Here is a 144,179-nt window from a genome sequence, read left to right as displayed (position 1 = left end):
GTACCATTCACAAGAGATAAAATTTTAAGCAGAAGGCCATGCTTTCCAATAACGAGCTATCTGGCAAGAACCTGAAAACTTGACAGACTTAAAGGCTGCCTGCCAGAGCGCTCTACATTGCCATATTCCTGCCCTGCAATCTTGACTTAAAAAACCAACAATTCAAGTTCAGCAGTCAGGCAACAAGCTCCAAAGCTTCATAGAGTACATCAGTTTTGTCCACCCAGGAGTCAAAGTCAGATTAGAGAAAAATCAAAACATTAGAGAACATGAAGGGAGAAAGTAAGAAGAGGAAGGAAAAGAAAACAGGGAAGAGCAAAGAAAGGATCAAAAAAACCCAACACAACAATAAAACATCATGATACAGAACAGATGTGCTCCAGGGAACAGATAAATATTTGAAACTGTCTCTATTAGTCTTCAAGACACAAAGACAGGAAAAGAAATCAGCTATAAAACAAAGATAAGTGTTGTGAACATTGCTGAGCCTTGTGTTTACAACATGCGTTATGGAATCATAGATGCGAACGAGGTTTTTAAGATGTTCAACTAGCATGTAATCAGAACACACCATATTAAAAAAGCAATAAAAATAAAATTAAGAAAACAAGAGAAAGGGGCTCATGCTGTATAGCCCATGAATCTCATGGCTTTATCATGAAAGTTTATTTTTTTTTTAATCCTAGTACAATCAGCTACCAGTTACATACAGTAAAAAACAGAAACAGCCACAAAGCAATGATGATAGAGATAGTCTGTGACAACTGTACAGAGGAGGAAACACTGTCTGGTGGAGTCCTCCAGCACATCTCCACCTGGCTTCAGCAGTTATGCTATCACTCCCTCCCTCCCCAAAGCAGTTAAAAAGAAAAATTAATGTCTTGTTCAAGTAGAGCAAGACTCTAATACCTCTTGGGGGCACTGGAGAACTTTAAAAAACTAAAGCAGTAGAAACAAAACAAAAACTGAAACGTGGCAGCAAGGGGACACACAACGAAGCTCCACAAAGCCGTGGCTTCAGATCACCTCAAAGCGAACCACCTGCAAAGAAAAGAAAAGGCCGTCACGGCAGGAAGGAGCAGACAGAAAATTCAGCAGCCCTCAGCCTCTCATGCCACTCCTTCCCAAATCTACAGAATTCAAGCTTATCCTAAGTCTTATATTTTTATAAGTAAGCCAGGTTGCAGAAAATTGCTTCCTTTTCTCATACCCTGTACTATAAATGCTGGCAACTGGCACATACTTACTCTTAGAACCAGAAAATAATATAGGAAAAGAAGCATTTTTAGCAAAGCATGCTGTCTTCTTTATCTCAAACTCTTCAAAACAACACACAGTAGGCTATTTATATGACTGTGTACCCTTACCTTAGAGGAGTAATGACTCCATTCAAAAACTAAGTTTCATATATATTTGGTTCGATTGAGGGCTTTTTCAGCCAGGTGACCACTTTCATCTGTGATCTTCTCCCAATCAGTCTGTCCGACCACAAAACCTATGGCCCTTTTCCTATCTGCATCCTTCTTTTCTTCCAGGTCTGCCCATCTCACCTAAAAAGAACACAGTGTTAGGCTGGGCTTTAGAAAAAAATAAATATGCAAAGAGTCTCTTAGCTTTCTGAATAGTTCAACGGGTAGGATAACTAATTTGAGGCCAGGGGTTTAAAAAATTAGAAGTTAACTGGAGAACTGAAGACAGTCATACATCTTAAGTTACAGAAAGAAAGCTTTAGTCAATCACAAGTCCTAGCCACACCAGCTCGTGAACAGTTCAGCCCTGTCCCCTCCACCTCCCATCACCCCTTTTCTGTTCACTAGCCTCATTTTTTACCTGAAGTAAAGAATAAAGCACTAACTTCTGCCTAGTCTTCCTACTTTCATTCTCACTTCCTCTGGTCCACTCTGCCACAACTTTAAATCCTTGCCCAACCTACAGAATAAAATCCAAGTGCACAGGTCCCTCTGGATCTGGCCCTGTCCTCCTGCAGCATCTCTGGGCAGTACCTATGACACTTTACAGATGTGTGTTCAGTCGCTATCTATGTCTGACTCTTTGCAACCCTATGGACTGTAGCCCACCAGTTACAAAAGTACTTTCAGCTCTCAGAGCACACTGGGTCATTCCCACCTTTGTAACCCTACATAAACTAGACTCTCTTCCTGAAAACATCTTTGCTCTAACCTGATCCACCTAGCATTAACCCTGCTTTATCCCTCTTGTCCTTTACCAATCAAATAATCATTGATTCCCTGGAGTTACTTTCAGATTTGACATGTCTAGTTTTGAACTTTCACATTATATTGCAATTATCCGCTGACAGATCTCTCTTCCCTAACAGACCATAAACATCCTAGATCAAAGACTGAGTCTCATCTCCACATAATAAAAGTTTTTGAAATTTATTCTTAGAAAACAGGGAGCTGGTATCATTACTTTTACTGATGAGATCAAGAGACCAAGAGACAGACTCAGTTGATATCATTAATGGCAAGAGTATCCCTACAAATATGTGAATCAGGGACATTTTCTATTGGTATTCTGATATTTTTAAAATATGGATTTGTATGTATTACAGTAATAATTTTAAAAATATAAGCAGATTTAACCTGTAAAAGATAAAATACTTTTAACTGTGCTTTGCAGTTGCCTAGAACCAAAGTCTGCAGAGACTGTATTTTAAATATGGCTTGTGATCTGTTGTGATTGTGATCTATAACAAGGAGAGGGAACCAGAGCACGTTCATCCACACTGTACCTGGAAAAGTGTAACTGCTCTGAGAAGTAAAATGGCCCTCCCTATTACTGTCTATAGGAATGGTAATCAAAGGACTGGCTTCTTTTTTATTTCTTCCCCTGATAATTGCTTCTATCAACCACTTGGCTAAAGATAATACACACAGGTAACAGCTATGGGGGAAAACTGATAACACCTGATTCTTATAATGTGGGTATCTGAATACCAAGATCTTTGGGCTTTCTGCCCATTAATGCTGATGTATTTATTCTGATAAATTTATGCACCCTCTCTTCAGTTCTCCTTGGGATCAAGGGTACACATTTTAGCAAAAGATGACTATGGTTAAGGGGGATGAAGAATGGATAGATGGACAGACAGATGAACTATGGCCATCAAACAAAGAAACGGACTGAAGACAGCCCACATCCTTAGAACAGAGGTAAACACACCAATCAGTGCTTTACATCCGAAGTTTAAACTCTGAGTCTTTAAAACTCAGATAAAATAAAGAATATGGAATTAGGAGAAAAGCAGTTATTTTTTAAAAAAGCAATATGTTTCAGCACAAATGCCCCAAATTTTAAAGCTGAAATGAAAATATAAGAGGCCGCAGTTGCACAGACCTGCCATATAGATATACAATTCTGTGAAAGGAATGAAATGATTACAAAAAAATGTAAGGAGCAGAATGACTTGCAACTAGAAATGGCTTTGGAAATGTCAAGTGTGCCTCCTAACCTTCCTAGAGAGGTACTTTTATTGACATTTATCTCAATTTTCTGCCATTTACCTTAGCTGTTAAGGGGGGGAAAAAAAGGTATAATAAAGAAAACTCTTGACCAATACTCAGTTTATGTGTGTACATTTTAGCCACTGTCACAAAAAATCTCTAAAACGTTTGAGTTCTCAAACAAAACTAGGGAAATATTCACTTTTCTACAGTTATCAAAGAAACACAAATTAAAGTCATTTTATACAAAACTAAGCAAGTGGAAAAAAATTTTTTAAATTATATTTTAAATCCTAGCCATGTTGGTAAAACTCTAGTATGATCAATTCTACAGAACTACCTTTGTGTTTCAGTGTAAATTAATCCCAGGAATCTACCCAATATTTATAAAAAGCTGGATTATAGAAATCAAACAACGCCAGGAAAGGAATGAGTAATGAGTCCTGCATTCCATGCTACCTGCAGGATTTCCTTGTGCTCAGAAGTTGATTTTGGAAAATGGCTTGAATGTTAAAAACAATTTGAAATGAAGAAGGAAGACAGGGAGAGGAGTGAAAAGAGGAGCCACTTAATGAACTAGGATGTGTACAGCTCACGCTTCTGTCCACTCAGCTTACAGAGTAAATTATATGAGATTACACACTCCCTACTGAAGAGAGTAATAGTTACCTAACTAAAAATAAACTAGAGAAAAATATTTCTCACTTGAGATTATTCACTGTTACACCAAATTATTATTCCCAAGAAAGGGCTATTTCTGCTTCTGTTGCCCCAACCTTAAAACTGCAATAAGAGATATTAAGACACGTAGTCCCTGGGTAGAGCTAGGCCACCCAGACACAGAAGGCCACTAATTAGGTCTCAAGACACACAAACAAGGGCAGGCCCAGGGACTGTCTGCACTATTTGAAACCTGGAGTCCCCTGTAATGGTATTCACTGTAATGAAGTGGCATTTTTCATTCTCTTACAATAAACATCCTTTTACTATTCAAGTACTGAGGGAATTCATAAAAAAGAAATGATATGTAAAGATAAAGAAATGATAAACAACTTCATTCTTACTTGGCGAAATGCAAAACGAGATACCATTTTTCACCTATCAGATTGTCAAGTTAAAAAGTTCAGTAACAGCACTGCTGGTGCAAGTGTGAAAAAAACAGGCATTTACTTCCATGCGGGTGTATAAATAGGTGCAACCTTTTTGGAAAACAATCTCATAATAGCTTTCAGAATGATACATCATATTCTATGGGTTTGCAGCTTTAAGGCTAAAAATACACCCTAGAGATACACTGTCAAAAGGCTGCCAAGACAAACGCATGCAACTTACACTACAGTATTACATTAGCAATAAAACGAAAACAGCATAAGCATCCACTGATAAGAAAATGGATAAATAACTGATTATTCAACCAAATGATGGTACACTAGGCAGCCATTTAAAAAGAAGGGTAAGGAATTCCCTGGCAGTCCAGTAGTTAGGACTCAGAGCTTTCACTGCCAAGGGCCCAGGTTTCAATCCCTGGTCAGGAAACTGCTGTGCGGTACAGCCAAAAATAAAATAAATTAAAAAGAATGGGAGGTCGGTATATACTTAAAAGAAAGATCAAGACAGATTAGCTGGAAAAGCTTTATGTGGCTCATGTACAATATTACACCTCTTACTTTATTGTGTTTTAAAGGATACATACAAATATCACTTTTATTGAATTTGCCATCTGTGTGGAAGACCTATTCAACATCTTGGCTTCATTATTTTGCTCCCTATCGTAGCTAAGCTTCTTCAGAAACTTATCTACATTTGCTGTTCTGCACTTCCTCGTTTCCTATTCTTCAAATCTGCTCGAAATTGGCTTCTCCCCTCAACTCTCTAAGAAAGCTTGACTTTTTTTTTTGACCAAACATCAACAATCACCACGTTGCCAAATTCAATGGTTGAGTTCTCTTTTCTCAGTTTACCTGTCTTCTCTGTATCATTTAACAATGGACTATTCTTTCCTTCTTAAAACAGTTACCTCTATCTGAACTTCTAAATTTTGGAGTCCTGAGTCTTGTTACCACTTCTAACTTCACTGGCACCTTGCTGAACTTCTGAGTTTTCACTCTCAAACTTATATGTCTCCCCTACTTTACGCTAACTCAGTAAATGGCACCACACACATGGAATGCTTATGGCCAGAATCCTGAAAAGCCACCACTGATCCCATCCATCTGGACCCTCTACATCTGATCCATTAAGAAGTCCCACAGATTCTCTTCAATACTCTACTTCACACCTGACTCTCTTGCTCCATGGCAAAATGGCACAAGCAGCCATTCCAAACTCCTTTAAGGTTGATAACGTGCTAACCACGTGAGGCTCTGTTCTCCATTATTTAAGTTTTTTGTACATTTTGACTGGATAATTTGTAAGGTCTCTTTTGCAAATGTGTAAATGATGCTGCTGCTGCTGCTGCTAAGTCACTTAAGTCATGTCCGACTCTGGTGCAGTATAAACCAAACCACTTTAAAAAATAGCATTCATATTTATCTGACTTTAACTTTCTAAAACCAGGTGTCTACCCGGGCCTCTAACTGTTGGTGATCACTCATGGTCTCTTACCCTCTTCTTCCCAGGCTCAGAAGCACGAGTGTCATAATCATCAGGGAGCTGAAGATAGTCCTCCATTCTGCTGGCAATAGCCTCCCAGTCACGCTTCCTTTTTGTGCCAGTTCTCAAGCCATCCAGCTTGTCTGAGGGACAAACACAGAGCCGCAGCATTAAGGAGGAGTGTGGGTTTGCACACGACACACACACAAGGGCAAAGAAGGCTGGAACACCGCCGGAGGGCGCATCCGCCTTTCTGAGGGCAGCACCATTTGCAGATCCAAACTCTCTTCTTGGCTGAGATAGTATCAAGTTCTGTGCAATTTCCACTCTTTATCTGGTGTTCATACCGGCAGCCTTTACATTACTATGCTGGTTTAAGTAACAAATACAGGCACAGCAAGAGAAGACACTTGTTTACTGGCCTCCTTATCCTCCCCACCCACCTAAAATCACACTTCAGCTCTCATGTTCTGATGAAAAGCAATGGTGAGTTCTTCCAAAAGCAATTTCTTCCATTCTTTTTTGTTTTTGTTTCTTTAACACAACATTAACACCACCCATTCGATCTGCAATCATGTGCGATATCGTATTATATGAAAAACAGGTGTACAAGAACTTAATGAGCCAAGCTAACATTTGGGAAAGTTTTAGATGAACAGTTTCTTGGGATTTTGACCACTGTGACAGGATTTGCCGTAAGTTAATGTTTACAGGTAAGTCGATCATACAAATCACCACTTTCTTCGGTTATACTTTAAAGTGCTGCTGACTACTCTGAAGCTGAGGGCTAGTCAGCCAAAGTGGCTGGATCTGAATTTTCTTTCTGAATCCTCAATCTGAGAGGCTTTCCAAAGGTCCCAAACGTTAATCAATTAAATTAACAGGGAGTGCTGATTCAGAAATTATGAGATATGAGTTTAGGTGTCTTCAAGAACACATGATGGAAATGTGTATAGTCTTTTTTTATTGGTTGTTAGTTGTGATCTTGAATTCTACATGTGAAATATTATGAGTTATATATATACATATATACACACACATATATATGTACATATATATATTTATAAAAGCTACACTGAAGCACTAAACTTTTGGATCATCTACAGTTATAAAACCACACTATTATTAAGTAGCTCAATAAAGGAAAACCTACACACTTCAGAAACATATAATAACCACACTCCATTTAACTCTATAAATGGTGAAAAGTATATATAATAGAAACCTTTTAGGCAACAAGGCAGACAGAACGTGAAAGAAAAGTACAATGGAAGCAGGAGGCAAGGTGAGTTTATGCTTCAAATGTAAAAGTTACACACACAACTAATTGTACATACCATACAGATCTCAAAAACCAGTAAGATTTTGCATACTTGTCAAAGCTTTTATTTCCTAAGCCCCACCCCTATAAAAGCAATATTATTGAAAAATCAGCAAGGCAAACTACAACACTTTACAAAACTCAAGAAATTTTTATCATATCACTTTGGCAAATTTTTAACATGGATGAGTGCAACAGAAACAGTCTTCTAACCTCCTCTGTAAATCACATGCCGTACCAAGGGGCTCTAACCTATATGTACAGGACAGGCCATATTACACAAGATCTTACAGGTGACACCTTGATTGCACAGGGACATAGAATATGGTATTAGAAAAACCAATGAAGCCCCACAAATAGTAAAACTGTTCTCAGTTGAATAGTGTAAAGTATCAGCCGCTCCAACACACTTATTGAATAAACGTCAAAGGATTTCCAAACTTAGTAAGATCAACTTCAACATTAACATACTTCAAAGGAAAATTTCATATTTCAATTCCAAGAATAGAACATGGTCAGGCAGCAATTACAGAAGGACAGTGTGAAAACTACAAGAACTCTTCCTCATACACTGGGTGTATGACAGGAGTTACACACCAGCAGTTTCACATTTGCAACATGGAAGTTCAGAAGCATATGCATTTCTAGTCTGAACACCCTTGTTTGTAATGTTTAATTTGAAATTTTATTGTGCACAACAAGTTTAAACTTTCCTTCTTGGAGCTGAAGAAAGGTTCATACCTCCTCCACATGGCATCCTGGAAACTCAAACACACAGATGTATGGCATAAGATGAAGGAAGAGGAATCTGGGGGTATTTGTTAGTTACAGAAGACGACTGGTATCCAATACACTCATACTAATGATTTTCAGGGGTTTGAATTTCAAAAGATGAAGTTTGAAGATGAAGATGAAAGTTTAAATATCCAACTCTGCAGGTCACAGAATTTTACCATATCTTCAAAACAGTATATTATATATAGCACAACAGAAAAAATTTTTTAGATACATCTATGTTTTCTAAACATAAATGATATTTCTGAAAATTTGCTCATGATGAACACACAAGGGTTACATGCCTATACAAAATAATAATTACATTCCAACTGGGAAGAGATGAAACTGCCTGACATATAGAAGGCCAGTATACAGTAACTGCCTGACATGTAGAAGGCCAGTACACAGTAACTCATAAACAGAGACAAATGACACTGAGATGAGAAAAGCAAAAGTAAGCTATATGAAGAAACCTAAATTAGGATGACAACAGTCTCAAGTATACTTTTGGTTTTTCACTGTTTGAGAAACCAAAATCATGTCAGTGGAATTTAAGCAGCTTGAATGCTGAATCTTAGCATTTGATGTGGCATGTAACACCCACCCTTGCCTTAGGGTGCTTGTGTCCCAGCTGGAAAAGAAGCAAAGTGCTACCGAGAGTGGGTCACAGACAGTCCTCAACAACTCCATGACAGCCAAGCCCGATGCAACTTAGGCTAGTTGTGAATTTTCCTAAAATTACACCGCTTCTACTTTAACACACACACACACACACACACACACACACACACACACACACACACACACACACACACACACACACACACACACACACACACAGGCTGAACTGAATACTATACTTACTTAATGAACACAGATCAAGACTCAACATTAAGATTTAACAGTTGCTTGAAAGATTACAAGTAAGTGAATATTTTCTCATTGGCCAATTCATCTGTAAGTCAAAATTTCTCAGTTACAGATTCAGCTTGTCTAGCTCAATACATGCCACCACTAAAGCTCAATATGTGTCCACCCAGCATAATTATGTTACCAAGAGATATTTAAGAAATGTTGGTAAAATAAAGTTGTACCTGGTAGTCAAATCTATTGAATTTGTTGTGATAAGGAAGGTGACATAAAAGAACAGAGGCCCGTGCTTTAGGCTCTTCTTCTTCTCAATTGGCTCCGTGGACCAATATCAAAGAAGTACTTTCAGGAAGGCTCATACTCCTTCCTCGACAGATGATTTAGCTCTCAAGATAACAAGGTGGTGCAAGAGGCGAGTCATTATATGGAACATCACTGTCACAAAAACAAACCCAGCTGCAACCATTTAAGAACTTACTTCCTAGATTCATTACTCGATCTTCAGTGCCTTTAACTGAAATGGTTTATTTAACAACTCTATTTCTGGCATTGTCTTTAAAATGGACTGCATCTGTGGGACTTCTCTGGCAGTCCAGTGGTTGAGATTTGGCCTCCCAATACAGGCAGTGCAGATTTGATCCCTAGTCAGGAGGCTAAGATCTCACACGCCTCACAGCCAAAAAAAAATAAAAAAGCCTAAAATGGACTGAATTTGTATTAAATGTATTTTCTGAGAAGCAAATAGCAGACAGGCCAGAATTTTTTCTGGAAAGTGATATCAAGATTAATGTCATATTATCTTGGATAATCATCGTAACTAAATTACATTTTCCTTTCTCTTTAGGTATTAGAAAGGAAAGTAAGAAGTTAAAAGTTAAAAAAAGCATTATCCTAGATAATATATTACAAAGGCCTTTTAAAGATTATACGCTTAGCTAAAATATTGTATAATTCCCATATCTCTTTAATTACCATTTCTCTTTGCCCCAAAAGATAATCACTACTTAGAAAAGCAAGAAAGAGGAAAACGATTTTACAGTCTTATAGGTTATTCTATAAGTGCAGAACTTCAGATTTAAACTAATGTTAAAATAAACATATTTACAGCATTATTATTTAAAACTAATTTGTTGTTATCATTTTCCTACATACTTAATTGCATTTAGGCACTTTTGAATGCTTTAAAAGTTCAGGGAAGGAGATAGTTGGTTATTATTAAAATGGATTTCCCACAGAGGAAGGACGAATGGAAGAATATGTCAATAACCACATAAATTTTTCACATGCCGTACACTAGAAAAAAATTCTAGACTGCAACAAAGCATCTATCCCAACAATATGGTAATACTACTGTTTACAGAATTATCTTTTAACATTAGATCTGGTCAACATCAATGGCTCACATGATCAACTGGGCACAATAAAAGGCACAGTCTATGCAACTGTGTGTAAAGTGCACCCCTCTGATGTCAGAATCACAGATAGTATATACCAAACAGTGAAGCAGCTAAATTATTCAAATTTGTTCTACAAATTTAAGGTATGTTTCTATGGTTACTTCAGCTCTGGGGGTTACAGCATAATTACAGAAGAGAAATGCAGAGACCAACAGTCATACTTCATACAGTAGCATGGTCCATCTTTTAAAAAAATCTTATATCACCAGCTTAAATTATTTACTAATACATCTTAATCAACATATTAAATGGTTCTCTTTAGGTGAGATTAAAAAAAAATTCTGTAATATTACCGTGAAATACTGGTGGAAAATCCATTGGATATATGTGATTTTCTACTTGACAAAGAACCCCACGTTAAGCAACTCGAATATTTTATTTAGACAATAATTTTCACCAATTTACCTTGTAACCTGCACTAAAGACCAGCTGGAGGAAAATTTAAATAGAAACTTACAAGCCAGGCTCCTCAAAAACCTAAATTATATATCTACCTCCCCCACTTACAAATTTTTATTATACAAAGAAAATAACTGCTTTTTAATTAATTTTTAAACTTCAATATTTATTTTTACTATCACTATTATCCAAAATATTCATAATCAACTTCAATTTTGAACTGCAGTTAAATATTCTTTCATAAAGGTAGAAATCTCATCTACACCAACATTTCTGATTATATAAATGAATCGATTTTAGAAGTGACATTTCTGATTAATGTAAATAAATGGATTTTAGAAGTGACAATATTTTATTACTAAATTTATCACATATTTGCATTTACTGTCACAATATATAAAATGAAAGTCAGCAAAACAGACTGAGGAGGTAGTAAGGTAGGCCTAAAATCTTTGTTTAAGCAGAGATTTGGGGGAATTTGTTCTTCCTACAGCAGAAAGATCTATGACCATTACCATCAGGTATCACATATAAAAACAGGAAAAAGGAAATACCCACCTAGCTTTGCCTCAGATGTGTCCATCTCCCATTTGCTTTTCGGAATGTAACCCTAAATCGTACACAGAGAGAAGCTCGAAGGGTTAGAAAGAGACACATACATGCATATCACTTTTGAATTGGAAAAGCATTACAACTGGGAATGGATTCACTTTCCACTATTTATAAATATATCCTTAGGGAAAACAGTCTCATTATCTCTGAAGAAACTGAATTACCAAATTCACGAACTTCACTACCCAGATTTTAGGACAGGCACTTTAGAATAGTATCATGGAGGCGCTCTGAGGCAACTACAGTTCAGGACACACAACTGTAGTCTGAAAAACAGCTGTATAGCAAATACAGTAAGAATGTATGGTAGTTACTGTGCTAAATAATATCATTCAGAATAGCAGAGAACTTATCATACTAGCCAAGTTATTTCTAAATACAATTGCTATTATCAAGTGATAGTAGCCATGAGGTCCAAGGAGTATTCTTCAAGACAGTTACTTTGTATTCCAGTGTAATTTTAGATACTCAAAAGAAAGGAGGAAACTGGGTATCACTGAACACAATTATTAAGTTCAATCTCATTTTAAAATGATTCAATCCATTTACCAGTTAGATCTTACAAAGACTAATTTTACTGAATCGATTTCAGAGTATTACTTTTTCATCAACTGGAAGCTAGATTATTATTTCTGATGTTTTTTTAAAAATTACACGTTTTCTATTATATAAAAAACCAGAAATCTCCACAGGCAATTTATGGCTTATTTAGTAAAATAACTGAGTGGTTTATTTCAAAGTCCTATAAAGATTTGCAAATTTCCCAACGTACCTATTTAACTATGCAGTAAAACCTTTCCGTTTATTTGCCTAGCAAATGTATGCCTTTTCCAAATATTCACTGATTTATAATTAATTTCCATATAATTCACTGAAGTAAAACAGGTTTCACTGCATTTGGACTGTGTTCTTCTCTATTAGATCTTTACATACAGAACTTTAATATTAGGACTTATTATATAGGACAGATTCATCAAAGGTGTCAGCATCTTCTTTTAAGAATTAATGTATCTTTCTACTGTCGGGAATGCTGAAGTTCACAGAATACACTGACACACAGGTAAAGTTGGAAAGTATGTTGAACAGTTCATGACAACAGCTTCTGTGTAAGAGTTTACTAGAGCATTATCAATCTTCCAGGAAATCCAACAGGTTTTATACATTTGTAGTCTTTAAGCCAAACTAATAATTCAACTTCAACTAATCAGCTAGTAGTTCAGATTATAAATTATATTATCTTTTCCAAATACATTTTCAATAACAAATGAAGACAAAGGTTGAAGTGATGGTGCTAAAAGTTTGGTACTGATGGAATCTGTACTGTTATATCTCAAAAATCATCTAAAAACCTTAAGTGTCACTAGAATAATATATTTTAAAATTCTGAGTCATATCTACAAGGTCCACTGAGGCATTAAAGAAGACAAAATATCATACCAATGATCCCCCCAAAGGAGTCTCTTGACCAAGAAAAGTATGGATTTCACACAGCTGTAGTAATCAGTACAGAGCAGAAAACATAAAGTTGAGTGAAGATTCCATTAAAATGGTCTGAATGACAGGAGACTTGCTCTTAACCCTTTTATTAAAATTTTCCAAGAATCTTTTACTCCTGGAATAGAACCCAACAATAGGAGATCTGGATTCTGCATTTTGAAAAAAGGTTAAGAGAAGTTTTATTACATAAAGGTTAAGTAAAATGAGTATGTTAAGCTCTCCCTGCTGGAACTACCCTTTTCTTCCTTAAAACTTAAAATCATCTTCTCACTCTATGGAACATTAGGTTACTTGGAAATAAAAGAGATAGTTCAGCAGGGTAGAGTTCTAAAGTTTCAATGCCATGTTTCTGGTGAAAAAATATTGTATTACAGTGTGTTTCACTTTAAAAAATAATGGTACATTCAATTAAAAGTTCCAAGTTTTGACCTACACCTAAGTAAGCCAGATGTTATGAACCATATCCTGAACTGAAATCTCTACAAAGGAAGACAGAGTTTCAGAGAGCTGGCATTATAGGTTTCTCATATGATGGCTTTCTAGTATGCACGCTGCAGGTAACTAAACTTGTCATTAGCCATATTCCAGGACAGCGTGGACCTTTAAGTGAATTTCCTACCTACACCTTAGATCATGTATGTTAAAAGACAATCTAATTAAATAAAAAGACTTTGTTTAAAGGAAAAAAAAAACATACTGAGACTCAAATGCCATTAACTTTAAAGCTTATTTTTTAATCCACATACGAAATCTAGGAATGTAGAGGTTGACACCATCTCTATGCAAACACACAGTTTCTATCCAGAGTCCTCTATAACACACATGGGGCGATGAAACCACTTCTTAGCATGTATTCTCTAGGGGGAGGAATCAGGGTTCTCACTTTGTACATTTTCAGAATATGAAAAGCAACTTTAGCAAGGGCTGAAGTATTAAATAAAACAAATAATATTTCGAATTAAAAAAGCAACACTATTTCAAGGCATTGCTAATCTCTGTACCGCATTAGCAAACACTGAAAATAACATAAGTCTGGAAGTCACATACTCTTGAATGACAGGGTAAGGCAGACATCACAACAGAGGTGTGATCAAAAGCATTTACAGTAGGTACACGGGAACTCTGAATTCACACTTACGTAAGCCTTTAATTAGCCTAAGCAAAATGCATTGCCTACACAGTCAAATCATTTTCACCATCACTTAATAGGATAAAATGCAGAAGAACAAATCCGGGAGTCAGTGGCAACCCTCTGCCTCCTCATTCAATCAGTTCTTCTGCCTCAGTTTATAGAAACTCAGTTATGAGCTCTTATAGCAAAGAAGAGACAATTATGCGTAAGTTAGATAGGTTGTACCATGTATTTGCTGGAATGTAAAAATGCTCTTTCATATGTAACTGATTTTCTTAAAAAGCATATTCCCCTAGAGCCACCCACAAATAGTTGAGTGAATACAAGGGTACGTTTCTTAGCATTCTTAAAATTTTCTTGTTAACACAGTAGAGGGTTCTTTTCCTTTGGTCGGGGTAAAAATAAAAAGTATCCAAAAGTCTCCGTGAAGATGATTCTGGAAACTTTTACCATTAAGGTGTATATCAACAATAGTAATCTGACCACAGAGATGAATTTAAACCCTTAAGAATTTTAATAAAGAGACACTTTGTTCAAAGTGGTTGTTCTGTCTCCTACCAGTTCGCTTTCCTCTTCCTCTGCATCTTTCTTTTCATCCTTCTGTTCTTCAATATTTGCATCAAAATCTTCCATCTCCACCTACACCACCACAATAATCACACATAAAATAGGCTGAGTTAACATTCAGGAAAATGTTGAGTCCCTCACTGAGATCTGAAATGAGCACAGTTGCCCAGAGCAAGATGCACAGACTCGCTGTTACATACTAAGAAATTTCTAATACCCTAAACTTTGAAACAGAACTGACAGACAAGATGATATTCCTGCCTTTCATTTTCCTGGGGTATCTATCTGTATAATTCCCTGTGAAGTTGAATATAATGATCTAAGTTGATGGTTATCTGTTTTGAATGGCTATAGATTACTAGGATTTCTTTTGAAAACCTTTAGCAAGTATTTTTTCAATCACGTAAAACATGTATAATTCAAATCTCAAAATGTAAGAAAGGGTATAGTAAGAAGTCAGGATGAGAGCTTGGCCCAGAATAGCAGCAATGCAAATAGAGAGTAGATAGACTACAGAAGTATTTATAAGATGAAACTGACAAAATTTATAGACTGTATAGACTGACTACATGGTGAAGGGATAGAGTCAAACAGCGGTATAAAGGGAGTCAAAAATAATGGAGAATAAAAGAGTCAGGGTTTCAGCAACTAAGTGATTGATGGGTCTTGTTACTAAATAAGAGATTATTAGAAGAGGAACAGGTTTGGATGAATTACACATTGAATAGGCTGAGTTTGAGGTATTTTAAGGTTAATAGTAATACATATCTTTTGGTACAAAATTGAAAAATGATAGCAGAATTGTAAAACTCACCCACAACCTCTCCGCTCAGATATAATTACTGTTAACATATTGATAAAATTCATTCCAAGCTTTACAATTTAATATTAAGGGCATATAAGAGGCAATTCAAGGTACCAGAAAGACTCTCTACACAGAATGTGCAGACTGAAAGCAGAGCCTGGGATACAGCCCTTAAGAATTCCAACATTTAAAGACTGGGTAGCAAGAGAAGCCAGGAGAGGAGACCTGCATCATGACCTGAGACGCAAGAAGAGAATCAGGAGAGGACAGACTCACAGAAGCTGAGGAAAAAACGTCTTCAAGAAGGTGGACACAGTCACATGTGGCTGCAAATTATGCAACAGGAGAAGTGAGAATTGTTCCTTGTCATGGAACTCTCTGGTGAGAGTCTCTAGAGAATGGCTGGCACAGGAGCCAAAAGGAAACGGGTTGACGAGTGGCAAAGGAGGCAAAAACACATAAAAACACAGTGGAAACACTGAGTATCGATAACTCTCAATCACAGGAAGAAGTCAAATAAAGCAGAGGTATATAACTGATTAAAAGAGAAAGATCGCACCTTTTCCATGATAAAGATTTATTTCTACCAAACAAATAATTGATTTAGATAAGAATTATCAATCTATGAGAATCTGTCAGGGAACAGGATATTAACAGTTTCAAAGTATCTCCCTACAGATCACTTATTACAAAGAGAAAAATGTAGAAAACTTTGAGGATATCACCAAAACCAAGTGATCAACATTTTAATCAACAATAATAAAATAAGTTGACATCATATGACTCCTGATATGATGCACTAAGAACATGTCACTTATGTAGCATTCCTGCTAACATTTAACCTAAAGCTAATCATGACAACCCACAATGATGGGAGCTAACAAAACAGTTAACTGACCAATATGCTTCAAGATTTCTTTGTCTTTCATGACAGTGACATAGCTCAGAAACCATTTTTTCTATTAAAGGACTGGATCCTGGATTTTAAGAAACTGCTATAAAGCACGTTACAGAAACAACTGGTGAAATATGAATATGGACTGTACATGAAAGAATTTAGGAAATTTATATTACCTAATATGGGATCTTATCAAATGTTAAATTTCTTGAATTTGATAACTGAGATTTCTACTTCTGTAAGAGAATGCCCTTGCTCTTGGGAGGTATCTTCTGAAATACTTAGGGGATAAAGGGTTTATGAGGTCTGCATTTTTATTCTCAAATGGTTTCATAGTAATAGGAATAGTACTAACAGTAACAAGAAGAAGAAACAAGAAATCTAATAGAGAAAAATGTGACAAGATATTAACAATCAGTGAATCTCAATGAAAGTCATGCAGGTGTTCTTATACTAATCATGCAGCTTTTCTGTAATTTAAAATTTTTTCAAAGTAAAAATAGTGGAGAAAAAGGTGGCTTCTGCACTGCTTTCAAGCCAAAGGACACTCACCTCTTCAATAGCGGCATCTTGCAACAAAGAACGAATGTCCAGACGCATCATATGACGAGGTGCAGCTTCCCAGTGATCAGCCATCTAATTGAGAGATTCAGGAGCTCAAGTTATCTCTGGAAGCTACTTAAGGAAAGACCAGGAGACCATGCTATGCCCTCTATGTTTTCTTAAAAAATAATAATAATCACCTTATTTATTTCTTTAAGCTTTCGTCCGTGAATATTCCTCTTGCCACAAGTCTGGTTATCTGCACTCATTTCAGCCAAATACACCTAAGAAGAAACGAATATTGATTAAGCAAACAAATGCAAGACTTACATGATAACACGAAATACTCTAAAGTTCTTTAAATCTTTACCTCAAATCCCTTGGTTTTTGCTGCACTCCAAAACTGGTCAAAATGTCTAACTCTGTCATTGATGGCATCCAGGATGATGAAAGGGAAAAAGCCATCATCCAGAGTCTTTTTGAAAGTTTTGAACATGCTGGTACGGTAGGTTTCCTCCATCTCAGCTTCATATTCATATTCCATTACCTAAGATCCCCACAAAAGAGATACAGAGTTAGCAAAAGCAGGAATCACCTTACATCTCTTCCCTAGTTACCATTTGGATAAAGATAACTTTCCTTCTTTCTCAGGTGTAGTCTTTTCCTTCACACCTGAGCACTGAAGTTTGTGTTCAAAAAAGTCAATTATTTCTCTCTGAACATGCTTTCAACACTATTTATGAATTAGGATGTAATCTGAGAGGAATATAGCATACCTTCTTTTTCACTTTCTTTCCAGAATCTGGATCTTTTTCTTCTTTTTCTACTTCAGTGATAAAGTAGTCATCCAGGCTTAGAACTCTGGGTGCAGGTCCTCCGAATTCTACCTCCTTATCCTAAGTATCAGATATTCAAGAAAGTTAAAGAGAATTTATGGAATAAATTCATAAATGTGCACAAAGTTTTTTATTATGGCTAAATACCACACAATCTTCTTGTGGTTTCAAATCAAGCTGGGGCAAAAGTATCTGCCTCAGCAGATCAAAATGAGACAGCACCCACCTGGGCCAACTAGAGTGGATCAAACAGGAAATACCTGTATCAACATCACGTTGCTTGTTAAGAAGGCAAAAGGCTAACAAAAGCAAGTGATGCTTTCACTTTTCCATACTCACTCGAATAAGTTTTGCAACATGTGTCTTTCCACTGCCTGGCAATCCTCTCATTATAACAACAATCTGAAACACAATTAAAGAAAAAAAAAAATCACTTAGGTTTTTTTTTTTTTTTCCCCACAATGAATTGATCTTAGAGTTAACAACGACCTAATATTCTCCAGGAGAGACCATACCATAGGCCATGAAATAAACCTTAACACATTTGAGAGGACAGGAATTATACGAAGCATATCCCTGGCCACAATGGAAAGAAATTTAAAAGTTTGGGAAAATGTAAAAATGAAACACCATACTCTTAAATAACCAATAGATCAAAGAAGAAATAAAAACAAAAATCAGAAAATACTTTGAGATTAATAAAAATGAAGACACAACATAAGAAAATGGAAGAACAAACTAAATGTACTAACAAACGTTTAGTACTAACAAACTAAACGTAAAGCAAGAAGGAAGGAAATAACATTAGAGCAGAGGTTATTAAAATAGAGAACAGAAAATTAAAGAAAAATCAATGGAACCAAAAGGTGGTTCTCTGAAAAGAGCAACAAAATTGACAAACTTTTAGCTAAACTAAGAAAAAAGAGATAGGATTCAAATTACTAGAATCAGAAAAAAAGAGAGGACATGAGTGCCAACCTTACACAAATTTTAAAAGGGTTATAAAGGACTACTATGAAACTGCATACCAACAAACTAGATAACTCAGAAAAAATGGACATATTCTTAAGAGAGACACAAGCTACTGAAATGGTTTCAAGAAGAATAGATAACCTGAACAAACTTATGACAAGTGAAGAGACATAATTAGCAGTCAAAAAACTGCCAACAAGAAACACCCAGGTTCCTCACTGAATTCCAACAAACATTTAAAGAAAATTACCAACTCTTCAAAAACACTTTCAGAAAAAAAAAAAAAGAATAAGAAAGAACAATTCCCAATTTATTTTATGAGGCCAGTATTTCAAACCAGCATATAGTCTGATACCAAAACCAGACGAAGACATCACAAGAAAATTTGGTATCTCTTATGAATATGGATATAAAACTTCACAACAAAGTATTACCAAATTGAATCCAGCTACATATAAAAAGAATTAAACAACATGACCAAGTAGGATTTATCCCAGAGATACCAATTAATATCTAAAATCTGTTAATGTAATAATACATTATATCAATACAATAAAAAACAAAAAAATCTCAATGCAGAGAAAGCGTTTAACAAAATCCAACATCCTTTCCTGATAAGAACATTTACCAAATTAGAAATGAAAGCGAACCTCCTTAACTCGATAAAGGACATCAAACGAAAATGCACAGCTGGCATAGTACTTAATGGTGAAAGACTGAAAGTTTTCTTTCTAAGTTCAGGAATAAAACAAGGATGCCCACTCCCACCACATCGATTCAACACTGAACAACTAGGCAAGAAAAGAAAAGAGGCATCCAGACTGAAAAGTAAGAAGTAAAACTATCTCCATCTGCAAGGTGATATCATCTCACATACAGGAAAACTTCCAAGGAATCCACTAAAAGTCTATTAGAACCAATAAATGAGTTCAGCAGTGTGGAGCAATATACAATCAATATACAAAAACCAACTGTATTTCAATACAGCTGAGCAAGCCAGGAATGGAATTAAGCCATCCATATCTCTTTTTTCTTGATGGCCCTGCTGTGTGGCTTACAGGACCTCATTTCCCCAACCAGGGACTGAACCTGCGCCACAGCAGTCAAAAGCACTGAATTCTAACCACGGGGCACTTGAGCCATCTACATCAATAACAACATTACACATGAATGGATTTAAGCAATCCAATTAAGAAGCAAAAATTATCAGACTGCTAAAAAACATGATCTAAACTATACGCTGTCTAGAAGGAACATGTCTCAGACTGAAAGACACAAATAGATTGAAATTAAAAGGATGGAAAAAGGTAGCAGCAACCACAGGAAAGCTGGAGTAACTATACCAATAACAGATGAAACAGACTTTAAAACAGTGACATACATACATACATGGGGTCAAACCTCTGATAGAAATCCCAGTATCAGTTTATTTAAATGGAATCTAATTATTTTGCAATACAGGGAAAATGTAAGAATGTATATATATATATATATGGAGGTCACCAGGAAAGTAAGTCTAAACTAATCAAATTCTCCTAATTCTTCCTTTTAAATTCCACATGCCATGAGACCAAATCCTCTTTCCCCTTCTTCAAAGTGCAATTAATTGAGTTCTTCTTATTTTCTATAATTTAACACTTTAAAAAAAAGGTTTAATTAGGGAATAGTCAACACTTTCTTTTTGCCAAGCAATTAAGCTCCAATTTCTTAGATTCTAAAGGGTAGGCAGTTTATGAGAAATGATGATTTGGAGATGGCAAGATGCCCTGAATCTGATATTAATACTATGTCACACATGGAGACAACCTAAATGTTCACTGATGAATGAATGGATAAAGAAGATACACACATACAACACAACACTACTCAGCTATAAAAAAGAATGAAATAATGCCTAGATGGACCTAGAGATGGACCATCTCTAGGATGGACCTAGAGATTATTACTAAGTGAAGTAAGTCAGAAATAGAAAGACAAATACCATTATTATATGACTTATGTGTGGAATCAAAAATATGACACAAATGAATTTATCTACAGCACAGAAACAGACACACATACATAGAGAACAGAACTGTGGTTGCCAAGGTGGGGAATGGGGGAGGATAGACTGAAGTTTGAGATTAGCAGATGCAAACTATTATATACAGACTAGATAACACTAAGGTCCTACCTACTGTATAGCACAGAGGACTATGTTCAATATCCTGTGATTAAACCATAATGGAAAAGCATATGAAAATATATATCTATACATGTAACTGAATCATTTTGCTATACAGAAGAAATTAACACAACCTTGCATATCAACTATACTCCAATAAAATAAGTTAAAAAAAAAATAAAACTACCATGTCATGGAAAAGTACAGAAATTCTGTTCAGGATACTAAAAAGATCTCTTATCAGCTTCTGATTTGCAATAAAACTAGTCAACCACACAGGACTCACCCTCTCAGGTCTGCTCTCTCGGCCAGGTGGTTTCAAAATATCATCCACATTCTTAGATTCAGGTTTCTTCTCAACCCGTGGAGCTGGAGGTGGCTGGTGGCTTATTGAAGGAGCTGGCAGGGGCATTCGCTCCTCTGGGTAACTTCTTCGTTCTCCTAGAATGCCAGAGGATGAACAAGATTACTATTTATATAGTAATTATTTAACATTTTAATGCTCTCCACTCCTCCTAATATATATATGTTAATATATATGAGGACGAGTCCAGCTTAGGAAAACTTATTCACATAAACAGGTATAATTTCTAGTTTAAGTCTAATTTATAACAGTGAAAAACTAAAAGCAATCTAAGTGTTCAAAAATGAGTCTTATATCTTATTCACTGATGAACTATCATAAAGCCATTAATATAATAGATTTACATATAGAAAAGTGTATACAGTATAGTATCAGTGAGAACAAGCACAATAAAGAAACTGTATGCAGACTTTGTCTACAACTTCATTAATATGTATGTGAAGAAAGAATGCGAGGAAATATATAAAATTGCAATGGCTGTGGTATGGTAGGTAGGTGGTGGGATTATAAATGATTTTATTTCTGTCTTCCAAAATTTCTTTAATAATGTAAAAAAGGCAATTTACATTTTATTTCATATGACTCTTTTTGGTGACGATGTTGCCATCTCTGAGAAATCTGTGAGTATATTTCACTCTGAAAGTTTGAACCCACAGCTACAATCAAAAGCATCTCCTGTAGTTTTCAATTCTCAGCATCTTTATAGTTAGTAAGGTACTAATCTACCTCCAAACATGGATGGTCCTTCATAGGCTGGTCGGTCAGACTTTCGATCATAGGAAGGCCTATCAAACCCTCCTCTTCTGGATGAGGAATGGTCTTTTTTGTCTCGATATGACTGAGTCCTAGAAAGTTTAACAGGAAGTGCTTTGGTAAATAAAAAAACCATTATATCCCCGATTTTCTCTATGGGTAGTTACCATTCATAATCAATATTTATATTTTTATTTTCCTTTTCCATTTAGATCTGCCTTGCATACACACATCCACAGAGCTCACAAATAGCAAAAATTAATTGTCTGCCTATTAACTAAGCAATGATTACAACTCTGTTGACAATACTCTTTCCTTTCTCCATCTCCCATTTAACTCTCTGAAATTCAAGCTTGCAAAACTCAAGAATCGAGTCTCCTAAAAATTGGTACTCTTCCTTCTCCAAATTATATACACACATGCATGAGAAAAATACATCATTTACTAAACTTCCCTTAACTACACTGACTTTTGCTGAACTTAAGTGTATGGTAATTTGCACACGCAGCAAAGATAGTTTTCATGGCATACCTATCATCTCTAGGTCGGCGATCTCTGTCAAATCGATCCCGGTCATAGTCAATAACACCACGATCCCGGTCTCGATCTCTGTGCGTCTCCCGATCCCTTTTGAAATCTCGATGATCTGCCATGACATTGCTTTGACGATCAAAATAAGGCTCACGATCTCTGTCTCTATCATAACGATCTCGTTGGCCTGCATGCTCTGCAAAAACAATTAAAGTTAAGAACTACATCCCTTTTCTCCTGAAATAAAAGCAGAAAAATACAAATCTAATTTTAGAACTAGTATAAATTGCTGCCCTAAATTCAACTTATGAATCCTTTAGCTATATTAAAGGGAGGCCCAGATAATCTTACCAAAAGGAAAATCATATGATAAATGGGTCCGAAAAGGTTTAAAAATACTTATCTCCCTGGGACCTCTACCTGTTTCAAAAGTTGATCTTTCAGGTAGTGGATCTGGACGCAGAGTTATTCTTTCTCCATAGGGTATCTGTTCAACTTTATTAGTGGATATGTCTGGTAAACAAAAATAAGGATAAAACACCGTAAGAGTGTAGCTTAAGGAAGCCAAAGTTGAAGCGAACAATTCCTCTAGAATCCTAAATACAAGTTTGCCATTTTTACCTACCTCGGCCATGGCCATAATCAACAGTCTGCTGCACTGGTGGTGGTTTGGACATGGGTGGCATACCCATAGGCATTGGGCCAGGAGGAGGGATGGAAGGGTGAACAGGTGGGGGTGGTAACACTGGAGCAGATGGAATTGCTGCAGGTTCAGATTTAAATTCTGAATTCAGTCCCTGCTCATCATTGGTATCCCAGAGGCCATAGAAAGAATCTTCATCCCAGCGTTCTTGTTCCACAGCTGAAGTTTGTGGCTTTATCACTGGAGGAGGAGGTGGTGGTGGAGGAGGAGGGGGTGGTGGTGGCGGTATTGGGATAGGTGGCCTGGTCACAGGAACAGATGATCTTGCTGGTGGAGCAGGAGGTCTTACAATTGAACCTGGTGGCTTACCCATAGGAGGTGGTGGTCTGTAGGACCCTGGAGGCTGGAGAACAGGGTAAATGGCTTAATGAGTGAGCATACCATCATATGTTCACGTATCAGTAGAAATCTGGTTCTCACTCCATTGAAGTTATTCAAACTTCAAAACTTTCTGTACTTTAAAATACACCATCAGGGAGACAACATATACAAATCACATATCTGATAAAGGACTTGTATTGAGAATATAAAAATCTTTTAAAAGACAATCAAAAAATATGGCCATAAGATTTGCATACATTTTTCCAAAGAAGATGTATAAATGGCCAATACACCCATGAAAATATGCTTAACATCATTAGTTATTAGAGAAATGCAAATTAAAACCACAATAAAGTAAGATTTCATACCCAATAGAATGGCTATAATTGATAAAACTGGCAATAACAAACGATGTCGAGGATGTAAAGAAACACAAAGACTCTTAGGACTTACAGTTAGAATGTAAAATGGTGCAGCCATTTTGGAAAATGTAGACTAGCTGTTGCCTGGGACCTGGGGTAGGAACGAGGATTAACTGCAGACTAGCACAAGGGATCTTACTGGGGTGATGAAAATGTTATACAACTGGATTATGGTGATGGCTGCACAACTTAGTAAATTTACTAAATATCACTGAATTACACACTTAAAAATGGACAAATTAGATGTATGTAAATTATACCTCAATTAGGTTGGTTTAAAAAAGGGAAGAAAAAAAAAACTGTCCTCAAAACTATTACCTCCTCCCTCCCTCTGGAATGAACCACCCTCTTTTTCTTCTTCCAGAAAATTTAGGGTGGTAGTCAATTTGAATTGGCTGACCTCAAACCTACTAAATTTCTGTGAGAGAGGTTCTGGCATTGGTTTAAAACAAACAAAACAAAACCTCCATGTAAAACAAACAAAACAAAACCTCCATGTGTAATTCTCACGTTCACCACTTCATTTAAGAATCTCTGCTCTTGGGGCTGGTGCATGGGGATGACCCAGAGAGATGTTATGGGGAGGGAGGTGGGAGGGGGTTCATGTTTAGGAACGCATGTAAGAATTAAAGATTTTAAAATTAAAAAAAAAAAAAAAAGAATCTCTGCTATAAACTCTCTCTCCACTCTAGTGACCTATCTCCTCCACAAAAATGGTGAACTTCCAGTGAGAGAAACAAATTCTAGCTGGCTCCCTCACTTCTATCCAGTTCATCTGGTTGACAACAGCTGTCTGTAGCAACACACGACATCAGTGACGGGAGATGACAAAACAAAGAAACCAAACGGACATTGAGTATTCTCTCTGACAAGCACCGGATGTCAACTGAAATGTGTATTATGGAAACAGTAGAATCTCTGGGCAGATAGGTCCTATCTACTTAATACTGAAACCCAATTGTCAAATTTTATTTTAATCTTTGCAAGTAATCTCTGACTTGAATACTCTTTATCCATTTATTTCTATGTTTCTGCCTTGTTTGTTCTATTGACAGACACACTGATGGTTACTTCAGGCCTTGAAAGTGAAAGTGAAAGTGAAGTCACTCAGTCGTGTCCAACTCTTTTCGACCCGTGGACTGTAGCCCACCAAGCTCCTCCATCCATGGGATTCTCCAGGCAAAAATACTGGAGTGGGTTGCCATTTCGTTCTCCAGGGGATCTTCCCAACCCAGGGATCAAACCCAGTATCTCATATTGCAGGCAGACGCTTTAACCTCTGCACCACCAGGGAGTCAATAATGCACATTACTTACATATTTACTCATACACAGGCTGGGCTTTAAAAACAAACTTTCTGAGTAGCAAAATTACATTTTGGCTAATATGTTAGGAATATTATTTAACAAGAGGCCAATACAGGCTAGAGTTAAAGACAAATGACTACTACCTAAAGATAAATTTTAGATTATGGCACTTTAAACTGTGTTAGAAAATGCCTTTGTATGACAAAGCTACTGTATCTGAAGCACAGCCGTCCAGACGTGTTGTGCATATCTTAGGAACTCTTTGGACTATAAGTAAAAAGTGTATTCTTTATAGTACCCAGTGATAGCAGCACATTTGTGAAAAGCAAAACACCCCTACAGTATTTACATTAGAAAGGATTAATATCTATACCATAAATTCATAAGAAAAACCTGAAGAGTCAAATAGATTTAAAAAAATAGGATTTTTTTTTTTTACCAGAAATGTAATTAACAAATACTGGAAAATATTCATGTTCACTAATTATCAAAACTACCAAACATATTGTAACATTTTATTAAACTATTCAATCTACCAAAAATATTAAGTATCTGATGTTTGCAAGGCTACAACATAGCTTTAGAGAGCTGTTGGCTACATTACAGGAATCATTAAAAATGTCCTTGCTCTTTAGTCATTAAAAGGATCCACTTTAGGAATTTAAAAGCAGTTTTAAGAAGATACCTAAAATGAGAATTTGAAGCATAACGCATGGTGGTTTGTAGAAAAAAAGAATGCAGCTGTGAGCTTATACACGGAATGGGCAAACAACAAGGCACTACTGCACAGCACAGTCAATATCCTGAGACAAACCGCAACACGTTTTAAAAGGCATGCATGTATGTGTACACATGTATATACACATACAGACATACATATATATATGAATCACTTTGCTATACAGCAGAAATTAACACAACATTGTAAACCAACTCTACTTCAATAAAAAAAATACTGAAACTATTATGAATTTGATACAAACACATTCATTACCACTGCATTAATAAAAGATTAGAAACAAAGGTCTAACAGAATAGTTTTAATAAGCTGTTATGCATCAAAAATATAAAGCATGTAGCAAAACATTAAAATGTTTATGATTTATCAAGTAAATAAAGCAGAAATGTGGATTTATAATCTAGAGCTTCTACTGTTTGCTAAGAAATACAAAGATAAAAGACATAGTTCCTATCCTTATGAAGAACAGGCAAAATAAGATAGAAGGCAAGACAGACAAGAAAACAGACAATCAAAATACAGGACGATAAGGGGAAGTGGCAGCCCACTCCAGTGTTCTTGCCTGGAGAATCCCAGGGACAGGGGAGCCTGGTGGGCTGCCGTCTATGGGGTCGCACAGTCGGACACGACTGAAGCCACTTAGCAGCAGCAAGGGTTCTGGCAGAGAACTTAATCACGTGACTCTTTAGCATAACTTAACTGCCTGAAGTGGGGCATGATGTTCTATCCCTTTCCTTAGCTAAGGACTAGGAGTCTGAACAGGTAGGGAGACTAGGAAGCTCACATGAGCAGGGCTCGCAGGGAATCCTTGCATTGTCCAGATGAAGAACAGGACTATCTGAACAAAAAGGATTACCAAGAAAATTTTACAATTTTATGAACACAGAGCCATATACACAGTTCTGATGTGCTTGGTGTACTTAAACTGTAAGGGGAAAAGCGTTTCTGTCATGCTTCTGACCATACTCCTAAGATTCTCAAAGGTCCATTACCATTAGTGTTTTTCACTTTTCCAAAATTTTCATTTTTTACAGAGGAAAATTATACTTATTATAAAACAACAACAACAACAAATCAAACGACATACAAACATACAAAGTAAGAACCATTTCATTTTTCTGAGTATATTATTTTCCCATACCGGATACAATCCAGGTCTTGAAGGTGTATTCTGTAATCTTGAATCCTGGGGTGGCAGATGGTCAGGCATTTGAGGCTCAGACCCATAGTCTTTCATCTTTTGAAGCTGTTCTTTCTGTTCTCTGTAAACAAATAAAATTGCCATTGTATTTAAGGCATGTGTTCTCTGTTCCTAAGTAACTATAATTAATATCGAAAAATAAAAAAGGAAACTAAAAACCTTGTTTCAAACTCTCTAGAGTACTCATAAAACATCTCCAGGGTAATACTTTTTTGTCTTTACAAGCTAATTTATCAGACATCTACAACCGAAGTTATAGTTATAAGTTACTGAAGATCTAGAAGGGATCAATTCTAGACCCTGCCTCTTTAGTCTGTTTTAGTATCTCATCTACTTGTCATGTTTTTCATTCATCCAACCAAAATCTCTTGCTGATTTTTTTTTTTTGTTCCATAGTCTTTAGATAAGCGGTTGAAAACTGGTGGCACATGGGCCAAATGTATTTGGATATATATGAACACACAAAAAGGCTTTTTACAATTTGGCTTTCATTAACAGTTTTTAAAAATCTGTGCTAGTTGACACTATTTACAAAGCAAAAAAATACATACTTTTCAATAAAAATTCAAACTTGCAATTTGGAAACACTGGGCCTACACTCCCACATGCCAGCAATCAGCTCAGTGGAGTGGTGGCTGCCAGACTTGGACGAAGCGCTTTGCCACAATCCTCACACTCAGAGTTATACTGGCCCACTTTCACTCATTGTAGTTCCCTGCCTGGTTCTTGTGGGCATTTTAGTTGAAGGCCCCTCTTGTATACGGTGAGAACAACGGTTAGCCTATACCTTTAAAAACACCACTTCATGTTCCTAAAGAGTAATTATGTACCTCTTCAAGATTCTCTTTAAATGGCTGGTCAAATTCCTTTCACTTTGTCTTACATCCACAATCAACATATAACAACATCTACCACAACCTCTTCAGACCTTTTACAATTTTCTCCCTACCATTCTGCAAAGTGTAATGACCCAAGTGAACACAAAGGGTCAAGTGTAAGAAAAAGATTACTTTCTGCCTCATGTAACTCATATTATGACTTTCCTGACACAATATGGCTGACTTGTATTCAACTGTGACCATTATTACCCATCACTTCAGATATTTTAATTATGTGGCCTAGAAAGAGCTTTTTAAAAGGAATGATGAAGTAACTTTTATCCAGCATTTCTATGCAAAGCAATAATGGATGAAACGGAAATTTCAAAAAGGAAAGAAACCTTGATAGCTGAGTAACATCAATCTGCTTAGTGTTCTCCATAAACAAAAAGACTTTAGAGTTGGACAGACTTCAAATTCTAGGTTTACCAATTCTAGTAGCCAAGTGGTACTCTCTTGAGTCTTAGCGAAGCGAGAATACTACGAATCTTTGCAGTCCTTTGAGATAAGGATTTGAAATAGGAGGATTGAGATGATAACATAGTAAATTATCAGCACAGTGCCAGCACACAGTAGGTGTTCAAGGTATCGATAATTTAAAAGTGAAAATAGTAGTAGCTAAGTGTTCCATAACATGCTTTCTACATCTTCATGAGCAATCTGGAAAAGTCAAATCCCTTAAAGTGTATCTTCTGTAGACCACAGAAAACACAGAAATTTGTTGTGTTGCCTGAGGCATCTGATCTTTCATTTTATATGTATTTTTCCTCAACATACTTTCCCAGTTATAAAGCTTCAGCTATAATTTTAATTGTCATAATCCACAAATATAGACCAGAATTGAAAAATGAAAGAAACAATATACTGGAATATACAAAAAACTAACCATTAATTTATTTTTGCAAATATTTGCTAATTCCTAAGAAATTATTCAAAAAGTAATTTCTCATTGTAATCTGTCAGTGACTCCTAAATTTTTCTCTCAAGATATAGTTGGTATAAGGATTACATGAATCAATACATACAAAGCACTTAGTACAGTCCCTGGTATATAGCAAATGTGCAATAAATGTTAACCTTTATTATTACTGCTACTGATGGGAAGTGTTATGTAGGTACCTATATACAGGTGATTATAAATCAAGAAATCTAAATTCTATTCTCCATTTCACAAAGAATAAATCTGATTATATAGAAACAAGTAACAACCTCAAGCAGAGATAGCTGCTTCTGGTTATAATGAAAGATAAAACATTTCCAAAAGAAAGAATCAATGGTTAGACAAATCTGAGGCTGCTGCCAGGTAAACCATTCTTAGCTTCAAAAGAGAAAAATATAAATCCTTCCACCACTTTCCAAAGTTATACCAAAGATTAGTGAATATGAAGTCTATCAGATCTAGTAACAAAGAGGGGGGAAAAAAAGATTTTACATATGAGCTCTGTGAAACCCAGAGTACTAGAAAGTTGAAGTCTGAACTTGACATAATCACAGGTATGACATGTCAGCAACATTATCTATAAAAGTCAAGAATGGCTACCAAATTTTCATTTTTCAGGACATAAGTTTATAATTAACACAGTTCCTAAATAGCCATCCTACCCTCAAACAGCACTCAATGACTAGAAATTAAAATTATGTGGTAAGAACTTCAAGTAAAATGATTCCATTTAAATATATCACATCATCGTTTTAAAAAGAGAGGTATGCATGTGGCTTGTTCTAGAAGAAATGATCTTAAGTAGTCAACTTACCGAAGCATTTTCAGCTCTTGTGCAGCTTTCAGAATGATTTCATGCTGCCTCTGACTGAGAACCATTACCCCTCCAAGGCCTTGGTCAGAGTCTAAGTTTGCATCCGACCCCATCATTTCAGAAGAATGATGTGAGGGCATATGTTCCGCCATGGGGGAATGTCTATCCACATCAGATGGGTACCATCTGTCTGACAATCGTTCTCTTTCCCAGTCCATTCTGTCAGGAATATAATCTCGCTTTTCCCGCCAGGTATCTCCTCTTTCTGGATACTCTCGGATCCTCAACTCACCCCTATCACGGAAATCTCGGTCATACCCATGGTCTCGGTTTCTTTCTTCTCTCCATCTATCATCCCGGTATCTATCCATAGGTGGGAGAGGCGGGAGGGGTGGTAAAGGTGGAAGAGACGGAATATCTCGTTCACGAAACTGCGACTCTTGTTCATCCAGTGGTCTCCCATAATCTCTGTCCCACTCATTATCCAAATTTCTATCAAACATATCCATGGGTCTTCCGATGCGGTCCACATCCCTGTCCATGTCCCTGTCCATTTCCCTGTTGTAGTCCTCGTCCATATCCTGATCTCTCTCCCAATCATCCCACCACGGGCCTCGTCTATCTCCATCATGAGATCGAGATGGGGCTGAAAACCTGTCCTCTCTGTTATATGAATCTAGAGTATCATCTTGATAGTCATGTTCACATTCTCGCCAGTATCTCTCTCTGTCCCAATCATCAAGTCTTTCTCGTTCCATTGGAGCACTTCTACCATCTAATGGGAACTCTTCGTGCCCTCTCTCTTCTCCATGGTTCCAAGGAGCCCTAGGAGGCTCATCTCGGTGATACGGATACATTTTTTCCCCACCGTCTCCTGGTTCTGGTCTAAATGGACCTCTGTCACGACCAAAGTCTGGTCTTCCCAGTCCCCTCTCCCGACCACCAGGCCCTCGAGGCAGTCCCCTCTCCCTGCTCCCAGCTCTCCGGGGTGGCACTCTCTCTCTACTCCCCGGTCTTCGAGGGGGTCCTCTCTCCTGACTGCCAGCCCTCCGGGGTGGTCCCCTTTCTCGGCTGCCAGCTCTGCCTCTGTCCTGGCTGCCTTGCAGACCACCTGGCACTTTCTCCCGACTGCTTCCTGGCCTCACCAGCCCTCTGTCCCGGCTGCCTTCTCCTCTGCTCATCTTCTCTCGACTGTCTTCTCTTCTACCCATCATTTTATCACGAAAATCTTCTTGCTTGACCAACCCTGGGCCGTGGCTGATTGCCTGGCCTCGATCTCTACTGACTAGTCCTTTATCCCGTGTGTCTTCCATTCTGCTTTGCCCAGGACCTCTGTAAGACGAGCTGCTGCCTTGATTGCCTTCTAACCTACTGTCTCTGTTATCTGGCCGAGGTAGCCCTTTATCTTGGTTGTTTTCTGAATGGGGCAGACCAATACCCAAAGGTTTAAAATCATTATCTGCAGTTAGTGATGATGATGTTGCTACTGCTGTTCCTCCCTCCATCCCCCCTGTTTTTGAGGGAAAAGTAGATTGAGAAGGTATAGCTTTATTTGCAAGGGGTACAGGCTGAGTAACAGCTTGGGCTTTGTCCATTTGAGTCTCCATACTTTGAGAATCCTGGTCCCAATCAGAAGGCTCTATGGGCCCTTCCGAGACTTCGCTTTTAGGTGGCTCTTGCTGAGAGTCGCTTAGATTCTCATTTGACTGAGCCGCCTTGGCATCCTTTACATCTGCAGCAATGGGAAATGTAGCTGATTGCATTTTAAAATTCTTCTGCTGGTTACTACTGGTGTCTGCTAATGGTTCTTTGTTTCCTGGTTCTGCTTGTGACTTAGGTTGCTGCTGATGTTGCTGTCCAAAAGTTGGTTTGGGGCCTTTCCACTGTGGTCCACTCTGTCGAGGGCTGAGGGATGTATTGGGGGTAATATAGAACTGAGATGCTGGCCCCCGGGGAATCATTCCCCATTTGCTTTTAGTGCCCTCTGCTGGGTGACCTTCATATCTGGGTCTTGGCCCATCGGGGCGATTTCCTTCAAAACGAGGCCCTTTAGGTCTCGGTCCTTCACACCTTGACCCTAAATCCTCAAATCTTCGAGGACCATCAAATCTACAAGTGAAACAAAAGATATTACTCAAGACAGTAAAGCAGAAAAAAAATTTTTTCCATGTAAAAATATTTAAGGCAATCTTGCCTTAGAATTTTTTTTACAAAAATGACTGTTAGTCATTAAACAAATCCTGAGATACCAATATCTTAGAACCATTATGTTTAGGTGGCAGAGCTCAGAAGGTCTTAGGACAAATCTCCTGCAGCAAGTCACTGATATACTGAATTGTTAAAAAGCAATGATTAATATTGTGCCTTAATAGACAGAAAAGTCCATTCATTTCAAACAGGGGGGGAAAAGTCCCATAGCTAATTCTAAGAGTACTTTTAGAGTTAAATTATAACTAAAAACGAAAAATGAAACAATTAGCAATGTTAACATAGGATGAGTATAAATATTGTTGGAGCTAATATTATCATCTTGACTAACTGACAAAAGTTTAAAAAACAGCAGCCAGCTGTGTCTTAAGAGCATGCCCCAACATTTAAAAATCTGGACCAAGATATTCTGCTATGGACCCACTTGTACATTGGATAAATATTTAGCATATATCCTCTGTTAAGTACTATGCTAAATCCAAGAGATACAAGAATAAAATGTGTTCTTTGCCCTCAAAGGGCTTACAACAGAAGACAAAGAATCTAAGTGTAAATAACTGCCACAAGATGCAATGACTAACATCTACCTGTATATAATAAGGACAACAAAAAAAAAAAGAAAAGAAAAGAAAAAAAAAAAGTAAAAAAAAAAAAAATAAGGACAACAGAGGAGAGAATGGTCAATTCTATGAGAGTGAAGGTGGTGCTGTCCAATAAAGGCTTTCTATAACAGAAGATGCTTTAGTTAATTCTTGAGAAACAAATTCTCAGAGACCAGGTTAACAGAGAATACTGGAGATGATGCAAGTGGGTAGCAAGGACATCTCAGGCTAAGGAAGTGTGATGAGGAAAAGGAGAGAAACACATACCAGTTTGGAAGCGCAGTTTGGCATGGCTGAAGCAAAGAGGAGACAAAGTCTAGGACGGCTGGGAAAGTGGAATAGCAGCACAATGAGAGGCAAGGTAAAGGGACAGGCAAGGGCCGACTCCCAGAAGACCCTGTATACCTCGGCACCACGGACTACTGGTACTCCTCCAGTACGCATTTCCATTTTCCTACTGTAATTGAACCTCTCCATTTTCAGCAAGACATAAGGATAGCCAGACTAAAGACTCTCTTTCCCAAACTCTCTTGCAGGGAGAACTTGCAGCCATGTCTGGCCAATGAGCTGAGAGTGAAAATGATTTACGCATCCGTCTGGGTGGTAAACTTAGAGGGAAGAACACATTCTTCTCTTCATATTCTCTTTTTCATGCTGGCTCTGATACAGTGGTGGGGCATCCTGAACCATGTAGATATGGACCACATAACAAGAGATGGTAAAGTAACAAATGAGAAGGAATCTGGATTCTTGACACTGCAGAGTCACCACATAAGTCCTAAAAGAGAACAAACCTCCAACTTGTTAAAGCCGTGTGACTTTGGATCTGTTATAACAGATGAATCAATTCAGCTGGGTAAGGAGTTAGAGGGCTTCCCAGGTGGTGTGGGTGCTAACGAACCTGCCTGCCAATGCAGGAGACACAAGAGCCGCACCGGAAGATCCCCTGGAGGAGGGCATGGCAATCCACTCCAGTATTCTTGCCAAGGGAGAACTCCTGTGGACTGTAGTGTCCATGGGGTCGCAGAGTCAGACATGATTGAAGTGACTGAGCTTGCACAAAGAGTTAGAAATTACCTTAAGCACTCAGAAACACTAAGTTTTTGAAAGATTATTTTTAAAAGATTGCTTTAGCAGAAAAGTAGCAGATGGATAAGTGGGAAAAGTTGACAGTACACTGTCTCTACAGTCTAAGTAAGTGAAGGTGAAATCTGTTCTAAGATGGTGACTGATATGAGGATGAAAAGGAGGAGATAAAAGTGAGATGTGAAGGAAGGTAAAGCTGATAAATTTTCTAACAGGTGCGATTTAAAATACTGGAAAAGGAAGAACTAGGATGGTTCCAAGGTTTCTGACTGAGGTGATAGTGATGCCTTTCATGCCTCTGAAGAGAAATAGAAGGGTTTTTCTTTCATTAGTTAGGGAAATAAATGAGAGTAATAAATTCAGTTTCAGCAAAATATTTACTTCCTATCCCTGTGACGTCAGGCTTTGCTGATCTGGAAGTCTCAGTTTCAAAGGGAGGAATGAAGGAATGCTTCTATCGGGAGACACAACAAGGACTCTATTAAAACTTCAATTCAGACTGCCATCTGGCCACTTCAGGTTCTGAATCGACAGGCAAAGAAGGGAGTTATTACTGTACTGGCTGGGGTGAGTAACACTGTCTTTCAAGGGAAAATTGGGTACTTTTTATACAGTGAGGGTGAGGGTATGTCTGGAATGGAAGAGATCCTCCAGGACACTCCTTACTACCTTCAATGTCCTATGACTAAAGTCAAGACAAAACTACAATTACTCAATCCAGGCAGGGCTGAGAATACCTTAGACCTTTCAAGAATGAAAGTTTGGGCAAGGAACCAGGCAAGGAACCTGGACAAGCTGAGGTACCCACTGAGAGCAAAGAGAATATGGATTAAGTAGAGAAAGAAGGTAGTTATCAACACCAACTGAAATTACATGACCAGCTGCAGAAATAATGGGTGTGACAGAGTAGTTCTTCCTTAACATTTGCTATGAAATGTTTAAATATATACATATTTATTAGCCAGATATTTCTGACTGATTCTTCTTCCTTATCATCTAACATAAGATGTATTAGTACTAGCTAGCTTTACATCTCAGAATTTCAGTCACAAACTATCAAAGAGGAGATGTGAGCCAGCTAGAGAGAACGAAGTTGATTTCCCCCAAAACAAAAAAAACAGAGACTTTCTTTTCTGAGAGAATGGTTATAAAGCTTTTGGTTGTCCAGGGACAAACATTTCATGTTAAATACAAAATCCCCCCCACCCCGTGACCCACCCTAACCAGAAACACAAAAGCAAGAGAACTCTGGGAAACGTACTTCAGCCCAGTCAAGCTGACACAGAATCACCACAAGGAATTGAAAAATGCATAAACTCACTATAAACAGAGAGAAAGGGCCGCCCGCAGATGAGGATTGTTTTTAAACTCTGGACGACAAAGAACAAACATGAGCGGTAACACATGGAGCAAGAAGCAGCTGCAGTTTAGACTGCCGGGAGCAGAGGAGAATACAATCAAAATGGGTCTGGCTTGCCCACAGAAACCCAGGGAGGGTCAGGATTCTCAGATGCCAGGGATGCTGGGGAAAAGACTAGGTAAGACCTGGGGTTAAAATGATGTAAATTAAAATCCATATTCTAAACCATTGATCAGCCGCTCCCTGGGCTTGAACTGTCTCTAAATGCCTGAATTTGAGGGTCCCCTAGCATTAGCATTAGCCTCCTATAGCAAAGTTTGACAACTGATGAGCCCCTCTCCACATGCATAAACATCATGCCCCATCAGTTTCACTGTCTTCCTCTCTTAAGTATAAATGGACAACTAAAGATCACAATATATTTGAGGAATGCCTCCAAAACGAAAGGAAGAGAATATGGATCTGGAAGAAAGAGCAATAATGCAAAAAAGCAGAAGAGAACTTAAAAAAAAAAAAAAAAACTCTCAAATTAGTATTCTCAGAGAGAATTCTTAAGATATAGTATAAGTAAATCAAGAACAATTTGCTATATATAAGAAAGGATCAGAACCAGAAGAACTATAGAAATTATTTAATTCTCAAAATAAAAAAGGCAATAAAAGGACCAGAAGTATCTCAGAAAGTTTAACAAAATGAGAGAGAACAGAAAGAAATATAGCAGGTTCAAAATCCTACAAATCAGGGGTTCCAGAAAAAGAAAAACAGAAAACAAGAGAAAAAGAAATAAATGAAGAAATAGGACAAAGAAATTTCCCAGAGTTAGATTCTAATTTCCAGATGGAAAGGGCCCAGTTCACTAAGTATCCAGTACAGTTAATAATACTGAACAAATACAAACCACTATAAATTATTAAAATAATGAAGATTAAATAAAAATTTTCTAGTAGTAGGGAGAAACCATCTAAAAAGGAAATGAATCAGAACAACACAACAGTTATACTAGGTAACAGAAGAAAAGAGAATGCTTGCTGACCCTAAACACTGATCCTAAATTATGTTCAACTTCGATGGACATGAGTTTACGTAAACTCCAGGAGTTGGTGATGCCAGGGTGGCCTGGCGTGCTGCAGTCCATGGGGTCACAAAGAGTCGGACACGACTGAGTGACTGAAGTGAACTGGAAACTATTATATAGTATGGCACTGGTACAAAAACAAACATACATATCAGTGGAACAGAAGAGAGCGCCCAAAAACAAACCCAGGAGCATGCAGTCACCTAATTCACGACAAAGGAGCCAAGACCATACAATGGAGATAGGATAGTCTCTTAAATAAACGTTACTGAGAACAGACAGCCACATGCAAAAGAATGAAACTGGACTACCATTGTATGTCATACAAAAAAATTAACTCAAAATGGATGAAAGACAAGTGTAAGACCTGAAATCATGAAACTTCTAGGAGAAACAAAAGGCAGTAGGCTCCTTGACATAGGTCTTGGCAATGATTTTTCGATTCTAAACATCAAAAGCAAAGAAACGAAAGGCCTACATCAAAAAGTAGGACTGCATCGAACTAAAAAGCTTCTGCTCAGTGAAGCAAGCTATCACTAAAATGAAAAGGCAGCCTACTGAATGGTAAAAAATATTTGCAAATCACGTATCTGATGGGCTTCCCTGGTGGCTCAGCGGGTAAAGAGTCTGCTTGCAAAGTGGGAGATTTGGGTTTAATCCCCTGGTCAGGAAGATCCCCTAGAGAAGGAAATGGCAACCCACTCCAGTATTCTTACCTGGGAAATTCCATGGATGGAGGAGCCTGACAGACTACAGTTCATGGAATCAAGAAGAGTCAGACACGACTGAGCGAGCTCATGTATCTGATAAGGCGCTAATTCCAAAATATAGAGAGAACTCATACAACTCAATAGCAAAATATGAAACAACCTGATTTTAAAATGAACAGAAGATCTAAACAGACATTTTTCCAAAGAAGACATACAGATGGCCAAGAGGTACATGAAAAGATTTCCTACACCAATAATGGAAATGCAAATCAAAACCACAATGAGATGCTACTTCACACTTGTTAGAAAGGCTATTGTCAAAAAGACTAGAAATAACAAGCGTTGGTAAGGATACAGAGAAAAGGGAACCCTTGTGCACTGTTGGTGGGAATGTAAATTGGTGCAGCTACTATGGAAAACAGTATGGAGGCGCTTCGAAAAACTAAAAATAGAATTATCATATGACCCAGCAATTCCATCTCTGGGTATTTACTGGAGAAGAAAATGAAAAAACTAACTCAAAAAGATACATGCCCCCCAGACCCCCACCATGTTCACTGCAGCATTACTTACAATAGCCGAGATATGGGAACAACTTATGTGTCCACTGATGAATGAATGGACAAAGAAGATGTAGCATACACATTGGATGGAATGTTACAAGAATGAAATCTTGCCATTTCTGACAATATAAATGGACCACCAGGGAATTATGCTAACTAAGTTAAATAAGTCAGAGAAAAGCATACCATATGACCTCTCTTAGATGTGGAATCTTAGAAAAAAATTTAATTAATTAAAAAACCAAGCTCTTAGATACAGAGAACACATTGATAGTTGCCAGAGGTGGGGTGTGGGAGGTGGGAGAAATGGGTAAACTTTTCATTTTCTTTTGTTTTTTAGTTTAAATAAATTATAATAAAATATATTCAACCTCAAATTATATATTCAAATTATTAATCAAGTGCGAGGTTAGATTAAAACATTTTCAGGCATACAAGAGTTCGGGGAACTTACTTCCAACCCACAATTTTTTAGTTAATTGAACAAGCACTCCAGGAAAAGGAGGCATTACATATGTTGGGCTTTAGATCAGTTTTCCTGGTCCAGGTTGATTTGTGGGTCATTATAAGCCTTTAACGGAGAAGGCAATGGCACCCCACTCCAGTACTCTTGCCTGGAAAATCCCATGGATGGAGGAGCCTGGTAGGCTGCAGTCCATGAGGTCACTAAGAGTCAGACACAATCGAGCAACTTCACTTTGACTTTTCATTTTCGTGCATTGGAGAAGAAATGGCAACCCACTCCAGTATTCTTGCCTGGAGAATCCTAGGGACGGGGAGCCTGGACGGCTGCCGTCTATGGGGTCGCACAAAGTCAGACACGACTGAAGTGACTTAGCAGCAGCAACACCACAAACAGAAAGCCATGAGACTCAACAAACCGTGAATCCAATCTAGAATAATAGTCAAAGGAAATGACGGAATAATACCCATACGACAGATCTTCAGAGCAGCCAACCAACCCAGGTAAAAGCAAGAGGATGCATGAATTTGGGAGAGAGATCTCAAGAGAAAAAGATGTTGCTTTGGGGACTGGAGTTAAGAGGATTACGTTAAAGATGTTGCAAGAAGAACAGCAACTGGAAATTCTAAAAAAAAAAAAAAAAAATTATTACACTAAAGAAAATGTAATCACAGTATACTGCTTACCTCTATGAACAATATTACTTATTGACTTATTTTAAAATAATGATATAAATATCATTGGGCAGATGGGGTTACAGAACAGTAAAAGAACTAAATTTTACCTATCAGAACAGGAAGTAAATAAGTAGTATCTCAAATGTATAAATGACAAAAGGAACAGCACCTTCTTTAGTACTATGAGGTAATTACCAAAAGAAACAGCTGAAAAATTAGAAGCTGTCCTTAGGAAACACATTGAGGGTGGTTTGGAGCAGTAGGCAGTTATTTCTCCTGATTTAAAAAAAGATCATATGTATGTATCATTTTGATCAACAATGTATTTAACAGACACACAGAGTGTTAGCTTTAACCAGGAAAAGGGCTTCTTCTGAGACCGCAAGAACTATGAGGATGGCAACTTTAGTGGTAAGGCAGAGAAGTTTCATTGGGCCTGAAAGCCTTGATTCTCTGGGGCAGGGAGCAAAATTAAGGATACAAAGAGAAATAGTTTGCTGAGACAGAGAAGGCAGCATTAGCACAGAATGTCTATGGAAAATAATGAAGGCTTGACACAGCTATTGCTGGACAAAGGGGAAAGGAGCTGACCAACTGCTTGTCAAAGGTACACCACAGGAAGTCCAGGTTAGGACGTCCAGGTTAGGATGCGACACTTCCACTTTGATCCCTGGTTGGGCAACTAATATCCCAGCCAAAAAAACAGTATGTCTCAATGCTAAGGATAGAGACTACATATTTATGAAGGAAAAAAGTATGCTATTTCAGGCTCTGTGATGATTTGGTTCCTTTTCTTGAAGTTACATTCATTAACTTATTAAAGTGCCTAGAATAACACGTTAGGCCATTAAAGATATGTAAAATCATCTGTTCTGTATTCAATTCAGGAATTATTAGGTCCTATCAGTGGTAAGAGAAGACTATGCACAATGCACAAATCAGTATAGGAACATTCTTTAATATGTTAGGTAGTATTATACTCAACTTCAGAATGAATAAACTACTTTCTAACTAAACTGCGAATGCCTTGAGAATTTTACCCGTAACTGAGATATTTGGCATATGCAACATTTATTGAACACCTACTAATTGTCAAGTATTGTGTTAGTGCTGTAAATAAACTGATACCTAACCACAAGGAGTTCAGAGTCCATAAGAAGAATGAGACAAGTAAATCAGCAATCAGAACAGAATTTGATACATGTGGGGCATGTTGGTCTTGCTCACTGAAGTATTCCCAATGTCTGACTCACTGAAGGTTCTCAACACATTAACTGTAGAAGTCCCATCCCCAGGGCAGGAAAAATATGAATCGATAAAGCAAAAGATAACAGAAAAGGGATTACGAACAGAGAGCAGAGCACGTGCAAAGGCCAGAGGAAAGGGTAAAGGAAGCAGGAAGCACTAAAAGGTATGAAAATAAAGAAATGAACAAGGCAGAAAAGCTGTGAAAGGCAATGAAAGCACTTCTGTAAACCTCACGCCTGCATATATAATAGTGTCCATGAAAGGGGAGGGTGTTTTGCTTTCACATGAAATTGCTGACCAGCAGCCAAGCATCACTTTATTTTTATTTTGGTGGTCAGAAATATGTTAAACCAACTGAAATATACTTTCAACACTACATACAAATGGCAACCACTAATAGTTATCAATACTGCACTTGAAATTTTTCAAAGTTCAAGGATGTTACAAAATGTCAAACTATCAAAACCCTTTTGATTTATAAAAGTAAAGAACTTTTCGGCCCTTGGAAAAAATATATTAAAAGTTACTCATATTAAACATATGTACAAAAATAAGCCATCTTCACATCAACACAATGAAATACTATGACCTTTGTAACATATAAAAACATCCTGGAAATAGAGTACAAACATAGTACACATCTGCTCAGTGCAATCGCACAAAGCACATGCAATGTACACTGGCTAGATGAAATGAAAAATAGACAAATATGTAGTCTTTAAATATTTTGAAAATTTTTGCTTGTATACTTAGGTATTTCAGAAACTTCTAAAAGATAAATTTAATCCTGTTTTTTTCCCTCTTAGCTTCATTTGTAAGTCTCTCTCTATGTCATTAAGTATTTACTGTAAACATTAAAGAAAATCCTGAAACTAGGCATGAAACCATTAGAACTAGGAACAAAAATTTCAAAATGCAATACAAAAAATAGAATCCAAACTGGGTACAAAAACTTAAGAGGGATATAGAGATATAAATACGCTTAAAAACAATAATAATGTCTGATTATCACAATATTTATATAACACACTCACATCAGCAGATCATGGTAATCACAAGATGCTAAATTCTGGAATTGAATGCCTGCCCTTTTGATTTTCACGTCAAATTCCATTTTCTAATATGTATAACTAAGATCTTAAAATCAAAATTCCAAAGAGAAGTAATCATTGTAAACAGAAACAGCCATGACAAATGGAAGAATTAAGCAAAAGTACAGTGTTAATAGCCCTTGCTAATAGCTACAGGATGGAAGAGGTCATAATTCCAATCCTAAACTGACCAAAAGTGGTTAGAACTGATCAGAAACCTTGATATTATAAAAATGTCAGTTCTTCCTCAATATCATCAATAGAATCTATACAATGTTCATCGAAATTCCACCATTTTTTTTTTTAAACTAACAAGCTGCTTATATTATAGGGGTAATAGAAAGGACCAAGAATAGTTAAGATAATCTAGATCAGGGGTCAGCAAGCTATGGCCCATGGATCAAACCCAGTTAACAGTAATTTTAAAAATATTTTTATAGGCTAAAGAAAGGAACAAAGAAAAATGTTTGAAAGAGACTAAACATGACCCACAAAACCTAAAAACATTTATCATCCGGCCCTTTACAGAAACAGTTTGGTCACCCCTGATCTAGAAACACAGAACTGGAGGACTTAACGCTAAGAGATGTCAGGATTCATTATGAAGCTATAGAAATTAAAACTATATGACACTGGTGGAAGGAGAAACAAACCAAAGAAAGGGAGTCCACAAACAAATCCACACATGCATTCACTTATGATGAAGGAGACACTGCAAAGTAGGAAGAAAAGGATGCTTTCTTTCAATAGTTGGTACTGGGGTCAACTTGATAGCCACATGGAAAACAATGAACTTTATACCCTGCCTCATACCATACGTTAACCAAAAAAAAAAAAAAACAAAAACACACACCAATTCTATACGGATTGTTGATTTTAAAATAAAAGGTAAAACAATAAAAGACAAAATACAATAACATATTTATGACCTTGGAGTAAGCAAAGATTTCTTAAACAGGACATGAAAAAGCACAAATCATAAAGAAAAGATCAGTAAATTAGATTATTAAATTAAAAAACCAAGCGTATCTATTAATCAAAAGATATCATTAACTCTTAGGGTTCATTTCCGCTCACTGGGTCCAATTTTAGTTTTTAAATTTTTTTTAAACAGTTCTGTTTTTAAGGATTGATAAAGTTCATGACTTTATCTCTTACAGGCCTTCCTAAGAACAAACAGAAAATTCACCTTTTGAAAAACAGAATTATCTTGCAATTACCATATAGGTTCATTGAATTCTTTCATAAATCTAAGATATATTATGGGGTCTTCAGTGACTTTTTTTCTATATAATGAAATATTTTGTGGTTTTCTTATCCTAGAATTCATTATTATTCATCATGACTTATCAATTACCCCCAACTATGCTAAAGGTTAAAATATGAGGACAACAGAAGAATGACCGAATTGTGAAATAAGCTGTCATCCCTCCTGGATCGCCCAAAATATTGCAGTTTGCTTTTAGGCTTCATTGAGCACAATTGAAAATTGAGAAATTTTCATATCCTGACAAAGTGTCAGAGAAAGTTGTGTCAAAATTATTAGATGTATTAACGATAAATGCAGAGACAGCTATACTCTAGGCTCTAATAAAAATGTGAAATCATACAAGCGAATCTCCTGGATGTCAATATTCTAGATAAATATTCTCAAACTCAAGAGAGGATGTGAACAATATATTTCTAAGGACAAAAAGGAAATATGGCATTGTCATCCAGCTATTAAACAGAAAGACTTCCTCATGTATCTTTGGCAAGAACCTAGACCATTTTGCTTTGCTCAAAGAATACATGACAGAATTATTTCATCTTCTATAATGTGTCTGTGCCAAAATTTACTTGATGCAAGGATTTTTATTCTTTTCAAGTTTTATTAAAATTTCTAGTAAGTTGTTTTCCTTATCCCTTTATTCGTACTTCTGTAAGTTATTTACAAAGTTACCTTTAAATTAAAAAAAAATAAAAAGGTTCCACTGGACCATCTAGATGGAATAGTGAAGGCTACTACTCTTCTAGTATCCTGAAGGATAAGAATGCAAAAAGTGCTACTGAGTGAGAAACAGTCAAGCCAATTTAGACATAGGATATACAAAGAACTGATATCTAGTCTATATAAAGAACTTCTACAAACTAGTATAAAAAAAACATAACCCAACAGAAAAATAGGGAAAAGACTTGAACCAGCATTTCACAAAAGAGGAAATCCAACTGAATGATAATCAAATAGAATAGAAGTCAATTTCATTCATCATCAGTTCAGTTCAGTTCAGTCACTCAGTCGTGTCTGACTCTTTGCGACCCCATGAATTGCAGCACGCCAGGGAAATATAAATTAAATCCATATTACAGTATCACTAGACACCCACCAAGATTGCTAAAATGTTAAAGTTCAATAATACCCAGTGTTGATGAGGGTATAAAAAAATTGCAGTACAGAAACACTGATGATGAGAGTATAAATTGACATAACCACTTTTGAAAACTGACCATACTTATCAAAGTACAATATCATTCATACTCCTATGACAAAGCAATTCTAATCCTTGGTGTATACATCTAAACAAAATTAAGTACAAAGACACATGCACACATACACACGTGCATATCTAAAGGGACATATATAGCACCAAAGAAACAATGCAGTGTTATGCCAAAAAACTTGAATGACCATCAAATTAGAATGATAAACAGATTGTGGTATATTCACACAATAAAATACTGTACAGGAATGAGAATGAACGACACTAATGAATCTCACAATAATATGATGTCAAGTAAAAGATGCCAGACTTAAAAGAGTACATATAACATGAGTCCATTTACCAAAATACAAAGTTCAGAAGTAGGCAAAAATAACCTATCATGTAAAAGTTGGTATAGTGGTTACCTTGGGATAAGGAAACCCCATGGACGCAGCATGCCAGGCTTCCCTGTCCGTCAACAACTTCTGGGAGTTTACTCAAACTCATGTCCACTGAGTCAGTGATGCCATCCAATCATCTCATCCTCTGTCATCCCCTTCTCCTCCTGCCCTCAATCTTTCCCTGCATCAGGGCCTTTTCAAATGAGTCACTTCACATCAGGTGGCATCAGGGTCTTTTCAAATGAGTCACTTCACATCAGGTGGCCAAACTACTGGAGTTTCAGCTTCAGCATCAGTCCTTCCAACGAATAGTCAGGATTGATTTCCTTTAGGATGGACTGGTATGACCTCCCTGTAGCCCAAGGGACTCTCAAGAGTCTTCTCCAACACCACAGTTCAAAAGCATCAATTCTTCGGTGCTCAGCTTTCTTTACAGCCCAACTCTAACATCCATACATGACTACTGGAAAAACCATAGCCTTGACTAGACGAACCTTTGTTGGCAAAGTAGTGTCTCTGCTTTTTAATATGCTATCTAGATTGGTCATAACTTTTCTTCCAAGGAGTAAGCATCTTTCAATTTCATGGCTGCAGTCACCATCTGCACAGAGCTCCAAAAAATCAAGTCTGTCACTGTTTCCACTGTTTCCCCATCTACTTGCCATGAAGTGATGGGACCGGATGCCATGATCTTAGTTTTCTGTATGTTGAGCTTTAAGCCAACTTTTTCACTCTCCTCTTTCATTTTCATCAAGAGGCTCTTTAGTTCTTCTTCACTTTCTGCCATAAGGGTGGTGTCATCTACATATCCGAGGTTACTGATATTTCTCCCGGCAATCTTGATTCCAGCTTGCGCTTCATCCAGCCCAGCGTGTCTCAAGATGTACTCTGCATATAAGCTAAATAAGCAGGGTGACAATATACAGCCTTGATGTACTCCTTTTCCTATTTGGAACCAGTCTGTTTTTCCATGTCCAGTTCTAACTGTTGCTTCCTGACCTGCATATAGGTTTCTCAAGAGGCAGGTCAGGTGGTCTGGTATTCCTATCTCTTGAAGAATTTTCCACAGCTTGTGGTGATCCACACAGACAAGGGCTTTGGCATAGTCAATAAAGCAGAAATAGATGTTTTTCTGGAACTCTCTTGCTTTTTTAATAATCCAATGAATGTTGGCAATTTGATCTCTGGTTCCTCTGCCTTTTCTAAAACCAGCTTGAACATCTGGAAGCTCACGGTTCACATACTGTTGAAGCCTGGCTTGGAGAATTTTCAGCTTTATTAGCGTGTAAGATGACTGCAATTATGCAGTAGTTTGAGCATTCTTTGGCATTGCCTTTCTTTAGGATTGGAATGAAAACTGACCTTTTCCAGTCCTGTGGCCACTGCTGAGTTTTCCAAATTTGCTGGCATATTGAGTGCAGCACTTCCACAGCATCATCTTATAGGATTTGAAATAGCTCAACTGGAATTCCATCACCTCCACTAGCTTTGTTCGTAGTGATGCTTCCTAAGACCCACTTGACTTTGCATTCCAGGATGTCTGGCTCTAAGTGAATGATCAAACCATTGTGATTATCTGGGCTGCGAAGATCTTTTTTGTATAGTTCTGTGTATTCTTGCCACCTCTTCTTAATATCTTCTGCTTTTGTTAGGTCCATACCATTTCTGTCTTCTACTGAGCCCATCTTTGCATGAAAAGTTCCCTTAGTACCCCTAATTTTCTTGAAGAGATCTCTAGTCTTTCCGATTCTATTGTTTTCCTCTATTTCTCTGCATTGATCACTGAGGAAGGCTTTCTTATCTCTCCTTGCTATTCTTTAGAACTTACATTCAAAGGGGGTATAGCTTTCCTTTTTGCTTCTCTTCTGATCTCGGTATTGACCATCTGGTAATGTGCAGGTGTAGAGTCTTCTCTTGTGTTGTTAGAAGAAGTGTTTTCTATGACCAGTGCATTCTCTTGGCAAAATTCTATTAGCCTTTGCCCTGCTTCATTCTGTACTCCAAGGCCAAATTTGCCTGTTACTCCAGGTGTTTCTTGACTTCCTACTTTTGCATTCCAGTCCCCTATAATGAAAAGGACATCTTTTGGGGGTGTTAGTTCTAGAAGGTCTTGTAGGTCTTCATAGAACTGTTCCACTTCAGCTTCTTCAGTACTACTAGTTGGGGCAGAGACTTGGATTACCGTGATGATGCATGATTTGCCTTGGAAACGAAGAGATCATTCTGTCGTTTTTGAGACTACATCAGACACTACTAATTTCTATTTCTTGATTTGAGTAGTGATAACATGGGCCTAGCTATTCATGAAAATTTACTAAGGTATACACTTATGATTGTGTACATCTCTGTATGTTACTCTTCAATAAAAAAGCTTTATTATTGAAACTAAGACTCTTGGAAACCAACATCCACTAACATGGCAGTTTACTGGAGCAGCGGTAGTCTTCTACAAGACTTGGTGAATTCAATGATACATACACACATATACAGTTTCAAAACATTGCCTCAGATGCTTAACAATGTGGTATGCTATTTACATATAATGCAGTTATGTTACTTGACTTCTTGTAAACCTTCAGTTTTTAGAAAGCAGTCTAAATCCAGATTTTTCAGAAAACTGTGAGCAGGATTAAGGTAAAAAATGTGAGCAGCATCTAATTCAGGGACAAAAAAATGCCATTCGTATCAAAGCTGCAGGTGGAAAAGAGCTGGGAAAGGGTATCTCATACCTAAAAGCAATGTAACCTCCAATCACCAAGATTTCAGCAGACTGGAATGCAGGCCCAAATCTAACTAGATAAAATGTAAAGTTTTAGAAAAAGAAAAAAAAAAAAAAGACAAAAAACTGTACAAGTTCAGGGTGAAAGAGAAAGGGTTTAATAACAGTAAGATGAAAAAGACCTAGGAGGCCAAACTGATGTTATGCTCAACACAAGTCAACACCATGAGAGTACTGAAGCCCCGCCCCCCAACATAAAAAGCAGTATGTCCAGCTATATGTTACATTCTTTATGCCAAAGTTAGTAACAGGCCTATGGTCTGCTCCATCTAAGTGTTCATTCTGAAGCAGACTGACAAACCAAAAGCTCTTCAAAGGACCATAAACAATAATGCAGGAGAAAGCTAGGCACCACGAGCATTATAGCCAGAGAAGACTAGAACAATGTCAGTGTGAAAAGAACAGAACTTCAGCTTACGTGATGGCAGAGCAGAATAGTTAAGGCCAGTAGACGGAAACACGAGGATGGTCTCTAAACAATGGTAGTGTGTACACACGGAAGAAGAACAGGATAATTCATTATGTACTGTGCCACACAGGCAGATCTAGAATCAACGTGTAGAAGTCAAGGTACCATATTGATGCTCAATGTAAGAAACAAAATTTCCAGAAAACTATAGGCCAGTGCTGCTTGCTGCAGTGGCAATGCTGAAGCAGAGTCCACCAACTGCTTGTCACAGGAAGAGCAAAGGACCTCACAGTGGATCAGAAAGCCTTGGGTTCAAACCCCACCTCGACCATTCATTTGCTATGACATCCAGGGCAGTGTATCTGTAACCTCTCCCAATCTCAGCGCCCTTTACCCATTTACTTCATAAGATGACGGAGAAGAACAAATTAGGTAACATGTGCAAGACCCAGGATGACAAACTAAAACGCAACACCAAGGTGAGTTGCTAAAGAGGAAAAACTGCACTGGGTAATTGCTAAGATCCTCCTAACGCTGAAATTATTAACTGTACCTTAAGGCAAGAAAAAACTTAAAATAGGTCCTAAATTTACAAAATCAAGATTTTGGTAGGCAGAAGAGAGAAAACATTATGCCAGAAAGAAAGGGAGCAGGAAACCTATGTTGCATAGGAACAACATAGGTTACAAGAATGTCATACAGCAAGTCAGTTACCAGATCTAAAAGGTAATGCTCTCAATCCAGGAGTTAAGCAGGAATTCAAATCAAGATGAAACACATGCCAAATAAACCAAGACTACAAATGCACTTCTCATCACTGACAGGATGAACATCACTGAATCACAGCATTAAACACAGTGCTTAACTAGCGCTCTTGTTCTTGGGACCCTCTGGTCTCAGCCCCCACTGCTGGATGCAGGTTCACCTCTCCCACTTCATGATCCTGAGCAAGATGCCCAATCCTCTCCAGCCCTAGTTTATAAAGGGTAAATGTAGGCATAAACCTGTCAAGTTCACAGGCTATCGAGAAGACTCCATGGGTAATATATGTAACGCTTCTGAGAAGACTTCTGGTACTCAGAGGAATTCATGTCAATTGCCTCTAAATAACTTTCATTTTTGGATGGAGTTTTGTTTTCTGAATATAAACTTGGGGAATAAATAAAAGACATATTTTGTTTTCAAATATTTAATTTAGCTAATGTAGATCCATCAACACTGAGATGGGAAAACTAATCAATACTGATAAGTGAAAAATCAAGTTACAAAATAATATTACTTAGTCTGATTCAATTTTTTTATAACATATGTTTTAAAAATTATCTCCAGATGGTAGAATTAGGTGACATTGACTTTTTTCAGTACTTTCCTATTCTGTCTAAATTTTGTGTAAGGAGTATATATTTCCAGTACAATTTCCAACTGGAAAAAATTCTGATTGAAAATGTTTTTCTATAAGAAAATTATCATTTAGGCCAACTTTAGGGAAAAATATTTCTACAAATTTGGAAAAATAAGTTTAAGCCCTTTTAAAAGGTAAAAGAAAAAATTTAGAAACTACTGGTAAATATTTTTTGTGCTTTTCTAAATAAAAATGTGGTTCAGACAAGAGAAAAACATCTCCTTAATAGAGGAAAATATAAAGGATAAAAGTTCCATGGGGGCATAGATTTTATCTGTTATGTTATATTCACTGCTAAAAGCACAGAGCAGAAACTTAATAAATATTTACTGAACAAATGGATAAAAGTCCTATTTACCCTTAAATTTCACTGCCTATCTCACTAGATACTTATTCATTTTTATCTCTAACAGCTAGCAAATCATCTCACAAAAAGAAGTTACCAATCCAGTTATTTGTCAAATCAACAAAGAGTAAAAAAGATCAATAAATAAACAATGATTTTGAAGCTGAAAGTCAAAGTCACTAAGAAACTGGTAAGCATTACTTTAAAACCACTACATTCATCCTGGAATAAAATCTCTTCATGTAGGATAAAAGCAGTGACATCAAGGAAAGGGGGTATGTTGCCATTTCTAGATTTCATTATGCCATGTCTAATGAGTGAATAATACTAACGTTATGCATTGTAAATCAGGAATATATATAAAAGTACAAAGAGAATGTAAAAGCCTACTCAACCTACAGCAGCAAAACAGCCACCATCCATCCGCCACCCCTTCCCACCCCCTCCCCAAATAAAAAGGCAGACCTACCTTGGGCCTCTTGGACCTTCCAAGTAACTGCTTCTAGGAGGATCTGGAAGCAGTCCACCTGACCTCCCTGGCATATCCTTGACTGCGGCGAGTGGCTGAGATGGAGCAGCTGAGGACTCCCCAAGTCCTTGCTCGGATGAGAACGAACTGTACGGCAAAGTAGACTTGCTCAGGGGAGCTTTGGAATTCACTTGGTCTGATGGCCCAAGGGCTGACTGCAGTGGAGGATGGTAAACTGAGGGTGGGGCTGAACCAAAAGACACAGGGGTGGGCAGCAGCGCTGGTCGAGGTTTCTCAGGGACTTGTGAGTTCTGGGAGCTGGAGGCGGGTGGACCTGGGGCTGCTGTCAAGGGAGGAGGCATCCCCTGGGGAACTCCAGGGGGAGGGATGCCTGGAGGAGGTGTGGCTGAAGAGAGCGGGGCGAGGGGCATGACAGGGGGAGGTGCGGTCGAAGCCAGAGAAGGTGGTGGAAGCACGGGCGGCGGCCCTGCTGAAGACAGGGAAGGCGGGGGGAGGACGGGCGGTGGCCCCGCAGAAGAGAGAGACGGAGGCATCACTGGCGGGGGCACAGAGCTCGGCAGAGACGGTGGCATCACGGGTGGGGGCATGCCAGGTGGTGGGACTGATGGCAGGGCCGGGGGCATCACCGGCGGTGGCAGTGACGGCGGCAATACCGGCGGGGGCATTGTTGGCGGGGGCGGCGGCATCTGAGAATAGGGGACAAATGGGGGCGGCATGGACATGTTCCCCATGTACTGGTTCTTCACGTTCTGAAGTGCGCTGACTTTGTCCTGGAGATAGGTCTGAGTGGCCTTCATGTGTCCCTGCCATGTCTTCCACTGCTTCTCATACTCCTGGAGCTGATCTTTGTGAGGGTAGGAGTGGAGCTGCTCCTCCCACAGCTGAAACTCCCGCTCCCATTCTTGGTAGAGGCGTTGGAACTGCTGCCGCTGCATCTCATAGTGCCGCAGCTGCACGTCTGCGGACATGGTCTGCAAACAGGGATGCAAGTGACTGTTAAGACACTCACAGAAGAGAAGTAACTTTAAGCTGAAATATCAAGGAGTCAAGGGCGTTTGAAGCCTTAGGAGCACAAGACTAAGGAAGGCTCAGGATAAGCTTGTTAAATCCCTTCAATAATGACCATTTGCCTTTCTCCTTTTAACTTAATTATGTAAGTTATCACAGAATCGAAAAAAAAAAAATCAACTGGACATCCTTGGTGGCGCAGTGGGTAAGAAATCCCGAGCTTGATCCCTGGTTGGGGAAGATCCCACATGCCCACAACAAAGCCCACGTGCCACAACTACTGAAACCCATGTGCCTAGAGCCTGGGCTCTGCAGCAAGAGAAGCCACCGCAATGAGAAGCCCGTGCATCGCAGCTAGAGTCGCCTCTGTCCTCTGCAACTAGAGAAAGCCTACACAGCAACAAAGACCAGGCATAGCCAAAAGTAAATAAATGCTTCAAAAAAATAAAAGGACATGCTTAAAAAAAATCAACTAATCACTAAAGTAAACACCTATCTCACCTAGTTTTCAAGTTTTTAATATTACTATGGATCATTTTAATATTATTACTGAAAATGATCTGTTATAGACATAAGATTATACCTCAAAGATACAAGACATACAAGGATCTAAGTCACTTCATCTTTTGTGGTGTATTTTCATGGGCTTTCTAGGGTGGTTGCTTTGATCTTGTTGGTAGATTTTTGCTTGTCGTATTTTTTAGGCAAAACACAGGTTAACTTGAAGCAACATAGGAAGTTCTGGTTCTTTTCTCTTTAATTTTTTTTTGGGGTGGGGGTGGGGGTAGGGGAGGCAGTCTGCACAGCTTGCAAGACCTTAGTTACCTGACCAGGAATTGAATCTACACTCTCAGCAGTGAGAGCTCAGAGTCCTAACCACTGGACCGCCAGGGAATTCTCTGTGTTTTTTTAAACTGAAGTATAGTTAATTAACAATACTGTGTATGAGGTGCACGGCTACACACACACACATAGACACACAGGCTCTTTTTCAAAATCTTTCCCTTATAGGCCACTATAAGATAGTGAATATAATTTCCTGTGCTCTACACCAAGTCCTTAGTGTTTACCTATTTTACAGACAGTAGTGTGTTATCTTTTAAAATCCACAGGTGACAAATGTAACAAATAACTACTTGGGCACTCCAGGGGGAACATCTGATACTTTTCCTTCATCACACTTAAATCTCTTTCATGAGAAACAAATCCCTTAAACATCTGGGACAACTTCCCTCGTGTCCGTGAGGGAAGCTCTCACCTGGATGTGTGGCGGATGCTGTATAACCTGCTGGTACTGCTGCAGGATCTGCTGGAGTTGAGTGTGCTTCTGCATTATTCCCTGGTACTGGAAGCCAACTCGATGCTGCTGGTGCTGCTGCCAGTGTGCGGCTGCAGCCTGCAACTGCTTTAACCTGGCATCCTCTTCTGGGTCCTCAGACTGAAGGTGAAAGAGGGGATATGCTTTATTCTAACCATAAACAGCTTTATTCTAAGTCATAAACAAGAAACATGAATATGTTATAGAGTATTATGCTATAATAGTATGGTATCAGGAGAAGGCAATGGCAACCCAGTCAGGTACTCTTGCCTGGAAAATCCCATGGATGGAGGAGCCTGGTAGGCTACAGTCCATGGGGTCTTGAAGAGTTAGACATGACTGAGCGACTTCACTTTCACTTTTCACTTTCATGCACTGGAGAAGGAAATGGCATTTAACTCTGGTATTCTTGCCTGGAGAAGGAAATGGCATTCAACTCTGGTATTCTTGCCTGGAGAATCCCAGGGACGGGGGAGCCTAGCGGGCTGCAGTCTATGGGGTCACACAGAGTTGGACATGACTGAAGTGAATTAGCAACAGCAGCAGTATGGTATCATAAAGTCAAGAATCCTTGCAGCTCTGGCTGAGAAAAGCTAGTCTATCTTTAGATAAAATACTTAGTTCTATTAAAGTCTTAGTGTCTTATCCTGGGATCATGAATACTACCACAAAGGAATTTACAAATCCCACAGTCTTTGCTAGAATAGTCACCTCACTGTTCCTATTTAGGATAACCATTTCCACAGCAGGAAGTAATCCACAGTTAGTGTCCTTTCCACTATATGAGAAACCTCTTTTTTACAGCTAGTCACTTTTCACCAGCTGACTACAGTGTAATCATTATGTTTCATTAATGTTTCCACATAAGGCTCTTGGGAGAACAATGACCTTTGGACCAATCTGAGGACTTTCCATGCGCCAGTCAGTAGGTTAAGCTTCAAGGATTATCACATTTAATGCTTCAATGGCTCTATAAGAAAGCTACAATTTAAATATGCCCATTTTTTAGGTGAGGATATTGAAGCACAGAATGGTGAACTAACTTGCTCAGAGTCACAACCAGTAAGTAGCAATGCCTGGACTACAGCCCAGGCAGTTTAACAATAAAGCTGAATCTCTTGAATTACTGCCCTGTGCCATCAACATGAAAATATCCACCCTGGCATCCCTTTAGTGCTTAGAGATACTCAATTCAGAAGAGTGTCTAATTCTTCAATTTCACTTAAACCATGAAAAAAATGTTCTTTTCTAAATACCTTGAGGCATACATCTGATTATTCCACAAAAGAAATTTTACATGCACTTAAAAAAAAATGAAAAAAAAAATCCATTTAAAACAAAGGTCTATATATACACATACATATATATATGTATGTGTATATATAGATGAATCAGAAAAAAAGCTGAACAATTTAAAAATACCAAGTAATTAATTTCATGGTTACCTGGGGCTCCTCAGGTGGGAGAGGAGGTGCTGCGTCTTCATTAGTGGGTGGTAACGGGGGCTCCTCAGATGCAGAGGGTTCTGGTACTTGGCTGGTAGCAGGTACAGTAACTTCTTCTTTCACTGGCTCAGCTGCATCCTTTGCTACAACAGGACCCTTTTTGTGTCCTGGCAAATGCACTTTTGTCCTCTGCTGCAAACTAAGCAGGTGCTGTCGATACCAATACTGCTGCTGTTCCTACAACAGAAACCATTTTTTTTTTTAAGAATTTTAATTGACAATCCTATATATCTGCAATTTGGTTTTGACAGAGAGCTACATCTGTGTCTGTGTTCATGCACTTATACATAATCAAAGGCAAAGCTGAACTGAAAAAAGCAAACAAACAAGGTCTTTCCATTTTTCCCCCCCAAATGTATACAATTAAGTTAAACCAGGAGAAGGCGACGACAGAGGATAAGATGGTTGGACTCAATGGACATGAGTTTGGGTGAACTCCAGGAGTTGGTGATGGAGAGGGAGGCCTGGCGTGCTGCAGTTCAGGGGGGTCACAGAGAGTCAGACACGATTGAGCGACTGAACTGAAGTTAAACTATACATATTAATTCAATATACTTCTCTACTGTCATAAAAAAAAAAACAAAACATGCTTTTGAAGGTGAAAGCAGTCTTTCTCATAAACGACCAGGGTAAATCCTTCTAATATTCACAGCTACTTGTTTTTAACTTGCCTTTTAGTTTGTTCAGTTTTATCCATAGCAGTCTCATGATTAATGAATATAACCAAACAGTCCTACCTCCTTTCCTGGTCTTCTCTTTTGCATTGTCCTTCCCTCTTTTAAACCCCTGCTGTATCATTAATCTTTTTCTTTTAATTTTATTTATTTATTGTTGGCTATGTTGGGTCTGTGTTGCTAAGCAGGCTTCTCTCCAGTTGCAGTGCATGGGCCTCTCACTGTGGTGACTTCTCTGGTTGTGGAGCACAGGCTCTAGTAGTTGAAGCACCTGGGCTCAGTATTTGTGGCTCCCGGGCTCTAGAGCACAGCTCTAGCACAGCCTCAACAGCTGTGGTGCACAGGCTTAGCTGTTCTGTGACACATGGGGTCTACCTAGACCAGGGACTGAAGTTGTGTCCCCTACACTGGCAGGCAGATTCTTTACCACTGAGCCACCATGGAAGCCCTGTTATCATTAATCATGACATACCAAGGGATATATGCATAAATGAAAATACACTGTTTCAGAATGCTTCGTATATATTTTAAAAGTTTCATTCCGTCTTCCAAATATTACTGTAATTTGATTTTCTGTATGCTTATTTTGTGCTTCCACTTTCTAAAAACTACAACAATAATAAGTTTAATGTGGAAAAAAATTAGAAAATATAGTCTATCCTCATTATTCATGGACTGTATTTGTAAATTTGCCTATTTGCTAAAATTTATCTCTAACTCCAAAATCAACACTCAGGGAACTTTCACAGTCACTTGTGGACACTCAGAGATGGGCAAAAAAATTTGAGTTACCTGAACTGCATGTTCCCACCAGCTGAGGCAGAAAATGGCCATGCTTGGCCTTTTTGTTTAGCTCTTGTACTGTAAATGAGTGTCCTTTTCAAGGTCTCTTTAAAGCCACATTTTTCATATTTCTGTACTTTTTGTTGAGGATTTTTCTGTTTAAAACGCACACCCCCCCACTCCCAGCAAGCACAGTGCTGAACTGTTATCTACTGTCCTACGTGCACAAAGACTGTGATGTGCCTTATGGAGAAAATATATTTGCACTGGATAAGCTTCCTTCAGGCATGTATTATAGTGCTGTTGGCTGCTGAGTTCAATGTTCATGAATCAACAGTATACATTAAACAAGGTGTCTAAACAGAAACACAAATGAAACAAAGTTAGGTACTGACTGGTTGATGCAATCAACCAATGTGACCAAAGGCCCACAGACACCTAACCCTACATTTCCCAACTAGGAGCAATGGTTCAGATTTCACTAACTCAGTATTCTTGAAAACTTAATAAAACATAAAATACCTCAAATAAGAGACTCAACTACAAATAAGTAAACAAACAATAATGAAAATCAACTTAAAAAACCCACCACTCAGAAATAACTATAGGATCTTCATTTTCCCAGTGTTATAAAATTCCCCATGGTTACAAGGTTGTATAAGGGGGGAAAAAAAAGCTGTCATAACACTAAAATATTCACTAATGAACTGCCCTATATACCTCTATAATTAACAACAGCATATATTTCTATTACAATTATAAAGATGCAGGATTTTATGAAAGTGATACTGGAGAACTTCAGAACTCATTAATGATAGGGGAGGATGGAGCAGAAGCACTACCAGTTAACAACCAAAAAGAATTCTTATAACAGGAACTGCAAAAGAAATAACATGAATATCAAAGGCTGAAGAACAGTCCTTGGAAAAATGCATGAATCCCTAAAATATTTTTTCCACATAGCCAAAGACAAAATGAATGACGAGTGTGGTGCTGTCATACAATTCTGTCACAAAAACTACAGCACAGAAACCTGATCTAAACTTTGTTCTGTATAAACTCTAAGACTCAGCCATTCTTTACAATTTTTGAGCTTTATTTTTCAAGATTGTGTCCAAAATCAAGGGTTTTTTTTTTTTACTTCTTACAGTAAACTTTTGGTTCTGTGTTAAACGGATTCATTTTACTTGAATTCACTGGGATTCATTATCTTTGGATAACCAGAATTTCCTATATTTTTACTATTTTATTGTATAGCCTCTCTAATTTTCCACATGCAAACATACATTATATTCTTTTCTCACTGAACATACTGTTTTGTTATCTGTTTTTTCATTCACAGAATGTAATTTTCTTCAGAGAGATACGTCTCATGCTTTTCTCATATCCTACCTGGTGCTTAAGCACACTGCTGGAGCACCCAGGAGAATGTCAGTGACTGCTGATCAGCTAAAGACTTCTTTTCTAGACTACTAATTTCTATGACCTGAAACTTGCGGCAATCCATTAGGAAGAATAAATGCCATCTCACTAACTCCATCTTAAAGTCTGGGTCACAACACAACTAGATTTTTTCCTTTCTGATTATCATACACATAATCATCAGCTCCTGGAATGTAATTACTTTTACTATCCAACATGAAGGAAAAAAAAAAAAACCCACTGCCATGACAGTCAACAATAATGTGCTATTAAAACATTTTCAACTCTCTTCCATTATTCTATGAAAATACTGAAAAGCAGACTTATCTTTTAGCTTTAAAAAAACTGATAAACTCTTTCAAGTAGAAGTTAAAGGCTTCCCTTTTCAAAGTTGCTTTTGAAAGCATTACCAAAAGATACAAAGTTGCAAACCATCTTTCATAAAACTAGAAGCCAGTGGCTATAGATAAGATTCTTCAGGTCTAGATTCTTTATCAATCTGTACCAACCTTATTTTCATGCTTTCTATCTTTGTCTTAGACCTAGTCTGAGGTTAAGAACCTTGTTAGGAGCTCAAGTACTTGTTGGTTTACAGACAGCATGCACTGCAGGTTTATTTCCATTTAATATGAACCCAATAAGCAGAACCCAGTTCTAATTCAATCCTAGGACGAGGTTCTGGCACATCTTTAAAGCTCTACAAATGAATGATGATGAAATCATTCAGAAATGTCCTCAGTGATCCCAGAGAAGGCTGCTTTATCTCTATTTTAGAAACGAATAAAAACGTGCCTGGACTTGATAATGAAGCTAAAATAGTAGCCAGTTCTTCTGAATATCTCATTGTATCAGACAACTCCATTTCATATAGGATGTTAGTTCATTCGTAGAAGAAAAACATAGTACATATCACAATCAAAAAGAGACTGAATGGAGTTAAAAAGTAAGGATGTATTCACCACAAATACCATTACCAAAAAGATGCTAATTAATTCAGCAAGTACTTACTGACTACTTGCTACCAGTACAGTAAGGAACTAGGTACTGAGTGATTCTCCAAGTAGGGAAATATAAAGGAGGAGGAACAGAGAGACAGAGAATGAATGAACGAATATATGTGTATATGTATGTGATGCTTTAAAGATTAATTCTGAAAGGCTGCCTTTCCTATCCAGGATGATTAGGATAAGTGCCTGTAACACTAAATATTCAATGCCCTATCCTAAAGCAAGTGGTTTAGGGAGAGGAGACTTGGTAAAATGATGAAATGGATTTCCATTTTAAAAATTTACTTAAAATATATTTATTTTCAGTATTTTTAAAGTTCATAGTCTATTCCAGGAATTAAGGTCACCAGATAATCTTCATCCCATTTTAGGGAAAAAAAAAAAAAAAAAAAAACTCCTTTACTTTCCTCTTCCTCCAGCTAGTGCTCACATTCTCTCTCTCCTTCAGTCAAACTTCTTGAAAGAGTTATCTATACTCACCATCCCCATTTCCTCACCTTCCATCACTCCTCAAATCAATGCAATATGGCTTCAGTCACTATGAAACTGCTCCTGCCAAGGTTAACAATAATCTACATGTCAGTAAATGCAAAAGATAACTCACGGTCTTCATCTTGCTTGATCTCTCAGCAGTGACACAGCTGACCACTCTCTCCTAGAAACAGTCCTCCTCACACTTCTGTGGCACTTCGCTGTCCTGATTTTCCATCTACTTATTTGGCCTCTCTTCCTAGTGGTTCCCTTAGATACTGCGGTTCTGCAGGGCTAGGCTCAATGTCCTTTAAACTTGATTCTTACTCTACACACACTCCTCAGGAGACCTCATCCATTTCTGTGCCTTCAAATATTATTTTATGCTGGTGACTCACAAGTCCATCATGTCTCTCAGATCTGGCTTCTAGAATCCAAACCCATACCTTACTTCAAACTGGACATCTCCATTTGGAATCTTGTATCCAAGGATCTTAAACTCAGTAAATCTAAAACTTAAACTCATCATTTTCCTTTCATCCCCAGACCTGCTGTTCCCTCTTCTGTAGGCTATTAGTATATGGAACCATCATCCACCCAGTTTCCTATCTCAGAAACCCAGGAAGCATCCCTGATGCCACCCTCTCCACTACTACTCAATCTCCAATTGGATTCTAGCACCTAAATATTTCTCCAGTCTTTCCACTTCTTTTCATCTTCTCCATCACCATCCAAGTCCAAGCCACTGTTAACTCCTGCCTGGATCACTCTCTAGATCACTCTTGCGCTTTTCGACTCCACTCTCCCCAAAGCAGAATGAACATTCAACAGGCCAATCTGGCACAACGGCCTACATAAAACCCTTCAATGACTTCCTACTACCCTTAAGACAAAGTCTCACCTTGACCTTCAGTCAACCTTACTGAACTTAATTCTCTGAACTCCTTACCCCTTCTTCAGATTTCATTTAAATACTACTTGCAAAGGGAGACCTCTCCAATCAGGTCAGCGCTCCAAGTTATATTCAATCATTTGAAAAATATTTATTATTCATCTACTACGTGTTAGATCCTGAACAAGGCACTGTGACTATAATGGTGAACTTACAAAAGCTCACCTTTTCCTACTCCTATGGCAGTCTAGTGATATTTTCTATTTTGTAATTCCTCAGCGCTTTACGCTTCTCTTAATTACTTTTTAAATGTCTTTTCCTCCCATTGGAACAAATCCAATGAGAGCAGGTACCTTGCCTATTTGATTACCATCTCATCTCCAGTACTAAGCGCAGTTCCTGGCACAGAGTTGTTAACAAATATTTGAATATTAAATAATGACTAAAAACTCTAATCAAAGTCAACAACTTTACTTAAGTTTTGAGAATAAAAAAATAAATTACAATTCATGAAAAAATAAAAGACCAGTATGCATTTTACTTAGCCAGTCCTTTAAACTCAGAGAAAAGTTAATTCTTCAAAAATCATATTCCATTAAATCAATACTTTACGATGAAAACTAGAAATTAAATGGAAGACTATCAAGCATTTATCCTTTATATGCTAGCTGCATTTCCAATCAAATAGCCCTAGTTTATGAGTGATAAAGTTTTTCTTTATGACATGCCTGATGGTAAATGTATAAGAAATGGCAGAAAAAAATCACCACATTGTGACCTCTAACTAAGAAATGATCTACTCAAAAACCATCAATGGGTGAACCACTAAATGAAACATTAGATGCGGTATTTCTGGGAAGCTTTACAGTGGAGGAACCAGACTGTCACCTCCTGAGCAATCTTGGCACCACTATGGGATAATCGGGTACTGAGTGCCTCCTGATGGGATGCCAAAGAAGTACATGGCGCTCCCTAGGTTACAAAGTCCCCTTGCCAAAAGGTGAACTTAAACCTAAGAGGGTTTCATGGTTAATGTCTAGTTTACAAAACACATGGGAGAGAGGAACAAGCCAAACACCACCATCAGACAACAGACAAATTCATAACGTGGGACATTCTCTAGGACAACCAACATAGATATTTCATCAAGATCAATGACAGGAGCAGAAAAAGAATAGGAGAGACTGACTGAAATCAGGTGTTCTTAAGGGAGAGTGATTTTGCCCCCAGGACATTTGGCAACGTCTAGAAATATTTTTGGTTTTCACAACCAGGTGCTATTACTGGCCTCTAGCAGGGAGAGGCTGCTAAACATCCTGCAATGCACAATACAGCGCTACAACAAAATTATCCTGCCCCAAAATGCCTCGACTGAACCCCAATTTGAACAAGCCCTCAAAACACTATTGAGTCCAGTTGGGAATTGTAACACGGAAAATATCAAGGAATTATTTTGATTAGTACAGTGAGACAATAGGAGAAATGTAAATTGGTCAAGTATTAGATGATACATAGAAACCTGCTAATTTTGTCAGGTGTTATAATGTATATTTACCTTAGAAGAAAGTCCTTAAAAAAAAAGACGTCAATTAATTAAGAGTGCAGGAATGAAATGACGTAAGATCTAAGAGTCATGTAAAAATATTTCAGCAAGAACTACAATAAAGGCCAGGTAAAGCATACATGACAAAATCTTGATACTTGTTGAATCTGAGTGATGGGTATGAGGGGGGGGGATCATACTATTTTCTCTACTTTTGTGCATATGTAAAATCTTTCACCATAAAAAAAATTTTAATGACATACTCCAAAAACAAAATATGAATCAACAAAGAAGGGTTAACTGTCAGGGATTGGCACTGCCATGAAGAAAATGTTTATTATCTAATAAACCAAAGTATCCTAAGTCTAGAACATGACAACTCTTGTATCTTATTCAACACATCTTAGTGGAAAGCTGACAGTTTGCAAGGCACTGTCCTAGGTGCTACAGGGGATAAAAAGGTGAACATAGAGAAGAGACTTTTGGACACAGAGCGGGAAGGAGAGGGTGGGACGAATTGAGAGAGTAGCACTCTTTATCATATACACATTATCATATGTAAAACAGATAGCTAGTGGTAAGTTACACAGGAAGCTCAACCCAGTGCTCTGTAACAACCTAGAGGGGTGGGCTGGGGTGGGGGGGTGGGAGGGAATTTCAAGAGGGAGGGGACATATGTATCCTTATGGCTGATTCACATTACTGTATGGCAGAAACCAACACAACATTATAAAGCAATTATCCTTCAATCAAAAATACAAACTTTTTTTAAAAAGGTGAGACAGTCTCTTTCTGCAAGGGGACTCATAATCTGAACAGAACAGAACCAAACCACATGGGTAACCTGAGGCATGGCTTCATAGACAGCCTGATATCAGAGGGTTGAGGAAGTTGGGACAAATTCTAGACAGAGGTTTAAAAAAAAACACAACACCTTAAGAGGTTTAGCAAAGGCCTTCTTGTTCTGACCCATTCACACCTCTCAAATCTCATCTTCCACCACTTTCTTTCTGGCTGTCATCAAAGAATTTGAGGCACTGAACAGTCAAAGCACTAAAGATGTTCACCATAGACAAGGGTACAAAGGCAGAACAGCAGTGTTCATGTTTATATTAAGGACTGGCTTGATCTGCCCCCACCACTACCAAAAAACCCCCAATTCATTTGTCTCTCTAAAAGGCCAGAAAAAGTCTAGTAGAGATGGGAATATAAATGTCCTATTTTGGCTTGGACTAACTCTGAGAATGGAAACAACAGTAACAACAAAAAAGCTTGGAAATTTCAGAGAGGGGTGGTAAAGGGGGAGAAATTCTGTCTATAATAGAGGAATCTGAGGAAATAACATGATGGGATGGTACTAATTTGGTGTAAACTAACAGAATCTCTCAGTCTACTGTTTTACCCCAGCTTCTCAGCTGTTTTCTCCTGATGATGAGCCAAGCACAACCTATTACTTACTTAAAACAACTCATGTCTTTTCTTAATTTCTAAAGCCAAACCACTGTAAAATTAGAATACTGCATTCCCATCTTTTGGAAATCTCTTATATGCACATCTGAGCTTGTAGATTAAAAGATTCTCTTTTCATTAGAGAAGCTAGGTAGATTAGGAATTGCTAAAAGTGTCTATTTTAAGAAATCAAAACAAATGATTTTTTCCACTTCATCTTCTTTCCTAAGAAATGAATTCATTTATTACTGCTACTCTATCAATCTTTGACATGGAAGCATCACTTCAAACAGAAGTTGAGAAGGGCTCTCTCATGAATGGAGAGATGTCATGAAATTTTTTTTTTTTTTTAAACAGCTTGGCCAAATTCCAAGGCTGTTACTCTGGAGTAAATGGTAACAATAATGCAATGCAGCAAATTGGTCATGTCTTAAAACTACCTTTAAGTGATGTGAGAAAAGGGATGTATGGGGTCAATTCCTGAAATGACCAACAGAATCCCAAAAAGATCATATATGTAGACTTCCCTAGGTATGGCATATATATCTATAAACGCAATTAGGATGTTCCTGATTAGAACAAGATTTCCATCCTCCATTTGCTGAGATTAACTCAGGAAACTGACAGCTATTAGTGGCCCTTAACTTTCTTTTAAAGGAACTAACTGGTCATAAGATCTATATTCAAGTGTCAGCCCTTTGAGAAGCTTTTTTTTTTTTTTTACACTGCCTCTCAAATACAATTTTAAGTTACAATTGTGGCGGGGAGAGAAAGGCCCTTTGCAACAGCAACAAAACCTAAAAGGCTGGTTAAAGGAAACCAAAGAATGTATGGTAACTAACTCTTGATCCACCCAACTACCCTGGTGTCTAGAAACATCCTCAAACACTGTTCTTCTAATAATCCACGTTTAGCCGGTTAAAAAGCTGGGGTGTCAGATCCCTGACTTTTGTGAAATCCTTTGGAGTGTAAATTTGCTCGTTATTGTTGGGGGAGGCGGGAGGGAATCAGGCCAGGAACTAGGTATAGCCTCCAGGGCCGGCTCACTTAGGGCCCTCTAGGTGAGAGACTCAGCTCTGGGCAGGAGCTTTCTTACCTGTGGAGTCATCGTAGAGGGGTCTGGCTCAGGGGCAGCTTGCTGCTGTTCAGCGCTCTTGTTCTTGGCCCCACTCTCCAAAGGTTCTTGCTGGACAGTTGTCTTATTCCCAGGAGGGGCGGACGGCGGTGGTGGAGCCAGCAGCTGGGGTTTAGAATGGCCTTGGGAAGGGCGGGAAGGAGATGCCTGAGAAGAGGGCAAATAGGACTGCGAATGGCTCATATATGACTGCGAGGAGGACGAAGAGGAGGAGTAGGACGGGGTGGGCGCCAGGTAGGACTGGGACGGTGGAGACTGGGAAGGGGACGGCTGGGCAGGGGGCAGGTAGGGCTGAGATGAGGCCGGAGGGTAGTACGAGGGCGGCGGCTGAGGCGGGGGCAGGTAGGACTGAGACGGAGGCATGTAGGACCCCGGCGGCACCGGGGGCGACTCCGGGGGGGAATCCAGCTCCATGGGAACCAAACCAGGAGGCCCGTCTCGTTGGTGGTGGAGCATCTGATGTTTGTACTGCTGCTGCTTCTGATAGCTGAGGGCCGGCCCGGGCGGCGGGGGCATCGGCGGCGGCGGCGGCTGCCAGTCCCCGTAGCCGCCCCCCGGCATCCCCGGCGGGGGCGGCAGCGGGGGCGGCGGGAGGTGATGGGGCTGCAGCACGCACTGCATCTGCTTCTGGTGCATCTGCTGCAACTGCTGGAGCTGAGCCAAGTGCTGCTCGCGGAAGCTCATGAAGCCGGAGGAGGAGGGGGCGGCGGGAGTCGTCGAGCTCGAGTACCCGGGCCCCGGCGAGGCCTCAGGAAGCGCCACCGGAGGCGGCGGCGGGACCGGCGGCGGCGGCGGGTAGTGGCTGCTCCCGCCATAGCGGCCCCAATTCGGGTACATATCGGGAGAAGAAGGGCGCGGCGCTCGTCCCGGCGCCGTTACTCGTCGCAACCGACCCTCCAGGAGCTGCGGCGGCGGCGGCGGCGACAGCCGGAACTCGCGGCGCCTACAGGCCCCGGAGCGTGTAAACGGAGCGCGCCAGTGCGCCGGCGCTACCGAGCTGGGCCCGCGACCGGGAAGGTTGGGGAAACGTACGAGCGCGACTACGCCTGCGCAGTGGCCACAGATCGGAGAACAAAGGCGAGATAGAGCGGCCCCGTCCTCAGCGACTCTCGGTTGCCATCTTTCTTCCGGTTAGGATAATGTCGGGGCGAGCAGAAGGTTGCCGTAGAACCATAGAGTCTCATCGCTGAAAACGGTGGTAGAGATCCTATCGCTCTGCGGGTTCATTTTTGAATGGAGGAAAAAAAAAAAAAAAAAAATAGGTTCCATTCACAATAGCAACGATCGCAACAACAATAAAGAAAAAAAAACCTATGAAGCAGGTAGGACTAACACTAAAAAGAAATATGTAGAATCTATATGAAGGAAACTACAGAACCGTAGCGAATAATATCCGAGTGGAATAAAATTAGACTTGAAATAATGGAGATGTTTACCATGGTTCTGAATGAAAAGAAGAAAAAGTGTAAATATGTCAGTTCTCAAATTAAGTGAATAGACTTCAGTCAGTTCTAACATGGGAACAAATCTGTGAAGATGTATTCGGAAGACGGAATGTAAATCTTCAATCCCTGCAGGTATTGTAAAAGCGGAGAAAGGGAATTCTTTAGAATAATTCAATGCAGAAAAATTTACGTTGGAGAATATCAGCCAAGGGGAAGAGAGTAAATGCCAAATAACAAGATTGTCCAGAGAGGACTAGATTGGATTTAAAAAATAATCCAGTCTCAAGTAAGACTAAACAGGAACTCCTTTGGCTTGAATGAATCACTGAAAAACAAAACTGATACACCCTGAATTCTGAAAAACAAAACAAAAAACTATGAGACAGTTAAGTGTGTCAATGTGTCAGTTGTGCACCACTTAAAGATTTGACATTGCTTCTATCCTAACAATCCAGATCTTCACCTCTCTTAGGAGGTGAATGTGAGTAGAAAGTGGGGCAACTAAGTATCCTTCATAAGAGCTTTTCATTCTCAAATAGAAATTTAGTTGTGTGCCTTTTAATTTTTATTGAAATATAAAGTGCATACCTAAAATTACAAATCATACATACAGCTAAGTGAATTTTCACAGACCAGTCACTCTTGTGTTCAGATCAAGAGGCAGAACATTACCCAACTCAGAAACCCACTTACTTGTAATTTTAATATTTACAATTGAAATTCTCCTTTAAAACTATAGAAATACATGTAATTTCCTATAGAACAGGCTTAAGGAGAAAGATTTTTATGATTAACAAGAAAATCATCTCATTAGATGCAGAAAAAGAATGTGATAAATTTCAGTGTTCATTTTTTTTTTTTTGGCTACCTTGGGGCCCACAGTGTGCAGGCTTTCTCTGGTTGCAAGCAGGGGCTACTCTCTAGTTGCCATGCACAGGCTTCTCCTTGCGATGTCTTCTCGTTGCAGAGCCCGAACTCTAGGCATGCAGACGCACAGTTGTGTCACACGGCCTTAGTTGCCGCACTGCATGTGGGATCTTCCCTGACCAGGGACCAAATCAGTGTTCCCTGTATTGGCAGGCAGATTCTTAATCACTGAACCACCAGGGAAGTTCTCCATTTATGATTTTTTAAAAAACTATTTACTTTCTTAATTAATAAATTTGGCTGCATCAGGTCATAGTTGTGGCATGCAGGATCTTTAGCTGTGGCATGTGGGATCTAATTCCTTGATCAGAGATGGAACCCGGGCCCCCTGCGTGGGGGGCATGGTATCTTAGCCACTGAACCACCAGGGAAGTCCCATCCACTTATAATTTTTAAAAAGATTTGCAAGTCAGAAATAAAAGGAAACGTCCTTGATCTTATACACAGAGTACTTACTAAGAAAACTACAGCAGACATCACAATGCTGAAAAGTTGAACGTTTTCCCACTGAGATCAAGAACAGATGTTCACTACTATCACATCTGTTATGTGTTGAATTTTGTTCCTCCTCCCCCACCCCCAAAAGATTTTTAGGTCCTCACCCCCAGCACCTCAGAATGTGACCTCATTTGGAAATAGTGTTGTCCCGCATGTCGTTTATTAAGATGAGGTCATACAGGACTAGGATGGGCCCCTATCCAATGTGACTAGTCTCCTTGTAAGATGACCATTTGAAGACAGCACACAGAGAGAATGCCATGTGATGCTGAAGGCAGAAATGGAGTCACGAAGCTGCAAGCCAAGGGATGGATCAGGTGGAACAAACACTGCCGGTGGGAGTGTAACTTGGGATGACCACTCTGGTGGCTCAGATGGTAGAGCGTCTGTCTACAATGTAGGAGACCTGGGTTCGATCCCTGGGTTGGGAAGTTCCCTGGTAGAAGGAAATGGCAACCCACTCCAGTACTCTTGCCTAGAAAATCCCATGGACGGAGGAGCCTGGTGTCCATGGGGTTGCAAAGAGTTGGACAGACTGAGCGACTTCACTTCACTTCACTCTGAAATACTGTGGCACTATCTTGTAAAGCTGAACAGCCCCAGGGCCTATGACCTGGGAATCCCACTCCAACAAAGCATATAACCAACAGAAATGCATATATATATATATATATATATATATATATATATGTTCACCAAAAGACATGTATAAGAATATTCATAGCAAACACTACTTGTAATGACTGGAAACTGGAGAGCAACACAAATGTCCACTTGCACTAGAATAGATAATCAAGTTTGTATATTTTACAAGGAAATACAAAACATCAAAGAGAAAGAATGATCCAAAACTACATGAAACAAACTCAGATGAATCTCACAACGTTAAGCAAAAGAAGCTAGACAGAAAAGAATATATACTGTACGTTTGTACATACATACATTCAAAAATAGGTAAAATTGATATATAGTGTTGGAATTTAGGACAGTGGAGGGACAGTGACTGAAGGGGGCAGAAAGGGACTTGCTGATGCTGATTCTTCATCTGGGTGCTGGTTGCATATCTAGGCTGGGTTTATGAGCAATTCATCAAGCTATACTATTTTTTATTTGAACACTTCACTGTTTGTGTAATTCAATAATGTACCTCCAGGAAGACTGTGAAAGACAGAAGTTCCAAAGAATATTTACTGTAAAATTGACTTTACAGATTGTTCAAAAATAGGCAAAATTAAATCATAATGTTGAAGTAAATGTTTCCTTCTTCTCTTCTTTGGGGAGAAGGAAAATGTTAGTGACTGGGATGGGTCACAAGTAGAGTTTTCTGTTTTGTATTTAATATTTGATTGTTTATTTGGCTGTATCTGGTTTTAGGGTCGGCAGGTGGGATCTTCTTTGCTGCATGCAGAATCTTTTTGTTGCAGTGTGTGGGCTTCTCCAGTTGCAGGGTGACTTGTGAGATCTTGTTCCCCAACCAGGGATCAAACCCACGTCCCCTGCATTGGAAGCATTGGAAGGTAACCACTGGACTGCCAGGGAAGTCCCATAGATAAGGCTTTAAAGGGCTAAGAATGTTCTGATTCTTGAACCAAGTGGTAATTATGCAAATGTTTCCTTGTTAAAACTTACTGAGCTGTAAATTTATCCTTTGCCGCTTTTTGATTGTGTGTTTTATACCTCACAGTTTTTAAGTTTTAAAAGAATGGGAAGGAGTAGAAAAGTGATGATGGTGGTAAACTGAGAAAGATGAGATTAGATGGCGAAAGGTGGGAACCTTTCTCTTGGCCTTTTCCTTTCCTACCTGGCATGGTAGATTCTTGCTGTCAGGCCATCTATCCAGAACCCCTCCCTCAACAGGGGTCTTTCATCTCTTCCACAAGGGGAAACCGCACTGATGTTTAAAACAGGTCCTTCCACATTTAGTTCATTGTTTTGAGATAAATTTCAGCATTGTTCTAGATGCTAAAGGAAATCTTATCCCCTACATTCTTACTCTAGGGGAACTAACGTATAGTTGGCCATTCCAGTCTTGTAGCTTGCACAACTGATTTTCAGAAGTCACAGCAATCTTCATTATACAGAACCCCTGTCTCCTGAAAATTCTTTAAAGGAAGCCTCATTGTTTGTGTGATACTCTTCTCATGATATTTTAATAACATTGATTTCACATTATATGACCTACCTCAAGCCCATTTTTTAGAGACTAGTTTTACTAATCTAGAATGCAAAGAGTAAAGAACAAAAATGTGGTGGTGGTGGTGGTTTAGTTGCTAGGTCATGTCTAACTGTTATGACCCCATGGGCTGTAGCCCTCCAGACTCCTCTCTCCATGGAATTTTTCAGGCAAGAATGTTGGAGTAGGTTGCCCTTTCCTTCTCCAGGGTATCTTCCTGAACCAGAGATTGACCCCTGGCCTCCTGCAATCCAACCCCAAGCCCATTTTTTAGAGACTAATTTTTCTAATCTAGAATGCAAAACCTAAAGACCCATATTGCCAACATCTGCTGGATCATTGAAAAGCAAGAGAATTCCAGAAAAACATCTATTTCTGCTTTATTGACTATGCCAAAGCCTTTAACTGTGTGGATCAAAATAAATTGTGGAAAATTCTGAAAGAGATGGGAATACAGACCACCTGACCTGCCTCTTGAGAAACCTATATGCAGGTCAGGAAGCAACAGTTAGAACTGGACATGGGACAACAGACTGGTTCCAAAAAGAAAAAGGAGTACATCAAGGCTGTATATGGTCACCCTGCTTTTTTAGCTTATATGCAGAGTACATCATGAGAAACGCTGGGCTGGAAGAAGCACAAGCTGGAATCAAGATTGCTGGGAGAAATATGAATAACCTCAGATATGCAGATGACACCACCATTATGGCAGAAAGTGAAGAAGAACTAAAGAGCCTCTTGATGAGAGTGAAAGAGGAGAGTGAAAAAGTTGGCTTAAAGCTCAACATTCAGAAAACTAAGATCGTGGCATCTGGTCCCATCACTTCATGGGAAATCGATGGGGAAACAGTGGAAACAGTGGCAGACTTTATTTTGGGGGGCTCCAAAATCACTGTAGATGGTGATTGCAGCCATGAAATTAAAAGACACTTACTCCTTGGAAGGAAAGTTATGACCAACCTAGATAGCATATTGAAAAGCAGAGACATTACTTTGCCAACAAAGGTCTGTCTAGTCAAGGCTATGGTTTTTCCAGTAGTCATGTATGGATGTGAGAGTTGGACTATAAAGAAAGCTGAGCGCCGAAGAACTGATGCTTTTCAACTGTGGTGTTGGAGAAGACTCTTGAGAGTCCCTTGGGCTACAAGGAGATCCAACCAGTCCATCCTAAAGGAGATCAGTCCTGGGTGTTCTTTGGAAGGACTGATGTTGATGCTGAAACTCCAATACTTTGGCCACCTGATGCGAAGAGCTGACTCATTTAAAAAGACCCTGAACTGGGAAAGATTGAGGGCAGGAGGAGAAGGGGACGACAGAAGATGAGATGGTTGAATGGCATCACCGACTCAATGGACATGGGTTTGGGTAGACTCCGGGAGTTGGTGGTGGACAGGGAGTTCTGGTGTGTAGCGGTTCATGGGGTCACAAAGAGTCGGACATGACTGAGCAATTGAGCTGAACTGAAAAGAACCATAAAAACATAATCTTATTCAAAATGAAGTAAGGGATGAATTAAAGCACAAATCACATGGAAGGTTCTGTGTGGGAAACTCTAGAGGAAGTCAGCTGTTAATTGCCAAGGCTGTCAAAATCAACACATGAGTCTTCTCTGGATTAGGTTTATAATCCAGCTGCACTTCTCTCCTTATATGTTTCATTCTTGCTGTTACTAGGGAGTCTTGGGTGAGGGCTGGGATGAGGAGATAACATTCGATTGGTTAGTGGTTTGCAGCTGTATTCTGATTGGCTAGTGACTTGCATCTTATTTTGTGGAATAGAAATCCCTGCTACCCTCCTTGCAGTTTGTACCATTCTAAACAACAGGATCTAAAGGCAAATTATCTGCCATTGGATCTATGCACCCTTAAGATTTGGGAAGGATAGTGTGTATACTCAGGTTAACCTGGTCATACATAACCTTGCCAATTTGAGTACTTCTTTCCCTTCTTATAACCCTGATGTTACGCTTTCACTTTATTCTAAAAAAAAACTCCATAGGTGTTCGTGTGTGTGTGCTTCAGTCATGTCTGACTCTCCTGCCAGGGTCCTCTGTCCGTGGGATTCTCCAGGCAAGAATACTGGAGTGGGCTGCCAGGCCCTCCTCCAGGGGATCTTCCCAACCCAGGGATCGAACCCCTGTCTCTTATGTCTCCTACCTTGACAGGCAGGTTCTTTACCACTAGTGCCACCTGGCAAGCCCCATAAGTGTTCAGAAATAGTCTCTATTGCATGTGGTCAGCCCTCCATTTCCAATAGATCTGCACAGTTTAGGAGAGCCTGTAACCTGTATCTGTTACAGTTCTTTGGATGTTGTCCGTAACAGCAGCTAAAACTTTAAAAGAAATGTGTTTGGAAAGATATTGTAGAAGGCATAGAATAGACAAGATGGCCATTACAACTAGGCCTAGGAGCAAAAAGCCAGGCCAGGAGCTATCCAACTATTAAAGCGCTGGATACTGTACAAAACAAGGTTAAGCTCTTTTTTTCCCCCCTTCAGCTATTCAATGCCTTCTCAGATCTATGGGGTGGTGAAAGGAAGGATCTGGAAGAAGGAGCCTCCAGTTCTCTCTTTAACTTCTATGGTGAAAAAATTGGTCATTCTGATATAAATCCTAATACAACTGCACACAATTTGGGAAAGTATTAACACCCCAAGAAAAAAAGTCTAGGTACAGTCAGGAGGAGTGGATATGAGCAAACAAAAGCAAGAAATACCCACTCCCCTGGGGGAAGGGCCTCCATTTTCAGGCAAACGGACTCAAAGTCCAGGCAAAAAAAGGATATCAGCATTATCAATCAAATGCAAAAAGAACACCACCAAAAAGATCTTCAGAGAGAAGAAACTCAAGCTTTCTGAGCAAGGGTAAACCAGGAATGATTTTTAAATATGTATAATATCAATATATTAATTAAGAAGTAGTCTAAACTCCTGTAGCAATGAGAAACTGAAGTACCATAGGTTAAACCAAAGTTCATTTTCACTCATAGAACAGTTCAGAGGTAAGCAGTCCATAGTTGTCATCGTCAGCATAAAGTGTCCATCTCTGGGTTCAAAGCGGCTGCTCTGCAAATCTGCCTCCAGTCCCTGGGGAGGTAGAATGGGTTAGGGGTGCATACCTTTTAAGGAGCTTGCCTTTTAAGGTCATAATCCAGAAGAGATACTTAGACCTAGTGTCACTCCCTCAGCATTAGTAAGTTCTTGATCACTTCTTATCCCAGGACTTTGCCATCTTGCTCCTCTTGTGGCAAGTGTATCCCTGCTTGTGTTTATGTACGATTTCTAATCTTGCCATAGCTGTTCAACTCTCCATGCCTTGAGATCTAAGTTCCCCAAAGACAGTGTCTGTTTCTTAACAGACACTGTCTCATGAACTGCCTGCCAATCTCTATGTTAGATGTTTGTGGGTAAGATGCCCTACCCTCTATTCAATTAATAGTAGTTGAGTTTGATAATTATTGTCGTGGTCCATGTGTGGGTTGGAAGAGAATTTCCAGACACCAGACAGAGTGAGAGGAGAATAAAGTTTATTAGAGTGGGAGAGCCAAACCCTCTTGCAGGCTAGCAGCCAAGTTTTATAGCCTCAAGACAGAGAAAATTCTTACTGGAATGGTGGCATTAGGTGATTAGTTAGGATGCTATAAGGTGGATAATAGGGTGGATATTTTACACAGTATGGGATCAGGAAATGGGCTGGTTTGGATCCAAAGGATCATGGCAATAGTTGTTATGGGGCTTGGTCTGGTCCAGAGATTTTTATTGTGTGACCTTGGTACAGGGCTCCACACCTGTGACCTTGGTGTAGAGCTCCAGCATCATGAAGTACCAATTTGGCAATTAATACTGAAGGTGATTGCTCTGTAGGTGTACTATTCATGCTAGCTTTCTGTTCAATACACAGATGGATGACCCACTGAACAATTTAGGCTCAAAGTTCTTTTACCATGCCAGTCTCAAAATCTTTATCACAATTGGTACCCATAATACAGAATTAGTCCTTATCTTTGCTGGAATAGTTCCACTTCTACTATCCTATATTCCAATGACCTATCTCAATCTTTTATTTATGTAGCCCTCTCAATTCCTAATTTTTAATGTATCTGTACACCAACCGTCTTGAGCCTCCTGTCCCTTGGCTGATTCCCCTTTTCCCAATCAACATTCTTCTCACAGTTTCACTTTCCTGTTAATTCTTTTTTGTTTATTTATTTATTTTAATGTATTTAGCTTTGCCTGTGCTGGGTCTTCCCTGCTGTGCACGGGCCTTCCCTAGCTGCGGTGAGCGAGGGCTGCTTCTCCGGTGCCAATGCTCAGGCCTCTCATTGCAGTGGCTTCTCCTGTTGCCAAGCACAGGCTCTAGGAGGCGTAGGCTTCAGTAGCTGCAGCATGTGGGCGCAGTAGCTGTGACTCCTGGGCTGTAGGGCACAGGCTCAACAGTTGTGGGGGGCTGACTTAGATGCTTAGCCACATGTGGGGTCCTCCCTGACCAGGGATCGAACCCGTGTCTCCCTCACTGGCAGGCAGACTTTACCACAGCCCCCAGGGAAGCCCCCTGTCAGTTCTGGAACCTGTGTTATACCTATTCAACCTCTCTCGCATGCTTCCTCAACTCTTTTTTCTACTGTCATGCTTGCCCTGTAAACTCTCAAGCGTAGTTCATTCCACCCATCTAGAAGGATTTTGTTAAATACGTCTGTGGAAACTACATAACACACAGTTGGCGCCACTACTAATTCAGGTTCTGCAGTTCTGCCTGGGTATTCAACATTACTTTGCCATTTATGTCATTGGCATCTCTCATTCACTGCATGGCTATTTCAATCCTTCACCACTACCCCAAGCTTTGTCCCTCAATAAGTGGCCTTGTTTTCAACACCACAGAGTTGAGATCAGCATGATCCACATGTGATGTTTTCAACATCACAAAGTGGAGGAAGTTGAGATCAGTAGGCGCAAACTCCTACTTCTCACACACACTAATTTTTCCTGCCTCCTAGCCTCTAGTTTCAGAGTGGCTCTTCTGTCCCAAGTTAATCCTGGCCTTCATGCTCTAGATCCCATCTCTTGACCCTACTTTGTCAATTATCTTTTTCTCTCTACTATATTTTTCACTTACTTTTTTCACCAAATTTTTTATTTTCAAAAATGCCAACCCTGTGGAAAAGTTGTCAGAATAAGTAAATACAGTAACTCTCTGGTGATCCAGTGGTTAGGACTCCACACTTCCACTGCAAGGTCACAAGTTCGATCCATGGCCAGGGAACTAAGAGCCTGCAAGCTGCGAGGTACAGCCAAAAAAAAAAAAAAAAGCACCCTATAGCCTTCATCTAGGCATAACATTTGTTGATGTTTCACTGCATTCTGTCTCTCTCCCTCTTTCATTTATCTATCTGCTTTTCCCCAAATCATTAAACAGTTACTTGAAGATATTGTGACACTTCACAGCTAAACGTTCAGAGTATTTCCTAGGAAGGAGGCTATTCTCCTTACGCGCAATTACCACAGGGCTTCCCTGGTGGCTCAGCCAGGAAAGAATCCACCTGCAATGCAGGGACGTGTGTTCGATCCTTGGATTGGGAAGATCACATGGAGAAGGGATAGGCTACCCACTCCAGTATTCTTGCCTGGAGAATTCCCTGGACAGAGGAGCTTGGTGGGCTACAGTTCATGGGGTTGCAAAGAGTCACGACTTAGTGACTAAGCACTCACGAAATTCTACAGCCAAGAATACTGGAGAGGGTTGCCATTCCCTTCTCTAGGGTATCTTCCTGACCCAGGGATCAAACCCACATCTCTTGCATCTCCTGCACTGGCAGGTGGGTTCTTTACCACTAGTGCCACCTGGGAAGCCCCAATATAATGTTCATGCTAAATAGATTTAACATAAATACAATTATGTTATCTAACAATCAGCCCATTATTTAAATTTCCTTAATTGTCCCAATAATATCCTTTACAATTTCTTCTTATTAAATTCAGAGTATAATCAAGGATCACACACTGCATTTAGTTTTCATGCCTACTTAGTCCCTTTAATATAAAACAGTTCTCTAGCCCTTTTTTTTCTTTCACGACACTGACATTTTTTAAGACTCCAAGCCAACTGTTTGGCAGAATGTACCTCAATTTTGGGTTTCACAGTTTCCTCACAGTTAGATTTCCTTTTCTTTTTTTTAACTTTGGGTGTGGAAATACACATAATTAATGTATCCTTTTGTACCTCACATCATGATGTACATTATGTCAATTTGTCCCATCAGTAATGATATCAAGTTTGATCATTTGGGTAAAGAAGTGTTTGTCAAATTTCTCTATTGTTACCTATAATAATCCTATGGGGTAATACTTTGAAGATCTGAAAATACCTTGTTCCCTACAGTTTTTCATCAGTGGTTCTGGCATCCACTGATGATTCTTGCCTGAATCAGTTATAATAGTGGTGATTATAAATGATTTTATATTTCTATCATCCCTTCTACATTTATTAGTTGTAAAATTCCTATACAAAAAAACTCCTCTATCTCTTCCATTTTCTTTATTTATTCTAATGTCTTATGGACACGTGGATTCCTTATTAAAAAATCAATGTATCATACACCTTACACTTATACAATGTTATACATCAAATATATATCAATAAAATTAAAAATAGTCATGATAATCCACTACTATCATTATTAATTTTGATCCTTAAATTGTCTTGAATTTGGCCAACATCAGCCTTTTCAAGCTGGTTCCTGTTTCTTTTGGCAAGTCCCCATTAATTTTTGAGTATTTCCTTGCATTTTTCTATAATTAAAAAATGTCCTTATTATGAAGAGGGACAAAGAGAGTGACAGAAGGCTCCTGAACTTCCTTCCTCCCTTGGACACACAGAATGTACAACCACACACAGAGCAATTCCCTCCGAGAAAAATCCAGAAACTAGCCCAGTGACTTCTGCACACTAAGTACATAATACCTCAAAATGAGTAGGAAAGGCTGGGATGCACTCTCACCATAAATCTCACTCTCAGCCCAGTGCCATACAGTTGAGAGGGAGCCCCCAACTGCCAGCTTCTGCCTGAGGAGTGAAGGGTTTGGACCCACATCTAGTACCCCAACTTTTAAGCAATCCCCTGGGATGGGTCCCTAAAACACCTAGCTCTGAAAGCCAGCAGAGCTTGTGTCCATGAGTCCCACAGGACCGTAGCAAACAAAGAAACAATTCTTAATGGGCATGTGACTTCATTTGATCTTAAACTTTTATTTCTCACTGAGCATTGCTTCGATCTTGTGATGAGGTGGTGTTTTTTTTTATTGTAGTAAAAGGTATATCACATTACATTTGCCATCTTTATAATTTTTAAGTGGCTATTTCAGTCGCTTCCACTTCTTGGTTATTGTGAGTAATGCTGTAGTGAACACAGGTGTGCACATATCTCTCTGGGATTCTGCTTTGAATTCTATCACACACACACAGAAGTAAGATTGCCAAATCATACGGTAATTCTGTAATTTAGCTTTTTGGGAAAAACTACTATTTCCCATAGCAGCTGTACCATTTTACATTTCTAGTGCAGAGTGTTCCAGTTAATAAGATGTTGGCCATATCCTCACCGTTTGTTCATTTTCTGTTCTTTTGACAGTGACTATCCTAATGGGATGTATAATACCTCATTGTGGTTTTGATTTGCATTTCTCTCATGATTAATGACATCAAGCATCCTTTTCATGTGCTTGTTGGCTATTTGTGTATCTTCAGAGAATTGTCTGTTCAAATCTTTTATCCATTTAAAAAATCAGGTTGGTTATTGTTGTTGAGCAATGAAAGTCCCTTATAAATTCTGGATATTAATCCCTAACCAGATATATGGTTTCCACATATTTTCTCCATTTCCATAGATTGCTTTTCATTCTCTTCATCGTTTCGATACACAAAAACTTTTTTAAGTTTGGTGTAGCCCCATTTGTCTAGTTTTGCTTTTGCTGTTTACGCTTTTGGCGTCACATCCAATAAATCATTGTTAAATCCCATTTTCTGAAGTTTTCTCCCTACGTCTTCTTCTAGTTTTATAGTGTAGATCTTTAATCCACTGAGTTAATTTTTGTGTCGAGCATAAGGTAAGAGCCTAACTTCATTCTTTTCCATGTGGTTATTCAGTTTTTTGAATCTGTTGAAGAGACTGTCCTCTTCCCGTGTGTGGTCTTGGTACCCTTGTAGAGAACCACCTGGTAATATGGTCAGCCCTCCACATCTGAAGGTATTCTACCTATAGATTCAAACAATTGGGGATAAAAATATTTGGGAGAAAAAAGTTCCAGAAAATTTCAAAAAGTGAAATTTGAGTTTTCCAAGGACTGACAACTGTGATGGACAGAGAAGCCTCGTGTGCTGCAGTCCATGGAGTCACAAAGAGTCAGACATGACTGAGCGACTGAACAGAACTGACAACTATTTACATAGCACTTACGCTGCATTAGGTATTATAAGTAATCTAGAGATGATTTGAAGTATACAGGAGGATGTGCATAGGTTATACACAGATCACCCGTTTATATAAGGGACTTGAGCATCCACAGATTTTGGCATCTGAAGGGTCCTGGAACTAATCCCCTGCTAATATGGAGGGATGGCTGCATGTGTGTGGATTTATTTCTGGGCTCTTTATTGCTCCATTGGTCTATATATCTGTCTTTATGTCAGTACAACACTGTCTTGATTACTTCTTGGCTTTGTAGTATGTTTTGAAATCAGTAAGCCTGAGGTCTCCAAGTTTGTTCTCCATTTCCAAGATTGTTTTGGCGGTTTGGTATCCCTTGAGATTCCCTATCAGTTTTAGCATTTTTTTCCTTTCTGTTTCTGCCAACAAATGTCATTGGGATTTTTTTAAGATTGCATTGAATTGCTCTGGGTGGTATGGACATTTTATTGCTATTGAGTCTTCCCATTCCTTTGTATCTTCTCTGATTTCTTTTAGCAATATTTTGTAATTCTCAGTGTACAAGCCTTTCACCTCTTTAGTTAGGTTTACTCCTAGGTTTTTATCCTTTTTGATGCTATAGCAAATTGGATTGTTTCCTTAGTTTCATTCTTTCTTTGATTCTTTTTTTTTTTTTTTTTGGATTGGTCTTTGTTAGTGTACTGAAATGCAACTCATTTTTCCATGTTGATTTTGTATCCTGAAATTTTGCTGAAATCATTAATTAGTTGTTAACACATTTTACAAATGGTTTCCTTAGGGTTTTCTACCAATAAGATCATGTCGTGTAAAGTGAGATAATTTTACTTCTTCTTTTCCAATTTGAATGCCTTTTATTTCTTTGTCTTTTCCAACTGTTCTAACCCAGACTTTTCAACATGTGCTTTATCAGTTAGTGTGGGCTAAGTTATGCTGGAGTAAAAAACAAACAAACAAAAAACCAACCCAAATCTCAGAGGCTAAAAGAACAAATGTTTATTTATCATTTACCCTAGTGTTCCCATCATTTGGTTGAGATGTTCTGTGGGACTCAGGCAAAGCAAGGTTGCATCTCTGTTTTTGTGACTGTCAAGGCAAAAGGGAGCACAGCTCAACACATAGTGATCTTTAAAAAAAAAATGTTATTTTCTAGTATGAGCCTCTGATCACACATGAGGCTTCAATAGTTTATGTTTTTACTGTACTGGGTTTCTGTTGCTGTGCGGGCTCTCCTCTCTTTGCAGCAAGAGGTGTCTTCTCTCTAGTTGCCTGTGGGCTTCTCATTGTGGTGGCTTCTCTTGTTACTGAGCTTGGGCTCTAGGGTGTGTGGGCTTTAGTAGCTGTGGCTCGAGGGCTCAGTAGCTGTGGTTCCTGGGCTCTAGAGCACAGGTTCAATAGCTGTGGTGCAGGGGCTTAGTTGCTGTGAGGCATGTGGGATCTTCCTGTGTCTCTGGCACTGGCAGGGTGGATTCTCCAGCACTGAGCCACTGGGGAAGGCCCACATAATGACTTTTAAAACTTCTACCTAAATGACACATGTCATCTTCACTCACTTTGCCACACTTCACTTCAAAGGTGGTGGAGAAAAGCCTTCCTACCCTGGGTTCATAAATAGCAGAAAGCCAGAAATATTTGGTGAACAGCACAAACAGCTGCTACACTCTGCCCTTCTAGTTACCAAATGTTGATCTCACTTTCTCTTCCACAAGTCAGGTATACACCGTACAACCCCCTCCCCGACACACTCTCAGTCCTGTCCAATCACAACATCATGTTCAAAGCCCAGGATATCGAGGTGTGTGTGGCACAGTAGTCTCTACAGCAAGGAGTGCATGTAGTAGTAACAGAATTGGGAGCTGTGTTTTGATCAAGAGATTTCTGTACCCAGAAGGCAAATTATCTGCCTCCATACACCAAATATGGGCTTCCCCGACGGCTCAGGTGATAAAGAATCCACCTGCAATGTGGGAGACCTGGGTTCAATCCCAAGATTGGGAAGTTCCCCTGGAGGAGGGCATGGCAACCCACTCCAGTATTCTTGCCTAGAGAATCCCCATGGACAGAGGAGCCTGGCGGGTTATAGTCCATGGTGTCACAAAGAGTTGAATATGACTGAGTGACTGAGCACATATACCAAATACACAGTTGGTGAAATACTAACAGGACAACCACAGTGAACACTCCTATTCAGAAAAGGAAACCAAACAAAACACACAGAGGTGACTGCTGCTAAGTCGCTTCAGTCGTGTCCGACTCTGTGCAACCCCAGAGACGGCAGCCCACCAGGCTCCCCCGTCCCTAGGATTCTCCAGGCAAGAACACTGGAGTGGGTTGCCATTTAGTCTCTAGCAATTCCGACTACAAGATGAACCATGCAAGGGCACCTTTAGCTTTTTTGGAAAAGCTAAACATAGAAAGACAGGCAAAAGTATATAAGGCATATAAAATAAAAAGTTTTAAAACAATAAAATATAAAAATTTAAAGTATATAAGGCAAATGCATTACAAGAAAAAAAGAAAGCAAAAATCCGGTTCTTATTAATATTAGAAAGAATAGAATTCTGGCTAAAGAGCATTAAATGAAACTAAAAGGTTACACTATAATGCTAAATGCTACAATTCACAAAAAAAGCATATTAGTAATGAGGATACAAGCACAAAACAACACAGTAGCAATTTCCAACAAGTGGAAACTTTAAGAAGCACAAGGAGAAATAGACAAAATATATTAATATTAGAAAACTTTTTATCTCAGTGTGAGACAGGTCAAAGAGTTAAAAACAAATATAAAGATAAGAGAAGATGAAAACAATCAGGTTGATCTTATGGGTAAATATCAAACCTTTTTACCCTGATAATACCAGGTAATACAGAATACATCTCATTTTCAGATGTACATGGGATTTTCATGAAATTGACCACATTAGGCTACAAAGAAAACCTTATTATTTTCCATATTGTGTATTTAAGCAGCATATTGTTTTTGCATAACTTTTCCCATCTTTTAATTTACTGAGGTATAACTTACAAATACAATTTGTAATTTACAAATACAATTCTTGCTGACGGTGACTGTAGCCATGAAATTAAAGGACACTTGCTCCTTGGAAGGAAAGCTATGACAAACCTCAGTTCAGTTCAGTTCAGTCGCTCAGTCGTGTCCTACTCTTTGCGACCCCATGAATCACAGCACGCCAGGCCTCCTGTCCATCACCAACTCCCAGAGTTTACTCAAACTCACATCCATCGAATCAGTGATGCCATCCAGCCATCTCATCCTCTGTCATCCCCTTCTCCTTCTGTCCCCAACCCCTCCAAGCATCAGAGTCTTTTCCAATGAGTCAACTCTTGGCATAAGGTGGCCAAAGTACTGGAGTTTCAGCTTCAACATCAGGCCTTCCAAAGAACACCCAGGACTGATCTCCTTTAGAATGGACTGGTTGGATCTCCATGCAGACCAAGGGACTCTCAAGAGTCTTCTCCAACACCACAGTTCAATAGCATCAGTTCTTCAGTGCTCAGCTTTCTTCACAGTCGAACTCTCACATCCATAAATGACTACTGGAAAAACCATAGCATTGACTAGACGGACCTTAGTCGGCAGAGTAATGTCTCTGCTTTTCAATATGCTATCTAGGTTGGTCATAACTTTCCTTCCAAGGAGTAAGTGTCTTTTAATTTCATGGCTGCAATCACCATCTACAGTGATTTTGGAGCCCCCCAAAATAAAGTCTGACACTGTTTCCACTGTTTCCCCATCTATTTCCCATGTAGTGATGGGACCAGATGCCATGATCTTTGTTTTCTGAATGTTGAGCTTTAAGCCAACTTTGTCACTCTCCTCTTTCACTTTCATCAAGAGGCTTTTAGTTCCTCTTCACTTTCTGCCCTAAGGGTGGTGTCATCTGCATATCTGAGGTTACTGATATTTCTCATGGTATTTTTTATTCCAGCTTGTGCTTCTTCCAGCCCAGCGTTTCTCATGATGTACTCTACATAGAAGTTAAATAAGCAGGGTGACAATATACAGCCTTGACGTACTCATTTGGAACCAGTCTGTTGTTCCATGTCCAGTTCTAACTGTTGCTTTCTGACCTGCATATATGTTTCTCAAGAGGCAGGTCAGGTGGTCTAGTATTCCCATCTCTTTCAGAATTTTCCACAATTTATTTTGATCCACACAAAGGCTTTGGCATAGTCAATAAAGCAGAAACAGATGTTTTTATGAAACTCTCTTGCTTTTTTCATGATCCAGCGGATGTTGGCAATTTGATCTCTGGTTCCTCTGCCTTTTGTAAAACCAGCTTGAACATCTGGAAGTTCATGGTTCACGTATTGCTGAAGTCTAGCTTGGAGAATTTTGACAAACCTAGACGGTGTGTTAAAAAGCAAAGACGTCACTCTGCCAACAAAGGTCCATTTAGTCCTAGGAATGGAGTTGTTGGGTTGTGTGCAAAGTGTATTTTCTAATTATTTCCAACAATTTTGTGTCATTCTGATTTAGGTACATCTTGTAAACATCCAATCTGAGTATTTGTCTTTAATAAGGGAACTTTAGTCACATTCACCATGGGTACTGTTTGGATTCCTTCCTACCAACTTACTTTTGTTTTCTATTTACCGTTATTTCTTCTTCTCTGATTCTCCATTTCTTTTCCTTTTAAAACTTACATATAGTGAAATATACAGATCTCCAGTGGTGTATTCTTCTTTTTTTTCCATCTATTTATTTGGCTGAGTCGAATGTTAGTTGTGGCACATGGGATTTTAGTGCCCTGACCAGGGATGAAACCTTTATCCCCTACATTGCAAGGTGTAGGGGACCACTAGGGAAGCGCCAGAATTTCCTTCCTTTTTAAAGCTGCATACTTTCCATTGGGTGTATATACCACATTTTGGTTATTCATTCATCTGTTGAGGATGCTGGCATTGCTTTGTCCTCTTGACTACTGTGAATAGTGATGCTAATGAACATGAGTATACAAATATCTCTTTCAGATCCTGCTTTCAATTTTTTTTGTATATGTAACCCAAAGTGGAATTGCTGGATTATATGGTAGTTCTATATAAAATTTTTAAAGGAACTGTACTATTTTTCATAGCAACTGTACCATTTTACATTTCCATCAACAGTACACAATAGTTCCAGTTTCTCCATATCCTTGTCAACACTTGTTATTTAGTTATTCTTAACCGCAGCCATCCTAATAGGTATGAGGTGGTAACTTACTGTGATTTTGATTTGCAATTCCCTAACAATTAGGGATACTGAACATCTTTTCATGTGCTTTTTGGCCATCTGTATGTCTTCTCCAGAGAACTGTCTATTCAAGTCCTTTGTCTTACTTTTAAATCTATCTCGTTGTTTTTAAGTGCTTATGACATTCCATGGTATAGATGTAACACAGTTAAAACTTTTAGATGGATATTTACATTCTTTTCAATTTTTCTGTTATAGTGGTACAGTAAATCTCTTTCTATACACTTCCTTGTACCCATGTGAAATTTACACATTTATCACGCATTCATCTCATACTGATGATATATTTTAAAGGAAATCACCTATATGATACCTATAAACCAAAAGATAGAATTAGGCTCACAGGACATCTGTAATTTTTATTTTAATGGATCCTAGTGAAGTGAAAGTCACTCTGTTATGTCCAACTCTTTGCGACCCCATGGACTATACAGTCCATACAATTCTCTAGGCCAGAATACTGGAGTGGGTAGCCTTTCCCTTCTCCAGGGGATCTTCCCAACTCAGGGATCGAATCCAGGTCTCCCACATTGCAGGTGGATTCTTCACCAGCTGAGCCACAAGGGAAGCCCAAGAACAATGGAGTGGGCAGCCTATCCCTTCTCCAGGGAATCTTCCCGATTCAGGAATTGAACCAGGGTCTCCTGCATTACAGGTGGATTCTTTACCAACTGAACTATCAGGGAAGCCCAAAGGATCCTAACTGCTGTCCAAAATGGTTTTACTTACTTGCCTTCTTGTCAGCACTACAGGACTACCCATGTCCTTACACGCTTATCATATACATTGGAAAATTTTGTCAGTCATTTGTCTTAATGTTGGGGGAAGTCTTTTGCAGATAAACCTAATTTTAATGTCTCCACACTTATTTTTCCTTTCATGGCTTTTACATTCTTCATCTTCTTCAAGAATTTTGCTGCTGAGTCACTTCAGTGACACGACTTCAAACAGTCATGTCCGACTCTGCAACCCCATGGACTGTAGCCTGTCAAGCTCTTCTGTCCATAGGATTCTCCAGGCAAGAATACTGGAGTGGACTGCCATGCTCTTCTCCAGGGGATCTTCCGAATCCAGGGATTGAACCTGCGTCTCTTATGTCTCCTGCATTGGCAGGCGAGTTCTTTATCACTAGTGCCACCAGGAAGCCCTCTTTAAGAAGTCTACTCAGAGCTTATATACATTTTCCTTTTTCTTTTCCTAATACTTCCATGTTGGATGGCATCATCGACTTGACAGACATGAGTCTGAGCAAGCTCTGGGAGTCGGTGATGGACAGGGAAGCCTGGAGTACTGCAGTCCATGGGGTTGCAAAGAGTCGGACAAGACTGAGTGAACTGAGCTGAATACTTCCATGGCTTAAAAAATATTTAGACTTTGATCCACTTGAAGGCTATGAGGATCTCATGAAGGATAAGAGGCAGAAATATAAACCTTTTTTCAAGTGGATAGCCAACTTGTTATTATAATACAATCATCACTATCATTTACTGAATACCACTTCTATCAGGTACTGTTCAATTCAATACTATCTTATTGGGGTTGTTTTGAGGATTAAATAAAACATTTAAGTTTTTTTTCTATTTTTTGGCTATCTCTGGCATACAAGATCTTAGTTCCTCAACCAGGGATTGAACCCAGGCCCCCTGCAGTGAGAGTGCAATGTCTTAGCTACTAGAGTGCCAAACAAGTCGCTAAATAAAACATTTTAAAGGGAAGCAAGGAAAGCATCAAATGCTTATGTAATTTGCCCAATTCATACAGATATTAACTGCTGAAATCAGGATCCTAACCCTAGTGGGAAAATCCCACAATATTTGGCCTTCTAATGCAATTTCCTTTTCCCATAGATTTAAAAATTTTTTAATACCAGCTTTATAACATACTAAATTACCATAAATACACAGGTCTATTTATGGACTTTCTAGTCTGTTTCAATGATCTATTTGTTCATTCTTATACTGTCTTGTGATCATGTAAAACATCTAATCTGATCATGTTATCCATCCTAATTAAAAATTTAATGACTCCCTGTTGACCTCAGGATTAAGTCCAAACCCTTCAGCTTGTCCTGTAAAGCCCCCTCCCTCCCACCTCCTACCTCTGGAGTCTCAGATGTGAGGACACACTCCTCCCCTCTGTGTTCTAGCTCTCTTTCAAGATTAACTCAAACATAACTGCCTTCAGTCCTCCGTCTCTCCCCATCCCAACCAAGGAGAAAGAAATCATTCTTTCTACCTGTTTGTCTACTCCCTCATACTTTTATCCTAGCATCACTATTTTACTGTATTTTTTCATCTACATGTCTTTTACCATAATATGACTATCTTGAGGATAAGACCACTTGTTATTAAATGCCTAGCATAACCTTAATAAATATTTGAATAAATCAATATAATATGACCATCATATCATGTGAGCAATTTTCTGATTTATAAAAAGATGCAGCAAATTTTAAAATGACACAAAATATAATTTTAAAAACAACATTGAAAAGTGAATATATTTAACTATACTCAGCTCATTATAGAGCAAGTGGTGAGTGCAATAGTAATTCACACTATAGCATGTTTAATGAACTTGCAAAAGAGAAAACGGGTCAAAGGAAGGTGGAGAAATTTTCTCTTTTCATTAGAACCGAGGGGCTCCGTAATCATCTGGCATCCGCTCAATGTTGTACCTGATCAGGACAAAAAATTAACACTGGTTAGAAACCTGTGTCCAGAACTCACTGTAAAAGCCCATCCTTTACTGATTATATCACTCTCACCTCCTGCTGTGAATCCTTTTTGTCAGTGGGAACATTTTAAAGGCCTATCATAATGAATGATTTACAGCAAAATGCTGATTTTATCTTTATTCTTCAGAATGAGAAAGTTAACAAGTTGGAGAGCCAGGTACGGAGTCCAGGTGTGCCCAAGCCCCTCACCTATATTCTTCCCATTTTGCTGTATTTGTCCCAGGATAAAAAGTTGGCCAATAATAGTCTGAAGACTGACACAGGAATATCAAAGAAGGATAAAAAGCAGCTTTTGTTTTCTTTTTTTCTTTAATAAACTTTCAGTTTCCCAAATAAGATGCTAATCACCTGCACTAGGTTTTCAAAAAAAAAAAAAAGTATTTCTAGCTGAAGATAAGTTACTGCTTTGTATCAATATTTAAGCCAACACATTTCCCTATTCCTGCTAGTGATCTTACTGCAACAATGTGAATGTATGCCTCATTCCTAAATCCTAGCTTTATCTTTTGTCTGTGTTCTTATCATTAACACTTTGTCTCATTTATTCAAATAGAACTATGTAAATATTTGATACATCAATTTTTTTTCCCCAAATCCTTCTATATCTTGACATCAACTATATACAGTTAATGACTTCTCTAAGAGAAACTTCTCACCTATGGTTAGAAATGTACATGATGGGAACTCCAGGGATCTTCCGGATTCTTCGTTTAAGGTCCCGATCAACTGTGGCCACAATGTAACACTTGTGCTAGAAAAGACAGGATTGGGTGTTCCTACAGAGCTCACTAAATGATACTGGATACAATCACTGGTTAGTCTGAAGAATCACTCATTTTTACAGTGAACAGGAAAGGAAAGGCTAAAACAAATTGGTGAGTAGTTTCTAGATCAAGGAGCTCATATTTATCACATAAAACATAATAAGTTGCTTGGGCTGATTGTAGCTCTAAGAGTCTTGAGGGGGAGAAGATAGAAAAACTAGTTAAAAGCTACAAATTGTTTTTTGTCTCGTAAGTGGAAGGGATTTTCCTATCTAGGGCAGACAATTCCTAGGTTTTCAGAAAACACTCTCAGAAAGACAATGCAAAGGCAGGGTTACAGCCTTAGATCCGAAGGCACAGCTTTTGCCTTTAGAAGGATCTCTGGGGCTGGTCCTACTCTGGAGGCCTCCTTGTGATGGAGGTAGGCTATCTCCTGGGTTCTGAAGCCAGAACAGGAAGATCTCCAGGACAAGGCGGAGTCAAACAGCTCTGAAAGCACTAAAATTTAGCAACCCGTCTGGAATTAATTTGTATTATATTGATACTTTACTTCCATCCTACCCAAATCTCTTGCTGAGTTTTATAGTTGTAGGCTGGGGCCAGCCATGCTATGGGGAATTAAGGGAAATGCTGGCTCCACCCAAGAGATGAAGTGGCTCAAGGGATGGCAGTGTGGTCACTACATAGAGATGATTCTTTTCAGCAGAGACAGGCTTTTTAAGGTCAATCAGCAACAGAAGTTCTTGCAGTGTTTGACAAGGAAGAACAGACGAATTAAAAACCTACTTATTCTAGGGTATGTGTGAAAACAGCACTCTAGGAGACTCAGATGTAACAAAATTCCTATATAGGGCGTAAATGGAACTTTACTCGATTATTTTTTGGCCGCACTGTGTGGCATATGGGATCTTAGTTCCTCCATCAGGGATCAAACCTGTGCCCCCTGCATTGGAAGTGCATAGTCAACCACTAAACCATCAGGCAAGTCCCCGGAACCTTATTTTAGATTCACAGGGAGACGGAACCTGATATATTAGTATGTTTGCACTCACCCGCTTAAACCATATTATAGAGGAGATATGTGGAATAAAGAATCAATAAATGCTCCAAATTACACCTCCAATAAATGCAGATGCCAAGATCTGAAACCATGTCTCCTCCCCAAACCCATGATCTTTCCATTATGGTTACAGTATACACTTCCATTCCACTCTCTCAAGTAAATGAGGACACTGATACTTCCCATGAAGGGATTCTATATAATTTTTTTTTAATCATTTATATTCCTAGATACTTTACATGAACATTCAGGAAATAATAGCTTATCTTGGTTTTAGTAGAACAGAGTAAATATTAAAAAAGGATGATACCTGAGTTACTCTTTGTACTAAGCAGTCATCTGCATAGGTTCCTTTGTGTGTACACGGTAATCGTTCAAATCTTGGATCCTTGGCAATCCTATATGGATTACAGGATTATAAAAGTGGATTAATAAAAGCATTCAAGCAACTGAGTAACTTTACAACTTTCAATCAGTGAAATAAGAGTAATGTGATCTATGTGGAGATTTCAAGACACCGTTCTCCCCTTGAAGCTTATTTTCTATAATAATTGGAAAGGCAATTTATAGAAAAGGGAATTAAAGCTTACTGACTGAGAGCTGCCAAGCCTTACATCATGTACTTGTTACAGAAATCTGACTTATTCTATTTCCGCTTTACAGATAAAGTAGAAGCTTCAGAGAGTTTGACTAATTTGTTCAAAGCTACACAGCTGGGAAAAGCCAGGATTCAAAACTACATCAAATTAAACCTAACCATTTTGCTTTTAGGAAGTTGTCTTACACAAATACACAAGAATACAGGTGCAAGGATGGTCACTACAAAACGGTTTATATAGTGGAAAACTGGAGATAATCTGAATATCCATCAGCAAGGTAAAAGTTACTTTGGTCCTTCTAGCCTATTTTAAAAAATGAGGTAGAGCTGTATGTACCAGTGTGGGAGGACATACAATAAACAAAGCAGACACAGACACACACGTGTATAACATTAAAAAAACCGACATTCATCAATGTTTTCACTGGTCTCAACAGACGGGTCCTTAGCACTGGGAATGTGATTAGCTTATGATTTTCCCTAACTCAGTGTCTGTCACTTGATCTTCACATGAAAATGGTATTTCATGAAAAAGCAGCTCATTCAGCTCACAAATGCTTCTCCTTGAGACAACGTTCATCCTTTGCTCTGTTTTCCTTCTCCTTCCAGTTTTCCTGAGATGGAAGCGACGTTCAGCCCTGTGTGAGCTGAAGGTCCACAGCACAGTGACTTGGTTCACACGTATTATGAAATCAGCGCCGTAGAAAGGTTAAGGTGTACCCACCAGCAGAAATGCTTCGTGTGTACTTCTCACTGCACCACAAGGAACACTGATGTGTATTCCAGGGCTGAGATTTAACACTGTTAATGAATTGTACTACTCTATTAAGGATATTCTTAAGTGACTGTGGTATTTTAAAAAAAACTGCCAGTGAAGAAAAAAACTACTAGCATTATATGGGCCCAATGTCTTGATTTGTACTGAGGTAATGCCATTTTTTTGCATTCAGTGCAAATGTCAGCACAGAGACAAAGGCAACACCTTGGTATTATTAAGAAAATAGTTTGGCAAACTCCCTGCAAAGGTCTCTACCACTAAACTGAAAGGCACTGTCTAGAGTAAACTCAAAACTTCTTGTAAGTAAACTGAAGACTGTTTAAGTGTGAGATTCTGAAGAAGATAACCAGATAACAAACTAATAGAAAGACGCTTTCTAAGTGAAAATCCAGAGGAACATACGAGGAGGCCCAGGAGACCTGTGTTACTAAGGAAGTTTAGTTCAAAAAGCTTCAGCTGGAAAACTCTAACCTTCAAATGTCTGCTTTCTAAGTCATGAATAGTTAACTAATTTTGTATGATTTTTATTTAAACTAACCAGACAAGAAATCTTTGGAGAGCAAACAGAAGAAGGAGGGTCAAAATAATCTTCAGTGCACCAATCTAAAACAAATCTAGATCAGCTCCATCCTACCTTAAAGCCACTCTATACTTCTGCCCCAATTTCTCAATTTCAGCCATTACACAGTCAGTTATACAAGGGATACCTGCCAGGAAAAATAAAATTAGTGACAAACTTGTGAAGGAACCGATTTTACTCTCTGAATTATATCCTGTTGAGAGTCTTACCACTGGACCACCAGGAAATTCCCTGAATTATATACTTTAAATGAGTGACTTATATGGTATGTGGATTGAATCTTAAAGCTGTTAAATAGCATGAAAATAAAAAAGTAAATAATGCATGATCTATTCTTATTCATGAACAAAAATAACCTCAAAGAATGAGGTTTATTTATTATGAACAAAAATACCCCATAGAAACTGTATATAACTTTTTAAAACTGCCCCTTTCTGTGGAAAGGCATAACAGGGAACTTTCATTTTCTTTATGCTAGATTATTAATTTTTTTCACAAGTACACTAACACTCTTGAGAACAAACTTAAGATATCTTAAACTAAAATACAATGCGCAGAAGAAAAAGCAGTTGGAAAATGGAGGGAAAAAGATAGGAGGAGCAGATAATCATGGAATTAGAGGGCAATACATCCCTTAAAAGGGTCAATTTCAGGGCCGTGCAGCACTGAAGCAAGAGCTTGTGTCTGGGGCACGGAAATGGGTTCAGGAAGATCACTACAAAAAGGACTCTCAGTAGAAAAGAAAGCCCATGGGTAGCTAGCCATCCTCCTCTGTTGGAGTGTCAAACAGAAATGGAAGGGACCAAGAGCTATGAAAAGGTCAAAGGGGCATCTCCAAGCCAAAAGGACGATAAAGGCCTTCTTTCATGAATAAAGGCAAGTAAAGAAAAATTAAATAAGCAGAGCTTAAAACAGTTAAGGAATCTCCTAGGTAACTGAACTTGTAATGCACTTGAATGTTTCTTCAGCCTTTGCTCTGAGATATTATGTCACACAGAAAAGTGGCATTTTCCTTAGTAAGTTTTTTCTTTCAGAAAAGGCACTGTGAGAGCAATTAGCTGTATGCACTATAGCTGTACTCTGTGGTATCCACAACTGCAGAAAGACCTAACTATAATGCCAATGCTATCCCAAACAATCATCTTTTTTTTGGCCATGCCACGTGGCTTATAGAATTTTAGTTCTTCAACCAGGGATTGAATCTGCATCCTTGGCAGTGAAAGTGCCAAGTCCTAACCACTAGACCACCATGGACTTCCCCTGAACCATTTAGATAATAATAGTGGAGCTAGAGAACCAGGGAAGCAATGCAACTCCAAGGGGCCATGCTTAAACCCTCCATCCGTTTCGTTCATAAATAGGTCACAGCATTCCTGGAGCAGCAGCTAAGACAACTATAAGAAACACCATGGGAATAGAAGAAGTTCACCAAAAGTAGTTTCTTCCCTCATACAGGCCACCCTAGTCCACTTTTAGGCATGGTCGTGCTCTAGCTTCAGACTACTCTTTATTATTCCCAAGAGACTTAAGAAATTTTTAAGTATTACATGTTCATAGCTTTAAAAAAATACAAAAAGGCCTATATGAAAAAATAATGATCCCTTGATCTTTTCCCACTCCACCAATTCTGAGAGTTGGACTATAAAGAAGGCTGAGCACTGAAGAATTGATGCTTTCAAATTGTGGTGCTAGAGAAGATTCTTGAGAGTTGTCTCGACAGCAAGGAGATTAAACCAGTCAATCCTAAAGGAATCAACCCTGAGTATCATTGGAAGAACTGATGCTGTAACTGAAGCTCCAAAACTTTGGTCACATGGTAGAAGCGCCAACTCATTGGAAAAGACCCTGATGGGAAAGGCTGAGGGTAGGAGAAGGGGGAGATAAAGGATGAGATGGTTGGATGGCATCACTGACTCAATGGACATGAGTTTGAGCAAACTCTGGGAAATAGTGAAGGACACGAAAGCCTGGTGTGTGGCAGTATGTGGGGTAGCAAAGAGTCAGACATGACTGAGTGACTGAACAGATTCTGATCCTTAGAGATGACTATTTTAATTTCATTGGCTGTTTTTCTCACTTGGTGGTTACATGCATAACTTGATATAATAAACTTCTGCAGTTAATTTTTATATTAATTTTAGGCATTTAAAGAATTGACCTCTCTTACCCATCACACATCCCTTATCCCATCTTGCTAATTTTAATAAATCAATAAACAGCATTCACATTACTATCACTCTGTAAATGTTCACTATGTAGTATCTTTTATATACATTAAAGAAGGTATGAAGTTTTCCCTTTGATTCCAATAATTTATTCTTTATGGCAAAGTGTAAGTTTAATTTTCATTTGTACCTTTAACTAGATGTTTTTTTGTACTTTTGTTTCATTTGTACCTTTAGCTGGAAAATGTGTGAATATAAACCCGCCACAAAATACAACAGATCTCACTATTAGGAAGTTATTCCCCTGTACTTGTCCTAAACTATCTTTTTCCTCCTCATGATAGGAAAAGAAGACCATTTGGAGGAGACACCCAAATACCCAAGGGAAATCTATTAATGGTAAACTACATATCTAGGTATAAATAAACTACCTCAGATCCTTTGTGGTACAAATAAACACCAGACTGAATAAACTTAGGAACAGTTGACCATAATCATTTCTAGTTCTGTGACTGTAAATGGCAAAATGTCCTATTTAGCTTTTCCACACTGAAGTGGATAGGAGAATGTTTCCTACTTAATGTAAATAATATACATAGTGAGAAATGAAATAAATTTTCATTTATCCAGAATTTTAAAATCCTAAATCCTAAAACAGAAAATTCCCTACCTATTTTCTAAGTTGATGTCTGTAACGATGGTCAAAACATACTAAGTGTTTTCTCAATTGTGAAAGTTTAATTATTCTCAATCAAGTTTGCATTATATTTCAATTCACTGAAAAGGGTCCTCGCTATGGTGAGCAAATTAAATGGCTAGCAATTTGGTAAACTAGAACCCCATTTCCCTCTTTTAATGTATTTGGGTGAGTATGATTATTCTTTACAAATGTCAGAGAAATGGAAAAGTCTGATACTCACACTTGGCATACAGACAGTCCATCATTGACTGCACTAAGTCCAGTTTGGCCTTAATGGAAAAGTTGATAAAGTTGGTATCGACCAGGATGTGGTAAGGTGGGCCCAGCTGTGTGTTATATTGGAAAAATAAGCAGGAAGGGTGTTGGGGGCTGGAAGAAAAAGAAAAAAAACACGAAGTAATGTCTACACTGATAGTCTGGTATAAACAAACAAAAAAGAAGTCTCTGCTTGGAATAGTTTGTTCCTCCCCTCCCCCCCATTCATTGAAAGTAAATCCTGTGATGATATATCCATCACCAATCTAGGGCAAAATGAGAAAAATAAGAAAAATGTGATGAGGTTTCCTAAAGTTAAATGTACTTACTTAAAAGGAATAACCTTTATCCTCAAACTATGCCCTTGCTACTTTTTGGTGATATGCTGTCTCTTTCTTTTGAAAGTTTCTTGGCAAAGAAGAAAAAAAAAGATATTAGATTTAATTACCAGGATTTTAGGGAAACTTTTACTGCTCCATGAAGTCCAAAAACCTTTGAACCGTTAGAATTGGTTTATGCTCATCAATATCACTTCATTTGCACAGCTGTGCCAGACTTACAAATGACTGAGCAAATCAGTTCAGGGGATGCCTAAATTTCTCAGAGGTCTATAGGTTTAGAATCTTACTTCTAGTTTTAAAGGAAAACTTGAAATTTTTGATTACTCACACTTCTCTTTCCTTGAGTGCACTAGGATCTTTCTTTTCTTTCTTTTTTGGTTTTAATCTATCCTTTTCTTTACTAGAAAAAAAAAAGAAAGAAAATTCAATGTAGGAGAGAAAAAAATCCACAGCAGTGATTATTATTAAAAGTTTCTTCTTTTTTGTCTACAAAGGAAATCCTATTTTGTGAGATCACCATATTAAAATCAGCATAGGCTTCTTGTGCACAAATAACTGTGTAGGAAGTAGCTTGGAATTAACACAGTTAATCAGTAAAACCTAATTAAATTTTAAAATCATTAGCTAATAATCCATATAAATTATTAGTGGTTAAGTAAATGTTGGTTATATTATTTCTTTCCTTGTCAGAAGCTCTCATATCAAGGATAAAAATCCACTTCCAAGCAGTGGGTAAATAGGCTGACATTTATCCTCTGAAGACTCAGATGCTTCAACAGCAGGAAGAAAAGGGTTCTCCCACATGTCTCTTATAAAGGGCTAAAATGTGACAATATATATACAGAATTTAACCTTAACTAGAAACAAAATATTATTAGTGGGTCAAATTTCCTTAAAATTACATAATAAATACATACTAAAAGTCCAGAATACAGTTTAACCACAATGAAGGCTCTAAGGACTACTCCTTTGTACTGAGACTCTAAAACACAATGAAGCCCAGTCTTTATTTAATAATGCCATCCATTCTTAACCAAGCTGACAAGCTGTTTAGTTCCTCCTTATACTAGGGAATATCATTCTACTCTCTTCCTCCACAGTCATAAATCTTAAATGGAGATGCCTAGGTGTATTCCCATTGTTTCTTTCAAAAATACTTGAGTTATCAGGTGCTGGTACACAAGACAATGATAATCTCTGTCTTTCAAAAATTATAACAAACCTTTTTCCCCTCCTGGGGAATGTAGCAGTGTAATGACGAAAACCTAAAGAAAACTCTACCTACCTCACAGAACAGTCAGGAGGCTTAAAAGTGATATGGCACATACAGTATATAGAAACAGTGATACAAATTGAACACTTATGAGATGCTGAATTCCCAACCCATTTCACCAGTGTACCTGCTCAGCAGCTTAGCCATTGTTGTACTTTATTACCCTATAATAATCCAAGACATAGTAACACCAAAAGTAAACAGAACAACAAAAATAACAACAGAAACTTTTACTACTTATCCCCTCGTGATTTCTATAGCTCTGGGCAGTCTAGGAAGCCAGGTGATTCTAGGCACTCACAGCCTCTGATCTCTGAGACTAAGCATTCGCTTCATGGTCGCATACTTCCGTGTTTTCTTTTGCTTCCCCTTGAAACAAAAATTTTAGTTAAAAGGAGCTGGAAACACACCGCATATTCCTGAGTTCCTTTTCTTTTGTCCACACCCTTCTTCCCTCAAATACCCAATTCCTCCTATCTGCCTCAGCCAGACTTTATTTTCTTGGGCTTCAAAATCACTGCAGATGGTGACTGCAAACATGAAATTAAAAGATGCTTGCTCCTTGAAGAAAAGTTATGACCAACCTAGACAGCATATTAAAAAGCAGAAACATTACTTTGCCAACAAAGGTTCCTCTAGTCAAAACTATGGTTTTTCCAGTAGTCACGTATGGCTGTGAGAGTTGGACTAGCGCGGAAGAATTGATGCTTTTGAACTGTGGTGTTGGAGAAGACTCTTGAGAGTCCCTTGGACTGCAAGGAGATCCAACCAGTTCATCTTAAAGGAAATCAATCCTGAATATTCATTGTAAGGACTGATGCTGAAGCTGAAACTCCAATACTTTGGCCACCTGATGCGAAGAACTGACTCATTTGAAAAGACCCTGATGCTGGGAAAGATTGAAGGCAGGAGGAGAACGGGACGATAGAGGATGAGATGGTTGGATGGCATCACTGACTCGATGGACGTGAGTTTGAGTGAACTCTGGGAGCTGGTGATGGACAAGGAGGCCTGGCATGCTGCAGTCCATGGGGTCGCAGAGCCGTACACGACTGAGAGACTGAACTGAACTGCCTCAACCCATCCTCCCAACTCGCTAAAACATAGAAGCACTACTCCCACAGTTTAAAAGGTGAGATCGGAATGAAAATAAGCAAGGAGACTTTCGTGGAAGTTTGGCCAAAAGCCACTCCCTCAATCTCCTCCCAGACGTGGTCTGACAATGCCCGTTCTCGGACTCCCCGGGGCCTCACCATGTTCACGCCGCGCTCTTGTTTCTTCCGGAATCACCGGCGGCGCGGCTCGTTTGCATCATCCGTACGCCACTTCCGGCAAAGGCTAGCCCGGAAGCGGAAGCCGTTTTGGGAAACGGAAAAGCCCAGCAGCGGGTTCCTAGCCGCCGGGCTGGGGAATCTGCACTGGGTTCTCTTGAGTGGGAGGGTCTAGGGCCGTATTTTCTGCTGGTGCTGCCACCGCCTCCCAGGGTAGCAGAGCTGCGACTTCGCCGTGCTGCACCCCCAGTTTGGGTAATGTTTCCCTCTTGCATCACTCCGGCACGAGGCAGAGGACCTGCCTGCATTATATAGAGTTCTAGAGAGAGGGAGGACCAGGGTAGAGGGGACGACATTCTGGATTGCCCAGTAGGTTTGGGGAAAACACGTTCTCCTCACCCTTCAGCGGCGGGCATCAGGTCTTTATCGTGCTCCGCGGAGGCTCTGGTTCCTTCTTGGTTCTCCCAACCGGCGTGGTGCTTGGGGTAGCAGAGTAGACGATTCTCGTGATTTCCTCCGAGTGCATACAGTGTATTCGTCTTGGTGAAGCCATGAGGGATAAGGGAAGGAGGGATGAGGGATGGAGCAGCATTTGAGGGCTTTGAGGGCTTTCTTTGGACTGTCTCTAGAAAAATCGAGACAGACTTGCCGGTGTTACTAGTTACCAAGCCAGTAAAATGTTGGGAAATAATTAGCATTGTATTCTGAAGCCTTGGTGTGTTATCTTTCATGGGAAAGATGAGAGCTTTTGAGAACAAGAAGAGTAAGATAACTTCCTTTTTTTTTTTTTTTTTTTTTAGTACCTGTTTAGGTACTCTGGTGGTTCTTGACCTTTCGAAGATCCAGGGACAGTTCTTTTATAAATGGGTACACGTTATAAATTTGTCACACGATTATGAGACTGGTGACCTCAAAGCCTATCTGTGAACCCTCTAGGTCTCTGCGCTTGACGTTAAGAACCCCGATCCTGTATATTGTATTAGGCATTTTAACTATATTACCTTCTTTGACCTTCACAGTGACTTCAGTACCCCCATTTTACATAATGGGAAGCTGAAGCCTAGACTTTGTTCAGGGGTTTGTTTGGGTCTAATTCCACAGTCTGTACTTATTTCACAAAGCTGTCCTGATGTTTGAAATCCAAAAAGGTCATGAGGTTAAAGAAAAAAAAGCTGACCATAGCAGCATAAGCTTTATTATGAAACATAGTGTATTAACATGGACTTTGGAGTCTGACTGATGGGATTTTAAAAATCCCTGTTCTGCCCTCTAATTACTTTTATGTTATTGGGTGATTTTATCTGTGCTTCAGTATATTTGTAAAATGAATAGTATCTATCTTATAGAAATGTCTGTCAGTAATCAGGACTAAGTGAGTTAAAGCATGAAGTCCCTAGAAGAGTGTTCACGAGTAAACCTTATTAAAGTATTTTCTGTTATCATTGTGTGTCTTCTGTCAAAGTATGCCAATGGTATTTTAATATAGTTGCTCAGTTTTGGAACTTGAGTGTGTTATAACTTCAAGAACTTTATTACATTTTCAGTTCTTGAAAAGCTCATTTGCAGAGTGATTTCTTGAGTTGATTGGAGTACAGTTTTCTTCCTAGTGTCCCTTTTAGGCATGCATGCATGTAGATAGCTTTGTAGGGCACCTATTTGACCTTGTAGGCTCTGAATTTTTGACATTGAAAAAACTTTGTTATGGAAGCATCTACAGATACTGTGTATGCCTCCTGCTTTACCCCATTTGTGGTTTACCAGAAGTTCCTAATCTTTAGGGAACAGCCTTTCTGCCAAGCTGTCATGGTGACATGATAGCCACAACTTTTTTGATGTATTAGAACCTCATGGTGATTAGGCAATAAGCTTTTTAAGTAAACATGCTCCGTGTGTTTATTTTGAACATTTGGAGACTGATTAGTATTATATATAGGTTTAGAGAGAAAATTGCATATAATTAAATAGTAATTTGCATTTAAATTCAGGCATCGACAGAAAAACACTCTCTTGGTAATGTGTACCCTGAATTTTGAATTCCATGAACAATAACAAATTAAAAAAAAACAAGCAGTGTGTAATATCTATTCTGAGACTTTTCTGATTTCCTTGATTGTTAAAGCTTGGTATGGAGCTAAATTAGTGTGGGAACACTATGGAGGATGAGAACATACTTAGGAAAATATGGTTTTGTGTTGTTGTTTTTTTTTTTTGCTATGTAATTTTGTTCCAATCCAAGATTCTTATGTTCTAAGATTATAAAGTACCAGGATATCCTATAGCATATTTTGGAGTGATGGGAGGGACAGATGGTGTTGCTTTGTGTTGGGTGGGAGCAGAAAGTAATTGATTTTGATTACATACTTGTGAGAAAAATAAGTGATTTTAGTCCTTCTCAGCAGTCAAGAGGGTTGTTTGGATCTTTTTTGCAGTCTTGAAGAGAAAGAATTGCTCAAGGCATTCGACCCACAGTTTGAACACATAATTGGGCTTGGACTTCATTCCATTCACTAATTGGCCTAACTTACTAATGTAAGTTGTTAACAAGTTGCTTTTAAAAATTTTGGATGATGAATCTTGTATGTCAGTGTTCGATGTGTATTCACTTTGTGGCCATTAAGAAAAAAAAATCACATATATTTTCTTCCGTTTCAAGTTGGTTTTTACATTTTTTTTTAAAGAAGATGTATCTGTTTCTTTACTTATTTGACTGCATCAGGTCTTAGTTGTGGCATTCAGGGTCTTCGTCATGTCATGTGAGATCTTTTGTTGCTGTGAACAGCCTTTCTAGTTGAGCTGCGAGGGCTTAGTTGCTCCAAAGCATGTGGGGTCTTAGTTCCCTGACCAAGGATTGAACCTGGGTCCCATGCGTTGCAAGGTGGATTCTTAGCCACTGGACCACCAGGAAAGTCCCTTTATACTAACTTTAATGTCTCGTGTGATAGGAGTTTTTTCCCCAACAAGCATTAGTTGCTGTCGTTATTTTTCAGTTAGCTTGACTGCATCTACATGTGGTAGCATGGTATATGTACAGCAGTCCCTGTTTGTAAGATACCGATATTGAACTGGTTTGTCAGGATACCTGAGAAGTACGTTACTGCTGCATGTTCATTCATTCAGAGGCATTTATTGGAGGGGGTGTTCTGCTGCAGGCAGTGTGCTGGTTATTCTTCAAGAACTCAGGCATGTATTAGAGAAAGAGTTGTGAACAGACAAATTATGGTAGGTGGTTGAACCAAGGTGTGCAAATGGAAATATTTTATTTTTTTAAACTAAAAAACTTTTTATTAAAAAAATTTTTTTTATTTTGTATTGGGGGTAGCGAATTGAAATATTTTAGAGAATTTATTCTACCTGTTCTTCTTTCTGGAAATGGACCAGGTCAGAGTACTGTTGTGTAATATTTGTTTAGTGCTATAACATATAACGGATTGGATTTTATGACCGTAATGGATTCTAGTATATCGGTTAATCTTTTAAATGACTTTAGTCATTAAATAGTTTAGATGTAAATTTCAGTTCTCTTTCGTTTCTTTGTTCACACTTCACTAATGTTCTTTTGCATAGTAGTTTCCAAAGTTCTGAGGTTGTTTAACCTTATTGTGGCGAGTGTATATATGTGAGCACGCCTGAGGCTTGGTGCGGTGTTATGCCTCCATGACATTTTCCTGATGGGACTCTTGAAGCCTGTACTACAAAATGTGTTTTAACAGAAGGAGATAAGTATTTGTCTAGTTATTAGAAACCAAACAGTTATGGTAGGTATATGGCTTGCTGTTTAGCCTGAATTGGAACAGTATCATATGATTTTAATATGTATTTTTGTTACCTTGAGAAGTTGAGGAATTTGTACCATGTTTTTCAGAGCTTTTAGCTGAAGCATTCATTTCACTGCAGTTTGCATTTTGGTGTTGAGATGCTAATTGTCAACATCTGTTCGCTGTGTTTTTTAAAATACTGACACAGTACATTTTATTAAAAGGTTAAATGGTCTAGTGTATTCACTCGACTAATGGTTTTGAGATTCCTTCTCACTTAGGTACTTTTAAGATCTTATACAGTGTGTGATTTCTAGGAGAAGGCAGTGGCACCCCACTCCAGTACTCTTGCCTGGAAAATCCCATGGACGGAGGAGCCTGGTAGGCTGCAGTCCACGGGGTCGCTCATGGAGTCAGACATGACTGAAGCGACTTAGCAGCAGCAGCAGCAGCAGTGTGCTTTCTACCTTCTCTTCCCAATGCATATCCATCTATTTTTATCTTTTAACAAATGGAAGTCCTTTTTGGACTAGCCTTAAAAACAAAGAATGAAATAAAACCCTTTAAAAAGCATTTAAAGTATATTTCTACCTTGAAAAATTGGGATTGGCTTAACTAAATGACTTGTCTCTATGCTTCTGTATGTCTTCAAGGCCATCTGATTCCACCTGAACCATACAAGGAACCTGAATTTGGTGGCCCACATATCCTACCCACCAGACACAAAGCCCACTACTCTTAGATATCTACTAGCCATACTTCTGGGTTTTTTCTTTTCTTTCTTTCTTTTTTTTTTTTTGCACTTGTATAAGCTCCCTTGTCCACCCCAAGAACTTTGACAAAGCAAGAGAAAATACACATGCTAGCAAAAGTAATTGCATTGTAAAAATTGCTTTTACATTTAAAATTCCTCAGTTGCTAGCATACTGTGGTTATAAAGTGCAGAGGATTCTTTTTGTTGATTTTTCCACCTTCCTACCCCTAGCATCCATTTCCTCCCAGCAGATTTTCTTCCCTGTATTCTCTCTCCTCCCTTGCAGCCATGTGCTTTAGGGGAAGCCAACCACATCTTCATGCCGAAGAATGGACCTGGTTGGCTAAGAATAATTCCATCCATCTTTACCAGTCTCTAATTTAGGAGAAGAAATGCGATTCAGTTTTGGTCAATGAGAGATTTAAGTTTGCTCTTGGCTTCCTTAAAAGTCCTTCCTCATGCTTTCATTGTGTTTTCTATTCATTATTCTTTTTGGTCAGAGATTAGGTAAAGATAACTTAATAAAACACAACATTTACTATTGTGTCCCTCCCTTTGTTTTTATCCAGAGATCTAGCCCAGGCTTAGGAAAGTTTAACTCCAAGGATTGTTGTTGTTGTTGTTGAGTTGCTAAGTCATGTCTGAATCTTTGAGACCCCATGGACTGCAGCACACCAGGCTTCTCTGTCCTTCAGTATCTCTTGGAGTTTGCTCAAACTCATGGCCATTGAGTCAGTGCTGCTATCTAACCATCTCATCTTCTGCTGCCCTCTTCTCCTTTTGCCTTCAGTCTTTCGCAGTATCAGTCTTTTCCAGTGAGTTGGCTCTTTGCATCAGGTGGCCAAGGTATTGGAGTTTCAGCTTCAGCATCAGCATCAGTCCTTCCAATGAATATTCAGGGTTGATTTCTTTTAGGATTGACTTTGTTTGCTCTCCTTGCTGTCCAAGGGACTCTTAAAAGTCTTTTCCAACACGTAATTTGAGAGCATCAATTCTTCAGCACTTAGCCTTCTTCGTGGTCCAACTCACATCTGCACATGACTACTGGAAAAACCATAGCTTTCACTCTAAGGACCTTTGTCGTCACAGTGATGTCTCTTTGCTTTTTAATACGCTGTCTGGGTTTGTCATAACTTTGCTCCCAAGGAGCTAGTGTCTTTTAATTTCATGGCTGCAGTCACCATCCTCAGTGATTTTGGAGCCCGAGAAAAGAAAATTTGTCACTGCTTCTACTTTTTCCTCTTCTTTTTGCCATGAAGTGATGGGACCAGATGCCATGATCTTAGTTTTTTTAATGTTGAGCTTCAAGCCAGCTTTTTCACTCTCCTCTTTCACCCTCATCAAAGGCTCTTTAGTTCTTCTTCACTTTATGCCATTAGAGTGGTATCACCTGCATACCCGAGGTTGTTGATATTTCTCCCGACAATCTGATTCCAGCCGGTGATTCATCCAGCACAGCATTTCGCATGATGTACTTTGCATATAAGTTAAATAAACAGGGTGACAGCATGCAGCCTTGTCTTACTTCTGTCCCAGTTTTGAACCAGTCGGTCGTTCCACGTAAGTTCTATCTGTTGCTTCTTGACCTGCATACAGATTTCTCAGGAGGCAGGTAAGGTGGTCTGGTATTACCATCTCTTTAAGAATTTTCCACAGCTTGTGATCCACACAGTCAAAGGCTTTAGTGTAGCCAGTGAAGCAGAAGTAGATGTTTTCTGGAATTCTGTTGCTTTCTCTGTGATCCAGAGAATTTGTTGTTAGTTTGATCTCTGGTTCCTCTGCCTTCTCTAAACCCAGCTTGTACATCTGGAAGTTCTCAGTTCACGTACTGCTGAAGCCTAGCTTGCAGGATTAGCTCCAAGGATACCCCTTGGTGTATGGGGTAGAACTGTTAGGAAAACAGTTAAAATCTTCCAAGTGTGATTTGGTTTTTCATATCCTGGTGAAGAAGGAAACCTGGCTGGGCTACATAAATGGTTTATAGAAAACCATTTAAACAGATAAGGTTTTGAAAAATGTTTTAAGCAAGCATTACCTGAATTGGAGCAATGACTTGGGAGGCATGATCAGAATCCTAAGGAAGAGTGTGAATGGAAAGTGGGGAACCATATGTACATTTTTTAAACCCAGATTTTATTTTGGAATCACTTTAGGTTTATAGAAAAGAAGCAGAATAGTACAAGGAGTTTCTGTTGTACTTTTTACCCAAATCTCTCCCTAATGTTAATGTCTTACATAATCGTGGTAACATTTTGTCACATCTAAGAAGTTAACATTGGTATGAATTCAACTGCAGACTTTGTTTGGATTTCACAAAACTTTTCCACCAATATCCTTTTTCGGTTCCAGAATACCACACTGCATTTAGATCATGTATGATTTTGATAAATAGATTGGGGTTTTCAGTGAGCTTTTTCTGTGCCATGTATGTGGTCCAGTAATCCTCTCTGACCAGTGCTGAGGAAAGTCATTGACCTTGAGAATAAACAGTACCACATAGGTGGTTTTTGTAGCCTTTGATGCTCAAAGCACTGTTAAGCCAGTGGAAGAGTTGGCTTTGCTCCCAGGAGGGTGGTGTGACGTTTCCTGAGAAGCTTAAGAGCTGATCCTGATTGTGGGTCCCTTCTTAGCTTCTACTAAAACTGTGTGTTTACCTCGTAGATTTTACTACATGGAACTATCCCCAGTTATTTCTTGTCTTCCTCTTTACTAAACTGTGTGTCTCCAAGGCGTCAGGGACTGTCTTACTTATTTTGGAATCTAGGAGGCCTGGCTTGCTGCAGTCCATGGGATTGCAAAGAGTCAGACATGACTTGGCAACTGAACAACAACAACAACCATCCAGCATGTTGCTTGGCATGTAGTAGGTTCTTAATACACACCTGAAACTAGTAAGTCCTCATTTGGTAACATTGATTAGTTATTAGGTCAACAGAAGTTTTGTTTTGAATGCCACATGTGTTGAGTTTCTCCTTCAAACTGAGCCCTCTTAAGTGGCCATTTCTGTGGCTAGTTGAGTTTTTCTTTCCAGAATCTTAATCAGAGAAGTATAAAATACTCATTTAAGGTTGCTCTTTCTTCTGAGTATATAAACAATTTATTTCCCTTAAAAAAATGAGTCGAATTGAAAGTAATAGTGGTGTGTGTGTGTGTGCATGTGTGTGTGTATGTGTGTGCGCGCATGTGTGTGCACGTGCATGCATGCAGGTGCTAAGTCACTCAGTGTGTCTGACTCTTTGTGACCCCATGGACTGTAGCCCACCAGGCTCCTCTGTCTGTTGGATTTCCCAGGCAAGAAGACTGGAGTGGGTTGCCTTTCCTCCTCCAGGGGATCTTCCTGACCCAGGGATCAAACCCACGTCTCTTGGTCTCCTGCATTGCCAGGTGGATTCTTCACCACTGCGCCACCCGGGAAGCCCAACAGATGGTAGTAGAGGTAGAAACTGTGTTAGCTTTTGAGCATATGTGTGATAGTTGCAGTTTCACCCCACTGGGCTGTAGATCTGGCTGTTTGCCTGCCATTTCATGCACAGTTAATGAAATAAAAACTTCCTAGATTTATTGAGGGAGACGGCTTGTCAGATTCAGAGAATTAGTTTAAAATTTTTCCTGTTACAACCAAGATTTGGTGGCCCAGGGTCACCTAAGCATAAAAGCTGCCATGGTATGGGAACACAGGGGCCTGTTCTAAATCTGTGGATCGGGTACAGTAGATCAGCTTGGTAAATAGAAAAAAAAAAAAACATAAGGGTAAGAGGGAGTTGTAAATCAGAGCTGCTGTTTTCTTGATTTAAAGTCTGTGACAGGGGCCTAGATGAGCCAGTTTTCTATTTTGTTTCTCTCCAGACGTCCTGTGAAATTAGGAAACGAGCAATGATAACTTCTCATTTCATTTCTCCCTGTTTTAGTCACATTAGCTTTATATACCTATTTCCTCCTTTCTATGAACTATATTTTATTCCAAGGGGCATAGAATAGAAATTCGTATACCCTGTTCATTTAATTTTGAGTCTGAAGAACTCTGGCTTATTTTAAAGAGATTGATATAATGGAATACAAGTTGAATTAAGAAATGTAAAGTTAGCTTTTAAGAACCAATGTCAGGGGTCCAGAAGTTTTATGTCAATTTGAAGAGACCCGAGGGACTAAAATCTTGCCTACATTTAGAAATGCCATTTATTAGATTGAAGAAGGGGAACATCTGTTGAAAGATAAAAATCTTTCCAATTTTGAAATAGACTATAACTTCAATAGTGCTTGGTAATGTGGGAAGTTGATTTTAAAAGAAACAAAGGGATGATAAAATTGTGTGACTAATTATGAGATAAATGGAATGCAGGCGTTTTAAAGAAAAATCTTGTTAAAAACTTTGACGAGATTTTCTTAGATGAAGCTTTTAGATAAAATTTCTAGAAGAAAATCTTTGTGACCTTGAGTTAGGCAAAGATTTTTAAAGAAATCTTTAAGATGCAAGAAAGGACAAACTATAGAAGGAAGAAAAAATTTATAAGTTAGATTTCATCAAGTTAGGAAAGTTAGGAACTTTTACTCATTAAACAGCACTGTTAAGAAAATGAAAACGCAGGTCACAGAAGATATTTGCCAAATGTGCATCTAATAAAGGACTTGTATTCATAACTTAAAAGAACTCTTACAACTTGATAGTAAGAAGACAGCTCAGTTTTTAAAAATGACAGAAGATTTGGGTACCAGAGAAGCTTTATAAATAGCCAACAGGCCCAGGAAAAGATGCTCAGTATTGTTAATTCTCAGGGACATTAAAACCACAGTGAGATACCGCTTCACACCTATTAAAATGAGTAAAATTTAAAAGATTGATAATACCAAGCATAGGTCAATTCAGTAACTGGAGCTCTCATACATTGCTGGTGGAAATGCAAGGTAGTACAGCCACTTTGGAAAATAGTTTGGCAGTTTTCTTATAAATTAAATGTATACTTATTACATGACCTGGCAGTCCCACTTTTAGCTGTTTATCCAAGAAAAATGAAAACATATGTCCACATTACACTTGTATTTGAATGTTTACCCGTAATAGCCCCAACCTGGATAGAATCCAAATGTCCTTTCCTGGGGAATGGATAAACAAACTATGCCCACATAATGGGTGACTCTACAAAGGGGAATGAACTACCGATACAAATAACAGCATGTGTGGAGCTCAAAAGTGTTACATCACGCATGGAAGACTATATTTTCTATGTGATGTCATTTATAGGCATTTTGCAAAAGGCAAAACTATAGCAAAGTAAAGTACATCAGTGGTTGTGCAGGAAGGTGGAGGAGGGGGGCTGACTGCAAAGGGTCTTGAGGAACTTTGGGGATTATGAAATGCTCTGGACCATAATTGTATTTTATATCATTACCTTATACAGTTGTCAAAACTCTTAATTGTATGCTTTAAATTGGTGACTTACTACATATAAATGACACTTTAGGGAAACTGATTTTGACAAGAGATTTGACAAAGAGTTTTTTTTTTTTTTTTTTACTAGTGTAATTATATAGGATTAGAGAATGGGTTTAAAGTTTGGATCTGAATTCGTTATAAACATTAAAATAATTTTGAAATAATAGTATCACTGAACTGAGTTGCAAAGAGCTTACTAGTTATGTGTTGGGTCAAGTTTAAATTAATATTATTCGTAAAAACAGATGGAGATAAAATATAAATTTTACATGAAGAAGTTGAATCAGAGAATGAGAGTTCCAAATAACTAAGGAAAAAAACGTGAGGGCTGATTTTGAATTCCCCCTTCTGGCCTAAATCTTAACTTGGTCTAGTACAATTCACCATCACTTTCTAGGAATAGTCACTTCCTTTTGCCTCCAATAAATTACTTTAAAATTTTTTCTCCTCCGAGTTTCTTCTCATTTTGATTGCTGGCTCCTCTGAGGAGGCAAGGGCAGGACATATCTAATGTTGGTCCCCTCTAGCAGTCTTTCCCCATTTCCCATGTCTTTTGACTGCCCTCCGGATCCTGGTATTTCTAGCTTCAGATGCTGATTTCCACTCGCCTTGTGGATTTTCTTATCTGGATACGTTCTGTTATGTGCCTGCTCAGTTGCTCAATCATGTCCGACCCTGGGACCCCATGGACTAAAGGCTGCCAGACTCCTCTGTCCATGGGATTCTCCAGGCAAGAATACTGGAGTGGGTTGTCATTTCCTCCTCCAGGGGATCTTCCTGACCCATTGACAGGGGATATCCTGTGGACACTTTAAACTTAAGTTCACTTCTGCACTCATTACCTTCCCTCCATATCTGCTCTGTGTCCTTAATTCTCTGTCGTTATTCATCCAAGCTCCCAAGCATAGAAAATCCTGACTTGTCCTTGGCTTCTTGCTCCCCTTGGGCTTTTCTGTCTCGAAGATCACTGATCCTGTTGCTTCTAACAGAAACAAAGCACACTCTGGTCTCTTTCTGTGTCATGACCAGTGCCTAGAAGCTTCCTTGGACGGTATCCTCTTGTCTCTCAGCCGTTGATCTTTCTCTTCAGAGCCTCTTTCACATTGCCCCCAGAGTTACTTCTCTTTAAATGTGTGATCCTGTTAATCCCTTAGTTAAAGAACTTCTCTTGTGGCTTTGTTGCTGTTGCTTAGAGTCTAATCAAATGAAGTCATATTCCTTTAAAATTCCAAATTAAATACTTCTAAGCTCTCATTCTTCCTATCCCAAGAATGTCTCTCACTCCCCACCCATTTTGGAGGTTCTTGATGCATCAGTATTCCTGGATAAGAAGGTAGGCTCTGGGATCACATTGCCTGGTTCCTTCAGTTGTCAACTTAGTGACCACAGACAAGTTATTTTAGCTGTCTGTACCTCCGTTCCCTAATCTATAAAATAGGCATCATATGACAGTTAAATGAGATGACCCATGAAATACTTCAAACAGCGCTGACATGTAGTAAGTTCTCAGTAGAGGTGGATTCTTGTTTTTATCATCATACTGGAAAAAGAATTCAGAAAACTTAGTGTTTTGGATTGTTGCTGTCATTGGTTCAAAATGAGATTTCTCTGGATCTCTCCATCTTTCCTGATGAGGCGAGAATAGAAATGAAAGCTGTGTAACTTGGCTGAACCAAATTCCCTCAGGTACACTCAGTGCTATCTTCCTTATTTATTTGGGTTGGGTGGCTTGGGCACAAAATGCCATCATAACCTGGCAGGCCCGAAGCCTGGGTAGCACATCTAGCCATATCCCCTGGGGCTCTCCTGTGGTGCCAAGTCACCTGGGCCTAGTTTCCAGTCTCAACAGGTCTTCCCTTCCCTTGTATTCCAAGTCTTGCTCCCCAAGGGCAGCTGAATTCCTTCCTTTTCTCAGTGCATCTCCATGTTATACCTGAGGCAACAGAAGAGAAGCTGAATAGCTTGTTCAGGATCCCTTAATTGTAAAATACATGCTCTTGACCGCTGCACTGTGCTGTACTTAGTTTCAGGCACCCGGTTTAGCCCCATGGTTTTCCAAGCACTTTGCTTTCATAATGCTTTTCATCACTCTCTCTTGACTCAGTACTTGTACTTAGGCTGTTCCCTCTACCTAGGATCCTGGTGGTGGTTGTTTCTTCCCTGCCTTGCAATCGGCCTACTCATTGTTAGGTAACAGCCCCATTACCACTCCTGTGAAGACCCCCACTCAGGCAAGATAACCTCTCTCCTTCCTTTGCCTTCCACACATTGTTTTTTTCCTGTTTTGTACCCTTGCTACATTGTATTATCTGACTCCTGCACTGGACAGGGTTAATGGAGGTTAAGAAAAGACTTTGTCTTACTTATCCTTGTGACTTTAGCTTTTAGCACACAGTCTTTAAAAAAAAATGAAATGAATGAAGAATGAATGATACAGAAGAAACTAAAAATGTTACTTTGCCAACAAAGGCCCGGCTAGTGAAGGCTATGGTTTTTCCAGTAGTCATGTATGGATGTGAGAGTTGGACTGTAAAGAAAGCTGAGCGCCAAAAAATTGATGCTTTTGAACTGTGGTGTTGGAGAAGACTCTTGAGAATCCTTTGGACTGCAAGGAGATCCAACCAGTCCATCCTAAAGGAGATCAGTCCAGGGTGTTCATTGGAAGGACTGATGTTGAAGCTGAAACTCCAATAGTTTGGCCACCTGATGCAAAGAGCTGACTCATTTGAAAAGACTCTGATGCTGGGAAAGATTGAGGGCAGGAGAACGGGACAGCAGAGGATGAGATGGTTGGATGACATCACCGACTCAGTGAACATGAGTTTGGGTAAACTCTGGGAGTTGGTGTTGGACAGGGAGGCCTGGTGTGCTGCAGTCCACGGGGTCTCGAAGAGTCGGATACGGCTGAGTGACTGAACTGAACTTAAAGATGTTAGTAGTGAATTTGCTAAAACTGTGTTTAAGGTAAGAGAAAATACAGATGTCTAGGGATGGAGGAACATAGAAAAAATAAAATGTGAGTATATGAAATGAGTGGTAATGGGGTAGTATACCAGTAAGTTGAAAGGGGGTTGTAGTGCTTTTTCAGAATTTTCAGCTCAGGTACCTCTAATGGTAGAGGACAGTGGGTGTGTAACCCTCTGGGGGCTGGGAACAGAGCCTGAAGTCGCCTTTCTGCCTCAGTGATAAAAAGCATATGAATGTTTTGAACATGTCCATGTTCGTGTCCATGTTTTATCTTTAGAAATTCATGCACATTTTGCATTCTATTTTGTTATCTAAATGAGTTTGTTATAACATGAAAATACTTTTTTCTCCCCATCCACCTCATCCTCTGATAGCTGGATGCAAGTGGGAATGTGTCCATTTATCCTCTGTCTCCTACCACATTCTGGCATGCCCCAGTGCCCAGATCGAGGAACACGGAATGGGTGATAGTCTAATACAGCAGCATTCTAGCTTTCTGTTTGGGGGGATCGTCTAGCTTGGGAGTATTATGTCATGGAACCGAGGAGGGTGAGCTCACCCTGTTCTGACTAACGAGGCTGTTCCTGGAGGGCTGCAGTCATTTGGAGGCACCTCATTACCAGATCGCTGGGGAGCAGCTGGAGAGAGTTCACAGAAGACCCACAGGAATGATTAAGAGACTGGAGGGGCTGATGGATGAGGAAAGAATACAAATGAAAACTATAACTTGGCTGAACCAAGGTCGCAGGAATACACAACTGTATAAATATCTCAAGAGTATAAACTTGACGGGGGAGGGTCGTCTTTTATGGTGGGATTTAGTGGTGGGGAGAATAAACCAAGGGTGAAATTTAAGCAAAGGAAAAGGTAAACTAATAATCTCAAGTGTCTGATAGTGCACTTTATTTCTTGGAACATCCTCAGTTGGGCCACTCTAACTTGCAGGCCTTTGGCTAATTGAATGATTTGTGTTTTTTATTCGACTTCCCTGGACTTGCGGTCGGCACTTCTCTGTGTAGAGAATGCTGGAGACTAACATCTTACAAAGCACGCATCTTTCTCTTGTCCTGACTCACGCTGTGGGACTCAGTGGTTATTATTTGGGACTCCTATGTGCTGCCTATCTCTTTATCCCTTTATGGACCAGAATTCTGAAGTGGACTTTCACATACTTTTTTTAAAATTAATTTTTTATTGGATTATAGTTGATTTACGATATTGTGTAAGTTTCAGGTGTACAGCAGAGTGGATCAGTTATACATGTACGTCTATCCACTGTTTTAGATTTTTTTTCCCACGTAGGTCATTACTGAGTCCTGACTATAGAGTTCCCTGTACTCTACAGGGATCACAGCTTTTTAGAACAGCACTTTAAAAGTAGCGACAGAGTCAGTATGTATGGCAATAATTTTAGAAATCCAGGTATAGTATTTGGTCCCTGAGGTACTCATTGGTTTTAGGAAATTGTAGCCTTGATGAAATCTAAGCATGATTGTATGAAGCACATACTTTGGGAAATGGTTGTATAAAATGCCTATTTGGGGTATGGAAGGCATAAAACTTTTAAATGACGGTTGAAATTAGCCAGGAGACACATTTGCATAAAATCACCAGTTTTATAGCTGTTTTCTTAAGAGGGGACAGTAGAACTGGAAGGTGATTTTAATGCTTTTTTTTGATACATAAAAATGAGTTTATTAATACTACACATTTATGTAACTTTAAAACTAAGTCATCTATACCAGAAAACTTTTTCTGTAGACAGTCAGATAGGAAAGCTTTGTAGACCATACATCTCTGCTGCAACTACTCAACTCTGTGTTGTAGTTCAAAGGCAGTCAAAGATAGAATGTAAACGAAGGAACTTGGCTGCATTCATTCTTTCTGACAAAACTTTTTTTTTTTTTTAAACAAAACCCAGTGACTGTCTGGATTCGGCCTGCAGGCTGTAGTTTGCCAACTTCTCCTGCTATAGACCCTTGTTGCTCCTGAAAGCATGGTCTGCAAACCAGCAGTGTCAGCATCACCCGTGAACCTCATAGAGAGGTGCAGAATAGTAGGTGCCTTCTCAGGCTGGCTGCTCTAGAGTCAAGGCCATGCTTCCTGAATTTTAACATGCATAGGAATCACCTGGGGAACTTGTAAAAGTATGGACTCTGAGATGACTTTGAACACCATGTTAGTCACTGGGAGGCAAAGATGAGTAAGACCCAGTAAGTGTCCTCAGGGAGTCTACAGTTCATTAGGAGAGACTACTGTATAAACAAATAATTATAATACAGACTAATGAATGCTTCAGTAGAGGTATCTTCAGCATAGGAGTATCACAAAGGAGGAAGTGATTGGTTCTGCCTGGTGTGGGGAGTGCTCAGAGGGTCTTAGGAATTGGACCAGGAAAGGGGCCGGGGGCTTGAATTGAGTCTTGAAGCTCACTAGAAGCACTGAAGCATGGGGAACAGAGGTAAGTGTGGCAGTTCTTGTGGGGCACCATAAAGATGATGTAAGATCTAGGAGTTACTTGATATAATAATCAAATAGCTGATCATAGGGTTGGAGACCCGCTAAGATCATTATGAGTAGAAATAAAAGTTCAGTACATTCTATTATATCTAACTAGTTGTAAAATACTGTTTCCCTGCTTGAAAAATAAAGATCTCTTGCCTGTTCTCTCCCTTTTTTAGGAAAAAAAAAAAAAAAAAACAGTATTTGTTCAGAAATAGAAACTTCTTATATGTTTTCCTATCATGAAGAATTTGGGGGACTTCCCTGGGAGTCCAGTGGTTAGGACTCTGCTTCCACTGCAGGGGGCACGGATTCAATCCATCCCACATGCCACATGGTGAGACCAAAAAGAAAAAGAGAATTTAGAAAACACTGAAAGGTACAGTTAGGAAAAAAAAAAATGTCTGTAATTCCAGACACCAAGAAATGACCACTATGAACATTTTTATATTGCTCTTCCCAGTCTTCTTTATATAATGTAATATTTTAACAGTTGAACTCATGTAAATAATTTTGTGCTTGCTTTTTCATTTAACATTTTTTGAGTGATTCACTGTGGTGTTGTTCCTTAAAAGTGTCGTTTTTTAAATGCTTATATTACATTCTGATGGATCTCTTATAGTTTATGTAATTCTTGTTTGTGGCTCGTTTGAACTGGTTCCAATTGCTAGCTGACCCAGGTTTTGGCTGATGTACTTGGCAAGTCTGTCACCATATTTTAAAATAATAACACATGCTTATTTATTTTTCATTATAAAAGTTTGCCAACTTGTTTGATCTGGTGGCTTTCACCCATTCTGTTCTTTTGCTCTTGTTAGCATTTTTTAATTTTGTTTCTTAGTTTCCCATTATAAAAAGGCAGTAGAGTGGTCATCCAAAGCATGGCATCTGAGTCCACGTTGTCTGGGTTTGACTCGAGTCTGCTATGTACTGTGGTAATCTTGAGAAAGTTCCTTGAGAGAATGCCTCAATTTCCTAATTTGTAAAATAGAGACAGTTGTATCTATGTCTTAGGGTTGTGAGTTAGTACATGTGAAGGACTGAGGACAGCTTCTGCCATGTGGAAAGGGACTGTCTCTTTTCAGTTGGTGATCAGTAGTTTCTTGTTCTAGCAAGAACTCCTTTTCTGCTACATTTAGTTCATGAATATCTTTGGTCAGTAAAGATTGACTGTACTCAACTTTATTACTCGGTGTCTTTATCTTGAATGTTCACAGAAAACTCCCCCTCACCTGAAGTAGCAAATTTTACTAAAGTTTTAAAGATAAAGTCAGTACTAAAAGTAAAGATAAAATCAGTATTGTTTAACCCTGTCTTTGAAATGCATACATAGGCACAAAGGGAGCAAACTCTATATAGGCTGACTGATCAGGTTATTTTTTTAATTACTTTTTAGTTGGATGATTAGATTTTCAAGCTCTTGGGTGGTTTCCCCTTTCCAGCTGAGTGTTACCTTGGTTCCTTATTCATGACTTATAAGGCCCCCTGCGACCCAGCCCCACGTATCGTCTCCTTTCATTTCTCTTCATCTTGTTCCCAGTCCCATTAAAGTGAAACTGGTTGTGTGGTTGGGAAGAGACTCACTCTTAAGTCTGTGCTCTGGTTTGCTTCTACTGAAGGGTTGGAATCAACTGAAGTGCCAGAGCTCCTTTCTGGGAAGTGACCAGCTAAGGCGGTGAGATCGCCTCTTGGCTTTTCTCGTGATTTTAATTGGGAAAAGCTTGGTCAGAGTTCACCTGCCTGTGGTTATTTTTAGTGCCACAGGGTTTCCACTGACTATTCTGTGCCTCTTCTTTGTTATTTGCTGGGAGTTCTCTTTGAGAAATGAAAACCTATCCCACTGACTCTTTTTTTTTCCTTTGTAGGATAGGATCCTAAGACAGCAGACCCGATGCACCCTTCTGCAGCTGACTGCACCCTGCATTAGAAAGAGGTCCAGGGATGATGTATTTGGGGATTATGTTTCTCTACCCAGGAATTCATGCAGTTCATTCCAGAAACATTGATCCTCTGCTCGTGTGACACACCCTTCCTGAAGATCTGATGGACACTTTCTGTTGACCTTGCAGCTGTTTTTTCACGTGGAAGTTGGAAGACAAGGTGAAAGTGGCCGAAAGGTACCTGCTCTGGTGAATAGACGTGCTCCCCTCGGTTCTTAGAACATGGGCCCTCGTTTAAAGGTAAGGTGATAGACTAGTTAAGGTTCGCTTATTATTAGGATAGAGAATATGGACTCAGTGACCAGTTTCTGAGTTCTCTCAGCAAGGGCTAGCTAGCACTGATGTGCACAGTTGCAGTCAGGATTGACTTTACTCCCAGCAGGGCATATTCAAGTATGAAGAAATCAATTCTCCATTTCTGGGAACTGACTTTTTCACACTGGATCTTCAATGTTAGGGCTAAAATTTATTTGATACTGTAACTATAAATCTCTGTACTAAAAAAAGGCAAAGAGTTTTAGAATATGTATGTCAGTCAACTTTCTAACATTCCCCTGAGACAAATAGCTTCAAGTATTTCCCCTTTCCCTCTTTTGTAGATAATGTGAGCCAAAGTGCTGTAGTATTAAGCAGCTTGCCCGGGATCTTTTAGTAAGCAAGCGGCATTTCTGCATTAGATAATCGGTACTGCATTCCATTTTCCTTTGTAATGCTTTATTTTTATTTCAAAAGATTAAAAAGGAGGCCATAAACATTTATCTTTCTAATTTTAGCCTCAGTAAGATTGGGTAATGTTTTTCATACTTTCTTTTACCTGTTTTCTTAAATCTTTTCTCTCCCCAAATACTTCATTATCCGTATGACTCCACTCTTTTTTCATGATTCATGATTCACAGTTATATGAGGTTAAGAACATTGGGCTTCAGAGTTAGACATGGGCTTGAGTCACTTATCCTGCTGGGAGATGTTCAGCAAGTCAACTTTTCCAACCCTAGCTTTTTTTTTTTTCAAGTCTGTAAAATGAGAATAATAATGCTCATTTTACCAAGTTGTATTGGTGACAATTATTTAGGCTAACTTATGAAACACTTAGTACACTGTTGGCCTGTGGTAATGACTCAATAAGGGGAGTTGCAAGTTACGGGTTTACTACTGTGAGGTGGGACGGAAGGAGAGAAGGAGCAGAGAGCACACCACAGGTACAGTAAGGATAGAAACTGCCACAGAATTAGTGAATCTGGAATAAAAGTGATTTGAGGGGTCACCCTAAAAGGAAACCCTGTACCTAAAGGCATGGAGGCTTTGTGATAGCATCCAGAGGGAAAAGATGCAGAAGGCAAGTTTAGAAGGTGACCATGAGCAAAATTGAGAGCTGGGTAAAGTATTGTTGGGGTGTTTTTTGGAATGGTATTGTAGAGAAGTGGGATAGTTCATAAAGATCACATTAATGAGTAATGAATTGACAGAGCTAATTCCCTGGTCACAGGCGGCTTCTTGGAGAAGAGAGTTTAGAAAAAAAAAAAAAAAATGGTATGCTGAGTTTTAAATAATAGAGGAAATTGGAATAGAAAAGTAGAATTGATGTACTGGAAAAGGTGTAGGTGATCTAGGTCAGTGGTGGTGATTTGGTTGAGCAATAAGTGAATGGCAAGAAGATGGACAAGGTCTTAACAAAGTCAAGTTTTTTATTATCAGCCATGAGGACGGAGACTATGGCTGTTATATAATACCATTTCCCCAGTATCTGGCATATGAAGTAGGTACTCAATATTTGTTGGATGAATGATTTTAGTATGCATTTTTTTAAACTTTTGATTATAAAAATTTTCAAACATGAAGTTAGAACAGTATAAAGAATGCCAGTGTAGGCAGAGGATTTAAGTATGGTTAGGAAGGCTTAAGGAAGCCATTCTTTTTGTAGTTCTGATGCGTTTCTCTCTGAATGAAGTGTGACTCTATAGAGGGGTTCCCTCAGTTTCTTATTGGCTCTGAAGCAAAGAAGTAGTGATGCTGCTACTATTATTGATAATAGTTATAGTAGTAGTTTTAAAACTGAGAACTCACTGGCCCCATTCTTGGTTGTTTACAAGTATTAACCCTTTACAAGTATTAACCCTTTTCATCCTCACAGTACCCCAAGAAGTATACACAGATATTAGCCCCATTTGAAAGCAAAGGAAACTGGCAAATTATAGAGAGATTAAATAAGTTGTGAGTGGCAGAGAATGGATTTGAACGCAGGTAGTCTAGCTTTAGTCTAGTTATGCCCTCATTCTCTGTATTTTTTTTTTTAAGAGTCTTGAGAGTTGTGGAGAGTTATACTGAAGTCCTATTACACTAAAGGAGATGGTACCATAGGAATTACTAAACCTCAACTCTTTACAGCAGTGAGAACTCTGAAGCTTAGACAGGTCATACGATTGCAGCCTGGAACTGGTCTCTCGGCTTTGACTTACTGCTTGTCAGCTGCCTCTCACAGAAATGTTGTTGCAGTTGTCAGAGAGATAGCACATAGGAATCTCCCCAGGCCTCATGATGTATGCCATAAATTTAGTGTTGCTTTTATTCCTCCAGGGAGTCAGAGACTTAGACACAAGTCTGTAGCATCACCTACATACACTTCATTTTCTACTGAGTGCTGTAACTTTGCTGAGGACTAAGTGTTCACATCCAGGATCAGACTGAATGACATCTAACTGAGAGAGTGTCTGAGACAATTAAACTGCTGGTATTGGTTCCACCAGTTCCCCTAGTACATCCTGTAAGGCGCAGACAGATGCTTTTAGAGAGATGATAACACCTTTTCAGCCTCGGAGATGAGATACTTGTTTGGGAAGGAGACTTGCTAGCTGTGATCTCAAATTTTGAGTTAGTGTATTGTCTCTGTAGACCCTTTGGAGAGCAGTGTAACCCATGTGTGTTGATACCGCTAATGTTCCATATGTGGATTTCTTTTCTGGTAGGACTTGAGATACCAGTCTCAATAGTGATTTCTAAGAAACTTAACATGGTCACTCCTCAGATTACCTGCTCCCTATGGTTTCCATTGGATGTATTGTTATCAAAGGATCTAATGGCCATTTTCAGCCACTCTTTCTCTTAAATTTTCCTAGCACAATTAGACATCAAAGCACAAGCCGTTCAAAATAAAAGTGATTTGGTTCCTCTCAAATCTGAGCAAAGAAATTTTCATATGTCTTGTCTCTGAGTTATATATTAGTGGTGACGAAAGGTGCTGGCTTGAGATCACATTGATAACCTTAATATCTATTGACTTTAAAGAGTGACTTTAGTGCCCTGTGAACTGGAGAGCACGTATAGCCTGCTAAGGTCAGAACTCAGGGATGAGATAGGAATGTCAGTGTGCATTGTATTTTTCCTTGGCAGTACCTTGGGTGGTTCAAATGAGTAATAAGATTGAAGTCTTACTCTGGAATAAGTCTGCTAATAGTGAAAGTTTCCCCTCAGACTCTGGCCCCTGTTTGAATTGTTCTGACCTTGGCAGACGTCACTTGGGATGAGAAGTCCAGTCCCCTTCTCTGGTTCCTCTCCTTGGCCTCTGCTGGGCTCATCTTTCACAAGGCCATTAGTTTGTCTGATTGGTAACAGCAAAAAAAAAAAAAAACAAACCCAGCTTCTCTTACATGCCCACTGCTTATTATTGAGATGACCCAGAGTTCATTTTAATTACATAATGCCAACATGATGATAATAATCCTTGCTTTAAAAAAAATCCACATTTTATATAACTATTTCTACTTAGATGAATTACTTCCAGAAGGCAAATGTAAGGGGAAAGTGACTCCATTATCCTCTTTGCTTGTGTTAATTAGCACTACTTTGCATGGGGGAGGGAAACTGTCTTGGGGCCCTGGATCCGGGAAGATGAAAGCCCTGTTACTGCATTTCTTAATTAGAAGTGGCTGTTTGTGGTATTCCTAGGGTGGTCGGTAGATTGGAAATCTTTCGGGGCAATGATGCAGTCTGTTTCTCTGCAGTGTTGTAGGGCACCTGTCAAGCTAGAGAGAGAGCAGGGACAGGAAGGCCAGAGATGGTTGGCTCAAGCCACATGCTCTGCTTTGTCTCTTCCTGAGACGGCTGCAGGGAAGAATCAGGAAAAACTAAACAAGTTTTCTTTTGCAGCTGCAGCTGTGATCCTCGGCTGTCTGTTGGCACTGAAGGGACCTGATGTTTTACGTTATTGGTACGTCACGGAGAGAGCCCTCTCTCATTTTTTTGGTTAGGGTTGCTTATATCCTTTTCTGCCTCCCTCTTGGTCCTTGAAAAGAGACTCAGAAATATTTCCAATCATGCCAGAATGTACCTTCACAGAGTTAGCAGCGGAATTCATTCATTTGAGAAATATTTATTGAGTAATTATAGCCGGTGCCAGACAGTGTTTCCTGTCGAGTCAAAGTCAAATAAGGCAAAAATCTGCCTCCATGAAGTTTGTAACACAAAGAGGGAGAAACGTTGAGTAGATGAATAGATGTACAGGAGTTTGAGGTAGCCCGGAAGAAGGAACCCCTAACTGTGGTAGGGGCTGTGGGGGGGCTTTTGCCAAGTAGACAAGGAAGGGGAGGGCTTCCAACTGGAGAGAGCAGAACACACGTTCTTTTTACTACTCTTGTCAGGGCCCAGCACAGGCAGGGAGCTTGGGGGTAGGCTTTGTATATGGTCCCTGGTATAGAACAAGGGTTGGCAGACTTCTTCTGTGAACGACCAAAGAGTAAATATTTTCAGCTTCCCAGGCCATACACTCTGTGTCACCACTGCTGAACTCTGTGGTTTTAGGGCAAAACCGGCCCTAGACAATAGTAAATGAGTGGGTGGGGCTGTGTTTCAGTAGAATTTTATTTGCAAAAACAGGCAGTGGGTGGGATTTGGCCCAAGGACCTTCGTTTTTGACCCTGGTATGGAAGGAAGTTCCTGTCTTCACCCACAGAGGTGGTGACCCGGTAGAGTGGGTCTTTTGACTTCTCCCCTGACTGATGGCTGGCCTGTTCCATAAGGAGAAGCTGTGATGTGTAACTGGAAGGTGGTGTGTGTTTTCTCTTTCACATAGGTGGCATCACAGTGTCTGTGGTTGCATTCTTCTTCACAATTAAGTTCCTCTTTGAGCTTGCCGCACGTGTAGTCAGCTTCCTTCAGAATGAGGACCGCGAGCGCCGAGGGGACCGGACTATATATGACTACGTGCGGGGAAATTACCTGGATCCCCGGTCTTGCAAAGTCTCCTGGGATTGGAAGGACCCCTATGAGGTGGGCCACAGCATGGCCTTCCGAGTGCATGTAAGGGAATGTTTCTGTCTCTGTACGCACTGGGGTTTCTGAGTCAGTTGCCTTCCAGAGCACAGTCTGGTCTGGTCTGGACTGTTAATATTTTCCCTTGTTTTTCAATTCCCTCCACCTCGCCCCCCTACCCTCCCCAGGAACTTGGGAATTGTTAACATCTAAAGAGTCAATTTTTCTGTCATTTGGCTTTAATAGGTGCTCAGCTTAGAAGGAGTACAAAGCTTAATGTTACATTTTCACAATGAGAAAAATGTTACTGAAGAGGGTAGGTGTTGTAGATTAGGGGTTGGCAAACCGTGGCCCAAGGGTTAAATCAAGCCCACTTCCTGCTTCTATAAATACAGGCTTATTGGAACACAGTCGCACCCATTCATCTTCCTGTACTGCCTGTAGACGCTGTCACATTTGAGACGTTAATCACAGTTGAGTAACTGTGTATGACCTGCTAACTAACAGTATTACTCTCTGGCCTTTTGCAGAAAGTTTACTGCCTCTGCAGTGACTTCTGCACTGCAGCCTTCATCTTGGTTTCATAGTCCGAAACCCCTAGCCTTGCCTAGAGCTTTTGTTCACTCAGTGCCAGTGATACCCACTGACTTCCTTTATGTTTGAGCTAGCAGTGATAAATGTAAGAAAAAAGGGCCAGTAAGACAGGGGAGGTGGCCTCTGTGGTTCATTAAGTGTCAAGTTGAAGTGGATTCAATGGTATATTTCACCCCTTTCCTCTGAAATGGTTAAGAATTTGTCTGTGATTTAATGGTTTTCTTCAGAGCATAGAGAGAATTTGTTTCTCCTTGTGTGAGCAGGACTGTAGGATTAGGTGGGTGTGGGGATTTACCAGCCACCCCCTCCCACCCCACACTCTCTCAAGTTGCACAGATGTTGTCCCTCTGCTCACCAATGGGTGTCCCTCTTCTCCCCACCACAGTTATTCTATAAGAACGGACAGCCCTTCCCTGCACACCGGCCTGTGGGACTAAGAGTCCACATCTCTCATGTTGAGCTGGCAGTGGAAATTCCAGTGACCCAGGAGGTCCTCCAGGAGCCCAGTTCCAATGTGGTCAAGGTGGCCTTTACTGTGCGCAAAGCTGGGCGGTATGAAATCTCAGTGAAGCTTGGTGGGTTAAACGTGGCCTATAGTCCTTACTACAAGATTTTTCAGCCTGGTAGGTTTTTTGTTTCTCCCTCCCTTCATTCCTTCCTTCCTTTTTCTTTTCCTTTTTTCTCCTTTGCTTTTTAAATAGTGCCTTTATTGAAATTTAATTCACATGCTTTATAATTCATTCATTTAAAATGCACAATTTAATGGTTTAAAAATGTATTGCTGGGTGGTATTATTGCCTGGTGTGAGTATACCATACTTGATTTAATCTTTCACCAGTTAAAGAACATCTTGGTTGTTTTCCAGTTTGTGGCCATTATGAATAGTGGTTTTAGTCTGCGTGTCCCTAGTGGTTAACAGTGTCGAACATCTTTTCATGTGCTTATTTGCCATCTGTGTGTCCTTTTCGATGAAATGTCTTTTGTCCATTTTCTAATGGGAGTTTTTGTTTTTTTACTATTGAGTTTTGAGAGTTCTTTAAGTCCTTTGTTGCAGATGTGGTTTGCAAATATTTTCTCTCAGTCTTGTCTTTTCTTAGCTTTTCTTTTCATCTCCTTAATGGGGTCTCTCACAAAACAAGTTTTAATTTTGATGAAGTCAATTTATTAATTTTTCATTTTATGGATCATGTTTTGGTATCTGAGAACTCTTTGACTAGTCCTAGGTTCTGAAGATTATTCTCCTGTGTTGTTATTTTTTTTGTAAAATCTTCCAGTTTTAGTATTTAAGATTGTAATTCATTTTTAGTTAACTTTTATAATTTAGGTCAGTACCTTTCTTATAAATGTCCAGTTGCTCCAGCATCATTTATTGGAAAGGCTGTCTTTCCCCTATCACATTGGTTTTGCACCTGTGTCAGGGATCTGTTGGGCATGTTTGTGGGGACCTGTTTCTGAATTCTCATTCTGTTCCTTTGGTCTGTCTATCCTCCCACCAATACCGGAGTCTTAATGATGTAGCTATGTAATAAGTCTTGAAATTGGGTAAACTGACTCTTTCCACTTTTCTGTTTTAGAATTGTTTTAGCTCTTCCATAACTTTTGCCTTTCTATATAAATTTTATTTTATTTTTTTAGTTCTCAACCTGTTTAATGTGTAAAGGGGAAAAAAGAGCAAGTAGGCAGAGTTTCGGTCTGAATACATTCTCAGAATGCTGGCCATCCAGAGCATCATTCTGAACAGCTGATTATCTTCTGTGACTCGAGAGTTTCAGTTATGAAAAGACCTAATTCCATGGGATTATGGTGACTCATTTATCATAAGAATTAAATACAGAAATGTAAAGGCTCCGAGCAAACAGCAGGGGTAGGACTAATGTGACAGTAATAGGTGGAGTTGATGGGGCAAGAGGCAACCAATCATAAAATTACTTTTCCTTTGTAACAAAGGGTTCACACTTTTAACATAAATTATACATTCATTATGGTTTTTAAAAACAGTTAAGCCTAAATAAATTCTTCATACCATCGAGAAAAGATACACTGAAAACCTGCTTAAGTACAGAACTTTTCGTTTGACAGCTCTTGGCCGGGGCCACGCACATTTTACAGGGAGCTTTTGCTTCTCAAGCTTAGTGGAAGTCTGCCAATCATTTTGTATAAAAATAAGACTTAAATTTAAAACCTCACCAAACTAGGAATCTGATGTAGCAAATCGGTGACCCCGGAATGGCTAAAGCCGGTACTTCTCAGACTTCAGCCCGCTTCCCAGTGACCTTCGAGGCCCCGCCTCGCGTGTCCAAGACCTGGGCGGGCCCAAGTCCCTGAAGGGCCAGCGGGTTCCCCGGGGGGAGCTGCGCTGCTGCTCCAGGAACCCTGGCTCAGAACCCCTAGAAGGACGTAGCACTGTCTCCGCCTCTGCTCGGCGCAGACCGTGTCCGCACTCTCATCAGCTGTGGTTACTCTGTGGGCGACAGCCGGAGGCGGTGCTCTGGAGTGACACCACCACCCGCTGCCTTATGGTCAGAAGAGAGAGGTCCTGGGCTTGCGGTCAGGTCACATGGAGTGTTGCTCTGCCAGCATGCCATGCGGTTTACAACTAAAGCCACAGACAGTGTGTTTGAGCATCAGGCACTCAGTCATGTCCAACTCTTTGCGACTCTGTGGACGGTGGCCCGCCAAGGCTCCTCTGTCCGTGGGGGTTCTCCAAGGCAAGAATACCGGAATGGGTTGCCATTCCCTTCTTCAGGAGATCTTCCCGACCCAGGGATTGAACCCAGGTCTCCTGCATTGCAGCTGGGTTCTTTACCATCTCAGTCACCAGGGAAGCCCCCAATATACTTGACGTGTGTATTTAATGCTGGAAATTCACCCTACGGGACAGACAGAAAGCAATGAAAGGAAAAAGCACCATAACTAAGCCGTCCTTGGAAATGATGAGGGTTTTTTTTTTCCTTTTCTTTAATGTAACTTCAAGCCCAACATTCTGGGAGGTAAACAGTCTGGTAATTACGAGGGATGAGGGATGAGAGGCAGGATGCACCCCAGGACAACAGGAGGAGCACTGGAGTCTGGCCACTCCACTGACTCTACAGCAGGGCCTTGACACAAGAGCCCCGGGCAGCTGGAAGACACACGACTCCTCAGGTTCCCACATGAAAGCACTGTGCCCGTCACAAAAGGGTGCCCCTGAGAGCCTCTCTGAACCGGGCTGGGCAGAGCCACGCCAGAATCTGGTTCAAAACAGCGGCCCAGAGAAGCAGTGCCTGGGCCTCGAGGTCACAGGGGTCTCTCTCACCTAGCCCAGCACCTGATACCACACAAGACAAAACACGTGGCCAGTCTCAGAGAAAGAGGGGCTTGCCCCTAGGGTGAGAACCCTGGAAGGAGCTGACCCCAAACCCAGAACTCTCAACACTCAGGAACTTCATTTAAAATGAGTTCTTCCAAGTAAAACGCATGGCCAAATTCTAAGCCCTGCAAGAAGCAGCCCCAGGGGGGGAGGCTCCACATTCTGCCAGTCTGCAGTCTGCCAGTCTGCCTCGCATCCCCCCTCCCTGCCCTAGGAGCCGCAGTGAGCTCCCAGTGCCCAGACTGGGTGGGCTACGGGCTCCAAGTGCCACTGCCAGCCGTCATGGGGAAGCTCAATTTGGCCAAACTGTTCACCAGATTCCTCCCTGCAAGTCCCTATGGATACCTGTCCCGCCCTTCCCCAGCCTCTTCTGCCTAGCCCTCCGCCTAAAGTGCCACCTGCCTGACACTGAGGGCAGCCGTGGCAGAGCTCAGGTCATGAAGGTGAGCCAGCAGCCGGCAGGGAAGGGCTCCTCTCTGCCCATCTTACAGTCCTGTACCACTGGGAAGAAACGAAAAGGAGATTTCCCAATCTCATCATCATATGTTCCCAACTGAACACTCAAAGGCAAATCGTCGTCTTAAAGTACTACATTTAGGGATTCAGTTACAATATATATGTGTTTTGTCTTCCCCTTGATCCAACTGTTGCTATTGGTTCTTCAGTTCAGTTCAGTTGCCCAGTCGTGTCCAACTCTTTGCGACCCCATGAATTTGCAGCACGCCAGGCCTCCCTGTCCATCACCAACTCCTGGAGTTCACTCAAACTCACGTCCATTGAGTCGGTGATGCCATCCAGCCATCTCATCCTCTGTCATCCCCTTCTCCTCCTGCCACCAATCCCTCCCAGCATCAGAGTCTTTTCCAATGAGTCAACTCTTCGCATAAGGTGGCCAAAGTATTGGAGTTTCACCTTTAGCATCATTCCTTCCAAAGAACACCCAGGACTGATCTCCTTCAGAATGGACTGGTTGGATCTCCATGCAGTCCAAGGGACTCTCAAGAGTCTTCTCCAACACCACAGTTCAACAGCATCAATTCTTCGGCGCTCAGCTTTCTTCACAGTCCAACTCTCACATCCATACATGACCACTGGAAAAACCATAGCCTTGACTAGATGGACCTTTGTTAGCAAAGTAATGTCTCTGCTTTTGAATATGCTATCGAGGTTGGTCATAACTTTCCTTCCAAGGAGTAAGTGTCTTTTAATTTCATAGCTACAGTCACCATCTACAGTGATTTTGGAGCACCAAAAAATAAAGTCTGACACTGTTTCCACTGTTTATCCATTTATTAATAGGACCTTAAAAAGAATCGATGCCCTAAAAAAAGAACTGGATTTGTTTAAAAAAGTGCAACAATGTGGGGGTTGGGGGGCCGGAAAAGTGTGACCTCTCCTCCTCCTACCCGCCCCATTACGTTTTGGCTCAGAAAGCTTTTTTTTCCCTCTTCGCTGTCCATCCGTCTGTCTGTGTTCCGGGTTCCGGGTGGTGGGCTTCAGAAGGCATCCATGGGTATCCACCCGCTCTCAGTGAGGAAGTTCAGGATCCTCTTCTTGAGGACTTTGTCCAGGTAGCTGGGCAGGCGGCTCTTGGAGGGAATGCCCTGGCGCTTCTGCAGGTGGTCCTTGATGATGGCCTTCACGGTCATGTAGTGTGTGGGGCTCAGGTTCAGCATGCTGCACAGCACCTTCTTGTGGTCCAACAGGTGGTCGAAGCCTGGCAGGTGCTCGATGGCCATGAACTCGCCGTTCCAGCCGTCCTCCTTGCCGCGCTTGGCGCCTCCTGCCGCCGCCGCTGCCTCGTGTTTCTCGTGCTTGTGCCAGGCCACGTGGTACTTGGCCGAGCCCTCTATCTTGGTGATGCCATTGCGCTGGTAGCGCTATGGCTCTCGGATCTTGTCATGCAGCATCTTCTCCTTGTGCATGTTCTCTAACAAGTCGTTGAACTCCTTGCATGACATGAAGTGGTAGAGCGGCCGCAGCTCCTTCTCCTCCTTGGTGACCTTGCGCTGCGACACCCGCTCCTTCTCCTAGTCCTTGCCTGGGAAGACGGGCACCAGGTTGTAGTCGTGCGCAATGTTTTTGCGCCGCTTCCGCTTGCGGAGCTTGCGCAGGTACATGTCCGTGTGCGCGCATTTCAGCTTGATCTCCATGGTGTCCTCGTCTTAGTTGACCGAGAGCCCACTGATGAGCCTCGGCGTCCTGGTTGTACTCGATCTCTTAGTTGTCCCGCGGCAGCATGTAGCCCAGCTGCTGCTTCTCGGCCACCGAGATATCTAGGGGTGGCGAGGGGGTGATGAGGCTGAGAGAGAGGGGCCCCCACTGGGGCAGGTGTGGTCGGTCACCCGGTTGGGCATGCAAGCCTTCCCCAGGTTTCCGTGGATGTACATGCTTACTTAATGCTCCATCACTTTCTGGGGGTTCCAGGAAGCACCGACCTGAGCTGCCACGTCCTTCTTGGCCAGGCGGTACACGCAGTACTTCTTGCCGAGCTCCACCATCCTCTGCCGCCCAGTGCTCCAGCAAAACCGCCGCAGCCACCCCCCCATATAAATTTTAGAATAATACTGTCTAAATTTATCAAAAAATCTTTGAGATTTTGATAAGAACTGTGTTAAACCTCATGCGAAGGATTGACTCATTGGAAAAGACCGCGATGCTGGGAGGGATTGGGGGCAGGAGGAGAAGGGGACCACAGAGGATGAGGGCTGGATGGCATCACCGACTCGATGGACATGAGTTTGGGTTAACTCTGGGAGTTGGTGATAGACAGGGAGGCCTGGCTACTGCAATTCATGGGGTCGCAAAGAGTCGGACACAACTGAGCAAGTGAACTGAACTGTGTTAAACCTAGAAACAAAGAACGGTGTTAAACCTCATATCATTTGGGGAGAATTGGCATCTTTACTATGTTGAGTCTCTGAATTCATAAACATGGTATGCCTCTGAACTTATTTCTTTAATCAGCATTTTGTAGTTTTCAATATACAAGTTTTCCACGGGTTTTGTTAGATTTGCCCCTAAATATTTCGAATTTGTTTGTCTTACAGTTATTCACTTATTTTTAAGGCCAGTTTCACTTGTAGGTTCCCAGTGGGATTCTAGGCACTATATCTGTAACTCTCACTTCTGTTTCCTCCAATTTATTCTGTCATTGTGGTTAGTGCTTGCAGTGGTTAGGAATTTGTAAAAATGAGTTCCCAAAAGTTCATTTGAGTTAATCTCTCTGTTTTCTTTCTTTTCTCTCTGGCTCATAATGGTATTGTTTATCCCTAGGAATTGGGCGGGCACCCAGCTTTCTAGGACTCACTGACTGAGTAGATCTCTGTGTCCTGAAAATCACCTCGCTGATGTTAACTTCCCTTGTCTTTATTCCAGGCATGGTGGTTCCTTCCAAGACCAAAATTGTGTGCCATTTTTCTACCCTGGTGTTGACCTGTGGGCAGCCGCACACTCTTCAAATAGTGCCCCGAGATGAGTATGACAACCCTACCAACAATTCCACGTCCTTGAGAGATGAGCACAACTACAGCCTGTCCATTCATGAGGTGAGCAGGCTCCCATCTAGGTCACTTAAGTCAGTCTCCTTCTCCCTGGCCATTATGCCAGCCTTCTGAGACTTAGATTAGCTCAAGGTAGGAAAGTTCTTTGTAAATTTCTATGCAAGCAGGAAAATTATGTGTGGTTGGTGATGGCTTCGTTTTCCTCCTGTAGCTTGGTCCTCCGGAAGAGGAGAGTACCGGTGTCTCATTTGAGAAGTCAGTGACGTCCAACCGGCAGACCTGCCAGGTATTCCTGCGGCTCACCCTGCATTCTCGAGGCTGCTTCCATGCCTGCATCTCATACCAAAACCAGCCAATCAACAATGGTGAATTTGACATCATTGTCCTAAGTGGTGAGTTGAGAGGAGAGCTGTGAATTAGTCCTCTTCCCAAGCCACTTGTCCTTTGCACATCCACAGTCATCTGACCAAGCCCCCCACCCCAAATATTTGGTATTTGGACCAAAACTTGGTTTAGAGACCTGTGGACTGAAGGTCTGGTGATGGGCAGTTTCTTCTCCTGTCTTGCACTTTAAACCTTATTCCTTGTTGTACTTCAGAGAACGAGAGGAATATCGTTGAACGCAACGTGTCCACCTCAGGAGTGAGCATTTACTTTGAAGCTTATCTGTATAATGCTGCCAACTGCACCAGCATGCCGTGGCACCTCCCACCCATGCACATGAGCTCTGCCCAGCGCCGGCCCTCCACAGCTCTGGAGGAAGAAGATGAAGACTCACCCTCTGAGTGTCACACCCCTGAGAAGGTGAAGAAACCGAAGAAGGTGTACTGCTACGTGTCACCCAAGGTTCGCACTCCCACTCTTGTCCCCTGCCTGAGCCTGCTCATATTTGGTAACAAAACCCACCCAACAGTGGTCTGAGAATCAGGGTGCGGTCATCACCTTGTAGGGGTTCAGGGATACTGAGACGGCTTCCCATTGAGCAGAAGGCTGTAACAGCTCTTCTGCTGCCTCTTTCTGGTTTGGACTGGATTACACCTCTGTCCCGAGAGTCTGTGCCTTGGTACTTTGAAGCATCTGGGGCGTTCTGCTGTTTGATCGCTCCTGGGAAGATTTTTCAAGGGATGGCTCTAGAGTTTTAAAGAAAGCTACTTTTAACCATTAATAATTTCTCACTAGTGTAAAATTACTGTTGGCCCTTTGTGCCATTTGGGAACAATTTGATCTTTCATGCTCTGATTTTTGAAATCACAAGAGATGTCATCATTGGGGTACAGGGCTAGAATAGAGAAATTTTGGCAGAGACAAGGGAGGTGAACTTCCCAAGGCCCCTGAGCTGAGAGACGCTTTGTGTTAGGGAGTTTCTTTTTTAGTGTTTGTATTTTGCTTGTTTATACAGACCTCAGAAAAACGAGACTCGAACCATCCCATTACATTCCTTTAATCTCATAGCAAAAACTGAGTTCTAATTCTGTTCTACTTCAGAACACTTCACTGTGTACCATTCATCATTTAAACATCCAGCCTTCATTTGTCCTGGAGAATGGCGATGAGGGAAATGGTAAGGTAGAGATGAAGTGAGATTGGCTATGAATTGATTATTATTGAAGCTGGTGATAATTCAGTGTGCTGTTTTCTTTAGTATGTGTTTGAAATGTTCTTTAATGAAGAATTTTTTTAAAAAATCAAGAAAAAAACCTGACCTACTGTTTGTTCAGAAAACAGAGGGGTCTTTTCAGATTAAAAAGTTATTGCATTGTCTTTTCTTTTCTTTTTTTTTTTTGTAAATGGCAAGAGACTTCTTTTTATTGTTACATATAGGGTTTTGTGAACTCTTCTGTATGCGACTCCTCCCAGCCCCCCACACCATCATCCCCAGCACATCCTTAGTGGCATTCTGATAGGGATAAAGCAGTGGGCAGGGGCCACTGGTGTTCCCCACTAATTTGGAAGAAGTCTCTCTGAGAAGTATCTGGCTAAGCAGGAGGAGAGTCTGATTGTTTGTAGTGAAATGAAATGTTGATTGTGAAATGTTCTCTACTTGTAAAGTGAAAACCTGATCTCAGATATTTGGAAATGGTAGTAAGACCTGAGTATTAAGGTTATGAGACATCTTTGTGAAATTGCAGTGTGACAACAATATTTTAAATTTGCCTGTTTTAAGGTAGAATTGATGTTTTCTATTTGATTTCAGTCCTGACTAAATTATTCTCCTTGTTTAGAGAGGAAAAGGGCTATCATGGAAAATACAGATGGGGACAGGTATTTGAAATACAATACCCAAACAGAACCTCTTAATCATTCATTTCATTTTTTGTATGTTGGTCCTCCAGCAATTCTCAGTGAAGGAATTCTACCTGAAAATCATTCCCTGGCGCCTTTACACCTTCCGGGTATGCCCTGGAACCAAAGTAAGTTGAACCTTACATCCGGTTCATGTAGAACAGGCTTCCGCCTCCAACGTCTCAACCTTTTATTTTTTTCCCAGAAGGGTTTTTGGTGTTTCTGGAAATTCTCATTGTGCACACAGGATTCATTGCCAAATAAAGAAGCAGATGCTACCTCCTCGTGAAGGCTATAGTTATAGGAAGACACATGCTTACAGAAACAATAGTTAGTAGAAGTCAAAATACTTCAACAATTCTCTCTTGCCCCTAAGACTAAGCTAATGGAGAGGGTATTAGAGCTCTGACCTGAACTTGGCTTCCTAATGTGCCCAAACTAACTGTTTCAGCACCAGTAGTCTCATCTATTTAAAAAAAAAAAAAAAATTTTTTTTTAACTTTTCTGAGCTTTTGAAATCTACTGGCAAATCATTTTCCTCCAGCCAGTTTGCCCAACCTATTCAGGTATTCATTTGCTGTTTTACATATCCTTACAACTTTCACACTTCTTATATTTTATGTTTGAAAGTCTGTAGTATTACCTGTGACCCTTACTGACCTTACCTGTGACCCTTACAGGTGGTCTCTATGACTCAGTTTAACATAAAATCTGAATCATAGAGCATGCTCAGTCACTCAGTCATGTCTGATTCTTTGTGACTCCATGGACTCTAGCCCATCAGGTTCCTCTGTCCATGAACTTTTCCAGGCAAGAATACTGGAGTGGATTGCCATTTCCTTCTCCAGGGGATCATCCCAGGCCAGGGATCCAGCCCACGTCTTTTGTGTCTCTTGCCTTGGTGGGCGGGTTTTTTTTACCACTGACACAGTGGTAGAGGACAAAGCCTCAAAATGGTTCTGAGGATGAAACCCAGGCCTCATACATGAAATGCATGCACTCTACCACTGAGTTGCACCCCCCACCTGAAGTGAAAAGCAAGGAAATGTACTCCTGGTAGTTACTTACTTGGAGAAACTAGGCTTAACTTGTTTTTTGTTGGTTGGTGCAGAAGGGTAAGGATGTGAAGGGTTTTTGGTGGATTTGAGGGCTTCATAGAGTAACTCTTTCTTTTTTTTCCCTTTTGTTAGTTTTCATACCTTGGCCCTGACCCTGTCCATAAGCTGCTCACCCTTGTGGTAGATGACGGCATTCAGCCTCCTGTGGAACTCAGCTGTAAGGAAAGGAACATCTTAGCAGCCACGTTTATCCGCTCGCTCCATAAGAACATAGGTGAGGTTGGACAGGGAATCTGATGGGGAAGGCAGCGACCCCAGATACCCTGAGTGCCTGAGGGTGTAGGGGTGGCCTGCACAGGGGACTTGTAAAGAGGCTGTAACCATGATGGATCCTACTGCTCCTTAGGGGGCTCCGAGACCTTTCAGGACAAGGTGAACTTTTTCCATCGAGAGCTTCGGCAGGTACATATGAAAAGACCACATTCTAAAGTCACCCTGAAGGTCAGCAGACATGCCTTGTTGGAATCGGTGAGTAAAGTTTCTTTCATATTAGCAGTTGAACAGTTATCAAAATTTTCCAGCTAGAAACCTCTGTGCTATTTAGTTCTATCCTACAGGTTATTGTTTTTATGAAACATACATCTGTGTCTTCTTTAAACATGTTAAGCGCTGTTCTTTGTGTTTGGCTATACTGAATTTGGGGCAGATTTGTTGGAGGTATGTTAATTGAGGGGAGAGACTAGTTGACACATTGGCTGTAAAATCTGTTCTTGACTAGTTCCTGAACAATCTCATGGACTTCCTGTGGAAGGCAGGTATTAAGTTGTTGTTATAGAAGAAAGTTCCTGTTATTGAATCCCAGGATTAAGAAGAGCTCTTACGAGATTAAAAGGAAATGATTTTTGTTGTCACTCTGGTCTGATGGAAAAGGAACACCTGATGTGTTTCTGTCTCCACTACACAGACACTGGCATAGTTCTCACATTCCTTGACAATGAGAAGGCTTTGGTCCCTGTCCAGAAAGTGTTTGTGATGTTTGGCTCTGGCAGGTGTGACTGGAAACCCCTTTTCTCAGGCACTTTCTCCTTGTGGCATGGCTCCCTGTCTGAACCTAGCCTTGTGGATTAAGATGTCTAGTGGGTAGACTGTACTTGACTGAAAACCAAGACTCCTTGGTTCTCTTGCTGACAGCTTACTGATTTGAACCATGTTTATTTCTTTTAAGAGTTTTCTCATCAATAAAATGAGGACTGTTAAAAAATAATGTTTCAACTTTCCAGCCAGGCAATGGTATAAATATGAATTTGACTTTTTTTATCTTAAATTTCTTCTGGAGATATGTGCATTTTAAATTTAAGATGGTATTATTAAAGCTTATTTTTGAGTAGTATATTGCCTCCAAAAACTTGTGACTATTAAATGGACAGGGGTAATGTTCTCGTGTTTTTGTCTTTAACACCCAGAGGTGCTGGCCAGTGTTCTGACAATTTCTTTCTTTTACTGCTTTTCAGTCTCTGAAAGCCACTCGGAATTTTTCCATCTCAGATTGGAGCAAGAACTTTGAAGTGGTTTTTCAGGATGAAGAAGGTCAGTTTTGAAATTTCCCACTCATCTTTTTTAACTCTCCTTCCCACTCCTCCCTATCTCCTTATAGTACATCCACAGAAACTGAAAACAACCCTCCTACGCATGCTTGCCACCCCTGCTCCAGCCCTGGGAAAAAGAAGTCATGAGTCAAGTCCAAAAGGGTGGTGTTTACTGGCTAGATGGCTTGGTTGAGCTTGTAGAGCACAGACGGACAAGGATTTGGAGGGTGAGCTCTTATGAGTTTGAAGCAGGAGGGCAGAGTAACCTTTGTAGTACCAAGAGAAGCAGCAGTTCCTGGGATCTCTGATCTGTGTTCCCATGCTAGAGTGCATCAGCTTAGTGATCCGAATACCTTTAATCCTATAGAATGAGGTGGGATTTAAAAAAAACAATGTCCACAGTTAAGGTGGATTGGAATATGGAACACCAAGGTGGTGGAATGGAGGGAAGAGGGATCAGAGAGTATAAAATGATGATTAAATGAACAAAGATGATAAAAGGTGATAAGCCAGCATTACTTTTTATTTTTATTATACTTTCCAGCTCTGGACTGGGGAGGGCCTCGTCGGGAATGGTTTGAGTTAATCTGCAAAGCACTGTTTGACACCACCAATCAGCTCTTCACCCGATTCAGTGACACCAACCAAGCATTAGTGAGTCTGTGACTTTCCCGGGGGTGGGAGCAAAATGTGGATTGTGTTATGATGGAGAGACTAGTAAGAATTTGAACTAATCAGATTACCTCCCTCCTCGTTGCCTTCCTTATTTCATCTCTAAGAGAAAATGCAGACAGATGAATAAAAGCATTATAGTGCAGTGGCTGTTCTACTCTTTAGTATTTTAATAATTAAGCCACTTTTTTCAGAACATCCCTGAAGCAATTGAACTCTGTACGAGGTCTTTGACTAGGGGAGTAGGGAAGTAGACTCTGGCTGAAAGAGGTTCTGGTTTAGGGAAGAGGCATTGTATCATCCACCGATTGACTTTTGTTTGTAGCCAGGGACCACAAAATCAATAGACGATTCTTCAGTTTATTGTAAGTCGATCTTTGTCCTTTATGCTCCAGTCACTTTGAATTACTCAGTGGTGGCTACCAAACAATGCCATTTGGATGGGCTCCTTGATCCTAACACTGAAATTCTTGCTCCTTTGGAATAGAGTTGTGGAAGGAGAATCTTTCCAGAACTAGGCTTGAAGAAAAACGACCCAGGACCTTTTAATCTCTCTCTTTGACAGGTGCACCCTAACCCTAATCGCCCCACTCATCTGCGCCTAAAGATGTATGAGTTTGCAGGGCGCCTGGTGGGCAAGTGTCTCTATGAGTCCTCTCTAGGAGGAGCCTACAAGCAGTTGGTCCGAGCTCGCTTCACCCGTTCTTTCTTGGCCCAAATCATAGGACTACGTATGCATTACAAGGTAAGGTCTTGGGTTTGTATTTTCTGCTAAATCCCCTGGCCATTAACTGTGGAATCTCTCCACCCTCTGTTTATTATTTTTGAGGTTTGAAGGGGTAAGTGGTTCCAAGCAGTTATAAATTTTATTTCTGGGTGAGAGTGGTCATGCTGTGTTGTGTCTTTCTGTCTCCTCAGTACTTTGAAACAGATGACCCAGAATTCTACAAATCTAAAGTTTGTTTCATCCTCAACAATGACATGAGTGAGATGGAGCTGGTCTTTGCAGAAGAGAAATATAATAAATCAGGTCAATTGGATAAGGTGAGACAGAGAACTGAAGCCTGTGGGTCCCATTTATCAGCCTCCTCTGTATCAGGGCTGTCTAGTGGAGCTTTCGCAATGATGGACGTGTTCTCTGTTTGTACTTTTGAATGCCCAAAATGTGTCTGGTATGACCAAATACCTGGATTTCTAAATTAACTACCTGTGACTAGTGAGCTGTGTTGGACAGCGTAGCTTTGGGGCAGTGTATCCCACATTGAATGGCCTTGGCCTGTTTAAATGGAGCCAGAGACACATACACCATCCTTCCCCCTAGTCCCTCCTTTCCAGTAGGAAAAGAACGAAGTGATAGTGAAGTGTCACTGCACAGGCAGTTTTGGAAGGGATGACAGTGTCTGTCTCAACATTAGGGGCAGGGAGGTAGTTGACTCCCATTTTAACACTGTGCCTGTTTATTTTTAAGGTTTTTATTAGAAAACGGCCAAAAGTATTTCTGATGAACACGTGATTTTGTTTGCATTCTGGGGTTAAATAATATCAAATGATCATGACAAACCTGAAGTTGCAGTTATAAATAATTGAAAGCAAAATAGCAATGACTAAAAGTTTGTGATCGCTGGTAGCACTGAACTGATAATCAGATACCCCTGTGAGCCCTGTGAGGGTCTTAGCTGCTGGCCTTCACACCTGTGTGGGTGGAGCCCGTTTTCTTGACCCAGCACTGCAAGGCATCTCAAGTCAATAGAAGACTGAATTAGGGTCTGCGGGCCTAGGGGAGTACTGATTTTAATTGGATTTGATATGAATATTAAATCTTAGTCATTTACTACTTAGGCTAATAATTAGAAGTGCTTACACGTGTAAAATAAAAATAACCAGACTGTGCCCAGTAGAAAAAGTCTTACATGTTTAGATCCATTGAGAATCTTTGCTCTGGACCAAAGTTCTGTCCCTCCCATGCCATGGTCAGGACCTTAAAATCTGATCTTGTAACTAAATGGAGGCCTTCATTCACCTGTGAAGACAGTCTTGCTCGTTGTGCATAGGTTTTCAAGGGTGGCTTTAAACTGTGTTTCAGGGCTTCCTCAAAGCTCCCTTAGGAGTTGCTTATTGGAGGAGGGTGCCAGTTCTGTTTGAAAATCATACAGTTCAGCCTTTTCTTCGCAGATAGAAAAACCAGGAGTCCAAATAGCTAAGTGACTGAAACCCCATAGCAAGTTAGTCTCCAAGTATCAAGCCATGGCTTTTTCTATTGCCTCACGTTAGAAATAGAAGAATGTAGGGGAACATCTGTGCATGTCTTGGAATTTCTGAGATTATGCTTCTTTACTGTTTATCTGGCTTTATAGAGTCTCATTTGTCTCAGGGGTTTAAGAGAAGAGTCAGTAATGGTTTAATTTTGGATCAGAGGAATGTTAAAATGTTGCTAACAAGGAAACATACATATCTTCCTGTTGCATAGCCACTATTTGACCAGGTCAGAGAAGACTCCCTGAGACACCCGCTTCAGAAACAGTAGTGAGTAGAATACAGCAATAGTGGCAGGAACCCTGAAGGTTAGTTCCTGAGTAAAACCGAGTGTGTTGAGAACCTAAATGCAGTTCAGTAACGTGCTGCTTGTGGGACATGTGGGTAGCTGTTGTCTTTTAAACTCCCATCCACACGCTTTTCCTGTCTTTTGCTTCTTTCAGGTTGTAGAACTTATGACAGGTGGAGCTCAAACCCCCGTCACCAACGCAAATAAAATCTTCTATTTAAATTTGCTGGCCCAGTATCGACTGGCCAGCCAAGTGAAAGAGGAGGTGGAACATTTCCTAAAAGGTGGGATTCTGTTGACTCTTGGCTTTGAGGTGTAAATACCTGTATCACATGGTGTGTATATAGCTTTAACTTGGGTATTTTGTTTCAGGCCTGAATGAGTTAGTCCCTGAAAACCTCTTGGCTATTTTTGATGAGAATGAGCTTGAGGTAAGTGCTTACAATTGGAACTCCCTGTCCCTGGCTTGCTATTTTGTTATGCCCACAGGAACCAGCTTCCTGCACCTTCTGTTATGAGATGCGGTAGGAAAGCCCTGTGAGAGTTGGTTTCACTTTTGTTACTCTTCCATGCATGGACCCTTTCTCCAGCTTTTAAAAATAAATGTGGAATAACTATTGATGAATAGTAATAATGACTATTTGCTCATCAAATATTATTGATACTGGTTGAGTAGTAAAGAATGTTGGTATCTTGTACAGTCTTTTTAAATCCTATGACCTTTTAAGTTGATTTAAGGCGTTAGAAGCATTTATTTGTTCAGAGACTATTTATATCAAGTACCTCGTATATGGCCTGTGCTTTTGAGGAACTGAGGGGTCATGGAGCCACATTCTAGTGAAGACAGTCCAAAGGATGTGAGGCCTGTCATAGCTTTGGTGGCAACACTACAGAGTTAATATATTCTTCCCTTAGATCCTGTGACAACTGGAATGCACTGTAAGATGGTAAATACCTTGCTATAATGAGCAGACTTGAAGTTCCATGAACTTTGAGTATAGGCAAAAAGTAAAACCAGTTTGTTTTTACCTGCTGCTCACACATGATACATATAATGCAAATTATTAGCTTTAACGTCCCATCAGTTCAATTCAGTTCAGTTCATTCGCTCAGTCGTGTCCGACTCTTTGAGACCCCATGAATCGCAGCACGCCAGGCCTCCCTGTCCACCACCAACTCCCAGAGTTCACTCAGACTCACGTCCATCAAGTCCATCCTCTGTTGTCCCCTTCTCCTGCCCCCAATCCCTCCCAGCATCAGAGTCTTTTCCAACGAGTCAACTCTTCGCATGAGGTGGCCAAAGTACTGGACTTTCAGCTTTAGCATCATTCCTTCCAAAGAAATCCCAGGGCTGATCTCCTTCACAATGGACTGGTTGGATCTCCTTGCAGTCCAAGGGACTCTCAAGAGTCTTCTCCAACACCACAGTTCAAAAGCATCAATTCTTCGGCGCTCAGCCTTCTTCACAGTCCAACTCTCACATCCATACATGACCACTGGAAAAACCATAGCCTTGACTAGATGCACCTTTGTTGGCAAAGTAGTGTCTCTGCTTTTGAATATGCTGTCTAGGTTGGTCATAACTTTCCTTCCAAGGAGTAAGCGTCTTTTATTTATTTTTCTTTTTTTTTTTTTTTTTTTTTTTGAGTAAGCGTCTTTTAATTTCATGGCTGCAGTCACCGTCTACAGTGATTTTGGAGCCCCCCAAAATAAAGTCTGACACTGTTTCCCCATCTATTTCCCATGAAGTGATGGGACCAGATGCCATGATCTTTGTTTTCTGAATGTTGAGCTTTAAGGCAACCTTTTCACTCTCCACTTTCACTTTCATCAAGAGGCTTTTAGTTCCTCTTCACTTTCTGCCCTAAGGGTGGTGTCATCTGCATACCTGAGGTTATTGATATTTCTCCTGGCAATCTTGATTCCAGCTTGTGCTTCTTCCAGCCCAGTGTTTCTCAGGATGTACTCTGCATATAAGTTAAATAAGCAGGGTGACAATATACAACCTTGAAATACTCCTGTTCCTATTTGGAACCAGTCCCATAGCCTTTATTAAAGTTTCTGTAAACTGTTTGCTGCAGTGAGGAAGTTCTTTAAAAATGGGGAGACAGGGGACTTCCTTGGTGGTCTAGTGGTTACAACTCTGTGCTCCCAAGGCAGGCGGCATGGATTTGATCCCTGGTTGGGGATCTAAGATCCCACATGCCATGAGGTATGCCCCCTCCCCCCTCCCCCCAAAAAAACGAAACAGGAGTTTCAGGGACTCTTGCACCTTATTAACTTATTAACTGAACTGGCTTTGAGAACAAGAATCAACGTCTTACATAATTTTCAGCACATTTTGTACCTTTAGGTATAAAATCCAAATAACGCAGTCCCGAAGTTTCCGGCAGACCTGTCACCTAGTGCCAGCATTTTCCGGGCTGAGAAACAGCCACTGGTGGATTTTATCCTGAAGCAAAACATTTGTTAACAGTTGGTAAAGTGCGTAGGAGGAAGGCGCAACCTTTCAGGATTGCTCCCCGTCCTGCTGTTAGTTACTCGTTAGCAAGTTCTTTTTGAAGGAACCAAGCTTCTCAGGCTTCATTTGGGCTTCTCTTGTCTCTTGATTAGGACTGCCTTTACAGCTATTGGATGAGTACTCACAGTCTGCTAAGTAACTTGCTGGATCCTGAACCAAATTAGGACATCAACAAGATGTTTAGGGCTCTGATGTCATTAATGTTCTCATTTTTTGGCATTCTTTTTCATTTATCTGATCAAGTAGAGGTGGAGCTGAAGGCACAGTAGTAAAAGTTCAGTCCATAAAAGAAAGGGTGGATTTGGGGGAAAGGAAAGGCCACCTAACAAATTCGTAAATGGGGCTGGGGTCTTCATCAAAGGGGAAGGACCTGCTTTCCCCCCTGGTATTCCCAGGCCACATCCAGAGCAGTCAGTAAACACTTGGTTCCCTTTTTGTCCTTTGTTTCATCAAAATAATATATGTAGCAGCAATTCTTAATGAGGGGTGCCTATCAGAAATACCTGGGAAACTTTTTCAAAGTACAAAAGCTTGTAACCTGTCCCTAGAGATTCTGATTCACTAGGTCTGGGGTAAGGCCACAGGCATCTATCTATCTATCTCTCTATATATATTAAAGCTCTGTGAGTTTTACTGCACTGGTTAGGAACCATTGACCTATTATAATTGATATTCCTAAAGTAGTATTCTTGGATTAGGACCTCACCATACATCTTTTTATTGATGTTTCTGTATTCCACACTTTGCATGTTAACATATTTTGACCTTATGATGGGACTTCACCTCTCTGACTGTCCCAGTAAATACCTGACTGTCTTCTCCAGCTGCTGATGTGTGGGACTGGGGACATCAGTGTGTCTGACTTCAAAGCCCACGCAGTGGTCATTGGTGGCTCGTGGCATTTCAGAGAAAAGGTAAGTGAGCCAAAATTCTTTCAGTTGAATTTGTACCATATTATACAGAAAAAGTTTCAGAGGGAAAAAGCTGAGAAGCAGACATGTCAACTGGCAAAAGCGATACATGGTGGGGAAAGGCAGATGGTCATCCAGACAGATGGGAACCCTCGTCCTTAAGGGCTATTCATGCTGCGTCCACTGGAGAAGGAAATGGCAACCCACTCCAGTGTTCTTGCCTGGAGAATCCCAGGGATGGCGGAGCCTGGTGGGCTGCCGTCTATGGGGTCGCACAGAGTCGGACACGACTGAAGCGACTTAGCAGCAGCAGTGTGTACTTAAATATATATTTATTTTTATATACAAATAGATATATAAGCGGAGAAGGCAATGGCAACCCACTCTAGTACTCTTGTCTGGAAAATCCCATGGACAGAGGAGCCTGGTAGGTTGCAGTCAGTGGAGTCGCTAAGAGTCGGACACGACTGAGCGACTTCACTTTCACTTTTCACTTTCATGCATTGGAGAAGGAAATGGCAACCCACTTCAGTGTTCTTGCCTGGAGAATCCCAGGGACGGGAGCTTGGTGGGCTGCCGTCTGTGGGGTCACACAGAGTCGGACACAACTGAAGCGACTTAGCATGCTGTGTCCACAGAGGCAATAACGTTGAAAAGCCGGAGAGAGAGAACCAGGCAGTCAGGGACTGCCCTCCTGGCTGTGTCTGCATCACTCCCTTTTAGAGAGGTTGTTGATTCTAGCTGCGTGCAAGTTACCGGGGCCCCCTCCTCCCACTTCAGAGCATCCCGTTCCTTCTCCCAGGGGTCAGATCCACAGTGACACCTGGGTGTGACCCCAGCCTCGTGCTCTCCCCACAGGTCATGAGGTGGTTTTGGACTGTGGTTTCCAGTCTGACGCAGGAAGAGTTGGCTCGGCTACTGCAGTTCACCACAGGCTCCTCTCAGCTGCCACCTGGAGGCTTTGCTGCCCTCTGTCCCTCCTTCCAGATTATCGCGGCCCCGACCCACAGCACGCTCCCAACTGCACACACGTGGTGGGTATCCGACGGCCCGGCGCAGGCTGTCACAGAGGGTTATCTTTGCAGCCCTCGCTGGCATGGTCTGCTCGTATGAGTTAATCACTTCCCTCCCTTCGGCCTTGCAGTTTCAACCAGCTGTGCCTCCCTACGTATGACTCCTACGAAGAGGTGCACAGGATGCTGCAGCTGGCCATCAGCGAGGGCTGCGAGGGCTTCGGCATGTTCTGACCGCTCTCCCTGCCATCTGCTCGGCTCCCGTGGCTTCCCGGAACCTCCAGGCGGCAGGCGCCACAGACACGACTGCTGACCCTGACACAGAACCATCAGCCAGAAGCTGCCGCGTGCCGCCCCCCAGCGTGTGGAGGAGTCGGTCACCCCCCAGCCTAGTCCTTCCCTCGCCCCCTCCCTTCCCGCCTTCCCCGCCACGGCCCCCTTTGGCAGCCCCCTACCCTGAGCAGCTCGCTCGGTCGCAGAGGAGGGTGGGGGCCTGCTGCGCTCGCCCTCGGCTGTCAGAGGAGCTCAGTGGCGGGAGCTGCCCCAGCCGCTGAGGGGAGGCGACACGGAGGCTCGGCCTTGCTGGGAGCGCTGGGGTCCTCGCCTTTCCCAGCCACCTCTGCCGACGCTCCGCAGGGGTTCCCTCCGTGTCCCCTTGACCTGGGGTCTGCGAGTCCTTCTCGGGGACAGGTGCCTACGTCTGCTAGCCAGGAGGGGCACACACCCGAGGTGGCCCACAGCGACAGACAGCCTTGAGTTTTGTCTGTCTGCACAATGGCCGGTTCAGGCACGGGACTAGCTCGCGTGGTTACTGATAGCACCAATGGGTCCTTTTTTCCTGTGGCGTCAGAACTGGAAAAGGAGCTTTTCTGTGCAAGCATTTCTGGAAATGATCGTATCATTCATAAAGAAGAACTCCCTAGTAAGCTGTTTTTTTTTTTTTTTGAGTATAATAAACCTGTGAGACAGACCTAAGAATGTGAAAGCTTAGCCAGGCTGTGGCCTCCAGTGCTGAAGGCGATTCTCCTTTAGTGTTGTGGGGCATTTCTTGGCATGTGACTGGCTTGAAGACTACTGATGCTTGTCCTGAGTTTGTTCTTTACACTGAGTGTGGCTGGCCCTGGCTCCTTACCTCCAACTTGTGCTGTCTGCTAAGAGCTGGGCATTCTTTAGGTTTCCGCTGAAGAAAATTTTGGAGCAAGAAATTAGGACAGTTTGATAGCATGCCACTGATTCCTGGTTCTCTCTGCCTGGTGTTCCCTGGCAGCACTAAGGCAAGGGAGAAGGGATCAGTAATTGCTTCTCAGAGGTCCTTAGGGTCAGGACACAAGGGACACACATCGAGGAGCTGTGTCAGATGAGAAATGCCTTGCTGTCCCAGTGACTTCCTGTCACTCCCTCAGTTACCAGCAAGGGCACCTCAGGAGGGAGGAAGACAAGTAGGTTCACTGTGGCGTGACTGAAGAGAGCCTACAGCTATTTCTTGGAAGATGGCGACAACCTTTTCCATTAACGATTTGAATGAAGACATTTCGAGACTCAGATTCTCGATTTCCGAAGTTTCTGTTTCTAAGAAGGCTTTGCTGCAAGCGACCATTCCCAATGGGGCTTTCGACTCTGAGAATATTAACAAGCCATCTTTATTGCCAAAACCAGCAAGTACAAAGAGTCCAGAGATGAGGCAAGACTTGAGGCCATGCCTTGGCCTGCTTGAAGCACGTCTGAGCCCTCCTGTTCCCAGGGATCATGAGGAACAAGCCTTCCTGAGCTGCTACAGTTCCTGCCTGACCTCACTCCTTCACAGTTGTCATTTGTCCTTGGCATGGGTGCTGACCTCATTCACCCTTGGGGTCCAGGGTCCAGCATTGGGGCCCTCTGTACCCCAGGGTCCTCCACGCCACATGGTCACTGCTCTCCTCAGGGACCAGGACAAGGTGCTGCCCCGTGGGATACGTACAGGCAAGTGTCATCATCCCCCTGGGAAGCACAGTGCTGCCCTTTGGGCCCAGAGAGGGATTCCAGCTGGGGGCACGTGGGCTGGCTCTGCTGTCTTTGGCCGTTGTTCCTCTTCTAAATCCTGTGTCCCCTGTCCCCTCCCCCCTCCCCCCCCGCCCCTCCAGATACTGATGCTGGAGTGTGAGTTGATTTTCTTGGCTCCATCTGTCCTTTCTCAGCTCTAGTCATAGCACTTTTCAGGGCATCCTAGGTACCATGGCACCGCAGCTGCAGCCTGCGGTGGTCCTTAGCCCCAGGGTCTTTGTTTCACAAAACCCCTTGGTACTGTTGTGGGTTTGTATTCTTCCAGTGCTCTCTCTCTCTGTCTCCTAACTATTCAAAAGTATCTTTGCTCTTTTGCCCTTTCCTTTGACCTTCTGTTCTAATCCTGCTTTGGAATTAGCCGGTGTGGGGAGAGGTACACCATGTCGGAGAGAAGAAAGAGTGCCTGTTACTGGAAGTGTTTCCTATTCACGTTTCTTATTTTGCTCAGTTCTTTTATTTATGCCCTTGTGGCCCAGGTACTTGGGCGGCCAGCTAACCTCCTGGCTAATGAAGGAGACCAGGCACCAAGTGAACACCAAGGAAAGTGTCGGTGTGTTTCTAGAACTCCAGCAGAGACCAAGCCCTGCTGCAAATGTCAGGCCAGACCAAAGGGCCACACAGTTGCGCAGTAGTGTAAATATTTTGTACAGTGAATAAATGAATGTTTAAAAGGACTAAGAAGCAAGTGACTGCTTTATGTGATGATTCAGGGCTTAAATTGGAGGTGGGGAAGGGAAAGAAAAATGTAGAAATGTTTTGGCATTTCCCCAGTAACCCTTCAGAAGCAGTCAACTTGGGGTAGACTGGACTCCCGGAGCCCTGGCCTGGTCCAGACCTGCTTGCCTTCTCACCCTTCCCTGATTGCTGTCCGTGGTGCCACGCAAGGCCTTGGTGCCTCCTTGCACAGAGAGCTAACAGCTGGGACAAGTGCTTGTACTCAGCTCCAGAGGGAGAAACCAGTTTGGCAAAAACAGGATGTCTGTTCTCATCAGTCTTTTAAATGTTAATTCGTTATTGTTTTACTGCATAAGAAACTCAGGGTAGAAAATTTGGAAATTAAAAAAAAATAGTACAAGAAAATAAGTTACTTGCCATCCAGAGGGAAGAACACTTTGGTGGGTGGTCTTATTTGCATATTGCACATGTATTTCTCAAAATCCTCTCAACCCTTGACTCTCCCACAAGTGCTTTGAGTATGGGGAAAGAACCCATAAAGCCTGCTCCTCAAAAATTTTGGGGTAGCAGGTGGAATGAATTCTTTTTCCAACCATAGATAAGCTTGGCAGAGAAAACCAGACCTTGGATACAGGCCTTGTAGAAGTGTTAGGGACCCTGGCTTTCTTGTGGAAGTGAACATGTCCTTGACATTGGTTCCCATTCTGGAAAATCAAAACAGATTCCCCTTTGTAATTGTGTTTTGATGTGCTTTTGTCGTGTTTTGCTTGTTTTGTCTTTTTGGCCACACTGCATACCGTGCAGGATCTCAGTTACTCAGGCAGGGATTGAACCCAAGACCCAGCAGTGAAAGCACCAAGGCTTAAACCACTGGACTGCTAGGGAATTCCCCTGTAATTGTTTTTAAAAATACAGATTTTTTTCCCTTTCTGCCCCTACCTCCCAGACTCAGCAAATTGGAATCTTAACTTGAAAATTACTCCTTTAGAGTACATTCAATCCACTCCCACCTCATCAAGCTCTCCTGAGTGGTATGAGATGTCTTAAACACACAAAACAAAATTCTCTCCCTCTAGCTTTACACTTTCAGGTTATTTGACAGTCTAAATCTTTTATACTTGCTGCTTTTGTGGCTTTGACTGGGTCACTATGAACATTCATCACTGAGTGATTTCATCCCTTCGTGAAGTTATTCATAAGGCTCAAGAGGCTGGTAGAATTGTTCTTGAATTAACACAATAAAATGCTGCCTTCAGCTTCTCATGCAGTGTTACCTCTGAGCCACAGGAGCTCAAGCTCTGAGACCTCTACCCAGCCACAATTCTCTTAAACAGTGGAGGTTCTCCAGCAGGTGGCTTGACCAGAGGGCTCCTTACCTCTGCTTTGATTTCACTTAGACCCTCAAGCATAACAGACCAGCTCCAGGTATCCTGTAATATACTTTCATTTAAAAATTAATAATTCCTCTTTTATTTGGAGGTGAACATATATACCAAAAAGGCATGCAGCATATACACTTTAACAAATAATTATAAGGGAAGTGCATATGCAACCATCATCCAGGAAAGAAAGAAAGTGCATTACAGTACTGCAGAGCAATTACCTCACCTTTCTGGAGGTAACTGTTGTCCTGACTTTAGGATACTTTTTTCACCAATTCCCTTTTCAATGAGCCTGTCCCAAAAATCACAGTGGAGAGGAGGGTGGGAAATGAGTCCATGTGGTCTCTTGATAAGATGCTGCTGCTGCTGCTGCTAAGTCGCTTCAGTCATGTCTGACTCTGTGCGACCCCATAATGGCAGCTCACTAGGCTCCGCCATCCCTGGGATTCTCCAGGCAAGATGCTAACCAAGGTAAATTTCTCCACACTTCATTTTAAAAGTCATCTGAAACCATCATTGCCCCATGAGAATCTAGTTCAGATTCCTGATGCTGAATCTGATGAATCAGTCATACTCAAAGACTTATCAGTACAGTTCAGTCACTCAGTTGTGTCCGACTCTTTTCGGACCCCACGGACTGCAGCATGCCAGGCTTCCCTGTCCGTCACCAACTCCGAGAGTTTACTCAAACTTATGTCCATTGAGTCGATGATGCCATCCAACCTTCTCATCCTCTGTTGTCCCCTTCTCCTGCCTTCAATCTTTCCCAGCATCAGGTCTTTTCAAATGAGACAGTTCTTCACATCAGGTGGCCAAAGTATTGGAAAAGACCCATTTTCATTCCATCTGACCATCCAAATTTCCAGATATGATGCATCAATTCTTCAGCACTCAGCTTTCTTTATAGTCCAACTCACATCCATACATGACAACTGGAAAAACCATAGCTTTGACTAGACAGATCTTTGTTGGCAAAGTAATGTCTCTGCTTTCTAATATGCTGTCTAGGTTGGTCATAACTTTTCTTCCAAGGAACAAGTGTCTTTAAATTTCATGGCTGCAGTCACCATCTGCAGTGACTTTGGAGCCCCCCAAAATCAAGTCTGTCACTGTTTCCATTGTTTCCCCATCTACTTGCTGTGAAGTGATGGGACCAGATACCATGATCTTAGTTTTCTGAATGCTGAGATTTAAGACAACTTTTTTACTCTCTTTCACTTTCATCAAGAGGTTCTTTAGTTCTTCACTTTCTGCCATAAGAGTGGTGTCATCTGCATATCTGAGATTATTGATATGTCTCCCAGAAATTTTAATCCAGCTTGTGCTTCATCCAGTCCAGCATTTCTCATGATGTATTCTGCTGCTACTGCTGCTACTGCTACGTCACCTCAGTCATGTCCGACTGTGCGACCCCATAGACGGCAGCCCACTAGGCTCCCCCGTCCCTGGGATTCTCCAGGCAAGAACACTGGAGTGGGTTGCCATTTCCTTCTCCAGTGCATGAAAGTGAAAAGTGAAAGTGAAGTCGGTTGGTCAGTCGTGTCCGACCCTTAGCGACCCCATGGACTGCAGCCTACCAGGCTCCTCCGTCCATGGGATTTTCCAGGCAAGAGTACTGGAATGGGGTGCCATTACCTTCTCCAATGATGTATTCTGCATATAAGTTAAATAAACAGGGTGACAATATACAGCCTTGATGTATTTCTTTCCCGATTCGGAACCAGTCTGTTGTTCCATGCCCAGTTCTAACTGTTGCTTCTTGACCTGCATACAGATTTCTCAGGAGTCAGGTCAGATGGTCTGGTATTCCCATCTCATGAAGAATTTTCCACAGCTTGTTGTGATCCACACAGTCAAAGGCTTTGGCATAGTCAGTAAAGCAGAAGTAGATGTTTTTCTGGTGTTCTCTTGCTTTTTCGATGATCCAGCAGATGTTGGCAATTTGATCTCTGGTTCCTCTGCCTTTTCTAAATCCAGCTTGAACATCTGGAAGTTCACGGTTCATGTACTGTTGAAGCCTGGAGTTTTGAGCATTACTTTGCTAGCATGTGAGATGAGTGCAATTGTGCGGTAGTTTGAGCATTCTTTGGCATTGCCTTTCTTTGGGATTGGAATGAAAACTGACCATTTCCAGATATTTGACCATCCAAATTTCCAGAAATTTGATCATTTCAGAGACCATCAAGTCTCTGCAAAGTTTCCCCCAGATATTCTAAATTGGATAATTTATTTAGGATGAAGCCCATGTATGTGGTTGCTACTTCCTTGGAGTCCCCAGTTAGCAGGCCAGTATGGCCTTTGTGGTCTTTGATGGCCATGAATGCCTTAAACTATGTTTGGCTGGCCAAGTAGGCAACTCTGAGTGAGCAAGGTCTTAGGACTTGATTTCTTAGGGGTGATTCTAGGAAGAAGTCAGTCTTGGACTACTCAAGGAGCTAGGCAAAGATACAAATTTCTTTTCTAAATGTTGTTGTGTCCTAGACCAAGTGGCCCTTCCTGACGCTGGGAACCTACTTGTATTCCATGTTTCTGACTCCAATGCTCCTGGGCCTCCAGCCTCCCCTGTGGGAGAGGCCTCTCCTGTCATTTGGCCTTTTCTCAAAGAAGATGCCCATGAATCCTTTGGCATCAAGTGTGCAGAATGGAACCCTCAAAAGAATAGAGAGCCATGAACTGATTTAAACTCATGGTTCAACTTTGAGCAAGACAATCTTTTAACAGTTTTCTGACCTGCAAAATGATACTGTTAACTAAAGGAAATTGGCTAATAACTTGGAGCCCTTGGAAAACAGTTTTCCTACATAGGTGTGTGTCATACCATATTGATTATAGCTCAGTTCAGTTCAGTTGCTCAGTCACGTCCGACTCTGCAACCCCATGGACTGCAGCACGCCAGGCTTCCCTGTTCATCACCAACTCCCGGAGCTTGCTCAAACTGATGTCCATTGAGTTGGTGATGCCATCCAACTCATCTCATCCTCCATCGTCCCCTTTTCCTTCTGCCTTCAATCTTTCCCAGCATCAGGGTCTTTTCCATTGAGTCAGTTCTTCACATCAGGTGACCAAAATATTGGAGTTTAGCTTCAGCCTCAGTCCTTCCAATCAATATTCAGGATTGATTTCCTTTAGGATTGACTGGTTGAATCTCCTTGCCATCCAAGGGACTGTCAAGCGTCTTCTCCAACACCACAGTTCAAAAGCATCCATTCTTCAGGTTTGATTATAGCTCAGGGCCCTTGTAATTGCCAGAGTAGGAGGTGATACAGATCTGGGGGCAGCAGGGGATGCTAAAGTGGATGACTGGTATGGGCTGGGGTTCTTTCCCCACCTTGCCATGTCCAGGCAGGCCAAAGAGAATGAGTGTTCAGGGACGAAGACCCTGGGTCACAAGAGACCTCCTCTCTCTCCTTCATATGAACCTCCAAAGGCCAGAGGAAGTATCTGAGGGGACTGCATCTCAAACCATGCTCTGTGGTAGGCAACCTAATCCCTTTGGCCTTCTTTAACTCTCTGATGACTGAATCATGAAGGCAGCATCCATATTTTGAGCTCTTCCCTGACACTCAGAGCTTTAACATATCTTGTCTCATGTTGACGATGACCCTGCAAGGTAAGTTGTTTTCTCCACTCTACGTGAAGCAGTTGAGGCTCAGAGAAGACAAGCAACTGTCAGGGTTCCTTAGTAAGTGGCAGAGCGGTATTTGAACATGGGTCTTTCACGTCAAAGCCCAG

The 144,179-nt window shown here is 40.4% G+C and overlaps 3 protein-coding genes and 1 pseudogene across 17 annotated transcripts; 1 reads left to right on the top strand and 3 right to left on the bottom strand.

Moving 5' to 3' along the window:
* Positions 1–621: 621 nt before the first annotated feature.
* Positions 622–63,478, bottom strand: YLPM1 (YLP motif containing 1). Of its 3 annotated transcripts, XM_004010791.6 has the most exons (21): positions 62,423–63,478; positions 53,026–53,262; positions 51,521–51,700; positions 49,234–50,225; positions 29,883–31,991; positions 27,191–27,311; positions 23,183–23,603; positions 22,978–23,070; positions 22,558–22,753; positions 22,000–22,118; positions 21,196–21,350; positions 18,113–18,175; positions 17,714–17,833; positions 17,308–17,484; positions 17,138–17,221; positions 16,947–17,030; positions 14,683–14,763; positions 11,442–11,493; positions 6,072–6,202; positions 1,368–1,550; positions 622–1,041 (listed from the first exon to the last, which is right to left on the bottom strand). In XM_004010791.6, the coding sequence occupies exons 1-20, from the start codon at positions 63,296–63,298 to the stop codon at positions 1,404–1,406; spliced, it is 6,438 nt and encodes a 2,145-aa protein (XP_004010840.2). In that variant the 5' UTR covers positions 63,299–63,478; the 3' UTR covers positions 622–1,041; positions 1,368–1,403. The 3 variants fall into 3 exon arrangements, with proteins under 3 accessions (XP_004010840.2, XP_060274654.1, XP_042108713.1); XM_060418671.1 differs by lacking the exon at positions 29,883–31,991; XM_042252779.2 differs by lacking the exons at positions 622–1,041; positions 1,368–1,550; positions 11,442–11,493.
* Positions 63,479–83,611: 20,133 nt separating this feature from the next.
* Positions 83,612–93,742, bottom strand: FCF1 (FCF1 rRNA-processing protein). Of its 4 annotated transcripts, none has more exons than XM_060418348.1 (8): positions 93,708–93,742; positions 92,582–92,823; positions 91,510–91,581; positions 90,806–90,954; positions 87,775–87,847; positions 86,075–86,162; positions 84,597–84,691; positions 83,612–83,880 (listed from the first exon to the last, which is right to left on the bottom strand). In XM_060418348.1, the coding sequence occupies exons 2-8, from the start codon at positions 92,599–92,601 to the stop codon at positions 83,832–83,834; spliced, it is 546 nt and encodes a 181-aa protein (XP_060274331.1). In that variant the 5' UTR covers positions 92,602–92,823; positions 93,708–93,742; the 3' UTR covers positions 83,612–83,831. The 4 variants fall into 4 exon arrangements, with proteins under 4 accessions (XP_060274331.1, XP_004010839.1, XP_042108712.1 ...); XM_004010790.6 differs by having other exon boundaries at positions 92,756–92,823; XM_042252778.2 differs by having other exon boundaries at positions 92,582–93,742.
* A 70-nt stretch (positions 93,743–93,812) lies between these two features.
* Positions 93,813–142,133, top strand: AREL1 (apoptosis resistant E3 ubiquitin protein ligase 1). Of its 10 annotated transcripts, none has more exons than XM_060418344.1 (21): positions 93,813–93,980; positions 96,155–96,254; positions 111,204–111,314; positions 115,218–115,278; positions 116,140–116,336; positions 117,298–117,535; positions 123,640–123,809; positions 123,976–124,156; positions 124,363–124,610; positions 126,098–126,175; positions 127,238–127,379; positions 127,512–127,633; positions 128,617–128,692; positions 129,236–129,345; positions 129,929–130,108; positions 130,282–130,407; positions 132,060–132,189; positions 132,278–132,336; positions 135,251–135,340; positions 136,196–136,371; positions 136,482–142,133. In XM_060418344.1, the coding sequence occupies exons 4-21, from the start codon at positions 115,263–115,265 to the stop codon at positions 136,582–136,584; spliced, it is 2,442 nt and encodes an 813-aa protein (XP_060274327.1). In that variant the 5' UTR covers positions 93,813–93,980; positions 96,155–96,254; positions 111,204–111,314; positions 115,218–115,262; the 3' UTR covers positions 136,585–142,133. The 10 variants fall into 10 exon arrangements, with proteins under 10 accessions (XP_060274327.1, XP_027827826.1, XP_060274326.1 ...); XM_027972025.3 differs by having other exon boundaries at positions 116,140–116,366; XM_060418343.1 differs by having other exon boundaries at positions 111,000–111,251; positions 116,140–116,366.
* LOC105606507 (transcriptional adapter 2-beta-like) lies at positions 121,758–122,762 on the bottom strand (annotated as a pseudogene).
* Positions 142,134–144,179: the final 2,046 nt, after the last annotated feature.

The sequence above is a fragment of the Ovis aries genome, chromosome 7 (genome assembly GCF_016772045.2).
Source record: "Ovis aries strain OAR_USU_Benz2616 breed Rambouillet chromosome 7, ARS-UI_Ramb_v3.0, whole genome shotgun sequence".
Classification (NCBI taxonomy): domain Eukaryota; kingdom Metazoa; phylum Chordata; class Mammalia; order Artiodactyla; family Bovidae; genus Ovis; species Ovis aries.
The sequence above is the reverse complement of the archived record's forward strand: the minus strand, read 5'-3'. Positions and strand labels throughout refer to the sequence as shown.

Bases quoted from the DNA above. Each gene is read 5' to 3' on its own strand.
- YLPM1 (XM_004010791.6), bottom strand. From the start codon at position 63,298: ATGTACCCGAATTGGGGCCGCTATGGCGGGAGCAGCCACTACCCGCCG. The intron at 50,226-51,520 runs GTGAGAGCTTCC...CCCTGTTTGCAG, and splicing joins AGCATCCGCCACACATCCAG to ACCATGTCCGCAGACGTGCA. The intron at 27,312-29,882 runs GTAAGTTGACTA...ATTTGTTTACAG, and splicing joins CAAGAGCTGAAAATGCTTCG to AGAACAGAAAGAACAGCTTC.
- FCF1 (XM_004010790.6), bottom strand. The intron at 87,848-90,805 runs GTGAGTATCAGA...TTTTCCTGGCAG, and splicing joins GGACTGTCTGTATGCCAAGT to GTATCCCTTGTATAACTGAC. The intron at 86,163-87,774 runs GTAGGATGGAGC...TAATCCATATAG, and splicing joins AAGTATAGAGTGGCTTTAAG to GATTGCCAAGGATCCAAGAT.
- AREL1 (XM_027972026.3), top strand. The intron at 123,810-123,975 runs GTGAGCAGGCTC...TTCCTCCTGTAG, and splicing joins ACAGCCTGTCCATTCATGAG to CTTGGTCCTCCGGAAGAGGA. The intron at 132,337-135,250 runs GTAAGTGCTTAC...TGTCTTCTCCAG, and splicing joins TTGATGAGAATGAGCTTGAG to CTGCTGATGTGTGGGACTGG.